Here is a 144179-nt window from a genome sequence, read left to right as displayed (position 1 = left end):
ATGATTTCCAGAGGCCAAGGACAATAAGGACGATCAAAGTGTACCATGCAGAACTGATGCTAAAGGAGCAATGGCCTTGGTCTGTGCCTTCATGGGCCTGTGGGGAGATCAAAGATCACCCTCACTGGCCCAGTGCAACTTACTGCAGGAGATGAGAGGACAACGATGACGCCCACCAGCTCCAGCTGCTCAGAGCATTTCTGGGCGTTATAGCATACTCAGCCTGCTCCTGGAGGAGATGCAGACTAGAGCCTATCCCCACTGGACCACCAGGGATTGCCATGTGTGCCCCCCTTGATGTCCACAAGTAAGAAACAGTGGGCCATAAAGTTTAAATTTTTTCATAACTTTTCATTTTTAATTTAACTCCTAATGTTTAATAAATAATAAAAATTAAACTGCAAAAATAAATATATAAAATAATTCCCCTCTCACCCCTACCACAACACAGCACCTATCCAATTCCACAAACTTACACACAGCATACTGCACACACTCTGCATCTCCTATGCTCATGCTACATTCCCTAACCATACACATTCTCTATAGTCTCTACACACACAATAGCCAATATACAAACACACTACAACCCCTATACATGTATTACAACATTACACATACACACTACAGTCGCTAGACACACGCCCTTTCTTCAGCCACAAATACTACTCCTGATCTATTTACACAACTCACCACAAACATCCCTCTACATACTAGTAGCCTCCAAATGCGGATATCTGTAGTATTATTTTTATTATTTAAAAAGCTCAAATAAATCTTTATATATCTATATATGTATATATATATATATACACACGTGCGTACTGACCTTTCACTTAGTCAGGGAGGAGGTTGAAGATGGATTTACTTTTGCCAAGCAAATCCTGGGAGTTGAGACTTATCCATCAGAACCTTGTGATGGGTTGTGTTTTAAGCCAACCAATCATAGTCCTCCTACTGAGCCTTTAAAGTGTTCCAAGGCCTTCATAAATGTATAGATTTTGCAATTTAGCACAATTCTGGAAATTGTTTTATTTTATTAAGAAGCAGGAAGGCCTTACTGTATCATTATTTCTAATGTGATTTATGTTTTCTTTCTTTTTTTTTCCTTAAATTCTTTATTTTTAAGATTATCGTGTTCATTCGGGTTAGGGGACAGAAGACAACCAGGGAGTAAAAATATTGGTACATTTTACATAGAGTTCGTTTTACATTTGTCGGTTATGACAGTCATGCATGTGATTCTTGTTTGGAGGTCATTCTGCATTTACATCATTTGGTAGTTGCTTATTTGAAGTTGCTCTGTACATAACATTTGCTATGACTCTAGCTCTATGGGTCAGGGGAGAGTACAGAATAAAAGGGAGGGGACAGGGGTGTCCTATTGGGTTGCTCCCCTACCCCCTGCCCCTCCTCCCCCCACCTCCGCGGCCACTCCACCCTCTTGTAGGGTCTGTATTGTGTTTTTGCTATGTAGGCGACCATGCGGGTGACCGAGGTCTGAGAAGAGGGGAGGGGCGGGTTGGCATGTGTTTCCATATGTGGTTTTTCTCGTGTTATGGCCTTCCGGTGGTTGGGAACCATCCGTTTGTAGCTGCTGTGTGTCAGTGCTCTCTAGGGTTCGGGGCGTGTGTTCTTGCCCTTTGTTGCAGGCGTGTAGTGGGCCGTTGGTCACCGAAGGATGGGTGTTCTAGGGGTGTATCCGTGGTTGCAAGGCCTGTAATTCCTGGGTGCTCTTATTTGTGTTAGGTGTTGTTTGCATGCCTTGGGAGGGTTGCTGTCGGGGGTTAGGGCCCCGTGTGCTTTTGGGCAAGGTGGTTAAGGGGTTGTCGTGGGGAAGTGCGGAATTCTGCGTTTGGTTGGTCTTGTGTAGGGTGGCTTGGCGGGAGGCGCCGCTCCTCGCCCGCGTGGGCAGGGTCCCCGTTGGGCGGGGAGAGAAGGAGAGGAGGAGGGGGGGGGGGGTAATAAACTAAATGAACTAATGAAGACCGAAGAATGGTCCTAAATAATCATTGGCCTATTTGGAAACATGACACATTATTATGTAAAATCCTACCAGATAACTGAGGAGTTATTTTTAGGGGTGCCCCAAATTTGAAAACGCTATTGGTAAAAAGAAATATATATATATTTATATATATATATTAAAAAGGAACAATTATCAAAAATTATTTGGTTATGGAATGTGTCTAGCATGGAGGAATTTCATTTTAAAGATTTAATTACATGTCATTCAATGTAATATACTTGCTGGAATGTCCATGTGGCCTAAAATATGTAGGTCATGCAAAGCGGAAATTTACACACACGTGTGGAAGAGCATATTTATTTTAAAAAGCTATAAAGGACAGAGTGTGTAACAGCATTTTAAAACAAAACATGACAGCAACCCCAGTGGTCTTAAATTTATGGGCATTCAAAACGTTTTAGGAAATTTGCGATGGGGAGATTTTTGGAAAAAAACGTGGTCAAAATGAAATGAAGTGGATATTTAACCATGGGACTTTACAACCCCAGGGTTTGAATATAGATTGAATATATATTTTGAATTATGCCATTTTATTTTTTGCAGGATTCCTATAATTTTTAACAAAAGATATGTTTAATCTATGCTAAGGTCTTAGTAAATTTAGAGCCTAATTGGACAATTTTAGTATTCTTAAATGTTTTGAGCCCTGTCTCTTTAATGTGAGATTCAGAAGCTATGCAAATAATATAAATAATTTTCCTGTTGATTAACTATTGATACTTTTCAATGTGTTTGCATATTAGAAATATATGTATTTGCACTGTACTTTTAATACGATATCTTTTTTCTGTCATTACTTTTCTTTTTTGCTTCTTTCCCTGCTATTCTCCCTCCACCTATATAGCGTTCTCAAAAAAAAGAAATAACGCCAACAAAAAGGATTTGACACTAACATGTGGACACTCGTTATTAAAGGGGCGGAAGCCTGAAATCAACATGGCTGGTTTCCTTTATGTCACATGAGACCCAAAGGGAGAGTCTATGTGACATTTAAAAAAAAATATTCTTGGGACTAATTCACAGCTGACTGAAGAAGCTCAGGATGGAGTAAAACACATTTTGGCTGTTTTATGCAAGGGTGGACAGTATTTTATGCTTTTATTTTACTGTTTTAAATATTTTTTGTTAAGAAATTTACTAGTATTTTTAAGAGTCCTCTGAAGTCTCAGGAATCGTTATTGGGGAAGTGCCATCTCCTCTATAGTGGCCCTATACCTGTATACCTTAGAGCCGGGATTTCGGCTCTGTAAAAGGTGAATTAAATACCTATTTTGTACTTTTATTGGTTTTATAGCGGACACTATACTACACATTGGATGCCTTTCTCTCTTTTATCTCTAACGGAGGGAACATCTTAATGAAAGAGTGGTGTGATGCTGCCCTAGGAGCATAACAGCCCTATATATGGAGCCAATATATATAGGCTCCATTAAATGTAAGTGCCTGACCTCAAAATATATATTTCATATATTTAATTACCATCTGCACTATAATCTGTTCTTTTCTGTTTTTATATACTGGATACATATTGCTGTACATACCAACATATACGTGGGGTAATTTACCCCTTTAATTTTTTACTTTATCATTCCACTATAGGTATAAGTGTATCAAATTCCTACTTTGTTCGTTCATTGTAATTTCTCTTCATTCATTCATCTGACAAATGGACGAATAGATAAAATTCGGTTGTAAATTCAGATATGCCCAAGTGTTTAACTGGGCATGCACGCAAATTTCACAGCACCAGCTAGTGTGGGCAGATGAAGGCTCTACGGGACACGTCATCTGGGAACACTAAAATGGTGGTGACTAGGACATAGATCGGGAGAAGGAATAAAGCATTAAAAAGAGGTGAAATGATGGACCTAGTGGCCTTTAGGAGTGACTAGTAGGACAATCAAATGTAGAGGAGTCAGGAAGGGGGTTAAAAAAAACGGATGTGTCCATAATGGGGCCACTTTAATAGCTTTCTGGTATGTCATCACTGTTATTGGCTCCCAGTGTGATCCTGCAGCCTAGGAGCCACTTACTATTGTTGGCCTACTTCACTCCTGAGCCAAAAATAATCAATTAATAGCTGATTCTGCTACAGTCGCAGAAATCCCGTGCAATTATTGGCCAATTTTGAATTCTGCTGGACAGCCTCAAAACTAAGAAGTCCAATAATAGCACGGTAAAGACCACAATTGTGATGACCATAGTTTTTACCAATTTAATTGGAGGACACCAGACTGGCTTTCATTTACATTGGGGGGTGGAGCTTCAGATGGCCCATTTATGCAATTTCTTATTAATGAGAAGTAGCCTAATGTCAATGATTGCAGATAGTTCCGTGATCTAAAAATATTTTTGACCATTTACCAAGCGGTTAACTGATTATCCAAACATTATAAACATTGTACGTTATCAGTCACAAAGTGGTTAAATAAAATATTTTTGATTGTGTCTACAATTGTCTGGAACTGATATGTATCTTTCTATTGTTGCCTTTTTATGGCATTACAAACTATTGGTTTACAAACTGCTTTTTAGATATTGCATGATGAAACTAAGGTAACAATGAAGCCTTGCCTAAAAGCTGGTAGGCAACATATAATCAGATATAACATTTAATATATATTTATGAAACTGTCTGTATTTAAATTGCATAGAAAGTACACTCTGACTTGATGTATAAATCAAATGTAAATGAGTTACATTCAGGCCCAGACTGGCCATTGGGGCAAACCAGGCAAATGTCCAGTGGGCCATGATTTCCAGAGGCCAAGGACAATAAGGACGTTCAAAGTGTACCATGCAGAACTGATGCTAAAGGAGCAATGGCCTTGGTCTGTGCCTTCATGGGCCTGTGGGGAGATCAAAGATCACCCTCACTGGCCCAGTGCAACTTACTGCAGGAGATGAGAGGACAACGATGACGCCCACCAGCTCCAGCTGCTCAGAGCATTTCTGGGCGTTATAGCATACTCAGCATACTCAGCCTGCTCCTGGAGGAGATGCAGACTATCCCCACTGGACCACCAGGGATTGCCATGTGTGTCCCCCTCGATGTTCACAGGTAAGAAACAGTGGGCCATAAAGTTTACATTTTTTCATAACTTTTCATTATTAATTTAACTCCTAATTTTTAATAAATAAGATAGATTAAACTGCAAAAAAATATATAAAATAAATCCCCTCTCACCCCTACCACAACACAGCACCTATCAAATTCCACAAACTTACACACAGCATACTGCACACACTTTGCATCTCCTATGCACACGCTACATTCCCTAACCATACACATTCTCTATAGTCTCTACACACACAATAGCCAATATACAAACACACTACAACCCCTATACATGTATTACAACAGTACACATACACACTACAGTCGCTAGACACACGCCCTTTCTTCAGCCACAAATACTACTCCTGATCTATTTACACAACTCACCACAAACATCCCTCTACATACTAGTAGCCTCCAAATGCGGATATCTGTAGTATTATTTTTATTATTTAAAAAGTTCAAAGAAATCTTTATATATCTATATATGTATATATATATATATACACACGTGCGTACTGACCTTTCACTTAGTCAGGGAGGAGGTTGAAGATGGATTCACTTTTGCCAAGCAAATCCTGGGAGTTGAGACTTGGCCATCAGAACCTTGTGATGGTTTGTGTTTCAAGCCAACCAATCATAGTCCTCCTACTGAGCCCCTAAAGCGTTCCTAGGCCTTCGTAAAAGGATAGATTTAGCAATTAAGCACAATTTTGGAAATTGTTTTATTTTATTAAGAAGCAGGAAGGCCTTACTCATTATTTCTAATGTGATTTATGTTTTCTTTCTTTTAACTACTGTTTTGTTCATTATTAGAAAGTCAATTCGAAAAAAAGTATATAGATGGATATTCTCGTGTTCCTAAGCAGATGGAAATGCTGGATCTGATATGTGTGAAGGAAATATGGGCTAAAATTTGGGGTTGAGACCACACCTGAGAACAGGTGCCAACATATGGAAAAAAAAATGTCAAGGGACACTTTGCAGCATAATAATTAAGCAAAATGTTTACAAGAGTGTTGTAAACTCTGTCTCACACAACTTCTATTTGCCATTTCTTGTCCACTGTCCTAAATGTTTGTTTCAAATTACATTCTTCTGAGACATACTTTCAAACTACAATAAACATGAAAGATTTGGGTGTGCTCACCTGTCCTGGAGTGAAATAGGTCTAGATATCAGGAGTGAGCATCTGAGGTCGGTGTCAAAGCCAGCATAACACTTTAAGATACATCCAATTCTTTTTGTTGACTAGAAATAAAGCAGAAGTTTTATCTTTGAAGTGTTGGCATTTTCTACATATCGGAAGTATCTTAAAGTTCTACGCTTGCTTTGACACTAACCTTGGATGCTGTCTACTAATAGCTAGACCTATTATACTCCAGCACAATTATGTTTCATGTTAATTTTAGTTGGCAAGTATGCCTCAGAAGAATGTAATTTGAAACAAAAATATAGGACAGAGGGAAAGACAGCTGGTAAAAGAGGCACAGTATAAGGGAGGGAGCCTGAGTTAGCCACAAGTGGGTGATAGGGAAACAGAGAGGATCTGAGAATCTGAGCCAAAAAGGAGATCCTCGTATTTTGATATAACCAATAAACAGAGGCCAGTTCACTTCAATTCATGTATGTTTAAAGCCATAAAGCTACAGTCAATGCTGAGTCACAAAGTACTACTTAGTTTAAAACTACATAAACAGGTGTGTAGGTCAAGAGAAAAGAGATACCCCCACCTACGATAGGGGATAATATTGGATATTGGATATTGGACAAAGTAGAGGAAGGATTTTGTAACATTAGAAAGCGATCTTAAACTAGCACACAACAGATACCTTACTGACCCCTCCACTGAAAATAAACAGAGATACCAATAAGCAAAACACACTTTTAACACTTTCATTGATATTCACGAATAATCAACATTAGACTTCCAAACACAACACTTTTTCAGATGGAGTGGAAGGTCAAGGAGTTGCTGCTGGCCAGTATGGCCAACCCTAGAAAAAAATGTAAACCGATAACAGCAATGGATTCCTTGGACATCTTAAATATACCTCCCATACAACCATTAGCAAAATCTTCCATAACTATTTTCAATGACTAGACGACCATAATCAGGTCATAGCTTTTCTTAAACAATTACAATTATGTCGTCTTGACGAGGATTCCAGGGACTTCCTTAATGAACCCATTACATAGAATGAGATACAAAGAGCCACCAAATCCCTTAAAGCTGTCAAAACACCTGGATCGGATGGCTACACCGCTAAATAGTATAAAATCCTGAAAGAATCTATTAGCCCGACTCTAACAAAACAATCAAGTTTATCTAGGACTTTCTACAGACTTTAATCAGGCACGTACAATACTTCTTCTGAAGCCAGTCAGGAACACAGAAACTCTCACATCATATTGTTGAATATCACTACTTAACCTAGATTTAAAACTCCTTACTAAGATCATTGCAACTAGAGTGAAAACATTCCTACCACAGATGCTCACATCTCATCAGCTGGACTTTGTGGCGAGTCACCAGATGTTCTCTGGAGTTCACAGTGCTCTGGCGATGGTGGTGGGTGCTGGCCGGTGGTGTGTGAAAGATTCTTTACCCTCAGTAGTCAGCCTCGATATAGAAAAGGCCTTTGATAACATCACGTGGCAACATCTAATTTGGGTAGTAAAATTACACTACTTTGGAAGCATTTTTGTAAATTTAATAAAAAAATGTACTATATAGGCCGAGCCCATGCATCACCATGAATGGTCTTGACTCTCCCTGATTCATCCTGGAGAGAGGTGTGAGACAGGGTAGTCCCTTGTCGCCACTCTCTTTAACTTAGCGATTGATCCACTTTTACAGGCAGGCCCGGACTGGCCATCGGGCACACCGGGCAAATGCCCGGTGGGCCGCGGTGGCCATGGGCCGAGGCCGGCAGGGGAAGGTCCCAGGATCTCCCCTGCCGGTCTATGCAGGGCCGGCACTATCCGAGCGCCGGCCCCGCTGTGTGCCATGAAGGGCCGGTGAGGAGATCAAAGATCTCCCTCACCGGCCCACTTTAATAGACCTGCGACTGGGGAGGGAGCCGGCGGAGCTCTATCTTGCAGCTCTGCCGGGTTCTTCTCGCGAGATCCGGATCGTTGCCATGGCAATGACCGGATCTCGCGAGAGTGAACTCTAGCCCGCAGGCTAGAGTTCACTCACCCACTGGACCACCAGGGATGATGTGCGACTGCCGGTCCTCCACCTCTCCATGGTACCACCATGCCGGTTCCCCCCTCCCAGGGTAAAGGTAAGAAGGGAGGGGGGGACATAATGCCTTCTTATTCGTTTTTTTTTTTTACTACCCCAACACAAAATCCCTTTTAACATGCACACACAGCACACACAGCACTCTCACACACAGCACACACACACACACACACACACACACACACACACACATCACACACAGCACTCTCACACAAAGCACTCACAAACATCACATACATCACTCTCACACACAGCACACACAGCACACACAGCACACACAGCACTCTCACACACAGCACTCACACACAGCACACACATCACACACAGCACTATCACACACATCACACAGAGCACTTTCACACACATAACACACAGCACTCTCACACACATCACACACAGCACACACAGCACTCTCACACACAGCACTCTCACACACAGCACACACAGCACTCTCACACACAGCACACACATCACACACAGCACTCTCACACACAGCACACACATCACACACATCACTCTCACACACAGCACACACATCACACACAGCACTCTCACACACATCACACACAGCACTTTCACACACATCACACACAGCACACACAGCACTCTCACACACAGCACACACATCACACACAGCACTTTAACACACAGCACTCTCACACACAGCACACACAGCACTCTCACACATCACACACAGCACTCTCACACACAGCACACACATCACACACATCACACACAGCACTCTCACACACAGCACACACATCACACACAGCACTTTCACACACAGCACACACAGCACTCTCACACACAGCACTCTCACACACAGCACTCACACACATCACTTTCACACACAGCACTCTCACACACAGCACTCTCACACACAGCACTCTCACACACAGCACACACATCACACACCGCACTTTCACACACAGCACTCTCACACAGCACACACAGCACCCTCACACACAAATCACACGCACTGCACCCTTAAACACAGCAGCCTCACACACAAATCACACACCCAGCACCCTTAAACAAATCACACACAGCACCCTCACACACATACACAGCATCCTCACGCACAGCAACCTCACACAAAGCACCATAACACACATCACACACAGCACCACTCAAACACAGCATCCATCACACACACATACTGCACTCTTCACATACACACTACACCCCCTGCACCCCTCACACATACACACAGAACCCCAACACACACACAATACTTCCAAACATATTTATATTATTTATATATATATATATATATATATATATATATATATATATACACACACACTACAGCACCCCTCACACAAATACTGCACCCCTAAACCCATTACATTCCAGACACACACTAGATCCCTTACCCAAAACTGGATCATATACACACACTAGATCCCTATATACACTCTGATTCCGTTATATACACACACTAGACTCCTGTATACACACACACACTACATTCCTAACATACACACTCTAGATCCCTTATACATACACTAGATTAATTGTAAACAAACACATGCTACACCCCTAAACACACAATTGTAGATTAATTGTAAACAAACACATGCTACACCCCTACACCCCTACACCCCTGCTACACTCTCTACAACCCCTACAAACACTACATCACCTATACACACACACACACACACACACACACACTATAGCCTGTATGCACACACTTACTACATTCCCCTATACACACATTCTCTACAGCCCCTAGCCACATATGCATTACATTACACCACAAACACAACACAACTAAAACCGACCTTATTACACAATACCACACCGCAGTCAGCTCACTCTACACACACGCAATACCACAAGCAGGGTCCAAACACACGCACAATACTCTTTCCTGGCCCTTTTGTCTCCTGGTATCCATGTATAGAGACACCAGAGACAAGTTGCAAGGAAACACAGTGCAAGCATGTTATTAAATTTGCTTGCACTGTGCAGAACAAATACAGGGCATTTTTTCTCATGCTAGAGCTCTTTAACAGAGCTCTGCCCTGGAAGAGCATTGACCCAACGCTCACTTTGAGAGAGGGCGTGTTTGTCATTGGTGATGACGAAACACTTTCTCTCTGCCCCGCCCCCTTAGTGGGCCACTGTGCTAAAAAAATGCCCGGGCCGAATTTTTCTCCCAGTCCGGCCCTGTTTACAGGCTATACCTTACAAGGATTTCAGGGCATCCCAATCGGTGACACTACTCTGATGGCCTACAAATTTACATGACAAAACCAGCTCAGTCCCTTCCGACCTCTCCTTACCCTATTGGAAACTGTCCACAATGTTGCAGGCCTCAAAATCAACTGGTCTAAATCCAGTGTTCTTCATCTTCGACAGGGATCCCTTCCCATGTTAGTCGGAGACTCCCCGTTGAGATGGCAAACAGTCGCTTTAACATACTTGGGGATTAAAATTACCCAAAATATCTATCTTCTTTATAAGTTGAATATACCTCCTGTCCTCTCATCTATTGAACTAGCACTCTGTGGTGTTGACAAGGTATTGTTATTTATCCGAGGTTAGGTTGGGTAAATATTTTTTAAATGCTTTGGACTGCCAAACCTCATAATATCATGTACAGTATAGCTTTTCTTCTTAGTGTACCTGCTCCTTTCAGACGCTTCTACTGATGGGGTGAAGGAGTTTTGAATTTTGTTTACTGTCCATTTTTCTGTATGCTATTATTTTGTCTAAGTATAAACACAATTTTTGGGGATATGTTCTATACTGTAAATTTGCTTAATTTCTCATGATGAATAATACTCTATATCTGTTCACCTTTTTCACTAGCATTCCTAATAAAAATCTATAAAAAAAAAAAAAGGGACACTCCAAGCACTACAACTATTTCACTTAAAACAGTTTGATTTAATTCACCAGACACCGCTCCCCAACCCCACTCCAGCCTTGAAATTGCCGGAAGCTTTCTGTCTGAAATAAGCCCGGCGGTAAAGGGCTTAACTCAATGACTGAAGGCAAAAACCTCACGAAGTTGAAGTGTACAAATATGTCTGTGATCGAACTTGCATTTGCTTGATTTGGGGCTGCATGTTTTTTTTTTTTTTTTACTATCTGCATCAGTGTGACAGAATTTATAGGGTTGCATATGTGTCATGCGTGTAGCATTAATGGGGGGGGGGGGGAGTAGGCATAAAGCTGTATGTACATTATGGAAGCTGTGTATATTTTTGTATGCGATGAGACCTGAGTTTGTGTAAAACTGTTTTACTACATGAGTGAAGGGAGTTGTATGTGTATTTGTGGGGATGTGTATTTGTGATGTGAGTTGAACATAGGATTTTTTTTTCCCAGTCAGACCCAGGTTACATTTTCCTATTTTCTACTTCCTTCTTCGAACAGTAGAAGGTGGGTTAAGAATTTGTAACACAAAATTACACGTTTTCTTATTAAATGAACTGTGAAGGAACATTTTGTATAAAGAATTTGTCTGAATGTGAAAATAAATAGACCATGGAGAGTTATGTTGAGTTTTATGTTTACATTCAGTTTCTGCACTTGAGACAATCTCCTGTTTCCTTTGTTTTACACCTAGGTGATGGAACACACTGCTCGAGGAGCTCTCATAGTTTATAAAGTAACCACACTACAATGTGGTACAACAGAGCTTCAAAGAGTGTTAAGAAATTATGTTCAAAATACTTTATTAATACAATCTGATTAACTAAGTTGGTATCATGATTAATTCTGTTTATTTATGTATTTATAGGAAATTTCTTAAAGGCCGGATCGATGATATCCTGGCAGAATCATTCTCCTGTACTTCTGTTACCCTGATTTTGGCTTCTTTTACCATTTTCACTATTTCTCTATTACACATTTAGCTCAGCCACTCTAATGTCCAGTTATACAGGTGGTCCTCGTTTTGCGACCTACCTGTTTTATGATGGCTCGCACTTACGACCAGCTCTCTCACCGTCATAGCCGTCATAGGAATTAGAGGGATTCCCTGATCTGCTGCGTTCGTTTATGTTCGATGAAATGTCCCTGAACACAGACATGCGCACCAGAGCAGGTAACCCCTCTAATCTATGTTCCGGGAAATCCCATAACTCCTCACTTACTGACCAATTCGTTCTACGACCAGGTCGTAGGAACGGAACCTGGTCGGTAAGTGAGGAATACCTGTACTTATTTTACTACATTTCTTAATCTCTGACTTTGAGTTGACCTGTGAGTTGGCTATTGTATTCATGACACTATGCACATTAATTTCAGCTTGTCTAGGGTGGATTGCAGATCAGAAACTAATAAAACTTTTTTTTTTATTGATTCAGTATTAATATTGTTTTTATAGAAATGAAAAACATCAAAATATTGCTGTAGTGATTATGGAACATATGAACAAACAAAACAATATTCCAAGCTTTATAATTCATTAATATTTCATTATTATTGGATTCTTGGTCTGTTAAAATTGATCTATTTTTCAGTATTTGTTTTTATTAAAAAGACACTCAAAGGACTATAACTACTACGTAGTACGTGTACGTGTTTCACTTAAAACTGTTTGATTTTGTACCTGGATGCCATCAGACACTGCTCCCCACCTCAACTACAGTCTTAAAAGGTAAGCCTTATACGAAGTTGAAGAGTACAAATATGTGTGTGCTGGAAATTGCATTTGCATGTTTTTAAGTATCTGCATCAGTGTGACGAAATCTGTGGGGTTGCATATGTGTCATGCATGTAGCATGTACTATAACAACAACACCGTATGGAGAGACAAAAATAAAAAAGTATAACTAGGTGCTAATACTCTCAAGCACTCCCTCCAGTGCCTGAACAATACTAAATAATACAAAAAAGATATTGCACACTAAAATAACTCCAAAGAGATATATATACATAAATGCTTTTATTAAACCACAATAGGCATAACAATTATACCCCCCAATGTTTTGGCTCCTCCTGGCTTCCTTTCTCAAGGATGTTTTACCCTTGTTTCAAGGGTGTTTCAAGGGTGGTAACGGATATTCCCAACTGCTCCCTTAATACTCCATTTCTAGATGTGTTGAAATGGTTGATTTTAATAATTATTTTTCTCTGTTAGGGTTTGCCCAGTGGTCTTTCCCTCTTCCTTACCCATTCATGGTGGGTAAGAGTTTATTAATCAAGAGTGGAATACAGTGTAACTCTCATACATAAGGAGAGGTCTTCACTGCTTCTTAAAAGGCATTCGTTTTTATTAGCATCTATTTATTGTTTCAAAAATCTTGGCATTTAAAATGAATGTAACCTCTGATAAAAGCCTGGGCAAGGCATCACCCTGATACGGGTTTCTGCAAAGCAGATCTGGCACACTTGCTCAGTGTAACTATTTGTTTTTTGTAAATAAATTATGTTGTGTACTCTACGAATGGTTGAAATTTATAAAAAACAAACACTCCCTGTTACTGTGTGTCATCATACGCACATCCATCCTGCAAGGTGATAATATCACATTTCCCCTCCCATGGCAGCTGGCATCCATCTAATAACCATATAAAGCAGTGACAAGGATGGGCATTTCATAGGCAACACTGGGCAGGTGAGTATTACTGATAACGGCACGTGTAAATGAAACAAGCACTTCTAGTGGGTAAAATTATGTATTTCTCCGTAGACTCCACAGAATGGCGTCCCTGCACGTGTTCTTCAGGATTCTACTGGTGGTCATGATAGGGATTCAGAGCACCATGTCTGGTAATAACATCTGTTGTATTCCCATCTGTGTTATATAGTCATGGAATTAATGCCATCTTTTAAATCACAACAGTAGTAAACTAAAAAGTGTCAATTATGTATTTTAGTGTTATATATGTTACTTTTATATATAACAAATCATGTATCTGAAATTTTTTTTTTCAAGACAAGTCTATGGTTTGGTTCCATTTAAAGGAGTCAAACAGTTTTCAACGTGTTTGATTTATAACCTGGAGTTCACCGGGTGCCCCTCTTCACCTTCACTACCATCACCAGAGAAACAGAATATCCTTGGCAGGAACTTCTGTTAGCTCATTGGCTGAGAGTTATCAGCTGATAGCAGGTTTAGCTCAGGCGAGCTAACGGAAGTTTCTTCTGTGGACATTTAATTTATCTGGCCCTGGTAGTGCCATAGCTAGAATGTTACTTTAGAAATAGTTTTAGCCTTCATTATATTTGCCAGAGATATTTTAACACATCCGTGCCTTTCTCAGTCTCAGCTAGATTGGGTTTTAGAAAAAAAGGAGATCCCCTAATATAGGAATAGTTGGAGAATGCTAGAACTCAATCTATGATGCTCACCTGCCAAATGCACTGGAATATGTTTTCTATGCATGCTTCCGATGATCAGCTACTACGTCATTTGATTTTTTGTTTTGTTTTTATTTCTGCGTCATATTAGCTATTTGAATATGTATTAATAATCTGGATTAAGTGTTTGATTTTAAAGGAATATTCTGAGAACCAAAACAACTTAAAGGGACACAATGATCACCTGAACAACTTTAGCTTAATGAAGCAGTTTTGGTGTATAGAACATGCCCCTGCAACCTCACTGCTCAATCATCTGCCATTTAGGAGTTAAATCCCTTTGTTTATGAACCCTAGTCACACCTCCCTGCATGTGACCTGCACAGCCTTCCATAAACACTTCCTGTAAAGAGAGCCCTATTTAGGCTTTCTTTATATTGCAAGTTCTGTTTAATTAAGATTTTCTTATCCCCTGCTATGTTAATAGCTTGCTAGACCGTGCAAGAGCCTCCTGTATGTGATTAAAGTTCAATTTAGAGATTGAGATACAATTATTTAAGGTAAATTACATCTGTTTGAAAGTGAAACCAGTTTTTTCATGCAGGCTCTGTCAATCATAGCCAGGGGAGGTGTGGCTAGGGCTGCATAAACAGAAAAAAAGTGATTTAACTCCTAAATGACAGTGAATTGAGCAGTGAAATTGCAGGGGAATGATCTATACACTAAAACTGCTTTATTTAGCTAAAGTAATTTAGGTGACTATAGTGTTCCTTTAAGCTTAATGAAGCAGTTTTGGTGTATAGATCATGTCCCTGTAGTGTCACTGCTCAATTCTCTGCCATATGGAAGTTAAATCATCTGGCTGTTATTTACACAGTCTGCATGAAAAAAGTGTTTAATTTTCAATCAGCTGTAACAGAATCGTATGTTTACAAGTTTCTATCCCCTCCTCTCTTAATTAATCTTTAATAACACTCTGGAATCACCTGTAGGCTCTAGCGGGCTATTAACTGAGCAGGAGATAAGAAATTCTAAATTAAACAGACTGTACAATAAAGAACATTTCAACATTAGATTTCTATTATCAGGAATGTTGTAGATTTATAAGCAGGGGTGTTGTGGCTAGGGCTGCCTAAACAAAGTGATTTAACTCCTAAACCAAGCAATTAGATTAGAGGGACACAGCTCAAGTTATTTTGATGTTTATGGCGTCCCTTTAATACACATATACTATGTATTAGGGCGTATATTTCTAATAAATAATTCTCTGTAGGGAATCGTCTCTTTATTAAATGAGAATTTACTAAGGAGATTATTATTACACCAGAATATTTATGTAGAAACAAAACAGTGATGTTCTTGAAGCTGGACTTTTCATGCATCCCTTTTGCTTTTGATCCAAAAGGGAAAAAAAAAATCATTTTTATGAAACCTACTTTGCATCTAGAGACAAGGTCAGCCCAAATTTAAATTGTTGAATAATACATATTTCTACATTCCAGTGCCCTTCATCTGACATTATACATTTTTTTATTTAATAAAAGACACAGTAGAAGTTAAGGATGCTCTAGTTAGTGACTGCGCAAGAGAAGCGAAATCACTGGTTGACGCAGCATACAAGCTGACGCGTGACAGGTAATGTTTTCAAGCTAACAGTATTGCATGATCAGTTTTTCCCTTGTTTTATTTTTTTGAGTGTGGACATAGCAGACTGACAAACCATCAGAAAGCCAGACAACCTCATACTACAAACGTAACTCAAAGCATCTTTCTCTCAGTTTAAAGGGACGTTTAAATAAAAAGACGGCCAGTGCTGCTGATCTCATGGCGTATTTCAAACAGCCAGTGGGAGTGAGCCGAAATTCCATCCGAGCTGCTGATTACTTAGGTACCACATTCCAACTCCTAGCAGAAAAAATGAAACGTCTTCACCATGGACCATTCAATGTAACAGGTGAACAACATATCTTATTTAGAATTTTTTACAACTTTGGACAAAAAACTGTCCAAAATCATTTGTTCATGTGAAGGGGAAACTTATCATTGAATAACATAGTGAAAATCATCTATAGCTTATGTTATTTTTGTTTTCCCAAGTAGTCCTTTGTTTTCTATTAAATACGTATGAAAGATTTAACAATAGACATCACCACCCTGTTCTGTCAAGGCATGGCCACGGCACACATTGCTTTGAAGTAGAAGAACCAGAAATGTTGGTTTTTCCTTCTTCACTTAGTCAAGCGACAGAAAAAAACACATTTTTTGTTGTTGTTTAGTTTTGGAATTCTTTATTTTTTAAAGGTGCATAGAATAATAGATGGGCTTGCGATGCCACAACATCGAAGCAAGCACAGTATTATTAAATATAGTAAAACATAAGCATGGCATTGAAATAGAAGCACATTTTTAAAAGAGAAAATAACATAGGGTTGCAAGAACTTACACATGGGTATGCCTGGGTTCTGACAGTTGTACCAGGGCAGATTCAACGAGTATCTGGTTTAGGGCTATATGTGTCAGGTTGCATTCAGGGTTCAAGCCACCAGTAGCAAGCAAAACCGTATGTGCCTTGTAGGTAAACCACCATAAGTTATGCTATTTTAGTGTGAGGCCAGAGGCCAGAGAGTACGGCAAGTTAACCTAAGGGAGTAGGTAACAGGGTTGCAAGCACACATGTAAAGGGTTGCAATATTTATAAGAGTGGCTTAACTGAAGAGCGAGAAGCTCCATATTCCTGGAGCTTAAGGGGGGTGGGGTGGGAGAGGGAATCGAAGAACACTTCAAGGGTTACTTGAACGCTACCCATATAGGGTGGTGAGGAGGCCAGATGGGCCAATAGGGCATGGTATCCGATAGCGGTAAAACCATATACCAAGCTGGAAGGTCTAAGTCTGAATGTCGTCAGGGACTGTCATAACTGTAAACAATGCAAACATAGAAGAAGTGAAAAAACTAAAATCAAATACAGTAGTGATGGTGAACTAAGCGCCCTTCTTGGTAGCTGCATACCGGGGCCGAATATCCTGCTGCTGTGAAGACCACCACATTAGCCACATCCCACTGATATGTTGGTCTGGCTGAGCTGTGAGCAGAGAGTCCCAGTGAGTGCAGGAACATGTCCACTTCAGATGCAAATGTCAGTTGATAGCGTCGGCCATCTTTTTTAGCTAAGGGCTCTTGGGTATCCCCATTTGTTGGTGATGGCGGCTGACTGTAGCTGTGAGGTCACCCCCTTCAGGGATCTGTGCCACTGCAGCGTTAAGGTCTTGAAAAAAAATTAAAGGGACACTATAGTCACAAAACAACCTTAGCTTAATGAAGCAGATTTTGTGTGTAGATCATGCCTCTGACGTTTCACTGCTCAATTCACAGAAATGTGAATTAAATCACTTTTGTTTCTGTTCCTGCAGCCCTAGCCACACCCCATTGGCTGTGACTGACACAGCCTGCATGAAAACTTTTTAAGTAAGTTACATTTCATTTCTAATCAGATGTAACTTACTTTAAAAGTTTATATCTCTTGTTCTGTAAATTGAATTTTAATTACATACGGGAGGCTCCTGTAGAGTCTAGCAAGCTATTACCAGAGCAGGAGATAAAAAAATCTAAATTAAACAGAATTTGCAATCCAGGAAGTATAAACTTTAGCTTACTCTTTTGGTGACTAAAGTGTCCCTTTAAAGAGTGTTCCTCATAGATATATGGCGTTGAGCCTCTGACTGCTTTCAGGAGTGTTTCTTTATCAGACCTTGATTTGAATCATAAAATTACATCTTCGGGTGTCAGGGAGTTGGTTTTGGGTGTACCCGGGATTCTGTACATTCCATCTAAAGATAATCCCTTTGCCTGTTTAGGTGGTAAGGTAGCATCCTCCATATGAATTGCGGTAGTTCCACCGAATCAATGGTGTCAGGTGTCCCCCACACCTTCAGGTTCCATTGTAGCGCGTTGTCCTCTAGCTGCCCGATTTTTACACTGTGCGGCGCAAACTTGTTGGTAACTTCCAGTAGTTGCCCTGCTCTCGAAAATTATTTGATCTGTATATCATGGATATCTTCCTCTGTGACCCTTAGCTGTCCTGTCAGCAAGCCCAAGTCTTCCCTCAGCACCGCCATCTCAGATGCAAAGAAAGCTTTGAGATCTGTCACCATTGAGGTAAGATCAATTTTGGATGCTAGTGGAGGTTGTGGTTGTGCCCTACTCCTGCAACGAGGAGATGGTGCTACTGATAATTCGAGGTCCGCATCATCCGAGGCCGAAAGAGAGTCGTGGGGCGAGTCAGACACTTGGGCCTACACTGTGATGGAAGCATATCTCGAGTTTGGCTCACAATATGTCACGGGTGGCGGTCCGGAGACCAGGACCCCTGAGTGCCTGATGATAATGAAAGTCTCAGCGTTGAAGTGGATTATCAGGGCCTGGTGCAGGGTAACCACACGCCCCCTGGTGTTGATCACCAGCGTTTGTGTGGCCACATACCAAGGCCCTGATGCAGCTTCTGCGGATTCCAAGATCTAGGAGCTTGATATGCTCCCTCCCAGGAACTGGATAGGGAGGCTCTGCAGCAGATATGTATCCAGTACAGAAACAAGGCAAGACTAGAACAGGCACCTAACAAGAAAACAAGACAAGACTAGAGGAACCCAGATCTGGAGCAGGACAGAAAGCAGAACCCAGAACATGTACACAAGACATGAGGGAAACATGAACAGGGCAGGACAGGACTGTACATGAACTGGGAATACAAGACAAAATAAAGCAAGACCAGAGATGCAAGGCAAAACAAGAGGAGACATAACTAAGTACTAATATGTGCAATAATCATTGGAGATTTAGACATACATAAATGGCAAAGATGTATGGAGTCTACTGCGCCAAAGTACTCCAATTACGGTGGGTTCCTAGACTGCCTAGATATGCATGACTAAATAAACAATAATAAAACACACACAGCACTTACCTGCAAGAAAGGGGCAGAGGACTTGGAGCAACTACCTGCAGGAACCAACTGAAACAAAAGGATTAATGGAAAAGGAAAGGGTGTGGCAACATAATACAAACATTTAAAGGAATCCAAGACACTGGGAATTCCAGGAAAGGAATACAGGAATGAACCCAGAAAACCCAGCATTAAGAAAACCAGACACGGAATAAAAAAACAAAAACTAAACAAGAATTGTAAAAAGAGTACTGGATAGCAGAAGCCAAGGCCAGACATCTCCACAGAACAGAGCAGGATGTGACACCATATGCCCTCAGGATTTTCTGTAGTGCTTTACTATTGTGTACTGGTGCCCAGTAAGCTGTTTTCAGGTACCCAGGTATGTTGAGAATCAGCTTGAAAGCAATATTCAGCAGGAGCTGAGGTGACATGCGTCTAGTCTGATCGCTGGTTAGCTATGCCCCCAAAAGAACAACGTTTTAAACCGTAAACATGATATCAAAAATCCTGAGACATGACAGTTTCCCTTTAAAGTTTTGTATGAAAATAGTTTTTTATTTAAAGATGAGGAGGTAAATAATTGTGATTTGGTTACTTTAGTATTATAAAATATAAAACAAATAGTGTTTCATTACCTTTGAAATTTAGAGACTTGTATGCCAAAACTGATATATTGAATGAAAACAAATAACTTACAATTTCCTCTTATATATATTATCAATGTTCTAGCGCAGTGTTTCCAATCCCAGTCCTCAGTGCATCCCTGCCAGTCCAGGATTTTGGGATTACCCAGTTGTGCCTGGGTGGACACAAGTGGGTAATCCTTAAATTCTGGACTGGTAGGGATGCCTTTAGGGATAGTTCTAGCAGATGAAGTCATTGTTAGAACATATTACATGAGTTAAATCAAAATAGAATTTATTTTTTTTCTTCTTGGTTACATCCATTAAATATTTTTGTACAACTCCCCCCGCCCCCTTTTTTCCCCCTCTCCATGGGATCTATTCACGACCCAGTCCCAATGTATGCTGTAGACTAAGGTGCCCACTATCTATTTTTAATAAACCAAAATTGATGACCAAGTATACAACCCAGAGAATGGAAAAAAGAAAAAAGAAAAAAGAAAAAAACCAAAAGGTACAAAATAATGAGAATCACCAAAGTGATAATGTGTAAATAAATACAAACTGAGATTATGTTGAAGTATTAGATTCAAAATAGTATCTGTAAAAAATACATAAACAATATATAGCGTAGTATTGTTAAAGACCACTTGAAATTATGGGTGGTAGAGAACTCACAAAAATAAGATGAAATCAGGCATATCTCCCTCTGTGTTAGGGAGCTGGAAAAATGTGAGGGACCTCCAGCGATGAATCCCAATATATGATGGCAGTAGATCTTCTAATGCACTCCAAATAGAGAGAAAAAAAATAGATAGTGCAGATTGTATAAAAAGTAACAATTTTATTGCATGTATTGCACTTACAGTGTATCAGAATAAAACCAGCTTGTCTCCACACTAGGTGGTATTCATAAGCAGCAGCTGAATCAATCAAGATGCAGGATCAGGGACAGTGATTGCAGCACCAAACAATATGAAAATAAAAGTTCGGTAAAAAAGCGAAAATAAAAACAATTCCAACGCGTTTCGTCCTTCTCTAGACTTCCTCAGGGACTTAGAAGGGATATCCGGTGTAGCGCTCTAATAATAGTGGATATACAGAAATAATAGAAAGGAATCCTAACTGTACCTTAAAAGTTCATATACTTTTATGAGTAGTATCACTCTATTCAGGGTAACCTTAAACAAAAAACACAAATATACAGAACATAGTGCAACCTGTATACAAAGTGTAAATACAAAAAGGGAGTGCGTAGATTACTAACTCACACTTTCAAGAGCTATCACACTAGCTCAGGTATATGCGCCTTAGGGTCCGTAGAGGCGACCCTCACCCTCCTTTCAGTCCAAGTTTTCTCCAGGTGCAATGTCAAACCCGGAGCCAATGTATCGGCTCGTTTCATAAGGTGTATGTGGTTAAGGACCACATTCCTTCTTTGTTAAAGCAGGTAGAAATAAAAGCCATAAGTTTGAAAAATATATATATGTAATTTATTATGGAAAAATTTATATAACATGTAACTTTAAAATATTATGTAGATAAAATAACACTAGTGGCTTATAGTCCAAAAAGCAATTCTGTCTGCTCACTGTTCATCCAGGACGCGTTTCACCAAATTGGCTTCCTCAGCTGGAAAAAACATTGAGCAGACAGAATTGCTTTTTGGACTATAAGCCACTAGTGTTATTTTATCTACATAATATTTTAAAGTTACATGTTATATAAATTTTTCCATAATAAATTACATATATATATTTTTCAAACTTATGGCTTTTATTTCTACCTGCTTTAACAAAGAAGGAATGTGGTCCTTAACCACATACACCTTATGAAACGAGCCGATACATTGGCTCCGGGTTTGACATTGCACCTGGAGAAAACTTGGACTGAAAGGAGGGTGAGGGTCGCCTCTACGGACCCTAAGGCGCATATACCTGAGCTAGTGTGATAGCTCTTGAAAGTGTGAGTTAGTAATCTACGCACTCCCTTTTTGTATTTACACTTTGTATACAGGTTGCACTATGTTCTGTATATTTGTGTTTTTTGTTTAAGGTTACCCTGAATAGAGTGATACTACTCATAAAAGTATATGAACTTTTAAGGTACAGTTAGGATTCCTTTCTATTATTTCTGTATATCCACTATTATTAGAGCGCTACACCGGATATCCCTTCTACTTCCACTATCTTTGATAGAAAGATAAACACGGTGACATAGCAGCTCACTACAATATATAACTTTGGAACTATCCAGATTACTGACCTATATACATAAGCGCTTGTACTTCCTACTCTATTTCCTCAGGGACTTCCTGAGGAAGTCCAGAGAAGGACTAAACGCGTTGGAACACATCCCTGAGGAAGTCCAGAGAAGGACGAAACGCGTTGGAATTGTTTTTATTTTCGCTTTTTTACCGAACTTTTATTTTCATATTGTTTGGTGCTGCTATCACTGTTCCTGATCCTGCATCACCCTTCTTGGTAGCTGCATACCGGGGCCGAATATCCTGCTGCTGTGAAGACCACCACATTAGCCACATCCCACTGATATGTTGGTCTGGCTGAGCTGTGAGCAGAGAGTCCCAGTGAGTGCAGGAACATGTCCACTTCAGATGCAAATGTCAGTTGATAGCGTCGGCCATCTTTTTTAGCTAAGGGCTCTTGGGTATCCCCATTTGTTGGTGATGGCGGCTGACTGTAGCTGTGAGGTCACCCCCTTCAGGGATCTGTGCCACTGCAGCGTTAAGGTCTTGAAAAAAAATTAAAGGGACACTATAGTCACAAAACAACCTTAGCTTAATGAAGCAGATTTTGTGTGTAGATCATGCCTCTGACGTTTCACTGCTCAATTCACAGAAATGTGAATTAAATCACTTTTGTTTCTGTTCCTGCAGCCCTAGCCACACCCCATTGGCTGTGACTGACACAGCCTGCATGAAAACTTTTTAAGTAAGTTACATTTCATTTCTAATCAGATGTAACTTACTTTAAAAGTTTATATCTCTTGTTCTGTAAATTGAATTTTAATTACATACGGGAGGCTCCTGTAGAGTCTAGCAAGCTATTACCAGAGCAGGAGATAAAAAAATCTAAATTAAACAGAATTTGCAATCCAGGAAGTATAAACTTTAGCTTACTCTTTTGGTGACTAAAGTGTCCCTTTAAAGAGTGTTCCTCATAGATATATGGCGTTGAGCCTCTGACTGCTTTCAGGAGTGTTTCTTTATCAGACCTTGATTTGAATCATAAAATTACATCTTCGGGTGTCAGGGAGTTGGTTTTGGGTGTACCCGGGATTCTGTACATTCCATCTAAAGATAATCCCTTTGCCTGTTTAGGTGGTAAGGTAGCATCCTCCATATGAATTGCGGTAGTTCCACCGAATCAATGGTGTCAGGTGTCCCCCACACCTTCAGGTTCCATTGTAGCGCGTTGTCCTCTAGCTGCCCGATTTTTACACTGTGCGGCGCAAACTTGTTGGTAACTTCCAGTAGTTGCCCTGCTCTCGAAAATTATTTGATCTGTATATCATGGATATCTTCCTCTGTGACCCTTAGCTGTCCTGTCAGCAAGCCCAAGTCTTCCCTCAGCACCGCCATCTCAGATGCAAAGAAAGCTTTGAGATCTGTCACCATTGAGGTAAGATCAATTTTGGATGCTAGTGGAGGTTGTGGTTGTGCCCTACTCCTGCAACGAGGAGATGGTGCTACTGATAATTCGAGGTCCGCATCATCCGAGGCCGAAAGAGAGTCGTGGGGCGAGTCAGACACTTGGGCCTACACTGTGATGGAAGCATATCTCGAGTTTGGCTCACAATATGTCACGGGTGGCGGTCCGGAGACCAGGACCCCTGAGTGCCTGATGATAATGAAAGTCTCAGCGTTGAAGTGGATTATCAGGGCCTGGTGCAGGGTAACCACACGCCCCCTGGTGTTGATCACCAGCGTTTGTGTGGCCACATACCAAGGCCCTGATGCAGCTTCTGCGGATTCCAAGATCTAGGAGCTTGATATGCTCCCTCCCAGGAACTGGATAGGGAGGCTCTGCAGCAGATATGTATCCAGTACAGAAACAAGGCAAGACTAGAACAGGCACCTAACAAGAAAACAAGACAAGACTAGAGGAACCCAGATCTGGAGCAGGACAGAAAGCAGAACCCAGAACATGTACACAAGACATGAGGGAAACATGAACAGGGCAGGACAGGACTGTACATGAACTGGGAATACAAGACAAAATAAAGCAAGACCAGAGATGCAAGGCAAAACAAGAGGAGACATAACTAAGTACTAATATGTGCAATAATCATTGGAGATTTAGACATACATAAATGGCAAAGATGTATGGAGTCTACTGCGCCAAAGTACTCCAATTACGGTGGGTTCCTAGACTGCCTAGATATGCATGACTAAATAAACAATAATAAAACACACACAGCACTTACCTGCAAGAAAGGGGCAGAGGACTTGGAGCAACTACCTGCAGGAACCAACTGAAACAAAAGGATTAATGGAAAAGGAAAGGGTGTGGCAACATAATACAAACATTTAAAGGAATCCAAGACACTGGGAATTCCAGGAAAGGAATACAGGAATGAACCCAGAAAACCCAGCATTAAGAAAACCAGACACGGAATAAAAAAACAAAAACTAAACAAGAATTGTAAAAAGAGTACTGGATAGCAGAAGCCAAGGCCAGACATCTCCACAGAACAGAGCAGGATGTGACACCATATGCCCTCAGGATTTTCTGTAGTGCTTTACTATTGTGTACTGGTGCCCAGTAAGCTGTTTTCAGGTACCCAGGTATGTTGAGAATCAGCTTGAAAGCAATATTCAGCAGGAGCTGAGGTGACATGCGTCTAGTCTGATCGCTGGTTAGCTATGCCCCCAAAAGAACAACGTTTTAAACCGTAAACATGATATCAAAAATCCTGAGACATGACAGTTTCCCTTTAAAGTTTTGTATGAAAATAGTTTTTTATTTAAAGATGAGGAGGTAAATAATTGTGATTTGGTTACTTTAGTATTATAAAATATAAAACAAATAGTGTTTCATTACCTTTGAAATTTAGAGACTTGTATGCCAAAACTGATATATTGAATGAAAACAAATAACTTACAATTTCCTCTTATATATATTATCAATGTTCTAGCGCAGTGTTTCCAATCCCAGTCCTCAGTGCATCCCTGCCAGTCCAGGATTTTGGGATTACCCAGTTGTGCCTGGGTGGACACAAGTGGGTAATCCTTAAATTCTGGACTGGTAGGGATGCCTTTAGGGATAGTTCTAGCAGATGAAGTCATTGTTAGAACATATTACATGAGTTAAATCAAAATAGAATTTATTTTTTTTCTTCTTGGTTACATCCATTAAATATTTTTGTACAACTCCCCCCGCCCCCTTTTTTCCCCCTCTCCATGGGATCTATTCACGACCCAGTCCCAATGTATGCTGTAGACTAAGGTGCCCACTATCTATTTTTAATAAACCAAAATTGATGACCAAGTATACAACCCAGAGAATGGAAAAAAGAAAAAAGAAAAAAGAAAAAAACCAAAAGGTACAAAATAATGAGAATCACCAAAGTGATAATGTGTAAATAAATACAAACTGAGATTATGTTGAAGTATTAGATTCAAAATAGTATCTGTAAAAAATACATAAACAATATATAGCGTAGTATTGTTAAAGACCACTTGAAATTATGGGTGGTAGAGAACTCACAAAAATAAGATGAAATCAGGCATATCTCCCTCTGTGTTAGGGAGCTGGAAAAATGTGAGGGACCTCCAGCGATGAATCCCAATATATGATGGCAGTAGATCTTCTAATGCACTCCAAATAGAGAGAAAAAAAATAGATAGTGCAGATTGTATAAAAAGTAACAATTTTATTGCATGTATTGCACTTACAGTGTATCAGAATAAAACCAGCTTGTCTCCACACTAGGTGGTATTCATAAGCAGCAGCTGAATCAATCAAGATGCAGGATCAGGGACAGTGATTGCAGCACCAAACAATATGAAAATAAAAGTTCGGTAAAAAAGCGAAAATAAAAACAATTCCAACGCGTTTCGTCCTTCTCTAGACTTCCTCAGGGACTTAGAAGGGATATCCGGTGTAGCGCTCTAATAATAGTGGATATACAGAAATAATAGAAAGGAATCCTAACTGTACCTTAAAAGTTCATATACTTTTATGAGTAGTATCACTCTATTCAGGGTAACCTTAAACAAAAAACACAAATATACAGAACATAGTGCAACCTGTATACAAAGTGTAAATACAAAAAGGGAGTGCGTAGATTACTAACTCACACTTTCAAGAGCTATCACACTAGCTCAGGTATATGCGCCTTAGGGTCCGTAGAGGCGACCCTCACCCTCCTTTCAGTCCAAGTTTTCTCCAGGTGCAATGTCAAACCCGGAGCCAATGTATCGGCTCGTTTCATAAGGTGTATGTGCCATGTGGTTAAGGACCACATTCCTTCTTTGTTAAAGCAGGTAGAAATAAAAGCCATAAGTTTGAAAAATATATATATGTAATTTATTATGGAAAAATTTATATAACATGTAACTTTAAAATATTATGTAGATAAAATAACACTAGTGGCTTATAGTCCAAAAAGCAATTCTGTCTGCTCACTGTTCATCCAGGACGCGTTTCACCAAATTGGCTTCCTCAGCTGGAAAAAACATTGAGCAGACAGAATTGCTTTTTGGACTATAAGCCACTAGTGTTATTTTATCTACATAATATTTTAAAGTTACATGTTATATAAATTTTTCCATAATAAATTACATATATATATTTTTCAAACTTATGGCTTTTATTTCTACCTGCTTTAACAAAGAAGGAATGTGGTCCTTAACCACATACACCTTATGAAACGAGCCGATACATTGGCTCCGGGTTTGACATTGCACCTGGAGAAAACTTGGACTGAAAGGAGGGTGAGGGTCGCCTCTACGGACCCTAAGGCGCATATACCTGAGCTAGTGTGATAGCTCTTGAAAGTGTGAGTTAGTAATCTACGCACTCCCTTTTTGTATTTACACTTTGTATACAGGTTGCACTATGTTCTGTATATTTGTGTTTTTTGTTTAAGGTTACCCTGAATAGAGTGATACTACTCATAAAAGTATATGAACTTTTAAGGTACAGTTAGGATTCCTTTCTATTATTTCTGTATATCCACTATTATTAGAGCGCTACACCGGATATCCCTTCTACTTCCACTATCTTTGATAGAAAGATAAACACGGTGACATAGCAGCTCACTACAATATATAACTTTGGAACTATCCAGATTACTGACCTATATACATAAGCGCTTGTACTTCCTACTCTATTTCCTCAGGGACTTCCTGAGGAAGTCCAGAGAAGGACTAAACGCGTTGGAACACATCCCTGAGGAAGTCCAGAGAAGGACGAAACGCGTTGGAATTGTTTTTATTTTCGCTTTTTTACCGAACTTTTATTTTCATATTGTTTGGTGCTGCTATCACTGTTCCTGATCCTGCATCTTGATTGGTTTAGCTGCTGCTTATGAATACCACCTAGTGTGGAGACAAGCTGGTTTTATTCTGATACACTGTAAGTGCAATACATGCAATAAAATTGTTACTTTTTATACAATCTGCACTATCTATTTTTTTTCTCTCTATTTGGAGTGCATTAGAAGATCTACTGCCATCATATATTGGGATTCATCGCTGGAGGTCCCTCACATTTTTCCAGCTCCCTAACACAGAGGGAGATATGCCTGATTTCATCTTATTTTTGTGAGTTCTCTACCACCCATAATTTCAAGTGGTCTTTAACAATATTACGCTATATATTGTTTATGTATTTTTTACAGATACTATTTTGAATCTAATACTTCAACATAATCTCAGTTTGTATTTATTTACACATTATCACTTTGGTGATTCACATTATTTTGTACCTTTGTTTTTTTTCTTTTTTCCTGTCACTGTTGTTTTTTGAGTGTTTATAAGGGTACACTTATAAACCCAGGGTACTGTGTGCACTATAGTACTGACGGTTAACTGTTTTGCTTTCTACAACCCAGAGAATGCATTTTATATAAACATTTATGAATATGGAAAAATACGTATCCACTTAACATGGATCTGACTTAGAATACTAGTGGAAATAAGCAGATATATTAACTTATTGTTTAACCGTCCAGTTTCATGTCATGCATGTTTGTCACTCTAAAATGTATGGTAACAATGAGTACCTCCTACAAAATTTCAAAAAGAAATTGGAGTCAAAGCTCATTCTTTGTATTAAAGTTGTCTTTGACCATACACTTGCTGCAGTAAAATAAAATGAAAATTGCTGTATCCAATAAATTGTGCTGGACCATGATTTTATTTGTGACTAATCAACAATTCATGTTGAATGATGGATCTAGGGAAGGGGTTCTCAATCCAGTCCTCAAGGACCCCCTACCAGTCCAGGATTTAGGGATTACCCTGTTGCGTCTAAAGTGTTTGTCCCCCTCCCCTCCCTAAAACACATTAGACACAGCAGGGTAATCCCTAAATCCTGGACAGGATGGGGGTCCTTGAGGACTGGGTTGAGAACCCCTGATCTAGGGTCATATTCACCCATCAAGACAAGCCACAGACTGAACCGAATGTTTGTGTATTCAAACAATGAAGCCAGTTGAAATATACATAATATGGTTTTACGTCTATATCAATATAACAAAAGACACAAAGAAATTGGGGACACACGCAAAATATGCATTTCGTATGAATGGTTCTGGCGTAGTGACTAAAATTCATACATAATACGGCCATATTGTGTGAACTGAATCCCCATATGTGGTTTGCTGAGATAGGTGATATTAAGTGGCCTTATAAAATGTGAACATTTATTTTTATGTGTGCGCTGTTCCTTAATAAATGATATAATGACATAACATGAATTGTCGAAAGCTAATTGTTTCAATTTAATTTTTCAGATTTGCTGACTAAGAAACAGATGGCATATATTTCACAGGTAACAGGCTGTAGCTCTCAACTAATTCTAAAAACTTGCAAGAAGAGCAACTATCGCACCATGAATGGCGAGTGTAATAACAGGTGATAAATACATTAAACACAATTCCACAGGCTCGATTCCACCTTTTATTCTATTGAGGTCCATGAAATGAGTAATATTACGTTGGTTAGTGGTAACATCTAGACTTGGGACAAAAGTAAGGACAAGATAAATGTATGTTTCCTGAATAAATATATAGAAAGTTATTGTAATTATTATTCTTCAAGATGGGATTCTACTTTTTGTTCACCGTCCCATGTAGACAAATCCACATCATTAACAGCTGCTACAAATCACATGATCTGAAACCCAACAGGTTACATTTTAGTGAGAATTCAGTAGCATGTATAAAAGTATTACAACTTACTGTGCCTAACTATATTAATAGGATTAGACCAGGGCTTGGTGCTGCTAATACTGGCTATAAACGATTGCTACCAGCTCAGTATGAAGATGGCTTTTCACTTCCTCAAGGCTGGACTGAAAACAAACTTTACAATGGATTCCCTCTGCCTTTGGTAAGACCATCCAATCTATTGTTGTGAATCATTACTTCCTGAACACTCCTTGTATAGAGTGTGTCCTCTTTTATCATTTTATAAAACTGCCAATTTCAATAGATTATCAACATCCACAGAAAGTCTGTATTGGGGAAGGAGGGGAAGGCTTACTGTAGCTGCAGATACTAGATCTGCAGGTATTGCAAGCCAAGACTTTATACATCCCCCCAAAAAACATGCAAAACAAATGAAATGTATATTCTCTTTAAGAATTTATCTACTAAATATGTTTTAATGGAGTATTCCTTTAAATAACAATGCTTTGTTGATATAACCATTATTATCTGCATCTGTACGAGTGGCGGATCCAAGGGGGAGAAAACCGAAGCTCTCTCTTGCTGGGCCAGTGCAATTCAAGTGCCAGCCCTGCAGTGTGCCCTATTGAACTGGAGGAGAGATCAGAGATCTCCCTTACCATCCTGCAGGCACCTTACTGGGCATCCGGCATGGGAGGGAGAGAGGACCTGGGGGCTGAGCCTGCAGCTCCTCCAGGTACTCCTCTCATGAGCATGGAGCATTTCCCTGATTACCATGGCAATGACTCTGATCTCCCGAGAGGGAGCTCTAGACGCAGGAGCTGCAGGCTAGAGTTCACTCACCACTGGGACATCCGGGGCTTCCACCTGACCATCAGGGATTGAAAAATGTTCCCCCACCCTGAGGTAAGAAGGGACATAAAGTATATTATTTTAATAAAAAAACAAAAAACATATATTTGCTTTAGGCCAGCAGACACTTAATAAATCTCTACACATTCACACACTGCCCCCACACACAAACACACTGCCCCACACACACACACCGCCCCACACACACACCGCCCCCACACACACACACACTGCACCCCTCACACACACACACAAACACACTACCCCCACACACTCTGCCCCCATACACACACACTGCCCCCATACACACACTGCCCCCCTCACACACACACACACTGCCCCCCCATATGCACACTGCCCCCTCACACACACAAACACACACACACACACAGCACCCCTCACACACACTGTGAGAGCTGCAGTGTGTGTATGGGGATCAGTGTGTGTGTGTGTCTGTGTGTGTGGAGTGAAGTGTGTGAGAGATGCAATGTTTGTGTGTGAGTGGTGCAATGTGTGTGTATGGGGCAGTGTGTGTGAGGGGTGCAGTGTTTGTGTGTGGGGTGATGGGTCTGTGTGAGGGTGCAGTGTGCGTGAGGGGTGCAGTGTGTGTGTATGGGTGGAAGTGTGTGTGTATGGGGTGCTGTGTGTGTATGGGCAACAGTATGTGTATGGGGTGCAGTGTATGTATGGGCGACAGTATGTGTATGTGTGTGAGGGGTGCAGTGTCTGTATGGGCAGAACCCAGATAAATTGTCAAACTGTTACTAAATAGTTTGACTACTTACTCAGGGAGGGCATCACTACGTTTCTGGAACCACAACCACTACAGAGAGCTGTAGTGGTTATTGTGCCTTGATTGTCACTGTAATAATCTCCAAGTGCCCCTCCCAAGATTTAGTTCTGGATCCACCCCTGATCTGTACTGCTCTAAACTTGCTGAAATATGTCACTGAAAGGTTATGTTCTCATTTGTTTAGCCAAAAAAGCCATCTATGAATAATTGCTGTTGATCTTCTTGATACAGTCAGTCTAGATTTGTGTTTTCAGTAGAAGAGAGACACACATATATAATAGTATATTGATCTGGACTGATATCCCATAAGACCAATGAGACTGTGGCCTCAGCCAGCCTACCCTCATGCCAGGGAGGTCAGTAGTGGGTGATAGGTGGCAGGGGGTGGACAGAGCACCTCTCTCACCAGAGCAGGCACCTGCCTTCCGGTGGTGGAGTCACAGGGCAAGTGCCTGAGCATTGACCTTCAGGCAGACCATGCAGGCAGCATGGGAGCTGTTGGAATCAGTCTTTGTTTTGACTGTACTGCTACTTTGCTGCCCTATACTAATGCAAGAGAGCGGAGATGTAACATCACCCCAACCCCATCATCAGTACAGACTGATTTACCCATAAACACACACTACAGTCTCTATATTGCCAAACATACCCTGAAGCCCCTTTCTCCCCAAAACATACCTTGCGGTCCCTACCCCCACACTCTGCAGCCTGTATTCCCCTAAAATTCATTGCAATCTGTATAAACGCCACACACCATTCAGCCTGTATCCCCCTCGCCCCGCCACACAATTAGATGATCATCTCTTAGCATTTGATTTGTTTTTACATCCTGCTTCCTCATTCCTGGAGCAGGTTCAGAATGTACTAGGCTCTTATACAACATTTTTTTAAATTAACCTTAGATTAACCTTACTAACATGTGATTCAAAGCTGGAGGTTTAGAATTTACATGTATTCTAACTAACATTCCAACTAAGGTGTTGTGATATAAATTAATATATTTTTGAAGAGGCTCCTTCTTCTAAATGTCTCTTCTCTTTCTAAATGTTTCATTGCATCAATGTGTGTAGGTTACATGCGGTCATAATGTGGCATTTGCACATATCACTAATATATATATATATATATATATATATATATATATATATATATATACATATATATATATATATATATATATATATATATATATATACATAACAATTATGCTCTAGTGATTCAAATCCTCCCCAGTAGGAAGAACTCCCAAATGTTTTTGAGGACCTTTTCATACACTTTTGAACAGTTTATCCATTTGAGGGCGCCTTTTGTCAAGAGTACTTTACAGAATATATCTTACCCTTGTATACCCAAACACATGAAGAATGACAATATTGTTTTTACGACCACTAATTTATTGTAACAGGGGTTTAAAAAAAGATTGGCATTTGGTAACTTGCATTTATTAAAATATGAACAATTATAAAAACTATCAGAATGTGAACAATAATTTGTCAGTAATCCCCAATTCAGGACTGCCGATTCCGCCACAATAGTACACAGACCAGACATGCAGGCAAAAAGAAGCCAATTTATTGCAATTATATAATAAAATATGATAATAATAATAATAATAATAATAATTAATAACATACATTCATACTATAATTAAAGTGAATTAACCTGTACTTATAGTGAAGAAGGTTGTTAATTATGTGACTCCATATCTCACACAAGAAGACACACACCCAAATTAAAAATAAAACGTAAAAAGTATTTGTTGCATAATTCAGATATAGGTATAATACAGGACACATGATCTAATTTGGTTTATGTAGGGGAGACTTTATACATCCCCCCAAAAAACATGCAAAACAAATTAAATGTATACTCTCTTTAAGAATATATCTACTAAATATGTTTTAATGGAGTATTCCTTTAAATAGCAATGCTTTGTTGATATAACCATTATTATCTGCATCTGTACGAGTGGCGGATCCAAGGGGGAGAAAACCGAAGCTCTCTCTTGCTGGGCCAGTGCAATTCAAGTGCCAGCCCTGCAGTGTGCCCTATTGAACTGGAGGGGAGATCAGAGATCTCCCTTACCATCCTGCAGGCACCTTACTGGGCATCCGGCATGGGAGGGAGAGAGGACCTGGGGGCTGAGCCTGCAGCTCCTCCAGGTACTCCTCTCACGAGCATGGAACATTTCCCTGATTACCATGGCAATGACTCTGATCTCCCGAGAGGGAGCTCAAGACGCAGGAGCTGCAGGCTAGAGTTCACTCACCACTGGGACATCCGGGGCTTCCACCTGACCATCAGAGATTGAAAAATGTTCCCCCACCCTGAGGTAAGAAGGGACATAAAGTATATTATTTTAATAAAAAAACAAAAAACATATATTTGCTTTAGGCCAGCAGACACTTAATAAATCTCTACACATTAACACACTGCCCCCACACACAAACACACTGCCCCACACACACACACCGCCCCACACACACACCGCCCCCCCCCACACACACACTGCACCCCTCACACACACACACAAACACACTACCCCCACACACTCTGCCCCCATATACACACACTGCCCCCATACACACACTGCCCCCCTCACACACACACACACACTGCCCCCCATATGCACACTGCCCCCTCACACACACAAACACACACACACACAGCACCCCTCACACACACTGTGAGAGCTGCAGTGTGTGTATGGGGATCAGTGTGTGTGTGTGTCTGTGTGTGTGGAGTGAAGTGTGTGAGATATGCAATGTTTGTGTGTGAGTGGTGCAATGTGTGTGTATGGGGCAGTGTGTGTGAGGGGTGCAGTGTTTGTGTGTGGGGTGATGGGTCTGTGTGAGGGTGCAGTGTGCGTGAGGGGTGCAGTGTGTGTGTATGGGTGGCAGTGTGTGTGTATGGGGTGCTGTGTGTGTATGGGCAACAGTATGTGTATGGGGTGCAGTGTATGTATGGGCGACAGTATGTGTATGTGTGTGAGGGGTGCAGTGTCTGTATGGGCAGAACCCAGATAAATTGTCAAACTGTTACTAAATAGTTTGACTACTTACTCAGGGAGGGCATCACTACGTTTCTGGAACCACAACCACTACAGAGAGCTGTAGTGGTTATTGTGCCTTGATTGTCACTGTAATAATCTCCAAGTGCCCCTCCCAAGATTTAGTTCTGGATCCACCCCTGATCTGTACTGCTCTAAACTTGCTGAAATATGTCACTGAAAGGTTATGTTCTCATTTGTTTAGCCAAAAAAGCCATCTATGAATAATTGCTGTTGATCTTCTTGATACAGTCAGTCTAGATTTGTGTTTTCAGTAGAAGAGAGACACACATATATAATAGTATATTGATCTGGACTGATATCCCATAAGACCAATGAGACTGTGGCCTCAGCCAGCCTACCCTCATGCCAGGGAGGTCAGTAGTGGGTGATAGGTGGCAGGGGGTGGACAGAGCACCTCTCTCACCAGAGCAGGCACCTGCCTTCCGGTGGTGGAGTCACAGGGCAAGTGCCTGAGCATTGACCTTCAGGCAGACCATGCAGGCAGCATGGGAGCTGTTGGAATCAGTCTTTGTTTTGACTGTACTGCTACTTTGCTGCCCTATACTAATGCAAGAGAGCGGAGATGTAACATCACCCCAACCCCATCATCAGTACAGACTGATTTACCCATAAACACACACTACAGTCTCTATATTGCCAAACATACCCTGAAGCCCCTTTCTCCCCAAAACATACCTTGCGGTCCCTACCCCCACACTCTGCAGCCTGTATTCCCCTAAAATTCATTGCAATCTGTATAAACGCCACACACCATTCAGCCTGTATCCCCCTTGCCCCGCCAATTAGATGATAATCTCTTAGCATTTACGTAATTTGTTTTAAATCCTGCTTCCTCATTCCTGGAGCAGGTCCTGGAGCAGGTTCAGAATGTACTGGGCTCTGATGCAAAAAATTTTTTCTATTATTTAACTAGTTAGATTAACCTTACTAACATGTGATTCAAAGCTGGAGGTTTATAATTTACATGTATTCTCCCTAACATTCCAAGGTGTTGTGATATAAATTAATATATTTTTGAAGAGGCTCCTTCTTCTAAATGTTTCTTCTCCTTCTCCTTCTAAATGTTTCATTGCATCAATGTGTGTAGGTTACATGCGGTCATAATGTGGCATTTGCACATATCACTAATATATATATATATATATATATATATATATATATATATACATAACAATTATGCTCTAGTGATTCAAATCCTCCCCAGTAGGAAGAACTCCCAAAGTTTTTGAGGACCTTTTCATACACTTTTGAACAGTTTATCCATTTGAGGGCGCCTTTTGTCAAGAGTACTTTACAGAATATATCTTACCCTTGTATACCCAAACACATGAAGAATGACAATATTGGTTTCACGACCACTAATTTATTGTAACAGGGGTTTAAAAAAAAGATTGGCATTTGGTAACTTGCATTTATTAAAATATGAACAATTATAAAAACTATCAGAATGTGAACAATAATTTGTCAGTAATCCCCAATTCAGGACTGCCGATTCCGCCACAATAGTACACAGACCAGACATGCAGGCAAAAAATAAGACAATTTATTGTAATTATATAATAAAATATGATAATAATAATAATAATAATAATAATAATTAATAACATACATTATTCATGTTGGTTTTAAGTTACTATAATTAAAGTGAATTAACCTGTACTTATAGTGAAAAAGGATGTTAATTATGTGACTCCATCTCACACAAGAAGACACACACCCAAATTAAAAATAAAACGTAAAAAGTATTTGTTGCATAATTCAGATATAGGTATAATACAGGACACATGATCAAATTTGTTTTTTGTAGGGGAGTAAAGGAAATAGAAAGAAGGAAATTGACAAATTTGTTGAGTGGGGTGCCTAATTGGAAATAACTACAATTGGAGTGGGTGGTTGCCATTTTTATGATCATAAAGCAATTGATTTTAAAGGTTGAATTTGATGGGCTTTAGTTTTCTTTTCAGCCAAGATTATGACTATGTAAGCTGAGAACTCATTGGATATGGTTTGAAACAGTTAAATGGTATTCTTTATTTTGATCTTTGCTGTTTTAATCAGGCACGTGCAGTATCAAATGAAATTGTCCAATTCCCGACTGAAAATTTGAAATTGGATGAAAGCAGGTCTCTCATGTTCATGCAGTGGGGACAATGGGTAGATCATGACCTTGACCTTGCTGCAGCAAGTCCTGCAAGGTCATCCTTCTCTAATGGTGTAGATTGTGAGACTAGCTGTGTCAAGGAAAACCCCTGCTTCCCTTTGAAGGTGAGTAGCTTTTCCGTCTGCCAACTTTGTACAAGTACTGTGTATGAAATGTTTTCAACAGTATTCCGAGAGACAATCCAATTTAATATGTAGATCTTATATAATTGTGATTTAAGTTCTAGTTTTTTTGTAGCGTGAAAAAAAACAGCCAATGGTCAATCAATATAGTAAAAAGAAGAAATATTCTTCTTATGAATAACCTAAATAACAAAAAACTCAGAACACAAAAAATTAAAAAGAAAAATTAAAAAAAGAAAGGTAAGTACATAAAGAATATTTAGATAAAATGCTGTTTGATGGCAATTAGTAAATAAAACAGAGGGTGTTGTGGGCTTTGCTCAGACAAGCTTACATTCTAGAGGGAGTGGGGTAAAGTGGCACACAAGGTAAAGGTAGGATATATTTCATGTACTGGGATAAGTAGATTACTAGAATAGTTTACAGTGTTTATATGAATATATCAGGACACTAATACCTTTGCAGTACAGTAAAAAGAAAAACTCAACCAGACACAAAAATGGCGTGATACCACCCAATAGTATGACTCGGATCAGAATTTAATTTGGACAAATGAAATTACATGATCCATCCTGTATCTTAGACAGATCTGTGCTATATATCTATATAGCTTGGAGCTCTCTATACTAATCACATGAAAGACCAAAATGAAGAAAAGTATTTTTCTTAATTTTGGTCTTTCATCTGTTATTAGAATAAGGAGGTTTAAATCCTCTCTGATGCCCCACCCAGCATACAGTGACTGCTCACTGCACTGTCATAATAGGGACTAGGACTAGGCGCTGCCAATGGTTGGGGACTAAGGGGGACAATAGGTCCCCCACCCCCTATTATTGTATTAGAGACCCCAACTGCCACAACTTGATGGGGGGCAAAGGGGAACATAAGCCCTCCCATTATCATATATACAGCCCCCAACCATCCACCACAAATGGATCTGGTTTGGGGGAACAATAGGACCTTCCCCCTAGCTATTGTGTTAAAGCTTCCACTCACCACCACCAATGGGTGGATGGTGAAGTATTTATTTTATTTAACATCCCCAACCTTGGTCCATGGATTGGGGCATGGCGGGACACTATTTACCCCCCACTGTATTCTTTTTTAATTGCACAACTGTGGGGTAATTAACAACTAGGCAGCAATAGCTACACTAGCTATAATAGCTGGCTAGTCTCTTTCATGACAGCAAGCGGACACAAACCAGGATCCTGAGACGAGGCTGCAATCTGCACTGGAGAAACACCCAGAGTAGGTTGAAACATGGTGTTCACTTTTATATGTTAGTTTTTGAAAGTTTTAGACTTTTTAATAAATGTATTCCCTACCTTTACTGAGGATATAAGCGTTTCATTGAAGTCAGAGACAAAAGGAAAGAGGAGATCTGTCCTATAAAGTATATCGTAATATACACAGTGTGGAAAAAACAGTTAAAAGATAACCTTTATTTAATCAACAGAGTAATAATACAAAAAACTTAACAAAAAAGGATAAAAGGGAGGTGTGGTAAGACACACTCAAATAAGAGAAAGTTGTGTCATGCCAAAACTCGATATATTGCCCTACGGATGCCTAAATGGCAGTATATTACGCTTACAGAGGTTAATCTGTGTGCTCGTTGCTAATGCCAAAATAGTTTCTAATAGACTGTTGGTAGGTAAGTAAAATAGCTACACTACCCGAGAAACAAATAAGGCAGGCAACGATAGAGATTAATATAGTAGATGTAATGTCGTAGTGGCAGCAAAAGATAATAATAATGATACCGATACCCTATAGTAACAAAATGTATCCGAAAGTAAGTCTCTTTCGGAGAGCAATAGTGTCATCCACAGGTGCCGTACAGTAACAAAAAAGTATCAAAAGTGATAAGTCTCTAACCATGGGCAATAGCCGGTTCCATGAAATCTATAGAAGACACAAGTGATACTAGGTGCAATGATACAGTATCACAAAATATCCCAATGTAGGGCTCTAGCTAGAAGCAGTAACCGGTGGATGGCAATATAGAGGAGACAAGTGTTACTAGGTAGCGGTATAGTCAAGGGAGAGAAGGGAGCAGTAATCCAATTAGAAAAGCGTCAGATTAAGAAACATCTCCCTAAGAATACGAATAAAAATAACCATAAACGGTCTTGTCAACTTGTCAATCCTATTCCTAATAATTCACGCCGTGGAGCAATCAGTGGCGGTAACTAAAAATAATAAGGTGCCTCTTGTCCTGACCATCAAGTCCTAATCCTACAGCTAGTCGATGTGTACATAGTGGACTTCAAAAAAATGGTGCAGGAAAGGTAGAATGGTGCCTTCGTGGGCACCAGGTATAGTAAAGTGGCAGGAGAGGAGGAGAAAAGGAGGGTGTATAATAAAGTGACAATCAGTATGTCCTGTTTTCAATAAAAGTTCCCTTGAGATGGTACATAGTACCCTGATTGATGTTCAAGGTTCCTGTACACTCAGAAAGCCAATTATTGTAACGTATGCTTTGAAGAACGAAACAGGTTGCTATATGATAATGCAACCGGAGTTAATCGTGCTCGTCAACCTGGAGAAGAAGGCAAGTAATGTCCGAGGAGAGAAGGTAACCTAAGAGGAACGGGTAAGTGTCAGACACGAAACCGGAGGTAGGTATCACACTCAAAAACCCGACGCGCGTTTCGCCTGTGTTACGAGGCTCATTAGGGGGAAAGACTTCCCAGATTCGTCAAGTTTAAATAGCCAGCTCATGGGCCTCATTGGTTCCCGCAAATGTAAAGGGGAGGGGCCAATGTACGGTAGCCGCAAGGGCACAAAATAGTGTCCCTTGCAAAGTTCGTCATGTATGTTTGATAGAATCAATAGAAAAATAATAACCAACGATGTACTGTAGGAGTTACTGTTTAGATATTCCCTTGTAAAGATCAAGAGTAGATACAATCCATATAGAGTAATGGAAATACCAAATGATAGGTCACCAATGACGATTAGTAATGGACCCTAATGTCATGTAATTTAATGGAAAAACCTAGTGATAGGTCAAAAAATGACGGTTAATAGTAGACCCTAATGTATATGGTTAAGTGAAAAAACCTAATGGTGGGTCAAAAATGACGGTTAATAGCCCTTGTTAGGGCTCAGGTTACTGATAGATAGTACAATTAGTAACTATATGAATATGAAGGTAATAAACCATACTCAGTGGACAATAAGTTTCAAATGATGTAATGATGTATAGGAAATGACAAGGTCAACCTAGGTCAAGAGTGGATAAGGCTAGTAGGACAAGCCTATTAAGCGTGGTAGAATACAGAAGTCCCATACATACACGGTCTCAGTGTATGAATGGTGTGTAGTTAAATTCCTCATTTAAGCCAAGAGGAGATAATGTCTTAAAGGAGAAGATCCATTGGGACTCTTTACGTAACAAAGCCTTATTAAAATCGCCCTTTCTAGGGTTTGGAAGTAATTTCTCAATCCCTTGGAATTTGAGATTGTCAGGTTTACCCTCGTGAAAGTTTTGAATATGTCTTGCAACTGGGGTTGGTGTGACCCTGTTGTTAATAGACGTCACATGCTGTAGTATTCTCCGCCTAAATTGTTGGAACGTTTTCCCAATATACTGGATACCACAGCTACAGGTGATTAGGTAAATAATTCTAGTAGTGCTGCAGTTTACTAGAGCATTTGTCTCTACAGTGGTATGAGTTTGGGTGGACGTGGTGAACTTGGAGGGTAGAATATATGGACAGGCCTTGCAATGACCGCATCTGTAGGTCCCTTTCGTCTCTGTTAGCCAGTTCGTAGCTGGCAGAGGGGATGCTAGATGGCTCCGGACAAGTTGATCTTGGAGATTGCAAGGTCTGCGTGCTGTTAATGAGGGATAATCCGGTAACATTTTAGAGAGTACAGGATTGTGGAGGAGTATTGGCCAATCAGTTTTCAAAATTTTGGACATAGGTCCCCATCCCTGATCATAGGTGGCAATGCAACGTGGGGCCTTGAGTTCTTGTCTTAGTGTGGTCGGAGATAGGGTGGATTCTCTGTCCAACATGCAAACCCGATGGAAGGCCCTTTTCAGTACTCGATTAGGGTAGCCAAGTTCCTTGAAGCGAGATCTTAGGATTTGACATTCCTTATAGAAAGTTTGGTCTACCGAGCAGTTCCGTCTAGCCCGCAAGTACTGGCCTAAGGGAATAGAGGCCTTCAGTTTGAACGGATGGTGGCTATCCCAGTGTAACAGGCTATTTGTAGAGGTAGCCTTTCTGAACAGTTCTGTTTGGATGGTCCCATCCAATTGTAACAGAATCTTGAGGTCTAAGAAGACCAATTAATGTTCGTCAATGACATATGTTAGTTTGAGGTTAATGTCATTGTCGTTAAGAGACTTGACAAATTCCTGGAACATGGGGACAGATCCTGACCACATTATTAGCAGATCATCTATATACCTATGCCAACTTAAAATGAATTCACGGAAACGGACAAACTGTGGTGTGGAGACGATACACTGCTCCCACCATCCCAAGAATAAATTTGCGTAGGTGGGTGCACAGGCCGTCCCCATGGCTGTCCCAGAGATCTGTAAATAGTATTGGCCGTTAAAGACAAAGTAATTATGAGTTAATATGAACTCAAGTATGGCTAGAATGAAGTCAGTCTGAGAGTCACTATAAGCCGTGTTCTCCAAAAAGAACCTGCATGCCTTTAGGCCTTTGTCATGGGGGATGTTCGTGTATAGTGCGACTACATCAAGACTAGCCAGCTGGGTATACGGTGGGACCATCATGTCTTGTAGTTTTAGCAAGGTTGATTTTGTGTCCTGTAAGTAGGATGGCAGTGTTACCACCATAGGATGAAGAATTCTCTCAATGAATTTACTGAGAGATTCTGTTAGGCAATTATTGCCTGACACAATGGGCCTGCCAGGAGGGGGGCAAATCCCCTTGTGTATCTTTGGCAGGCAGTAAAATGTCGCTATGGTGGGATTTTTATGTGGCAGGAGGAAACGGAATTCGTCTTTATTAATGATTTGTTCACTCAAGGCATCGTTAAGGAGTTTGTCCAGTTCATCTACAAAGGTCTTACTGGATCCGACGGAAGAACCCTATAATGTTGTGGGTCATCAAGATGTGACATACACATCCCGATGTACTCAGAGCAGTTCATAAGGACGATGTTCCCACCTTTATCAGCTGGTTTTATAATTATCTCTGTCTGTTTTTGAAGGTCTTTTAAGGCTTTTCGTTCCATAAAGCTTAAGTTACTTGTGACAGAGATTCGATTAGGTGTGGATTCCAACTCTTTTAATGACATCTGGACAAAGAGGTCGACATGGGGTGAATCAGCGAAGTTAGGCGTAAAGTAACTGGATGGTTTGAGATCCGTAAGCGGTCTTGAAAGATCATACGGGACGATAATTGGCTGTCTGAGTGTACAGGAACCTTGAACATCAATCAGGGTACTATGTACCATCTCAAGGGAACTTTTATTGAAAACAGGACATACTGATTGTCACTTTATTATACACCCTCCTTTCCTGTACACATCAACTAGCTGTAGGATTAGGACTTGATGGTCAGGACAAGAGGCACCTTATTATTTTTAGTTACCCCCACTGATTGCTCCACGGCGTGAATTATTAGGAATAGGATTGACAAGTTGACAAGACCGTTTATGGTTATTTTTATTCGTATTCTTAGGGAGATGTTTCTTAATCTGACGCTTTTCTAATTGGATTACTGCTCCCTTCTCTCCCTTGACTATACCGCTACCTAGTAACACTTGTCTCCTCTATATTGCCATCCACCGGTTACTGCTTCTAGCTAGAGCCCTACATTGGGATATTTTGTGATACTGTATCATTGCACCTAGTATCACTTGTGTCTTCTATAGATTTCATGGAACCGGCTATTGCCCATGGTTAGAGACTTATCACTTTTGATACTTTTTTGTTACTGTACGGCACCTGTGGATGACACTATTGCTCTCCGAAAGAGACTTACTTTCGGATACATTTTGTTACTATAGGGTATCGGTATCATTATTATTATCTTTTGCTGCCACTACGACATTACATCTACTATATTAATCTCTATCGTTGCCTGCCTTATTTGTTTCTCGGGTAGTGTAGCTATTTTACTTACCTACCAACAGTCTATTAGAAACTATTTTGGCATTAGCAACGAGCACACAGATTAACCTCTGTAAGCGTAATATACTGCCATTTAGGCATCCGTAGGGCAATATATCGAGTTTCGCATGACACACCTGTCTCTTATTTGAGTGTGTCTTACCACACCTCCCTTTTATCCTTTTTCGTTAAGTTTTTTCTATTATTACTCTGTTGATTAAATAAAGGTTATCTTTTAACAGTTTTTTCCACACTGCGTATATTACGATATACTTTATGGGACAGATCTCCTCTTTCCTTTTGTCTCATACTCACCATTAGGGTTACCCCCTGTTCTGATCTCCTTGATTGGTTCGGCCACCCCCATTTTCTTTATTTATTTCATTAAAGTCACGAACTGGACAAGGGCCTCAGTTTGGTATACTGGTCTGGTCGCATATACCATCTGATTACTACAATATTGAATACACTATGACGTGTCTCTATATGATTTTCCATAGGGTTATACTATTCATAAACAGCACTGCATGTAGGATGTAACCTATTCAACAGTTTATGTGGTCAGTATAACCATTGCATGTGTTTTTAATCGGTTTTGGGATATTTAATAGCAAAATCATGATTGTATCCATATAATATATCAGATACAATGTGCTAAAGATATTTTGTTCGATGAGCAGACTTTTGGTTTAAGACCACATTGCTATACTTCTACAAGTAGTGCTTAGCATACTAGGTAATTCTATGTAAAATAAAGTTAAAGGAACGGCGCACACTTAAAAACAAAAATACAGTTTTAAATTTTACAGGCCTACTAAAAATCACCTATTTTGCCAAACAAATATATGGTTTCAGTTACACAATATGGTCATATTGTGTTAAGCCCACCATTACGTACTTCACAGTACCCCAATACCGGTGGGTCCTACAACAATTTTAACAAGGGAGATTTAAATTCTAACATGCAATACTTACTGCTTAAACTGCTTCCAGAGCCGCCTCAATTACAGATCCTTATGGTACTCATAGTGGATAGATGGCATGCAAGCATTTTTTTATATCTAACATAAGTTATTTGTGAGCCATTTGCCATTCTGTTCTGTTCTGTTCTATTAGTAACATATGGATAGCCGTGTATTGCATACAGAGTAGTCTGTTAGTCAGGTCAGCATTTGGTGACATTAGACAAAAATTATTCCATGCAAAAATCTAGACATAAAAATCAGAAATAAAACAATGAAGTAAAAATGTTTTAACACAGATTATTTTCCTTTTGCCCATACTAATATGCTGGCATCACTTGTGCTTTTTAGATTCCTCCAAACGATCCTCGTATTAAGAATCAGAGTGACTGCATCCCATTCTTTCGCTCAGCTCCAGTCTGTAACCTGTTTCCAGTACGCGAGCAAATCAACACTCTCACAGCTTACATAGATGGAAGCCAGGTTTACGGAAGTGATGCTACAACTGCAGAGAAGCTTCGCAACAACACAAACCAGTTGGGTCTTATGGCTATTAACCAGAACTTCACAGACAATGGTCTTCCATTGTTGCCCTTTGATACAGTTAATGGCGGTGTGTGTGTAGCAACCAATGTATCAGCCGGTATACCTTGCTTTGTTGCAGGTAAGTAACCGATGGAAATGGTGGAAAAGAATGAATGCAAGCCAAAGGCTGGAATTAGGAGTGAAGCCAATTCCAGGTAATAAATAAATTATCTCATCTGACAAATGACTAGGCTCCAGCCCTTTTCACTCTTACCAATATTTAAAGGGACATTTCAGGAACCCAAATCATTGCAGCTTAGTGAAGCTGTTCCTCCTAATTTGTGTTTAATTCAGTAAGTCGAGCTGTGAGCACTATTCTCATAGGTGGACACAGAATCGGGACTATATAGATGCAATAATTACACAGATATTAAATGCAGATAGTAAATATGCAGACTATTTTACAGTCTGATACTCATATCTGCTTGCTCTCATCTCATCTTCACAACACACTTAGTTCAATGATTCAGTAGTATTTGACAAAATACAGTATCTAAAATATGTTAGAGATGTCAGTTCTTACATGCTACTAAAATATTTTATGTGCTATAAATGATGGAGTTTCCTTCATTCTTACATGGTGACTAATCATAACTAGTGATGTACCAAACTGTTCGCAGGCGAATAGTTCCAAGCGAACATAGCGTGTTCGCCATGGCGGGCTAACACATGCGCGGTTCGATCCACCCCCCATTCGTCATCATTGAGTAAACTTTGACCCTGTGCCTCACGGTCAGCAGACACATTCCAGCAAATTAGAACCTTCCAGACCCTCCCACCTCCTGTACAGCATCCATTTTTGATTCATTCTGAAGCTGCATTCTTAGATAGAGGAGGGAAAGTGTAGCTGCTGCTCATTTGATTTGGAAATGGATAGCTAGGCTAGGGTATTCAGTGTCCACTACAGTCCTGAAGGACTCAACTGATCTCTGCTGTAAGGACAGCACCCCAAAAAGCCATTTTTAGGGCTAGAACATCAGTCTGTTTTTTTTTCTGTGTAATGTAATTGCAGTTGCCTGCCTGCCAGCTTCTGTGTCAGGCTCACAGTGGATACTGTGCCCACTTGCCCAGTGCCACCACTCATATCTGGTGTCACAATAGCTTGCATTTAAAAACAAAAAAAATATTTTCACTGTAATAGATTGAATAGCAGTTAGTTGTCTGCAAGTGTGTGGGAGTCAGGCCTTCAGCGTGTACTCTGCCAACTTCTGCCAGTCCACTTTGCCACTCATATCTGGTGTCACAATAGCGTGCCTTTAAAAAAAAAACTGTTTTTCACTGTAAGCTAATAGCAGTCAGTGTCCTTCAAGCGGGTGTCAGGCCTTCAGCGTGTACTCTGCCAACCTCTGCCAGTCCACTTTGCCACTCATATCTGGTGTCACAATAGCGTGCCTTTAAAAAAAAAAAAACAGTTTTTCACTGTAAGCTAATAGCAGTCAGTGTCCTTCAAGCGGGTGTCAGGCCTTCAGCGTGTACTCTGCCAACTTCTGCAAGTGCACATTGCCACTCATATCTGGTGTCACAATAGTTGACACATGTGCCGTGCATGGCACATGTGTGTAATCTGATCGTACAACGCTTTGTGCATAAGTACACAGGCTTACAGGACGTCCTGAAGCAGGCCAGGAAGGTGTGTGGCCATTTCAGGCGTTCCGCCATTTCAGGCATTCCTACACGGCCATGGCGCACTTTGCAGATATCCAGCGTCGAAACAACATGCCAGTGAGGCGCTTGATTTGCGACAGCCCGACACGTTGGAATTCAACACTCCTAATGTTCAACTGCCTGCTCCAACAAGAAAATGAATATTTGTATGACCGAGGTGCTAGGACAGCCTCTGGGGAGCTGGGAATTTTTTTGCCACGTTACTGTACCCTCTTGCGCAATGCCTGTAGGCTCATGCGTCCTTTTGAGGAGGTGACAAACCTAGTCAGTCGCACCGAAGGCACCATCAGCGACATCATACCATTTGTTTTCTTCCTGGAGCGTGCCCTGCGATGAGTGCTGGATCAGGCCGTAGATGAGCGTGAAGAGGAAGATGAAGAGTTGTGGTCACCATCACCACCAGAAAGAGCCTTATCAGCAACGCTGGAAGAGGATTGTGAGGAAGAGGAGTCAGAGGAGGAATGTGGCTTTGAGGAGGAGGAGGAAGACCAACCACAACAGGCATCCCAGGCTGCTCATTGTCAACTATCTGGTACCCGTGGTGTTGTACATGGCTCGGGGGAAGAACATACCTTCATTGAGATCACTGAGGAGAAGGAACGGGAAATGAGTAGCTCGGCATCCAACCTTGTGCAAATGGGGTCTTTCATGCTGTCGTGCCTGTTGAGGGACCCTCGTATAAAAAGGCTGAAGGAGCACAACCTGTACTGGGTGTCCACGCTACTAGACCCCCGGTATAAGCAGAAAGTGGCTGAAATGTTACCAGGAAAGGATGCAGCATTTGCAAAATAAATTAAAAAGTATGCTTTACACAGCGTATAAGGGTGATGTCACAGCACAACGGGAATCTAAAAGGGGAAGAGGTGAAAGTCATCCTCCTCCTCCCACGACCACGCCGGCAAGGACAGGACGCTTTAAAGACGTGTTGTTGATGGAGGACATGCGGAGCTTTTTAAGTCCTATGCATCGCCACAGCCCTTCGGGATCCACCCTCAGAGAACAACTCGACCGACAGGTAGCAGACTACCTCGCCTTAACTGCAGATATCGACACTCTGAGGAGCGATGAACCCCTTGACTACTGGGTGTGCAGGCTTGACCTGTGGCCTGAGCTATCCCAATTTGCGATAGAACGTCTGGCCTGCCCCGCTTCAAGTCTCCTGTCAGAAAGGGCCTTCAGTGCAGCAGGAGGTATTGTCACTGAGAAGAGAAGTCGCCTAGGTCAAAAAAGTCTAGATTACCTCACCTTTATTAAGATGAATGAGGGATGGATCCCGAAGGGACTGACAGTGGGCGATACATTAGACTAAAAAAGGCCTGATGAGATGAGCTGCTTTGGGCTAAAAATGGTCCACACGCTGCTGTATTTTAGCTCTGAATGCTGGTAGACTTGCGTGACTTATCCGCCACCAACTAGGGTTCAAGCCGCAATGTTTTAGGGCACTTTCTGCCTGGGAAACAAACATCAATTTTTCTGGCCGCTGCTACAGCAGCGGCTGCAACAATACCTAATTTTTCAGGCATGTGTACATGCCTAATTTTTCGGGCCTCTGGTGCTGCACTGTGGCTTCAAAAACCAAACCAAAAAAAGGCACATAACAGGGATTGAACTGATAGGAATAGTACTACTTAACACACCACTCCTATCTGGTGGCACATTAGATTGCACGCGCAGTGCCCCAAATTTGAAGTAGGAGGACCGACCAAGCATCTTTTTCCATCTCCCGGTTCCTAAAATCGATGCCATATACACGTCCCCTGATAGGGCGCCAGCTGTTTATTCTCTTGGGCGCCAGCTCGTTATTCTCTTTTTCACTCCACTAGGGACACTTTACTGCACTATGGGCACTTAGACCCACTCTTTGTCTTGCCAGCATCTGTGATGGGAAATCAGGCAGTCATCTAAACGTTTAGATTGAGCTTTAGCTTAGAACACCCTTGAAGGTGTTTAAGGAGATTAGGGCTAGTTTAGAGGATTCTTCTTAGACCTCTCTGAGTCTTTATAGCCCTTCTACCTATCCAGCATTTCTGGAAACTAGCTAAGAGAAAGGGTGGCTGTGTGTATGTTATACATTTAACTTTATATCACCTTATTGACACTTTATCACTCCGGTCTCCATACTCTCTGCCTATACCCATCTATTTAGAGGGAATTTCCTTGCCCCTGCCAATATTATATAATAGGTAATAGTATTACCATTATTACACAATTAGCCACTATAGGGGAATGAGTATAGTATCCCTTTGTTATTTATAAATGATACAATAAAGACTTTTGTCCATTACTCAATTTACTTTAACAAAGGGTACTAACCACGGTATTAGGAAGCATTACTCTGCTTTCCCTTTCTCCCTCTATTATACACCTATGCTCACTAGGATTTGTAGGTATCACTTTATTATAGTTGTCTAACCTTTTCCTATGCCAGTTTTAGATCTCCTTCTTGGGAGATTTTTTCTTTTTTCAGTTTATTAGCATACTTTCAGGGACCCTTGGTGTTGTACGTGGCTGGGTGGAGGAAGAGACCTTCAATGACATCAGTGAGGACAAGGAACGGACATGGCTAGCTTGGTATCCAACCTTGTGCAAATGGGGAGTTTGCGGTTGTGCAAATGGACTGTTTGCGGATGTTTGCGGTGCGTTAAACGGGGACTTTGGTCTGTCACTGTGAAGCGGGCGTAACCCTTACACTACCTGATCGATACAACATCATACAGTAGGTCCCCCCCTCATTATTTTTATGGCTCCCACCCACCGCTCACGAGTGGGGGTGGGCGGGAAGACAGTAGGTCCCCCCCATTGTGATTTATGGCCTCCACCCACCGTGCAGGGGTGGGGGCTGGGGGGGAGGACAGTAGGTCCCCCCCCTTATCCTTATTTACTGAATATTCCCCTGTATAACAATGTTTGGCATTTAGTGAATATTCCCTATTCTGCTCTGTGTCAGTCTGTATCAGGGTCTCTGAGGACAGGTGTCAATACATATCTGCCAAGTGATCCTATGTAGGGGGAACAGTCCCTATTCTGCTCTGTGTCAGTGTGTATCAGGGTCTCTGAGGACAGGTGTCCATCCATATCTGCCAAGTGACCCTATGTAGGAGGAACAGTCCCTATTCTGCTCTGTGTCAGTGTGTATCAGGGTCCCTGAGAAGGTGTCAATCCATATCTGCCAAGTGACCCTATGTAGGGGGGACAGTCCCTATTCTGCTCTGTGTCAGTGTGTATCAGGGTCTCTGAGGACAGGTGTCAATCCATATGTCAAGGTGTCAATATGTCATATGTCAGGTGTCAATCCATATCCATTGTGATTTAGGAATGTTAGGTGATTTATGCCCTTTATGGATTAAAACCAGACTCTGCATCAACTGTGTAATTTTCCATGGGAGTTTTGCCATGGATCCCCCTCTGACATGCCACAGTCCAGGTGTTAGTCCCCTTGAAACAACTTTTCCATCACTATTGTGGCCAGAAAGAGTCCCTGTGGGTTTTAAAATTTGCCTGCCCATTGAAGTCTATGGCAGTTCGCCCGGTTCGCCGGTTCGCGAACGTTTACGGAAGTTCGCGTTCGCCGTTTGCGAACCGAAAATTTTGTGTTCGCGACATCACTAATCATAACTCCTTAACCTCGTTACTACCTACCAGTCTGCAAACAAAAAGTAATGTTTGAATGATAGAATTTGTCTTTCATTTGGGTTTGTTTAAATAGCACATTATTTATGGAAACAAAAAGGAAAATGTTGGCTGGAAACAAAAATCATTTACCAAATAATTAAATTACAGATAAAAAAACAAGTTGTAAATAAATAATATATATGAATATGTAACTGACATTTTTCTTCACATATTATATAATCATCCCATGTACAGTATCCCATATGCACTTATGTTGTATAAATATATAGTTATATGTTTGACCCATGTATATTTTATTGTGTACATTGTGCACCTTGCAGCCTTGCCACACACACACACACACATGCACTAAAACACACATTGATACACTAACACATATTCACATATTGAAACATGCATACACACAAGGATATATGCACATGGATACATACACACACTGATAAATCTTCCCACATATGCACATAAACATAATCTTCCCACATACACACAATAACATACTGATGCACAAAAGCATACACACATACATACAGACAGACACTCACAGTGGCTATGTGCATCAGTACCTATGTGTGTGTCACATAAATGTTTAGGTTTTAAAATGTTAATCATTAACTAACTTCCTCATGCCCATAAAGCCATATTTTTTTTTTTTTTTTTTTTGTAAATCTTTATTTTTGATGTGCATATATGTAATACAAGCTGGCTAGAGGTGCCCCAAAAGCAGTCCTCTGGCTTATCCCACGTAAAACATGTGGGGCACACGAGTAATAAGCACAATTTTTATGTTTTTATCAGGCTTAAACAATTGACTATAAACATAGCTTGTGAGTATAGTTAGGTTAGATCGTTGCAATAAACATGCTATAAGTCATCTTATCAGTGTAGTAATAGGTTATCTCTCGCTTTAGTATGTGTGTGACAGGTGATCTCTCGCTTTAGTATGTGTGTGACAGGTGATCTCTCGCTTTAGTATGTGTGTGACAGGTGATCTCTCGCTTTAGTATGTGTGTGACAGGTGATCTCTCGCTTTAGTATGTGTGTGACAGGTGATCTCACATACTAAAGCGAGAGATCACCTGTCACACACATACTAAAGCGAGAGATCACCTGTCACACACATACTAAAGCGAGAGATCACCTGTCACACACATACTAAAGCGAGAGATCACCTGTCACACATATACTAAAGCCATATTTTTAAATGATATCTTTGTTTTTATTTTTATTTTTATCATTACAATGATACAAAAAAATTAAATAAAAATCCAGCACCTGTCCATAAGGGCAGATTTCCATTCATACAAAACATTGGCAGTGTTACCGACATATTAAATATAATAAAATATTTTTGAATAAGAACAACTACTATCCGAGGCAACGAACAAAGGACCAAGAAAAATAAATAGAACAAACTGTCATCGAGAGGTTTTATATTTTCAAATTTTATAATTATTAGCTAACTTCCTCATGCCCCATAAAGCTAAATATGATTCACACTACAAAAAAGTTGTATATTTATAAACTTTTTGCAAAAAATCTAAAGTGTAATGAAAGTAGAAGAGTATCTTTGTGTATATCATCGCATTGCTCCAATGTGTTTCCAAATTATCCCAACATATTGTCAGATTGCTCTCGTGTATGGTCTGGAGTTCCATACGTACACAGACACACACAAACATTTCCTTAGCTTACCTATATCTCTCTGCGAATAAAATCAAACAACAAGGTCCTACTAGTAGTTCTGGCTTCTCACTGCTCTTTGAAATTGGGTTGCAAATTTGCTAAATTTAAATATTTTTCAATAATGTTTGCAATAAAAACATTTTGTTTTTCTATTATACCATTCACATGTTTGAAGGTATATTTAACACTAGTGCATACAGAAAAATATAATAAGTGGAGCGCTGATTAAATAAATGCGCAAGGGGTTAGCTAAATAGGATACCTAACAACCTATCTATAAAATACAGTACAGAAACATAAATATATAACCCCTACTAAAGTAATAGATCAAAAAAAAAAAATTAATGACCTTACTAGCGCACTTAGTGTAAAATAAAACACAATTTATTGTAGAAATTCAATGTAAAAAGAAATCACTGATGCATAAAAAATATCCTGTCCTGAACACAGAGAGAAACCACTTATAAAAAGAAAAATAAAATAAAGCAATCGTTTATGTAGAAAAAATGTCCTGCACGGACTATTAAAATAAAAGCCATAAAAAGAGTCCAGACCTTATTCAGAAGCTCGGCGTCCCGAGTCAAAATATCTGATGTTAAAAAGTTTTGAATAAAAGTCCTTGTGCAATCCGAGTTAAGGCTTGTAGTGATGGGAGTCAGACCTCTCCAGACGCGTTTCTCCGCTCCTGCGGCTTTATCAATGGATGAGGTCTGTCTGAATGCATTCACTTATATAGCTGCTTGCCGATATCAATTTCGTCGGAATAAATTCCTCATAGATACAAAATTTTCCTTGCATATAACTTAGTGGTCACAATGTCTCATAATACAATAACTGTTGAATTTTATAACTTGTTATAACCGGCCAGTAGCGTTTTTACACTCTGTTGATTAGCGTTGCTATAGTAACGCCCGCCCAGGCAGATTTAAATGTAACTGCCGTTTTTGTATACTCGGGCAGAAGATAGCAGGATATTCACACACGCTCATATTTAGAAATTTAAAAATGTTTTAGATATGGATGCTATATACCTAAATGGTTCAATAACATCAGAATTGCATAGAATAAAAATAAAATAAAAATCTTCCTGTTGGTTTATAATAGAAGTTTTACATTAATGCAAAATCTTACTGTTGATTTGTAATGGAAGTTTTGCATTAATGATATTTTACTAGTTACCGATGTTATCCTGAATAGGCTTGACTAAAACTTCAATTTTTAAGCTCTTGTATCAAAAACTGGAAATAAGTGAGAGTGATTCATCTCTGAGTAGAATTAAACTCGAATCTGAAATGTAAATGTTCATATACCCAGATTCGAGAGATATGCAATAGAGGAATTTTAAAAGAATTTTTATTCCCTTATCTTCCCTTCCGTTGTTAAAGCATATTGTTAGAAAAAAAATTGTGAATTACTTTCATTCATTTTACTTTCATGAACAGGGAAATATATCATAAACACTGTTACTGTATAATTGTGAATACAGCATTAGTGCAGTACTGAATTCAAATATATATAAGTAGTATACAAATATTCTGGTAATTAATACCTATTCATTCCCATATTAATATATACTTAGAGCCCTTTCTTTCTGTGGTTCATAAAAATATACCGCATATTAAAACACCCATAATATTTTAAAAGGGGATTTTTATCCCAAAAAGTGGCATAACTCAAACTCAGCATTCAGTCCCTTTGGCTGCAGTGTGTCTAATTGGTATATCCATTTCATCTCGGCTATGCCAAGTTGTTTGGTATGGTCTCCTCCTCTCCAGTTTTTATTTACTTTACATATTCCTTTAAAATTTAGAAGGCTCATATCTGAATTATGTTTTTGTGCAAAGTGGGCAGAAACTGAGTGTTGCATATATCCTTTTTTTATATTTAGCATGTGTTCTCTGATTCTGACATACAGTTGTCTCTTTGTTCTTCCCACATATTGGAGTCCACATGGGCACTCCAATACATATATAACATTGGTGCTTTGGCAGGTGATATAATCTTTTATTTTGAAAGATTCCGTCTTAGTTTTACAGTTATTTTTGAACACTTCACATATTCCTTTTGTTTGTTTGTACCTAGTTCCTTTGCATGCAATGCAGTCCAAGCAGTGGAAGAAACCATTCTTTTTAGATGTCCCCGGGGCGTGTTTACCTTTTAGATGTTTGTTTGTTAATTTCCTTCTCAAGTTCGGTGCACCCCTGAAGATAATTTTAGGTTTTTCCGGTAAACTGCTTGCCAGAATTTTGTCTTTTCTCAGTAAGTGCCAATGTCTCGTCAATATCTTTTTCAATTTTAGATTTTCTTTATTATAATTCAGTATGATTGCTGGGAATTCTCCGCCTACTTTTGGTGTTTGTAGTTTATTCTTATTTTCTAAGAGTTTGGTTCGATCTAAGTTGTCGACTCTGCATAATGCTTCTTCTATTTCATTGTATTTATAGTTTTTCGACAAAAATTTGTCCTTCACCATCTTCGCTTGATCTCTATAAACTTCAGAGTCCGTGCAGTTACGCCTCAAGCGTCTAAATTCATTGTAAGGCACGTTTTTGAGCCACAGTGGTAGATGACAGCTCTCTTTGAGAATAAAACTATTCACATCTACTTCTTTAAAGTGCGTTTTTGTCTTCACTCTCCCAGAATCTACATAGATGATAAGGTCAAGGAATTCTACTTGTGTTTTGCTGCAGATGGTATTCAGTTTGACTCCCCAGGTATTCATATTCACATAACCTAAAAACTTATGTAGATCTTCCATTTCTCCTTCCCATATGAAGAAAACATCATCGATGTATCTTTTATAGCTCAGTATGTTCTTATTCCAGGGATGTTCATTCCAGATGTAGTTATCCTCCCAATCTCCCATAAACAAGTTAGCGAAACTCGGGGCAAATTTAGTCCCCATTGCCGTTCCCTTCTTCTGGAGATAGAACTGATCTTCAAACAGAAAGTAATTATTTTTCAAAATGAAGGCAATCCCTTCTATTATGAATGAGATTTGTAGGTCTTCTAGCTCTCCATATCTCCTTAGTGCATTACTCACAGAGTCGCATCCTTGTTGGTGATCAATTATCGTGTATAACGAAGTCACATCTGTAGATACTAGGATGTAGTCTTCTTGCCAAATGGTGGAATCGATTTCCTTGATCATCTGAGTAGTATCTTTGAGATGTGACTTTACCTTAGACACGTAGGGTTGCAGAAATGTGTCTATGTATTGTGACAGATTTGACGTAATAGAATTGATCCCCGATATAATAGGCCTGCCCGGTGGTGAAGTCAGGTCCTTGTGGATCTTAGGTAAAAAATAGAAGGTAGGGGTTCTTGGAAAAGAAATAGAGAGAAATCTGTATTCGGACTCTTTCAGAATTCCGGTGTCTCTAGCATTGTCCAGCATAATCTTCAGTTTATCCTTAATTTCATTTAGTGGATCATTTGATAATTTCCCGTATGTTTCGGGTTCTTCTAATAGTCGAGTTGCTTCTTTTAGGTAGTACTCACTTGACATGATGACTACCCCCCCCCCTTTGTCTGCTGGTTTTATGCAGATCTTAGTATTCTCCGTTAAATCTTTTAATGCTTCTCTCTCTTTTCTTGTTAAATTATTCTTTGAGTACTGGTTCTTTTTCATTTTCCTTATATCGTCAGTTACTAGTTCTTCATACATTTCCATTCCGGCAGAGACCTGATTGATCGGAAAAAATGTCGAGGTTGGTCTCAATTTGCTATGTACGAACATATTGTTAGGCTCTTCTCTTACTGGGAGATCTGGCATCTGATCAAAATGCTTTTTGATACTTAATTTTCTAATGAACCTCTTAACGTCAATGGTTGCCTCAAATTTATTTACATGCGCTGTAGGTGCGAATTTTAATCCCTTATTGAGTGCTGTAATATGATGATGTGATAATGTTATTCCTGCAAGGTTAAATATCCCTACTGGCTGTATTTCTTGTTCTTTTTCTTGCTTGCCCATTGTTCTTCTTCCTCCCCTATTTCTTCTAAAGTGGGCTCTTTTCTTTTTGTACTTCTTGGTGTCATTGGATGGAACCAAGTAGTTATTTCTCTGGTGTTCCTCCCTAAAAAAACCGCCTCTCTTGTGTTATTATGAACCTCTACTTGCACTTCTCTTGTATTATTATGTACCTCTGTTGGTACTGGTGCAGTCTTGTCTCCTACAGGAGTCTCCCCTGTTACGAAGTGTCTTCTTTCAGAGTTTATTTTCTTTTCTTTACCTTTATTTCCTCCTCCAGAGGTCTCCACATTCGCTATTTGTCCTCTTCTTTCAAACGTGTTCACCCTTTCTATGCTTCTATTATCAAATTCCTTCCTCCTGACAGAGTTGGTGTTGGGTAGTATTCTATAGCTTCGTTCCTCCTGCCCTCCTATTACTAGTGCATACAGGTTACTGAAACATTTGTTTTTGGAATCCCATAGGGTTCACTCTCAATGTAAAAGGTAATCAGGCCTCTGCTCCCTTGCTTACTGTATCTAGAAAGAATTCTGTCATGTTATAGTCAGAATGTCTTCCACATGGGGCCAGCCTGATAAGTTTCTTCTAATGGCAAATGAGCTAAAATGCATTTGTGATAATTTCTAACTCATATACTGAACCACCTTTTATAGCTAACGAAACATTTAAACAATGATAAAAATAAGAATATCATCAGAAATACATATAATATTTAGAGTCACCCATAAGTATTTATTTTATTGTAAATTGATTCCTGTATTCCTGTATCCTAATAATGAATGTAATCTACATTTAAAGACATGATGTGTTTCAGGAGACGGAAGGGCCAACGAGCAGCCTGGTCTTATGACATTGCATACACTATTTCTAAGAGAGCACAATCGTATAGCATCTGAGCTTCAGAAATTAAACCCAGACTGGACTGGAGAGACTCTATATCAACAGTCTCGCAAGATAGTAGGTGCGATATTGCAGGTGAGATTGTATTTTTTTTTTCCTATAACTTTTTTTCTCATTCACTTCCACTTATCATATTTGTGTTTTAATGGTTTTCTTTATCTTCTTTACTTGACAGAAAATAACATACAAAGACTGGCTTCCCTTACTGCTGGGATCAGAAACGCATAAAGTCCTACCTACATACAGAGGGTACAATTTGCTTGAGGATCCAAGGGTATCTAATGTGTTCACTATTGCTTTTCGCATGGGACATACCTTGGTACAACCATTCATCTACCGGTTAAGGGATGGCTACCACCCTTATGAACCAGAACCTCAGACTTTACTTCACAAGACATTCTTTGCTTCCTGGAGGGTGATTCAACAAGGTAACCTAACCATGGCCTCAATTTAATTATTTTGGATTTTCAGACAAACTGCTATGTTTACACTGCAGGGTTAATCCAGCCCCTAGTGGCTGTCTCCCTGACAGCCACTAGAGGCTGCTTCCGCGATTTACACAGAATAAATCGCACTTATTTGACGCTGGATGTCCTCACGGACCTCTAGAGTAAAAAATTGAGTAATGGTTTCCTATGAGCGGGTTTGAATGCGCGTGCGCCTCTGGCCACTCAGGAGCTGACGTCGATGGAGGAGGAGAGGTCACCAGTGCCAAGGGAGCCCGGCGCTGGATTAAGGTAAGCAAATAAATGGTTAATTAGGGGCCCTAGTCACCGCTATAGTGTTCCTTTAAGTAAAACATTCATGTGCAGAAATACTATTTGGAAATCAAAGTATACTAGTAATGCGCAGTTGGCATAATCTTGATCCTTTTATTACCAAAATATATTTCTGGCATTAACTTGACTAAATGACAAAACAATATCAGAGAGGCACAATTAAATTAGGCTTGTCACTAATTCCATATTACTTCACTAAATTTATGCTGTAAAGTACACTAGTAATGAAATTAATTTAATAATATATTAGTACAAAACCAGAAAATGACCATTTGAATTAAAATGTTAAAATGTAATTTTAAGCATTTTCAAATAGGGTAAGATTATATTTCAAAAACATTGTAAAAAATATTTTGTTTGTAACAAGAAACCGGATGCTTTTTAGGATGAATTTGAAGAACCCAATAGTGTAAATGAAAGAAAAACGAGAAACATTTTTCATTTTCTAGGTGTCTATGCCATAAATTATTGAGCATTTAATCTTTCTAGTTTCTCAGTTATGTGCTTTGACATGGTTGTGCCCTAGTACTCAAAATGTAACATTTCAGTGAATGTTTCTTACACAGGTGGCATTGATCCACTGCTTCGAGGCATGATAGCAAACCGAGCCAAACTGAACAGTCAGAATCAGCTGATGGTTGATGAATTGAGGGATCGTCTCTTTGAGCTTGTTAAACGCATTGGCCTTGACCTATCAGCTCTCAATATGCAGCGGGGTCGTGATCATGGTTTGCCAGGTAAGTTAGGAGAAATATGCCTAATTAATCAAGTAAAACCAAATGTGTGGTAACATGCACACATTTTTATCTATAACATACACCTCATGTACAAAAAGTGACAAAATATATAAATGCAAGTAGATTAAATAATTGAGTAGGTGTCACTGCAGAGATGAAAACGTTAGACACTCTCATGGGGCAACACCGTACTTATGTATAATTATGAAATAGTAAAATATTCCCACCAGATATGACACTCAGATTTTGTTTGAGCATGCTTTGATAACTGGCTCCAAAATATGTGAGTGAGATACCTGGAGGGAATATTTTACTATCGAATCCATTTCCTCAGATGTTGAGGTTAAGACTCTTTCAAATATTCTGTACTCTGCTGTTGGGTTTTTTACGTCCAAGATGCATTATCTTGCACTTATCCACATTAATGTAAGCTGCCAAAACTCTGACCATTTTTCTAGTTTGCCTAAATCATTTGCCATTTGACTTATCCCTCCTGGAACATCAACCCTGTTACATATCTTAGTATGATCAGCAAAAAGACATACCTTACTATCAAGACCTTCTGAAATATCACAAATAAAAATATTAAAGAGAATGGGTCCAAGTACAGATCCCTGAGGTACCCCATTGGTGACAAGACCATGTTTCAGATATACTCCATTGACTACAACCCTCTGTTGCCTGTCCCTCAGCCACTGCCTTACCCATTCAACAATATTGGAATCCAAACTTAAAGATTGCAGTTTATTGATAAGCCTTCTGTGTGCAACAGTGTCAAAACAACATTGCCCCTATACACACACACTATACCCCTCACACACACTACCACCCATAAACTCACACTGCCCCTCATACACACTCACCGCCCCAAACACACACACTGCCCCCTCACACACACTGCCCCCTCACACACACTGCCCCCCATACACATACTTTGCACCCCCATACACACAGACTGCCACCCATACACACACTCTGCCACATACACACACCATGTATCCCACACACACACTGCCCCCCGTACACACACACTGCCCCAACACACACACTGCCCCTTTCAAACACTCTGCCCCCCACACACACACTGTACCCCTCAATACACATTCACTGTACCCCCAAAACACACACACTTCACCCACACACACACACACTGTATCCCTCATATACACTGCACTCTTCAAACACACAGACACAATGAATCCCTCACACATACACACTACAACCCGTATACACACTGCACCCCTCACACAAACGCACACACACACACTGCATCCCTCACACACACACTTAACCCCACACACATTGCACCCCTTATACACACACATATACACTGTGCCCCCCCCCCCCACACACACACACACATACACACACTGTGCTGTAGTGGTTATTGTGCTTGAATTGTTTCATTAAATAATCTACCAGTGCACCTCCCGAGATTAGGTTTTGTATCCGCCCCTGACAGGGAAACATTTCTGCTGAACAGGGGCCTAGTATATGCAGCAGCGTATACAACCTAGAAATATTTTTTTTTTAACTTGGGGTGCCTTGGGAAAATATTAAAATATTAAGGGTGTTTTGAACCTAAAAAGTTTGGGAACCACTGCTTTATCCTGATACCTATTTATGAGATGCCAAAAAACTTGTCCCAACCGAAAGAGACCTTTCTAATATTATCCTTTGCAAAGCTTGATATATCACAACACTGGCATATGCCTTCAAATATAGATCTCAGCCTGATTGTACTGCAAGTGACTACCAGGGACTATCACCATATTGGATCAAATTTGCGCCAATAATTTTACTACATTAAATCCTCTGTATGTCCTTTTGAGAACATACATTAGGTTGTAACTTCCTTGTGCTACATTGTTAAAGGTAACCTTTTATATTCTTCAGGATACAATTCATGGAGGAAGTTTTGTGGTTTGTCTGCACCCCGCAATCTGATGGAGCTGACCTCTGTGTTAAATAATACAGAGCTGGCACAAAAATTTATTAACCTCTATGGAACACCTGAAAACATTGATATCTGGGTTGGAGGAGTCTCAGAACCTCATGTTCCTGGTGGAAAAATTGGCAAACTGCTCACCTGCCTGATTGGAGACCAGTTCCGTAGGGCACGCGATGGAGATAGGTATGGGATATATACTCCAATATATAGATTAAAGAATACAAAGTAAAATTTGTTAAATGAGTGATAAAAGGAATAATGAGTATTTTTAAATTGCAAACACATTGCTGGAATATGCTAGAGGAAGTTAAACGGTGCTGCTAAAATTCACAGACTCTATAAAATCTGTAAAAAAAGATAGCCATGTTTTTTTTTTGTGTTGTTACTTCCTTAAAAGCAGTGAAGGTAAATCCACACTTCACCCACAGCAGTTTCATGATTTATAGCTATATGAATGTTTAATGGTGATCAGAATACAACAGGTAGATAAATAGATATAATACATGCTTGTATAAACACATGTATTTCTTTTTGTACAGGTTTTATTATGAAAATCCCTCAGTTTTTACTGCTGCTCAGAGGAAAGAAATAGAGAATGTGAATGTGGCGCGTGTCATCTGCGATAACACCAACATTGAAGATGTCCCTCTAAATGTCTTCATGGGGAATGATTTCCCAAGAGACTTTCTAAAGTGCTCTAATATCCCAGCACTTAACCTGACACTTTGGAAATAAATTCAGAATAATAAGGTACGTAGTGATGTCGTGAACATGAAATTTCCCGTTCACGAACAGCGAACGCGAACTTCCACAAATGTTCGCGAACGGGCGAACCTGGCGAACCGCCATAGACTTCAATAGGCAGGCGAATTTTAAAACCCACAGGGACTCTTTCTGGCCACAATAGTGATGGAAAATTGTTTCAAGGGGACTAACACCTGGACTGTGGCATGCCGGAGGGGGATCCATGGCAAAACTCCCATGGAAAATTACATCGTTGATGCAGAGTCTGGTTTTAATCCATAAAGGCCATAAATCACCTAACATTCCTAAATTGTTTGGAATAACGTGCTTTAAAACATCAGGTATGATGTTGTATCGATCAGGTAGTGTAAGGGTTACGCCCGCTTCACAGTGACAGACCAAACTCCCCGTTTAACGCACCGCAAACAACCGCAAACAGGCCATTTGCACAACCGCAAACTCCCCATTTGCACAAGGTTGGATACCGATCGATGGTTCAATATTCTGAGCCCTCTCTGATTTACTGTACAATACTATTCGATATTCCCACAAATTTTATATAGCATTTTATGTTTGCTTGAGATCACCTTAAAAATATTGGATATCACTAAAAATTATGATCACTATATACTTTCTCTACAAACCTCTAAAATGAACCAAACTACCCATCTGCTATACCACTTTAGCCAACCTAGAACTGTGCCCAGTTAAAATACTTGACTCTTACTTACCCACACTCAGTCATGCCACACACATTTCACCACTACTCTCACTGAATCCCTCTGACTATGGCTAAATTAATCTTCTACATCAGAACACTACTCCTAAGATTGGGTTGTATCCATGTCTCAGGTCTTTCATTTAGAATAGGGGCAGCTTCGGTCTCCTTCAACACTGACACTCCAGTGCATATTATTAAAAGATTGGGCAGATGGAAATCCTCAGTCTACAACCTATATATATTCCTCATCCCGAGAAAGAAATTAGGAAAGCTTTTAAAAGCTTTTAAAAGTTTGGCTTTGTAAATTTTAAGCAATAAGTGTGTTTTTCTTTAATAACTTTTCACCCTCTTTGCATGAACCCGATTTACATATATTACTAATATGTTTCTGAACATATATTATATTAATTACTCACTCACTCACTCACTCTCTGGGCCGGCCTAAGACATCATGCTGCCTAGGTCCAACGATAAATGACTATGGGGGATAATGTATAATAAACACAGGTTACTGGCTATGGGGGGGATGATGTATAATAAACACAGGTTACTGGCTATGGGGGGGATAATGTATAATAAACACAGGTTACTGGCTATGGGAGGATAATGTATAATAAACACAGGTTACTGGCTATGGGAGGGATAATGTATAATAAACACAGGTTACTGGCTATGGGAGGGATAATGTATAATAAACACAGGGTACTGGCTATGGGAGGGATAATGTATAATAAACACAGGTTACTGGCTATGGAGGGATAATGTATAATAAACACAGGTTACTGGCTATGGGGGGGATAATGTATAATAAACACAGGTTACTGGCTATGGGGGGATAATGTATAATAAACACAGGTTACTGGCTATGGAGGGATAATGTATAATAAACACAGGTTACTGGCTATGGGAGGATAATGTATAATAAACACAGTTTACTGACTATGGGGGGATAATGTATAATAAACACAGGTTACTGGCTATGGGGAGGATAATGTATAATAAACACAGGTTACTGGATATGGGGGGATAATGTATAATAAACACAAGTTACTGGCTATGGAGGGATAATGTATAATAAACACAGGTTACTGGCTATGGGAGGATAATGTGTAATAAACACAGGTTACTGGCTATGGGGGATAATGTATAATAAACACAGGTTACTGGCTATGGGGGGATAATGTATAATAAACACAGGTTACTGGCTATGGGGGGATAATGTATAATAAACACATGTTACTGGCTATGGGGGGATAATGTATAATAAACACAGGTTACTGGCTATGGGAGGATAATGTATAATAAACACAGGTTACTGGCTATGGGAGGATAATGTATAATAAACACAGGTTACTGGCTATGGGGGATAATGTATAATAAAACACAGGTTACTGGCTATGGGAGGGATAATGTATAATAAACACAGGTTACTGGCTATGGGGGATAATGTATAATAAACACAGGTTACTGGCTATGGGGGGATAATGTATAATAAACACAGTTTACTGACTATGGGGGGATAATGTATAATAAACACAGGTTACTGGCTATGCGGGGATAATGTATAATAAACACATGTTACTGGCTGTGGGGGGATAATGTATAATAAACACAGTTTACTGGCTATGGGTATAATGTATAATAAACAAAAAAAAATAATAATACAAAAAAAAAGAATGCAGCTTCAGAATTAATCTAAATTGTATGCTGTCTAGGAGGTGGGAGGGGCTGGGAGGGAGGGTCTGCTGCTGATTGGCTGGAATGTGTCTGCTGACTGTGAGGTACAGGGTCAAAGTTTACTCAATGATGACGAATAGGGGGCGGACCGAACATCGCATATGTTCGCCGTCCGTGGAGAACGCGAACATGCGATGTTCGCCAGGAACTATTCGCCAGCGAACCATTCGTGACATCACTAAAGGTACGCTGTCAGAACCTTTAACAAAAAACTAAATTCTATCAGATATTTAATTTAAATATTCCACTGCATTGATTGTTACCATTTACAATAGGAATGGATTAAAAAAATAGCTACCATGCTGCCATTTTGCTTTCAACATAATTGGAGAAGATTTGTAGTGTTAGAACATTCCTTTAAACTGTATGTTTACCTTACTGTATACAAAGAATAACTATAAAATAGAATCAAGTTTATTAAACATTTGATTTGTTTTCAATAAATACTATATCGTTTTCTATCTTCCAGTTCAAGATGGTCATCAACAGACACAATGGAACAGATGACAAATAATACTATTGGATTTACTAGTATCTTGCATTAATTTGAACTTTGGATATTTTTATAATTAGATGTTCTTAACTGCATTGTATTAACATCAAATAAAACACATTTGTCACGCTATCACGTTTGCATTTGACTTTGTGTAACGTAGAAAGCTGACTGAGGAAGCCGTTTTTTTTTGGTAAATATATTTTTTATTGAAGAAACCTTCAAAAAACAGTATGGGTTGCGCAGGACATAAAACTCAGGTGCCAACATATGGAGACACACAGGTTTCTCGTGATATCAAATAAAAGCAGTTACGTGCATGAAGACATACATTAATTTAGACATGAAAGGAGAAATGCGACCGTAATCCCCAGACTGTGCAACATGAATGTGTTCCCTTATTTCTACATGTTGCACTCTTGTATTTCTCTCCTAGATCGTATGCATTTATACCAGTTATAATATTTTTAGGTTGAACGCTATATTTTACACACTTTTTTTTTTTTAATTCACACTTTTTATACGTTTCTGTATTAATTTGTGTTTAGCAGTATTTTGGGTGTGTATTTTTTTAAAAAAAATTCTTTATGAAGCATGTGGTCAAGTTTACAGTTGTACAACCGTATCATTTGTTGTCATCGTACAATATAACATATGTGGTGCAAACAATAAGCATTATTGTCAAGATTGGGTTCAATATTTGCGAAGGTTATCTGGGTGTAGCATCGAGACTCGCAGGTCTCCACGATTATAATACGTAAACAGTTCAACAATACGCTATGTGTACAGATTGATGGGATATCAGAGTGATTGTAAGTAAGGCGGCTCGCAGGCCTGTGTTGAGTTCGGACTCACAGGTCCACATTGGAGTTGCCAGGTACGCTTTACCATGTGGGAGTGGTGGAATTTATTGGGTCATGCTTCGTTGCTAGCGTCACAGTCATCAGGTATTCACCCGATTATCTATGCATAGGATTTCGGGTCGAAATCTCCCTCTGGTCTATGATCGTGGGAAATAGTTTCCATGCTTTGGCTTTTAGCTTGTGTGGGTGATGCCCTAGACTCAGTTTTGCTGATATGCGGTTCGCGGGTATCCCTGGTCGTTTGGTACATGTTGTTGTTGTTGACAGTGTCAATGTCGAGTGTAGATTTCTTTACTGTGTCATTAGTGTGTGCATTAGTGTTAGTGCAAGGTGAGTATGGTGTAGGTCTACGTGATACAGGACCGTATGTTGTAAATGTGTGTCGTCCCTTACATCTACTCGTTCGGTGAATGTTCGTGCGTCTAGGTCCATCTCATGTTTCCAAGTATTCGGACAACCGTCCGCGTCACACGAGGGTTTGGAGCATATCTGGTTTCAGTGTGTAGCAGTTCGTATGTCTAATGGTGTTTCCCTCCGATCTCGGCCCCAATCCCCCAGGCCCCGGGACCTGTTAGCCTAACGGTTGGAGAATTGGGAAAGGGTGAGCAGGAGTTAGGTGTAGAAGGTGCAGGATGGGTTGATCTGCGTCAAGTGTGGTTCGTAACTTCTGCTGCTCCGTTAGTGGGTTCGGGAGCATCTTCTGCTTGTCGATACTGGGTAATGTACAGAAACCACGGGAGCCACATCTCTGTATGTTTTGTTTCACGCCCTGTCAGGGAGGCATGGATGTCTTCCGCTCCATGTAGTCTTCCACCCTGCGGATCCATTCTTTCTTTGTCGGTGTTTCACGCTTTTTCCAGTGTGCCGGTATGTTAGCTTTGACCGCGTTTAGCAGGTAACGCAGTATAGATTTTTTTTTACGTCCGGATGGGTTGTGTCGAGATGTGTAGCATGGCCAGCTCTGCGTTCCATTACGGTATGTCTCCCAAGATGGTGGTCACGGTATCCTTGATCATTACCCAGTATGGGACAATGTCCCTGCATTCCCACCATATGTGTATCAGGGTGCCACGTTCCGCCTGGCCTCCAGCATATTGGGGTGATCGATGGGAAGATCCGGTGTAGCAGGGTCGGCGTTCTGTACCATAAAGAGAGCAGTTTGTAGTTTACCTCCTGATAGTATGAACTCATAGAACTTTTCTGCTGCCATAGCAATGCCGTATCCCATTGCGAGGGTGTTAGTGTCTTTCCGAGTTGTCCTTCCCATTGTCGACGGAAGGTGGAGGCCTGGGTTGTATCTCCTATAATTAAGTGTTGGTATAGTGCTAAGATTGCGTGGTCCAATGGGATGCCACGGTCGCATAGGCCCTCGAACCAGGTGAGATCCCGATGTAGGCAGTCTTTATGTGGCATCCTGTCGTAATAATGTTTCAATTGTAAGTATCTGAGTACCGTGAGGGGGGTCCTGGGTTCTGTTCCCAGCAGCGAGGTCAGGTCCCGTAACCTGCCCCCTTCAAGAGTTTTATAAATGGGGATATATTTCCTTGCACTCGTGATGGGCCATGCCCCCGATGGGAGTCCCCCACCTATGGTTTTGTTATGCATAAGCGGGATCATGGGGCTTGGGGTAGACAATATGTGACTCTGGTTCCTCAACGACCTCCAGCCGAGAAGTGTTTGTTGTATCGGCCCCTCGTTATTGTTGTGGGTCATCTGCCTCCTTGCCCTCCCCATATCTCCATTTCAAGTGTTGGTTCGATGAGGCCTTTGTCAAGTTCCACCCATTGTTTCGTCGTAGGTTCCAGGTGCCAGTCCAGTATCCATTGCATAATCGTGGCTTGGTGATATTTCTCAATATCCGGTAGTGCTAGTCCCCCATGGTTCCTTGGTCGGCAAAGTATATCGTGTCGGATTCGGGAACGTTCGCCACGCCATACAAATTTAATTATCGCCGTTTTCAAAGAGGAGAAAAAGGTACCTGGTATAGTTAGTGGGATCGTCTGCATGAGGTATAGGATTCTCGGTAAGACGTTCATCTTGAGCACCGCCACCCTTCCGTGCCATGTTATGTGAGGGTACGACCATCTAGTCAGGTCAGCCAGGATTGTCTGTAGAAGGGGCGCGAAGTTGAGTCGGTATGTATCGTCTGGGTCTGTAGCCACCCAGACGCCCAGGTATTTCATCTTAATGTAGCACCAGCGGAATGGGAATTGTGAGTCCAGGGATATGTATTCTTCTGTAGGGATCGTGATGTTCAAGACATCGCATTTTGAAAGATTAAGCTTGAAGCCCGAGATTTGTCCGAATTTGTCAAATTCTGAGAGAAGGCATGGCAGTGTTGTTCTAGGGTTCCGTATGAAAAACAAGAGATCATCCGTGTATGTGGCTACCTTGTGGTGTGTTTCTTGCCAGCTATACCCTTGAATGTTTGGGTTTAGACGAATTGCCTGAAGAAGTAGTTCCAGGGACATTGCGAAAAAGAGCGGTGAGAGCGGGCAGCCCTGACGGGTGCCATTGCTGATCGCGAAGTCAGCTGTCATGGCCCCGTTGACTCTCACAGTCGCGTGTGGTTTGCTATAAAGGGCTGATATCCACGCGAGGAACCTCTGTCCACATCCCATCTGTTGTTAGGTGGCGGTCATGTACGTCCAGTCGACTCTATCAAATGCTTTTTCCGCATCAGTTGATAATAGCAGTAATTGGGTTTTTGTCGTCCTGGCGTGTTGTTGGATTGAGAAAAGCCACAATGTGCTATCCCTAGCTTCCCTACCCAGGATGAAGCCCGTCTGGTCCACATGTATCAGGTCTGGGAGTAGGTGGTTAAGCTATGACCTTCGTGAATAACTTGGCATCCACGTTTAACAATGAGATTGGGAGGTAGCTACCGCAGAGTAATGGATCTTTCCCTGGCTTAAGCAAGACTGTGATGGTCACAGCCAGGGATTCCACGCCTAGGCTCTCTCCGTCACCCACTGCGTTGATCGCTTTGGTTAGCCATGGTAGCAGAAGGTTGGAGAAACCCAGTCGAGAAGCCGTCTGGACCCGGTGCCTTGCCCGATTTGGACACTTTGAGAGCTGCTGACAGTTCTTCTGTGCTGATTGGTGCATCAAGCGTGGCTAATCGTGTTGGTGATCGTGTCGAACAAGTAGTCTGTTATCCGTGTGGTGTGGCTGTCGTCGTGAGCTGTCCTAGGGTGTGGATGTAGATTATAAAGGGTCTGGTAGAAAATCCTGAACTCTTCGGCATCTTCTGTGGGAAAGGGGTCACTTCTCCCGAGGCAAGGCGCAGTTTTCGTATTTGCCTACGGGGCATGGGGCCCTTTAATAGCCTAGCCAAGTATTTCCGCCCCTTGTTAGCGTGGGCATAATAAAATCCCTTTGTACGCTGTAGATTGCGGAGGTGCTTTTTTGTAATGAGGTATTTAAGTTTTCTTCTGTGTTCCATCAGTTCCCTGTAAACTCAGTTCAGTTGTGACCTTTTGTGTTGACTTTCCAGTGTTGTTATCTTCTGGTACAGGTTGGTCATCTTGATCATATTCGCTTTTCGTTTTTGCGATGCAATGCGAATAAGAGTACCGCGGATGACACTATTATGAGCTTCCCACATGGTTATCGGGGATGCCTCCGGTAGGCCGTTTTCTCTGAAATAGTGTTCCAGCTCTTGGTTTATTTGGTCTTTTGTGGCAGGGTCCAGTAGGAGTGCCTCGTTGAGTCTCCAGGTCCAGGATGATGGGCGGAACAGGGGAAACTCCAGTTCCATTCTAACTGAGCCATGATCCGACCACGTGGCAGGGTTGATATCGGATCTAAGTAGACGGGTGAGTCCCTCTTGTAGGATGAAGAGGTAATCTATGCGCAAGTAGCGGTTGTGAAGGGCGGAATAGTAGGTATAGTCCTTTTCCGATGGGTTGATGTCCTCCAACAGTCAACAAGCCTCAGGTCTTCCAGTGATCATCGAATAGACCGTATGCTGCCCTGCAGAATACAGCTGTGTCCCGATGATGAGTCTAGAACTGGGTCCAGGGGTACGTTGAAGTCCCCCCCCACGATCAGTATTCAATCTGTGAAGTCCTCCAGTATGTGTAGTGTATTTCGGAGGAAGGGGGCTTGTCTTCGATTGGGGACATAGATATTGGCCAGAGTGTATATCCTATCTGCTATGACCCCTTTTAGGAAGAGGTATCCTCCTTGGGAGTCTTGGGCATGCTCAAGTTCCTTGAACTCGAGCTCAGCTGCTAGTATGATGGCCGTTCCTGCTTTATGAGCCGTCGAATGGTTGGAGAAGAAATTGTTTGGGTAGTGCCTATTTTGTAGGTTAGGTGCCGCACCTTCCTTGAAATGAGTTTCCTGGATCATGGCCACTGTTATGTGCTTTTTCTTCAGTTCCCTCAGTAAGTGGGACCTGCGTTCAGGTATATTGAGGCCCCTGCAGTTCTGTGTGAGGACCCTTAGGGGCGTATTTTGGTAGGCCATCCCTGCAGTGTGGTTTAGGTGCTTTCTTAGGTCTCTAACGTATCCAAGTCTCTTTTGATCCCTTTAAGGTATCCGTCAGAGTACGCGACCCCGACACAGATCAACTTGGGAAGGGTGGAAGAGGTGGAGAGGAAAAAGGGGACGAGAGAGGTGAAAGGGTAGCGTTGATGTTTCAAGGACAAAGTCCAGGGTCCAGGTTCCCGGGGAGTGGGGCCCGTCGAGGTCTGCTGTAGTGAGACGGAGGTATGAGCCCGTGTTATGGGCGGCTGCTCCGGTGGCCCGACACAGATCAACTTGGGAAGGGTGGAAGAGGTGGAGAGGAAAAAGGGGACGAGAGAGGTGAGAGGGTAGCGTTTCAAGGACAAAGTCCAGGGTCCGGGTTCCCGGGGAGTGGGGCCCGTCAAGGTCTGCTGTAGTGAGACGGAGGTATGAGCCCGTGTTATGGGCGGCTGCTCCGGTGCCCCGACACAGATCAACTTGGGAAGGGTGGAAGAGGTGGAGAGGAAAAAGGGGACGAGAGAGGTGAGAGGGTAGCGTTTCAAGGACAAAGTCCAGTGTCCGGGTTCCCGGGGAGTGGGGTCCGTCGAGGTCTGCTGTAGTGAGACGGAGGTATGAGCCCGTGTTATGGGCGGCTGCTCAGGTGCCGGGATTATCCCGAGTGTATGGTGATAAGGTGGTGAATCTCGTGCTGCAACCAGCGCTAGTGGTGCTTTGCTCTGGTACCCGCCCAAGAGACGAGCACATCCACAGCCCGGCTGCACAACTCTTAGCACAAGTATGTGATTTGGGAAGCGCGCATCAGGCTCTGCCCAAGAGTATTGGTCAACTCAATAGTGGAACTGTCCGCCCAACCCAACCCCCTTTAGCTAGTGTCAAGCCAGTCAGGTTAGTCATTAAATGTAGGGTGCCCTTGGTGTCTCAGATGTACGTATGTCTCGGGAGCGTTATCAATGCGCCAGATAACGGCTACTGTTCCCGTCCCAGAATCCCCTGTCTCCCCCACATGCCCCCCCAATGGGGAATCCTCCCTCCGTTCCCGGTATAGCCCTGTCTGTCATCCCCCGATCTCAATACTTAATTGTGTGTGGTGTGGTGTGGTGTGGTGTGGTAGGGGAATGGGGGTCGCATCATAGTTACACTTTATAGTGACAGTAGGAGAACTAAGTTCAGGATAGCTTGTTCAGTCATCAATGCCCCTCCCCGCCTATCCTTCTAATGGGAAGCATCTGCCCCTTCCCATGGTATTTCCAGTAGGTGTCTCTTGGGCTCAATACTTGACCATTAGTGGAAACATATGTTAAAAGGAGTGCGGTAACAACCTGAGTATATAGTGCATTCAACAGTAACAAAACAAGTTATAACAGTGTGTCAACAGCATCCCCTGGTATCCCCCAGCCATCCCCCCAACCAGCAGTATCTGCCCAATTCCAGCACATGCCCGTCGGGCACCCCCTGTCACTCAAGTCGTGTGTGTAAGGTGGAGGGTGCCCTCCGGGCGTCGAACTGCAGGGTTTCCCGGTCTATTAACTGCCGTCTCCCTGTGAGTCCCTCCTGGTCAGCAGTGAAATATGAAAACAAAATATATAAATAAAAATAAAAGGGGGGGGGGTCACATGTGGTAAGGTCCGTCATCCTCCGGAGATGTCGGGTTCCTGCGCCGTCTGGCGGGTTGAGCGGAGGGGGATCGAGCTTCTCTCCGCCTGGGTATTCTTTGTGGCCTCTGCGCAGGGGCCGATGGTCCAAAAATCCAGTTGGGGACGACCGGTGTCGGAAGACCCAGGTCTTCCATGAACCGAGGAACGTCTTCCCTCAATGCGGCTGTCACAGGGCAGAGGGCTCGCCGGGCCTCCAGCGTGATTGGGGATAGGTCGTTATATAGCGCCACTTGAGTGCCTCTGTAAGGCCATGTTGGTCTTTCCCTGGCCTTCCTCATGATGGTATCCTTAATTGGGAAGGAATGCAGGCAGCATATGAGGTCTCTTGGGCCTTCTTCCAGGATTCTGGGCCGCGTTGTTCTGTGTGCCCTCTCGAACTCTATGTGCTTTGGAGATGTCGGTTGTAGGATAGTTTGGAAGAGTTCAGTAAGTATATCTACAACATTTTCTGCTGCACCCTCAGCCTCCGGCACTCCCCGAATGTGGATATTGCACCTCCGACCTCTGTTATCCAGGTCCTCAAGGTGTCGCCTCATCGACAGGAGCATCGTGCCTTGGCGGGCTATTGCAGTGTCCGCGGATGATAGGCGCGCTGTAAGGGCCTCAGTCGCCTCCTCCGTCTGCGAGATGCGGCCCGCATGTGATGCAACCTCTGACCTGATCCCCGCCATTTCGGCTCTGAGGGTGTCTTGGATGGCAGTGGTAAGAGACCTGAGGTCGTCCTTTGTGGCCATGGAGGCTGTCAGACTCCGCAGCCTGTCCTCGATCCTCTCGAGGGTAGTGCCGTCCGACCCCGGCGGGGGTGTCTGCGCCATCTTGGGGCTTCCTGCTTCCCCACTGGCGCCTGGTTGTGGGTGCAGGAACCCGTCCAGGGGGCCCTGTTGGAGATTCCTAGGGGTCTGGGGCTGCTCTGGTCGTCCATTGCGACCCATTTGGCTGTAAATGAAGCTGATTAAGGGCTTTTTAGGGTCTGGTGGAGCGGAGCTCTCCTTCTACGCGGCCATCTTGGTAAAGATACTTCTACAAAGTGACAAAAAACTGTTACACTAGCAGAGATCAAAAGTAGATTGAAATCTAGAGACAAAAACAGTGAAAGGAAATAGCCCAGGACTAATAGTACTGAGTTAGCCTGGGTAGAAAATAAAACATGTAGCTGGCTTTAGCGAACAATCCCTGCTATGGCCAAAAACAAAATTTGACGAGATGCTGAGCTAGCTGTATAGTTGCATCTTGCTATCACTGAACGCTGGTCTAAAGCTGCATATAGCCAAATACCGGACCTAAGCGTACTAAGAACTTAGCAGACCCACGATTATCCTAAGATCTCAGCGAATGCTCCAAATCTCTGAACTAGCTAAAGTACAGGCTACACTTGCAAACTGTCAGAGCGAGAGACTACACGTGAGAAAGCCCCGACGCGCGTTTCGCCAGGGAGCGGTATCCTCGTCAGTTCGGTTTAACCCCTTAAGGACCAAACTTCTGGAATAAAAGGGAATCATGACATGTCACACATGTCATGTGTCCTTAAGGGGTTAAATCAGGCGCCCAACCATCTGATTGGTTGGTGGGAGGGGCTAGCAGGAGTGTCAGTTGACCCCTTCACTGCCACGCAGACATAGTAAGTGGTCCATGTGGCAGGGAGAGATAATGTTTAGTGGGGACACTAAGTTTAAATGAAATGTACGAAGTGGTAAGATACTTTATAAGAACACAAGAGAAAAATCAATGATGGCACTCCAGTTCAATAAGTGGATTGCCGTATATGTCTCTGTGTACTTGTTAATTAGTAATAATATTGTATATGGAAATCTTTTAAACAGAGGTGAAACTATGCCAAATAATGGTACACTCTGTTGTAACAGTGGAGAGGTACCAAATATGTACAGGGGGAATGTGGCTGTAAATACAGCATACCCCAGTGTTAACCATGAGCATGTAAAACATGAAAAATGGCATACTTAATTTGTAACCCCAAATGGTTATAAAATCTTATTAAACCTGTGATAATATCTGTCTTGAATTTATAGATCCATTTATGTAGTAGGAGTCTGTTGATATTCCCTTTTCTTGGGTTCAGGAAGAGCTTTTCAATTGCTTGAAATTTCAAGCAGTCTGACAACCCTCTATGAATATTCTGAATGTGCCTAGCGATTGGAGTAGGACTGATGATATTTTTGATGGAGCAGATGTGTTGCAAGATTCTGCGTCTAAATTGTTGAAACGTCTTCCCTATATATTGCAGTCCACATTCACACGTTATCAAATAAATGATACTGGTGGTACTGCAGTTGATCAGGGCATTCGTATGGACCTTCAACTTCGAGCAGGTAGATTGCGTAAATTTGGATGGACAGATGTGTTTGCAGGCTTTGCAGTGCCCACATCTGTATGTGCCTTTGGTTTGAGTAAGCCAATTTGGTGTGACCTGGGAAGATGCCAGATGGCTGTGGACGAGCATGTCTTGTAAATTCGTAGCTCGCCGAGCTGTCAGTTCAGGGTGGTCAGGTAATCATTTTTGAAGTATGAGATTGTGGCATAGTATTGGCCAATTCTTTGACAGTATGTTGAACATGGTGCCACAACCACTATTGAAGGTGCCAATGCATCTAGGGGTGGGATTGGAAGACTTTGTTTTATGTTACTGTATGCTCTTTTTCTTCGGTATTATTGCTGTATGTACACAATTACATGAACAACTAGGATTATATATTCGTGCATACGAACAAAGACCACCCAGCCCTTGGCATGTGCCGCCACGTAACCTTTTTCACCTTTGAAACAACCGAACGGACGACCACCGGGAAGCTGCGGTCTGCGGTTAACCACAAACTTAATTGACTGCCTCACGGTGGCCTCGTTCGTATAATAATTCACCATACTCAAACTCCCGAACGAGGACCACCTACACTCTGGAGTGTGTCTCCAATCAGAACGTTGAGGCTGCGGTTAACCGCAGGCTAATTACCCCTTCAGGGCAGTCTACGTTCGGTTCACAAAGGGCTGGGACAACCATCCACGGAGCGGTATTCATGCAACTGTTTAACCGTTTCTCGCTCCATGGGTTTTAGAGCCAGGTCCCGCTCGCCTATTAACCGACAGAAAACATGGCCGCCATCTTGTGTTCAGGACAAAGAAACACGAAAGGACTTTGTATGCAACAGACTGGCTATACCGTTTGTGAGGTCTGAGCGCTATTCACCTATCTAATGAATGGTAGAATGTAAAATGTGTCTACTAAAATGTTACAATTATGTATTTTTATGCTGTTTTACCTGTTATAATAACACGTGGGATTTTGGGCGCTTGGAGATAATTTAATTGCCATAACCGTTGAAGTCATTATCTCCAAGCTGGGCGGTGACCATTTCAAACGATACACTGTAAGGTCATTGGTCAACTGTTTGTATTGTCACTGTATCCCATCAGGTCCAGAGAGGGCTGTCCCTGGACCTGGGGTTTGCATAAATAGCGATGTCCGTGTGCCATTAAACCCAGTTCGTTTTGACCCTCAAATCGCAGCCTCGACTCGTTTTGTGGGAACCAGGGTATCCTAGCTGTACTAGAGCTAGTGGGATTGTTTTATATTTGTAGGATTCTTGTGGTATGCTGAAAGGAACGGCGCTTCTCTCTCTCCACACTCGGGAACCAGGACATCCAAGCGGTCCAGCCATCAACTAGCTTGGAGGTAACCATAACAATGGGTATATAACCCACCAGATGAGGGTGCTGAACACTTACAAAACAGTGATGTGGAGAAAGTCAAAATGTTATGATAAAAATATCTTGAGACTTTATTCTAGGAGATATGTAAAAATAACATAATCAATAAAAAAAACACAGTAAAAGGTATATACAATGAAATAAAGCAGTACTATTACGAGACCAGGGGACACATGCCCGGCACCAACCCCTAAACAAACAAGAAACAGGTATACACAAAGCCCCTGGTCGCTACTCCTAGGGCTAGGGGATACTTGCAGCTGTAACGATGGTGGTAGTGATGTCTCTGGACTGCTAACCAAATGGCTCTACATGTGTTTGCTGGAAATTGCATTTGCATGTTTTTAAGTATCTGCATCAGTGTGACGGAATCTGTGGGGTTGCATATGTGTCATGCATGTAGCATGTACTATAACAACAACACCGTATGGAGAGACAAAAATAAAAAAGTATAACTAGGTACTAATACTCTCAAGCACTCGCTCCAGTGCCTAAACAATACTAAATAATAAAAAAAAAGATATTGCACACTAGAATAACTCCAAAGAGATATATACATAAATAATTTTATTAAACAACAATAGGCATAACAAACATAAAGCACAAAGTAAAGTGACAACAAATAAGGCAATAAATTATACAATGATATTTACCACAAATTCCTCAAGAATAATCTGGCAGAAACATGAGCCTCTAATACCCCCCAACGTTTCGGCTCCTCCTGGCTGCCTTTCTCAAGGGTGTTTCAAGGGTGGTAACGGATAACCCCAACTGCTCCCTTTCTACTCCATTTCTGTATGTGGTGAAATGGTTGATTTTAATAATTATTTTTCTCTGTTAGGGTTTGCCCAGTGGTCTTTCCCTCTTCCTTACCCATTCATGGTGGGTAAGAGATTAATAATCAAGTGTGGAATACAATGTAACTCCCATATATAAGGAGAGGTCTTCACTGCTTCTTAAAATCCATTCGTTTTATTAGCATCTATTTATTGTTTCAAAAATCCTGGCATTTGAAATAAATGTAACCTCTGATAAAAACCTGGGCAAGGCATCACCCTGATACAGGAGTAAAGCAGATCTGGCACACTCGCTCAGTGTAACTATTTGGTTTTTGTAAATAAATTATATTGTGTACTCTACAAAGGGTTGAACTTTATAAAAAAACAAAATACTCCCTGTTATTATGTGTCATCATACGCACATCTATCCTGTGTCATCGTACGCACATCCATCCTGCAAGGTAATAATATAACATTTCCCCTCCCATGGCAGCTGGCATCCATCTGATAACCATATAAAGAAAGCAGTGACAAGGATGGCATTTCATAGGCAACACTGGGCAGGTGAGTATTACTGTTAATGGCACCTGTAAATGAAACAAGCACTTCTAGTGGGTAAAAATTTGTATTTCTCCGTAGACTCCACAGAATGGCGTCCCTGCACATGTTCTTCAGGATTCTGCTGGTGGTCATGATAGGGATTCAGAGCACCATGTCTGGTAATAACATCTATTGTATTCCATTCTGTGTTATATAGTCATGGAATTAATGCCATCTTTTAAATCACAATAGTAGTAAACTAAAAAGTGTCAGTGATGTATCTTAGTGTTATATATGTCACTTAGTTTTATATATAACAAATCATGTATCTGAAATGTTTTTTTTCAAGACAAGTCTATGGTTTGGTTCCATTTAAAGGAGTCAAACAGTTTTTAACTTGTTTGATTTCTTACCTGGAGTTCACCGGGTGCCCCTCTTCGCCTTCACTACCATCGCCAGAGAAACAGAATATACTCGGCAGGAACTTCTGTTAGCTCATTGGCTGAGAGTTATCAGCTGATAGATTGCAGGTTTAGCTCAGGCGAGCTAACGGAAGTCTCTGCTGTGGACATATCATTTCTCTGGCCATGGTAGTGGAGGTGGGGAGCGGCAACTGATGAACCTCAGGTATTGAAACCATTTGAAAATGTTTTTACTCCTTACAATGGTCGGGGCTCCGGGGCACTCCTGACACCATATCCACTATAGCCATAGTGCCTAGAATGTTACTTTAGAAATTGTTTTAGCCTTCATTATATTTGCCAGAGATATTTTAACATATCCTTGCCTTTCACAGTCTCAGCTAGATTGTGTTTTAGAAAAAAAGGTGATCCTCTAATCTAGGAATAGTTGGAGAATGCTAGAATTCAATCTATGATGCTCACCTGCCAAATGCACTGGAATATGTTTTCCATGCATGCTTCCGATGATCAGCTACTACGTCATTTGATTTTTTGTTTTGTTTTTATTTCTGCGTCATATTAGCTATTTGAATATGTAGTAATAATCTGGATTAAGTGTTTGATTTTAAAGGAATATTCTGAGAACCAAAACAACTTTAGCTTAATGAAGCAGTTTTTGTGTATAGATCATGTCCCTGCAGTCTCACTGCTCAATTCTCTGCCATATGGGAGTTAAATCAAATTTGTTTCTGTTTATGCAGCCCTAGCTGCAGCTTCTCTGGCTGTTTTTTACACAGTCTGCATGAAAAAAAGTGTTTAATCAGCTGTAACAGAATCGTATGTTTATATTTAAGTTTGTATCCCCTCCTCTATTAATTAATCTTTAATAACACACTGGAATCTCCTGTAGGATCTAGCAGGCTATTAACAGAGCAGAAGATACGAAATTCTAAATTAAACAGACTGTACAATAAAGTACATTTCAACATTAGATTTCTATTATCAGGAATGTTGTAGATTTATAAGCAGGGGTGTTGTGGCTAGGGCTGCCTAAACAAAGTGATTTAACTCCTAAACCAAGCAATTAGATTAGAGGGACACAATCCACTCAATTCAGCTCGTTATTTTGATGTTTATGGCGTCCCTTTAATACACATATACTATGTATAAGGGCGTATATCTCTAATAAATAATTCTCTGTAGGGAATCGTCTCTTTATTAAATGATAATTTACTAAGGAGATTATTATTACACCAGAATATTTATGTAGAAACAAAACAGTGATGTTCTTGAAGCTGGACTTTTCATGCATCCCTTTTGCTTTTGATCCAAAAGGGGAAAAAAAAAATAATTTTTATGAAACCTACTTTGCATCTAGAGACAAGGTCAGCCCAAATTTAAATTGTTGAATTGTTGAATAATACATATTTCTACATTCCAGTGCCCTTCATCTGACATTATACATTTTTTTATTTAATAAATGACACAGAAGAAGTTAAGGATGCTCTAGTTAGTGACTGCGTAAGAGAAGCGAAATCACTGGTTGACGCAGCATACAAGCTGACGCGTGACAGGTAATGTTTTAAAGCTAACAGTATTGCATGATCAGTTTCTCCCTTGTTTTTTTTTTTTTTTTTTTTTGAGTGTGGACATAGCAGACTGACAAACCATCAGAAAGCCAGACAACCTCATACTACAAACGTAACTCAAAGCATCTTTCTCTCAGTTTAAAGGGACGTTTAAATAAAAAGACGGCCAGTGCTGCTGATCTCATGGCGTATTTCAACCAGCCAGTGGGAGTGAGCCGAAATTCCATCCAAGCTGCTGATTACTTAGGTACCACATTCCAACTCCTAGCAGAAAAAATGAAACGTCTTCACCATGGACCATTCAATGTAACAGGTGAACAACATATCTTTACAACTTCAGACAAAAAACAGTCCAAAATCATTTGTTCATGTGAAGGGGAAATGTATAATTGAATAAAATATTGAAAATCATCTATAGCTTATAATAATTTTGTTTTCCCAAGTAGTCCTTTGTTTTCTATTAAATACGTATGACAGATTTAACAATAGACATCACCATCCTGTTCTGTAAAGGCATGGCCATGGCACACATTGCTTTGAAGTAGAAGAACCAGAAATGTTGTTTTTTTCCTTCTTCACTTAGTCCAGTGACAAAAAAAAAACACATTTTTTGTTCTTGTTTATTTTTGTAATTCTTTATTTTTAAAGGTGCATAGAATAATAGATGGGCTTGCGATGCCACAACAGCGAAGCAAGCACCGTATTATTAAATATAGTAAAACATGAGCATGGCATTGAAATAGAATCACATTTTTAAAAGAGAAAATAACATAGAGTTGCAAGAACTTACACATGAGTATGCCTGGGTTCTGACAGTTGTACCAGGGCAGATTCAACGAGTATCTGGTTTAGGGCTATATGTGTCAGGTTGCATTCAGGGTTTAAGCCAACAGTGGCAAACAAAACCGTATGTGCCTTGTAGGTAAACCACCATAAGTTATGCTATTTTAGTGTGAGGCCAGAGGCCAGAGAGTACGGAAAGATAACCTAAGGGAGTAGGTAACAGGGTTCAGGGCCGGTGCAAGGATTTTTGCCGCCCTAGGCAAAAAAAAATTTGCCGCCCCCCCATATGTCCTGCCCACCATGTGACATCACAATGCCCCGCCCACATGCTCTGCCATATGGGCCAACGCCAGTCTTCACAAAGTGTCTTTTATCTGAAAAGACAGTGTGTTTACATTAAAAAGCCTACAGACACAGGCTACAGACACCAGAAGCACTACATTATGCTGTAGTGCTTCTGGTGACTATAGTATCCATTTAATGTGAGGTAAATTAGAGATTAGTGCCACTAATAATATATTGGATTGCCTACTTACCACCAGATGAGGACAAGAGGCTGATGATGGGCTCAGTCTGGCTCCACAGGTCTGGTGTAGAAGAGGCTCTCTGGAGTTTTTAACAGTGCTCACATCAATTAACGAACAGGAAGCAGCTCCATTTTTTAGGGCCCCTTACACAGCTCAAGGTCTGGGCCCCCAGGGGGCATACGCCTACAATGCCCACCCATAAATCCACCTACATGGCCCATCCATGAGTTGGGGATGTTTTCTGTGTGCAATTTGTGTAAGGGATGTAGTGTGTTTATAGGGGATGTAGTGTGTGTTTGCGTGTAAGGAATGCATTGTATGTTTCTGTGTGTGTGTGTGTGTGTATGTGTGTGTGTAAGGGGTGCAAGCTTGTTTCTGTGTATGTAATTGAATGCAGTGTGTCTGTAAGTGGTGCATTAATTATGTAAGAGAACGTAAGGGATGCATTGTGTGTTTCGGGTGTGTCTGTATGTGAGTAGGAATGCATTGTATGTTTCTGTGTGTGTGTGTGTGGGGGGGATGCATTGTGTATGTGTGTAGTGTAAAATAGATGGTTTGTGGGGTAGGATAGGGACTGAGAGGGGAACAGCTCTTTATTTTTTTTAAAAAAAATCATAGTGCTCTCCCCTCCGGTCAATTATTGATTTCCCCTTCCCTTCTGTCCCTCCGTGTTCTCCCCTTCTTTCACTTAGTGCTCTCCCTTGGCCCCCTTGGCCCCCTCCCCTCCCCTAGTGGTCCTTACTTCCCCCTCCCCTCCCCTAGTGGTCCTTGCTCCCCCCCCTCCCCTAGTGGTCCTTGCTCCCCCTCCCCTCCCCTAGTGGTCCTTATCCCCCCTCCCTCCCCTAGTGGTCCTTATCCCCCCTCCCTCCCCTAGTGGTCCTTATCCCCCTCCACTAGTGGTCCTTATCCCCCTCCCCTAGTGGTCCTTATCCCTCCCTCCCCTAGTGGTCCTTATCCCCCCCTCCCCTAGTGGTCCCTATGCCCCCAACCTCCCCTAGTGGTCCTTATGCCCCCCCTCCCTCCCATAGTGGTCCTTAACCCCCCCTCCCTCCCATAGTGGTCCTTAACCCCCCACTCCCTCCCATAGTGGTCCTTTACCCCCCTCCCTCCCATAGTGGTCCTTATCCCCCCCTCCCTCCCATAGTGGTCCTTAACCCCCCCACTCCCTCCCATAGTGGTCCTTAACCCCCCCTCCCTCCTATAGTGCTCCTTATCCCCCCTCCCTCCCATAGTGCTCCTTACCCCCCCTCCCTCCCACCCATAGTGCTCCTTAACCCCCCTCCCTCCCATAGTGGTGCTTATCCCCCCGTCCCTCCCATAGTGGTCCTTACCCCCCCTCCCTCCCATAGTGGTCCTTATCCCCCCTCCCTCCCATAGTGGTCCTTATCCCCCCCTCCCTCCCATAGTGGTCCTTATTCCCTCCTCCCTCCCATAGTGGTCCATATCCCCCCATCCCTCCCCTAGTGGTCCTTATCTCCCCCCTCCCTCCCCTAGTGGTCCTTATACCCCCCTTCCTCCCTCCCCTAGTGGTCTTTATACCCCCCCTCCCTCCCCTAGTGGTCCTTGTACCCCCCTCCCTCCCTCCCCTAGTGGTCCTTGCTCCCCCCTCCCCTCCCCTACTGGTCCTTACCTTCCCCTCCCCTAGTGGTCCTTACTCCCCCCTCCCCTCCCCTGGTGGTCCTTATCCCCCCTCTCCCTCCCTCTCATAGTGGTCCTTATCCCCCTCCCTCCCCTAGTGGTCCGTATCCCCCCTCCCTCCCCTAGTGGTCCTTATCCCCCCTCCCTCCCCTAGTGGTTCTTATCCCCCCTCCCTCCCCTAGTGTTCCTTATCCCCCATCCACTAGTGGTCCTTATCCCCCTCCCCTAGTGGTCCTTATCCCCCCTCCCTCCCCTAGTGGTCCTTATCCCCCCTCCCTCCCCTAGTGGTCCCTATGCCCCCCAACCTCCCCTAGTGGTCCTTATGCCCCCCTCCCTCCCATAGTGGTCCTTAACCCCCCTCCCTCCCATAGTGGCCCTTAACCCCCCTCCCTCCCATAGTGCTCCTTAACCCCCTCCTTCCCACCCATAGTGCTCCTTAACCCCCTCCTTCCCACCCATAGTGCTCCTTAACCCCCCTCCCATAGTGGTCCTTACCCCCCCATAGTGGTCCTTATCCCCCCTTCCCTCCCATAGTGGTCCTTATCCCCCCTCCCTCCCATAGTAGTCCTTATTCCCCCCTCCCTCCCATAGTGGTCCTTATCCCCCCCCTCCCTCCCCTAGTGGTCCTTATCCCCCCTTCCTCCCCTAGTGGTCCTTATCCCCCCAACCTCCCCTAGTGGTCCTTATCCCCCCCATCCCTCCCCTAGTGGTCCTTATCCCCCCATCCCTCCCCTAGTGGTCCTTATCCCCCTCCCCTAGTGGTCCTTATCCCCCTCCCTCCCCTAGTGGTCCTTATCCCCCCCTCCCTCCCCTAGTGGTCCTTATCCCCTCAACCTCCCCTAGTGGTCCTTATCCCCCCTCCCTCCCATAGTGGTCCTTAACCCCCCCTCCCTCCAATAGTGGTCCTTAACCCCCCCTCCCTCACATAGTGGTCCTTATCCCCCCTCCCTCCCATAGTGCTCCTTAACCCCCCTCCCTCCCACCCATAGTGCTCCTTAACCCCCCTCCCTCCCATAGTGGTCCTTATCACCCCCTCCCTCCCATAGTGGTCCTTATCCCCCCCTCCCTCCTATAGTGCTCCTTAACCCCCCTCCCTCCCACCCATAGTGCTCCTTATCCCTCCCACCCCTCCTTCCCTCCCCTAGTGGTCCTTAACCCCCCCCTCCCTCCCATAGTGGTCCTTAACCCCCCCTCCCTCACATAGTGGTCCTTATCCCCCCTCCCTCCCATAGTGCTCCTTAACCCCCCTCCCTCCCACCCATAGTGCTCCTTAACCCCCCTCCCTCCCATAGTGGTCCTTATCACCCCCTCCCTCCCATAGTGGTCCTTATCCCCCCTCCCTCCTATAGTGCTCCTTAACCCCCCTCCCTCCCACCCATAGTGCTCCTTATCCCTCCCACCCCTCATTCCCTCCCCTAGTGGTCCTTATAACCCCCCTCCCTCCCTCCCTCCCCTAGTGGTCCTTACCCTCCCCTCCTGCCCATGTAGCGTGGCCGGGCGGCGTGGAACGCGGAACAGGAACCTCTGTTTCCTGTACCCAGCCGCCGGCGGAATGACAGGAAGTGTGAGCACTTCCTGTCATTCCGCCGGCGGCCGGGTACAGGAAACAGAGGTTCCTGTCCGCGTTCAGCGCCGCCCAGCCACGCTACATGGAGAGACCGGCAGGAGGGAGCGCTCTGCGCTTCCCTCCTGCCGGTCACTCAAACCCGGCCGCCCTCCATGCAGCAGTGCTGCGCCGCCTGAGGCTTGTAAAAGCGCTCAGGCGGCGCAGCATGAGGAGGCGCAGCGGGGACAGGGATCCGGCGTCCCCTGATAAGTTGCACCCTAGGCGGCTGCCTAGGTTGCCTTACAGGTGGCGCCGGCCCTGCCTTAAACCCCCCTCCCTCCCATAGTGGTCCTTATCCCTCCCTCCTTCCCATAGTGCTCCTTAACCCCCCTCCCTCCTTCCCATAGTGCTCCTTAACCCCCTCCTTCCCACCCATAGTGCTCCTTAACCCCCTCCTTCCCACCCATAGTGCTCCTTAATCCCCCCTCCCATAGTGGTCCTTACCCCCGCATAGTGGTCCTTATCCCCCCTTCCCTCCCATAGTGGTCCTTATCCCCCCTCCCTCCCATAGTAGTCCTTATTCCCCCCTCCCTCCCATAGTGGTCCTTATCCCCCCCTCCCTCCCCTAGTGATCCTTATCCCCCCTTCCTCCCCTAGTGGTCCTTATCCCCCCAACCTCCCCTAGTGGTCCTTATCCCCCCCATCCCTCCCCTAGTGGTCCTTATCCCCCCATCCCTCCCCTAGTGGTCCTTATCCCCCTCCCCTAGTGGTCCTTATCCCCCTCCCCTAGTGGTCCTTATCCCCCTCCCTCCCCTAGTGGTCCTTATCCCCCCTCCCTCCCTTAGTGGTCCTTATCCCCTCAACCTCCCCTAGTGGTCCTTATCCCCCCTCCCTCCCATAGTGGTCCTTAACCCCCCCTCCCTCCCATAGTGGTCCTTAACCCCCCCTCCCTCACATAGTGGTCCTTATCCCCCCTCCCTCCCATAGTGGTCCTTATCCCCTCAACCTCCCCTAGTGGTCCTTATCCCCCCTCCCTCCCATAGTGGTCCTTAACCACCCCTCCCTCCCATAGTGGTCCTTAACCCCCCCTCCCTCACATAGTGGTCCTTATCCCCCCTCCCTCCCATAGTGCTCCTTAACCCCCCTCCCTCCCACCCATAGTGCTCCTTAACCCCCCTCCCTCCCATAGTGGTCCTTATCACCACCTCCCTCCCATAGTGGTCCTTATCCCCCCTCCCTCCTATAGTGCTCCTTAACCCCCCTCCCTCCCACCCAAAGTGCTCCTTATCCCTCCCACCCCTCCTTCCCTCCCCTAGTGGTCCTTAACCCCCCCTCCCTCCCATAGTGGTCCTTAACCCCCCCTCCCTCACATAGTGGTCCTTATCCCCCCTCCCTCCCATAGTGCTCCTTAACCCCCCTCCCTCCCACCCATAGTGCTCCTTAACCCCCTCCCTCCCATAGTGGTCCTTATCACCCCCTCCCTCCCATAGTGGTCCTTATCCCCCCCTCCCTCCTATAGTGCTCCTTAACCCCCCTCCCTCCCACCCATAGTGCTCCTTATCCCTCCCACCCCTCCTTCCCTCCCCTAGTGGTCCTTATACCCCCCTCCCTCCCTCCCTCCCCTAGTGGTCCTTACCCTCCCCTCCTGCCCATGTAGCGTGGCCGGGCGGCGTGGAACGCGGAACAGGAACCTCTGTTTCCTGTACCCAGCCGCCGGCAGAATGACAGGAAGTGTGAGCACTTCCTGTCATTCCGCCGGCGGCCGGGTACAGGAAACAGAGGTTCCTGTCCCGCGTTCAGCACCGCCCGGCCACGCTACATGGAGAGACCGGCAGGAGGGAGCGCTCTGCGCTTCCCTCCTGACGGTCACTCAAACCCGGCCGCCCTCCATGCAGCAGTGCTGCGCCGCCTGAGGCTTGTAAAAGCGCTCAGGCGGCGCAGCATGAGGAGGCGCAGCGGGGACAGGGATCCGGCGTCCCCTGATAAGTTGCACCCTAGGCGGCTGCCTAGGTCGCCTTACAGGTGGCGCCGGCCCTGCCTTAAACCCCCCTCCCTCCCATAGTGGTCCTTATCCCTCCCTCCTTCCCATAGTGCTCCTTAACCCCCCTCCCTCCCACCCATAGTGCTCCTTAAACCCCCTCCCTCCCACCCATAGTGCTCCTTAACCCCCCTCCCTCCCACCCATAGTGCTCCTTATCCCCCCTCCCTCCCATAGTGGTCCTTATCCCCCCCTCCCTCCCATAGTGGTCCTTATCCCCCCTCCCTCCCATAGTGGTCCTTATCCCCCCTCCCTCCCATAGTGGTCCTTACCCCCCCTCCCTCCCATAGTGGTCCTTATCCCCCCTCCCTCCCATAGTGGTCCTTATCCCCCCTCCCTCCCATAGTGGTCCTTATCCCCCCGCTCCCTCCTATAGTGGTCCTTATCCCCCCATCCCTCCCCTAGTGGTCCTTATCCCCCCCATCCCTCCCCTAGTGGTCCTTATCCCCCCCATCCCTCCCCTAGTGGTCCTTATCCGCCCCATCCCTCCCATAGTGGTCCTTATCCCCCCATCCCTCCCCTAGTGGTCCTTATCCCCCATCCCTCCCCTAGTGGTCCTTATCCCCCCCATCCCTCCCCTAGTGGTCCTTATACCCCCCTCTCCCTCCCCTAGTGGTCCTTATACCCCCCTCCCCCTCCCTCCCCTAGTGGTCCTTATACCCCCCTCCCTCCCTCCCCTAGTGGTCCTTATACCCCCCCTCCCTCTCTCCGTCCCCTAGTGGTCCTTACCCTCCCCTCCTGCCCATGTAGCGTGGCCGGGCAGCGCAAAACGCGGGACAGGAACCTCTGTTTCCTGTAGCCGGCGGAATGACAGGAAGTGTGAGCACTTCCTGTCATTCAGCCGGCGGCCGGGTACAGGAAACAGAGGTTCCTGTCCCGCGCCGCCCGGCCACGCTACATGGAGAGACCGGCAGGAGGAAGCGCTCTGCGCTTCCCTCCTGCCGGTCACTCAAACCCGGCCGCCCTCCATGCAGCAGTGCTGCGCCGCCTGAGGCTTGTAAAAGCGCTCAGGCGGCACAGCATGAGGAGGCGCAGCGGGGACAGGGATCCGGCGCCCCCTGATAAGTTGCGCCCTAGGCGGCTGCCTAGGTCGCCTTACAGGTGGCGCCGGCCCTGACAGGGTTGCAAGCACACATGTAAAGGGTTGCAATATTTATAAGAGTGGCTTAACTGAAGAGCGAGAAGCTCCATATTGCTGGAGCTTGAGGGGGTGGGGGGTTGGGAGAGGCAATCGAAGAGCACTTCAAGGGGTACTTGAGCGCTACCCATATAGGGTGTTGAGGAGGCCAGATGGGCCAATAGGGCATGGTATCCGATAGCGGTAAAACCATATACCAAGCTGGAAGGTCTAAGTCTTAATGTCGTCAGGGACTTTCATAACTGTAAACAATGCAAACATACATGAAGTGAAACAACAAAAATAAAATACAGTAGTGATGGTGAAACCGCCCACCGGCCGGGGAGACCTAATGCGCATGCGCGGCAATGCTTTCCTATGGGGAAATGAGCGACGCTGGAGGTCCTCACACAGCGTGAGGACGACCAGTGAGGCTCTAGCAAAGGAAATCTTTGCTATAATCCAGGAAGTTCCCTCTAGTGGCTGTCTAGTAGACAGCCACTAGAGGTGGAGTTAACCCTGCAAGGTAATTATTGCAGTTTATAGTAAACTGCAATAATTACACTTGCAGGGTTAGGAGTAGTGGGAGTTTGCATCCAGACCACTCCAATGGGCAGAAGTGGTCTGGATGCCTGGAGTGTCCCTTTAATGAAACAGATTTTATGTGTAGATCATGCCTCTGACGTTTCACTGATCAATTTACAGCCATTTAGGAGTTAAATCACTTTTCACTTTTCAGGAGTTCAATCACGTTTCTGTTCCTGCAGCCCTAGCCACACCCCCTTGGCTGTGACTGACACAGCCTGCATGGAAACTTAAGTAAGTTACATTTCATTTCTAATTAGATGTAACTTACTTTAAAAGTTTATATCTCTTGTTCTGTAAATTGAATTTTAATTACATACGGGAGGCTCCTGTAGAGTCTAGCAAGCTATTACCAGAGCAGGAGATAAAAAAATCTAAATTAAACAGAATTTGCAATCCAGGAAGTATAAACTTTAGCTTACTCTTTTGGTGACTAAAGTGTCCCTTTAAAGAGTGTTCCTCATAGATATATGGCGTTGAGCCTCTGACTGCTTTCAGGAGTGTTTCTTTATCAGACCTTGATTTGAAGCATAAAATTACATCTTCGGGTGTCAGGGAGTTGGTTTTGGGTGTACCCGGGATTCTGTACATTCCATCTAAAGATAATCCCTTCACCTGTTTAGGTGGTAAGGTAGCAGCCTCCGTATGAATTGCGGTAGTTCCATCGAATCAATGGTGTCAGGTGTCCCCCGCACCTTCAGGTTCCATTGTAGCGCGTTGTCCTCTAGCTGCCCGATTTTTACACTGAGCGGCGCAAACTTGTTGGTTACTTCCAGTAGTTGCGCTGCTCTCAAAAATGATTTGATCTGTATATCATGGAAATCTTCCTCTGTGACACTTAGCCCTCCTGTCAGCAAGCCCAAATCTTCCCTCAGCACCGCCATCTAGGATGCAAAGAAGGCTTTGAGATCTGTCACCATTGAGGTAAGATCAATTTTGGATGCTAGTGGAGGTTGTGGTTGTGCCCTGCTCCAGCGACGAGGAGATGGTGCTACTGATAATTCGAGGTCCTCGTCATCCGAGGTAGAAAGAGGGTCGTGGGGCGAGTCAGGCCGTAACTCTTGGGCCTACATGGCTGTGATAGAAGCATGCCATTATCTCGAATTTGGCTCTCAATATGTCACGGGTGGCGGTCCGGAGACCAGGACCCCTGAGTGCCTGATGATAATGGAAGTCTCAGCGTGGAAGTGGATTATCAGGGCCTGGATCTGGGTAACTACACGCCCCCTGGTGTTGAGCACCAGCGTTTGTGTGGCCACATACCTGTCAGGGTACCTGTAGTCTCTACCTCTGATAAGAGGAGAGACTTAGACGTTTTTCCTCCCAGAAGGGCTGTTTCCTCTGTTCCTCGCGGTTCCCTCGGTCGTTTACACGCCGGCCGCGAGGGATCCACATCCTTTTATGACGCGACGCTCAGTAGCCGACGTCATGACGCCAATCCAGCTCGACCTGTCAGTCAAGTCCTGAGCACTAATCAGGACCCGTCGGGGGTGTGATTACCTCCTAGAACCGGGGTATTTAATAGAGCTTCCCGCATTTGCTCATTGCCCTGTTGTGGTTCTAGCCTGTCTAGTCACTCAGTGCTCTTGTATTCGATTTGTCTCTTTGGTTCTGACCCGGCTTGTTTGTATTTCTCTGCTTATTTTCTGTTATCCTTTGACCCGGCTTGTCTCTCGCTTACCTGTCTTCTCGTTCCCTCGACCTCAGCTTGTCTCTGACCATTCTCTACTTAGTCCTTACGTTAGTCCGGCCATTCTAAGGTCCGGTATACGTACCCACTACTCTTTGTACTCTGCGTGTTGGATCCCTGTCCCGATCCTGACATTACGACAGGGCCAATGGATCCTGCAGGTACAAACAGTCAGCTTGGTCCTTCCGATCCTAGGTTTGACGCCATGGAACACAGAGTGGACCAGATGGCCCTAGCGCTACAGGCGTTACTATCTCGTCCTAATAATCCACCAGAGGAGATGCGTAATACTTCTATCTCTCCTGTGAGTTCAGGTCTAGAGGTAGCCACTTTAGGTGCCTCTTCCCGTATTACCCCACCTGTACGTTATGGTGGTTCTCCTGAGAAGTGTCGAGGTTTTTTAAACCAAATCAGTATCCACTTCGAATTACAACCCCGCTCATATCCTACAGATAGGGCGAAGGTTGGATTTATTATCACCTTACTCGTTGAGAAAGCTCTGAGATGGGCCAATCCGTTGTGGGAAAATGATAATCCGTTAGTATATAATTATAATGCCTTTGTAGCTGCTTTTAGAAGAACTTTTGACCCCCCTGGCAGAAAGGTCAATGCAGCTAGATAACTGTTGCGCCTTAGACAAGATAACCGAACACTTGTGGATTATGCACTAGAGTTCAGGTCCTTGGCGGCAGAAGTTAAGTGGAATGAACAGGCTTATATGGACGTATTTTTAAACGGATTATCAGATGTAATACTTGATGAGGTTGCTACTAGAGAGCTTCCTGAGAATTTGGAGGATTTAATTTCTTTTATCTCTCGCATTGACGAACGCTTAAGAGAGAGGCAGAACACTCGAGATAGAACCTGTAGACCTTCCTTTAAACTAGCCCCCTCATTTCAAAGTCCAGAAACCAAAACATCACCTTTTCCAGAACCTATGCAGATAGGCAATACTCGCCTCTCAGAAGAGGAGAGACAGTACAGGAGAAGGGAGGGGTTGTGTATGTACTGTGGAGTCAGAGGCCACTTACGCCTAAATTGTCCTAATCGTTAGGGAAACGCTCGCACCTAAGTTTCTCTAGAGGACAGGCCTTGGGTGTTTCTATTTTGTCCTCTACTCATAATTATAAAGATCACAGGCTTCTGCTACCCGTTTCTTTAACTTGGGAGAGGGGAGTGCTAAAAACTGTGGCATTGATAGATTCCGGAGCTGCTGAGAGCTTTATCGACCAAGTTTTTGTTACTAAACACACTATCCCATCTCAGTTAAGGGAGACGCCCTTGGCCGTTGAGGCCATAGATGGTAGACCTTTAGCTGAGCCTGTTATTTTTCGTGAAACCATACCCGTTAACTTAACTGTTGGTATCTTACACGAGGAAGACATATCTCTATTACTCATTTCATCTCCTTCTGTTCCCATAGTCCTGGGGTATTCTTGGTTAAAGAGACATAACCCTATTATTGATTGGGAATTAGGGGAGATACTCTCATGGGGTCAGAGTTGTCAGGAGAGTTGTTTACGGAAAGTGTCACCGCTTTGCATAGTTAACACACCAACTAATTCTACCGACTCTACAGAGGTACAAATACCGCCATTGTACCTGGATTTAAAGGCGGTATTTGACAAAAAGAAGGCTGATACTTTACCTCCACACAGGTCCTTTGATTGTAAGATTAATCTACTTCCTGGTACTATGCCCCCCAGGGGCAATGTATACCCTTTGTCTACTAAAGAGAACTTAGTCCTAGAGGAGTATATTCGAGAGAACCTAGACAAAGGATTCATTAGGAGATCATCCTCCCCTGCCGGGGCTGTTTTTTTTTTTGTTAAAAAGAAGGATGGCACGCTGAGACCTTGCATTGACTACCGAGGTTTGAACAAAATAACCATTAGAAATGCCTACCCGATTCCTTTGATTACCGAGCTCTTTGATCGTTTAAAGGGTTCCAAGATTTTCACCAAGTTAGATCTCAGAGGGGCATATAACTTGGTGAGAATTCAGCAGGGCCACGAGTGGATGACGGCGTTCAACACTCGATATGGGCACTATGAGTATACAGTAATGCCTTTTGGTCTCTGCAATGCACCGGCAGTATTTCAGGACTTGATCAATGAAGTTCTTAGAGAATTTCAACATGACTGTGTTATTGTATACCTGGATGATATACTTATACATTCTAGGGAGATTGAGACTCACCACAGACAAGTCAGAAGGGTTTTGCGCAAACTTCTTCAACATGGCTTGGACTGCAAATTGGAGAAATGTAGCTTTGATCAATCCCAGACTAACTTTCTTGGTTATGTGATTTCTGGGGAAGGGTTTCAAATGGATCCGGATAAACTCCAGTCCATTTTAGATTGGCCCTTACCTAAGGGTCTCAAGGCCATTCAGAGGTTTATTGGATTCTCCAATTATTATAGGCGCTTCATTAAGGGATACTCTTCAATTATTGCGCCTATCACCAATATGACCAGACAGGGGGCTGACACTAAGAATTGGTCTACTGAAGCGCTTCTTGCTTTCAAAACTCTCAAGGAACTTTTTGCTTCTGCACCCATTTTAGTTCACCCTGATACTACTCTGCCGTTCCTACTCGAAGTAGACGCCTCTGAGACGGGTGTAGGTGCTATCCTGTCCCAAAGGTTGGGTGTGGATAAACCATTACATCCATGTGGTTTTTTTTCCAAAAAACTATCAGGTCCAGAGAGCAGATATGACATTGGTGACAGGGAACTACTAGCGGTTATCATGGCTTTAAAGGAATGGAGACATTTATTGGAAGGGACCTTACACCCTGTTACTATTTTGACGGACCACAAGAACTTGTTCTATATTGGGGAGGCCAAGCGATTGTCCTCCAGGCAAGCTCGTTGGTCTTTATTCCTCACTCATTTCAATTACGTACTCACTTATAGACCTGGTTCTAAGAATTCTAAAGCCGATGCTTTGTCTCGCCAATATGAACCTTCTACGGTATCTGAGCCGGTTTTGTCTTCTATAGTACCCAAGTGCAATATTATCGCCAACACAAGTCTCAAAATTCATTCTCCGCTGCTTGCCCAGATCATGAAGTTGCAACATCTGGCACCTAGACAGACTCCTGTGGCAAGACACTTCGTTCCTCCTGAACTCCAACTGAAGCTCTTACAGTGTTTTCACGAAAGTAAGGTGGCTGGGCATCCTGGCATTCGCAAGACATATTCCTTGATCTCTAAAGATTTCTGGTGGCCTTCTTTACGAAAGGATATTAAGGATTTCGTTGGAGCGTGTGAGGTCTGTACTAAGACCAAGCAACCTCATACTCTTCCATGTGGTCTGTTACATCCCTTGGACATTCCAGAGAGACCATGGTCCTGTTTAGCCATGGACTTTATTGTGGATTTGCCTATTTCTAAGAAACAGACTGTTATTCTCACGGTGGTTGATAGGTTTACTAAGATGGCTCATTTCGTGCCTTTACCTAAACTTCCGACTTCTCCTGAATTGGCGGAAATATTCGCGAGAGAGATTTTTCGCTTACATGGGATACCTTCCGAAATTATTTCTGATAGAGGTTCTCAATTTGTTTCACGTTTCTGGAGATCCTTCTGTTCTCAACTAGGCATCAAATTGAATTTTTCTTCTGCCTATCACCCTCAGTCTAATGGAGCTGCTGAACGTACCAATCAAAAGATTGAACAATATTTGCGTTGTTTTGTCTCCGAACATCAGGACGATTGGGTCGGTTTGATTCCTTGGGCAGAGTTCGCGCACAATAATCTTGTTTGTGATTCTACTCGTTCTAGCCCCTTTTTCATGAATTATGGCTTTCATCCTTCCATTCTTCCTTCGGTCTCTCCTTCCCAAGGGGTACCGTTGGTTGATGTTCATGTTGCCAATCTGAGGAAGTTGTGGGATCAGACTCGACAAATTCTCCTACATAATTCCATTTGTTCAAGAAACACGCTGATAAGCGCAGATGGGCGGCTCCAGTTTTTGTTCCTGGTGATAGGGTATGGTTGAGTACAAAGAACATTTGTTTAAAGGTTCCTTCTATGAAATTCGCTCCTCGTTACATTGGTCCTTACAGGATCCTGACTCGTATTAACCCGGTTGCGTATCGTCTAGCACTTCCATCTGCCTTACGCATCCTTTCATGTTTCCTTGCTGAGACCGCTAATTTGCAACAGATTTTCCTCCACTGTTTCCTCTCCTCGCCCTGTTCAGGTTGAGGGTCAGGAGGAATACGAGATCAACTCCATCATCGATTCTCGAGTCTCTCGGGGGAAACTGCAGTATCTTGTCGACTGGAAGGGATATGGTCCTGAAGAGAGGACTTGGGTACCTCAGGAGGATGTACATGCTCCTCGTCTCCGCAGGGCTTTTCACTCCCGCTTTCCGTCTCGTCCCGGTTACTTCCGCCCGGTGGGCATTTCTGAGAGGGGGGGTACTGTCAGGGTACCTGTAGTCTCTACCTCTGATAAGAGGAGAGACTTAGACGTTTTTCCTCCCAGAAGGGCTGTTTCCTCCATTCCTCGCGGTTCCCTCGGTCGTTTACACGCCGGCCGCGAGGGATCCACAGCCTTTTATGACGCGACGCTCAGTAGCCGAAGTCATGACGCCAATCCAGCTCGACCTGTCAGTCAAGTCCTGAGCACTAATCAGGACCCGTCGGGGGTGTGATTACCTCCTAGAACCGGGGTATTTAATAGAGCTTCCCGCATTTGCTCATTGCCCTGTCGTGGTTCTAGCCTGTCTAGTCACTCAGTGCTCTTGTATTCGATTTGTCTCTTTGGTTCTGACCCGGCTTGTTTGTATTTCTCTGCTTATTTTCTGTTATCCTTTGACCCGGCTTGTCTCTCGCTTACCTGTCTTCTCGTTCCCTCGACCTCGGCTTGTCTCTGACCATTCTCTACTTAGTCCTTACGTTAGTCCGGCCATTCTAAGGTCCGGTATACGTACCCACTACTCTTTGTACTCTGCGTGTTGGATCCCTGTCCCGATCCTGACAATACCAAGGCCCTGATGCAGCTTCTGCGGATCCCAAGAGCTAGGAGCTTGATATGCAGACCTCCCAGGAACTGGATAGCGAGGCTCTGCAGCACAATACAGAAACAAGGCAAGACTAGAACAGGCACCTAACAAGAAAACAAGACAAGACTAGAAGAACCCAGAGCCAGAGCAGGACAGAAAGCAGAAACCAGAACATGTACACAAGACATGAGGGAAGCATGAACAGGGCAGGACAGGACTGTACATGAACTGGGAATACAAGACAAAATAAAGCAAGACCAGAGATGCAAGGCAAAACAAGAGGAGACATAACTAAGTACTAATATGTGCAATAATCATTGGAGATTTAGACATACATAAATGGCCAAGATGTATGCAGTCCACCACTGCGCCAAAGTACTCCAATTACGGTGGGTTCCTAGACTGCCTAGATATGCATGACTAAATAAACAATAATAAAACACACGCAGCACTTACCTGCAAGAAAGGGGCAGAGGACTTGGAGCAACTGCCTGCAGGAACCAACTGAAACAAAAGGATTAATGGAAAAGGAAAGGGTGTGGCAACATAAAACAAACATTTAAAGGAATCCAAGACACTGGGAATTCCAGGAACAGAATACAGGAATGAACCCAGAAAACCCAGCATAAAGAAAACCAGACACGGAATAGAAAACCAGAAAAACTGAATATCAGAAGCCAAGGCCAGACATCTCCACAGAACAGAGCAGGATGTGACACCATATGCCCTCAGGATTTTCTGTAGTGCTTTGCTTTTGTGTACTGGTGCCCAGTAAGCTGTTTTCAGGGACCCAGGTATGTTGAATATCAGCTTGAAAGCAATATTCAGCAGGAGCTGAGGTGACATGCGTCTAGTCTGATCGCTGGTTAGCTATGCCCCCAAAAGAACCAAAGTTTTAAACAGTAAACATGATATCAAAAATCCAGAGACAAGACAGTTTCCCTTTAAAGTTTTGTATGAAAATATTTTTTTATTTAAAGATGAGGAGGTAAATAATTGTGATTTGGTTACTTTAGTAATATAAAATATAAAACAAATGGTGTTTCATTACCTTTGAAATTTAGAGACATGTATGCCAAAATTGATATATTGAATGAAAACAAATAACTTACAATTTTCTCTTATATATATTATCAATGTTCTAGCACAGTGGTTCCAATCCCAGTCCTCAGTGCATCCCTGCCAGTCCAGGATTTTGGGATTACCCAGTTGTGCCTGGGTGGACACAAGTGGGTTATCCTTAAATTCTGGACCGGTAGGGATGCCTTTAGGGATAGTTCTAGCAGATAAATTCATTGTTAGAACATATTACATGAGTTAAATCAAAATAGAAATTAAATTTTTTCCTTCTTGGTTACTGTCACGGGTGGCGGTCCGAGGACCGGGACCCAGTATGCCTGATGTTCAGAGTATGAGTCACAGTGTGGTAATGGACTATCAGGGCCTGGTGCTGGGTAACCGCACGCCCCCTGGTGTTGAGCACCAGCGCTTCCTATAAGGCGAACTAGGCAGCCGCCCATCTCCGGCCCTTTAAATGCAACATCCGCCTGAGCGCTCTATAGAGAGCGCTCAGACGGCTGCCGCACTGCCTCACCTCCCCTCCCCTGTAGTGTGGCCAAGCTCCTCTCCGGTCCGCGACCCACCCGGACTGACAGGAAGTGCACACTCAGTGTGCACTTCCTGTCAGTCCGGCCGGGACCGCGGACCGGAAAGGAGCTCGGCCATGCAACAGGGGAGGTGAGGAGAGGATTGGAGGGGAGGGGGGAGGAGAATTGGAGGGGAGGGGGGAAGAGGAATGGAGGGGAGGGGGGAGGAGAAGATTGGAGGGGAGGGGGGAGGAGAATATTGGAGGGGAGGGGGGAAAGAAGATTGGAGGGGGGAGGAGAAGATTGGAGGGGAGGGGGGGAAGAAGATTGGAGGGGAGGGGGGGAAGAAGATTGGAGGGGAGGGGGGAAGAAGATGGGAGGGGAGGGGGGAAGAAGATTGGAGGGGGGAGAAGATTGGAGGGGAGGGGGGGGAGAAGATTGGAGAGGAGAGGGGGGAGAAGATTGGAGGGGGGGAGAAGATTGGAGGGGAGGGGGGGAAGAAGATTGGAGGGGGGGAGAAGATTGGAGGGGAGGGGGGGAAGAAGATTGGAGGGGGGGAAGAAGATTGGAGGGGATGGGGGGAAGAAGATTGGAGGGGAGGGGGGGAAGAAGATTAGAGGGGAGGGGAGGGGGGGAGAAGATTGGAGGGGAGGGGGGAGAATATTACAGGGAGGGAGGGAGGGGGAGGAGAAGATTGGAGGGGAGAATATTACAGGGAGGGGGGAGAATATTACAGGGAGGGGGGGAGAATATTACAGGGAGGGAGGGGGAAGAATATTACAGGGAGGGGGGGGGAGAATATTACAGGGAGGGGGGGAGAATATTACAGGGAGGGAGGGGGAAGAATATTACAGGGAGGGAGGGGGAAGAATATTACAGGGAGGGAGGGGGAAGAAGAGAAGATTACAGGGGGGAGAAGAAGAGATTACAGGGACGGGGGGAGAAGAAGAGGAGAACACAGGGAGGGGGAAGAAGAAGAGGAGAACACAGGGAGGGGGGGAAGAAGTGGAGAACACAGGGAGGGGGGGAATAAGAGGAGAACACGGTGGAGAAGAAGAGGAGAACACGAGGGGGGAGAGGAGAACACAGGGAGGGGGGTTGAGGAGAACGTGGGGGAGGGACAGACCACTAAAGGAGGGAGGGGGTGGTGGAGAGACCACTAGGGGAGGGGGGTGAGGAGAGACCGCTAAGGGAGGATAGACCACTAGGGGAGGGCGGGGGGGGGCAAATCTTTCTTTTGCCTAGGGCGGCAAAAATCCTTGCACCGGCCCTGGCCACATACCATAACCCTGATGCAGCTTATGCGGATCCCAGGAACTTGATATGCAGACCTCCCAGGAACTGAATAGGTGGGATCAGCAGACATGTATCCAGTACAGAAACAAGGCAAGACTAGAACAGGCACCAAACATGAAAACAAGACAGAACTAGTAGAACCCAGAACCAGAGAAGGATAGGAAGCTAAACCCAGAACATGTACACAATACATAAGGGAACATTAACTAGACAGGGGCGGGACAGGACAGGACTGTACATGGACTGGGATTACAAAATAAAACAAGACAAGATATAATAGGCAAAACAAGAGGAGACATAACTAAGCACTATATAATGAAAAGTATGGGGATTTACATTATATGATCATACATTGCGTAAGCCTGCCACAACGCCAATGTACCCCATATTCGGCAGGTCCTACACTGCCTAATGTTCTCTAAAAGAACCAAACTAAACCACAATAGCACTTACCTGCAATAAAGGGCAGAGACTTGAATCACTGCTGCAGGTCCAGACTGAAACAAAAGGAAAATGGAAAACAAATGGGTGTGGCAACATAAAACAAACATATAAATTAATCCAGGAGACTGTGAATTACAAGGACGGAATAATGGAATTAACCCAGAAAACCCAGCATAAGGAAAACCAGACATGGAATAGAAAACCAGAAAAACCAAGAAAAACTAAACAAGAATTGTAAAAAGAGTACTGGATACCAGAAGCCAAGGCCAGACATCTCCACAGAACAGAGCAGGATGTGACAGTTACATCCATTAAATATTTTGTACAACTCTCCCCCCGCCCCTTTTTCCCTCTCCATGGGGTCTATACACGCCCCAGTCCCAATGTATGCTGTAGACTAAGGTGCCCACTATCTGTTTTTTATAAACCAAAATTGATGACCAAGTATAAAACCCAGAGAATGCATTTTATATAAACATTTATGAATATGGAAAAATACGTATCCACTTAACATGGATCTGACTTAGAATACTGAGTGGAAATAAGCAGATATATTAACTTATTGTTTAACCTTCCAGTTTAATTTCATGCATGTTTGTCACTCTAAAATGTATGGTAACAATGAGTACCTCCTAAAAAAACTTCAAAAAGAAATTGGGGTCAAAGCTAATTCTTTGTATTAAAGTTGTCTTTGACCATCCACTTGCCTGAGTAAAATAAAAAAAATTGCTGTATCGAATAAATTGTGCTGGACCCCCTGCCCGCCCCCCTCCAAAAAAAAACACATTAGACACAGCATGGTGATCCATAAATCCTGGACAGTTTGGGGGTCCTTGAGGACTGGGTTGAGAACCCCTGATCTAGAGTCATATTCACCCATCAAGATAAGCCCCAGACTGAACCGAATGTTTGTGTATTCAAACAATGAAGCCAGTTGAAAAATACATAATATGGTTTTAAGTCTATATCAATATAACAAAAGACACAAAGAAATTGGGGACACGCGCAAAATATGCATTTATGTGTGCGCTGTTCCTTAATAAATGATATAATGACATAACATGAATTGTCGAAAGCTAATTGTTTCAATTTAATTTTTCAGATTTGCTGACTGAGAAACAGATGGCATATATTTCACAGGTAACAGGCTGTAGCTCTCAACTAATTCTAAAAACTTGCAAGAAGAGCAACTATCGCACCATGAATGGCGAGTGTAATAACAGGTGATAAATACAATAAATACAATTTCACAGGTTTCGATTCCACCTTTTAATCTATTGAGGTCCATGAAATAAGTATCATAACGTTGGTTAGTGGTAACATCTAGACTTGGGACAAAAGTAAGGACAAGATAAATGTATGTTTCCTGAATAAATATATAGAACGTTAATGTAATTATTATTCTTCAAGCTGGTGTTCTACTTATTGTTCACCGTCCCATGTAGACAAATCCACATCATTAACAGCTGCCACAAATCACATGATCTGAAACCCAACAGGTTACATTTTAGTGAAAATTCAGTAGCATGTATAAAAGTATTACAACTTACTGTGCCTAACTATATTCATAGGATTAGACCAGGGCTTGGTGCTGCTAATACTGGCTATAAACGATTGCTACCAGCTCAGTATGAAGATGGCTTTTCACTTCCTCAAGGCTGGACTGAAAACAAGCTTTACAATGGATTCCCTCTGCCTTTGGTAAGACCATCCAACCTATTGTTGTGAATCATTACTTCCTGAACACTCCTTGTATAGAGTGTGATCTTTTTTATCATTTTATAAAAGTGCCAATGTCAATAGATTATCAACATCAACAGAACGTCTGTATTGGGGAAGGAGGGAAGGGCTTACTGTAGCTGCAGATACTAGATCTGCAGGTATTGCAAGCCAAGACTTCATATATCCCCCCCAAAAAACATTCAAAACAAATGAAATGTATATTCTCTTTAAGAATATATCTACTAAATATGTTTTAATGGAGTATTCCTTTAAATAACAATGCTTTGTTGATATAACCATTATTATCTGCATCTGTACAAGTGGTGGATCCAGGGGGGAGAAAACCAAAGCTCTCCCTTGCTGGGCCTGTGCAATCCAAGTGCCAGCCCTGCAGTGTGCCTTCACGGACTGGAGGGGAGATCAGAGATCTCCCTTACCATCCTGCAGGCACCTTACTGGGCAGCCGGCATGGGAGGGAGAGAGGACCTGGGGGCTGAGCCTGCAGCTCCTCCAGGTACTCCTCTCACGAGCATGGAGCATTTCCCTGATTACCATGGCAATGACTCTGATCTCCCGAGAAGGAGCTCTAGACGCAGGAGCTGCAGGCTAGAGTTCACTCACCACTGGGACAACTGGGGCTTCCACCTGACCACCAGGGATTGAAAAATGTCCCACCACCCTGAGGTAAGAAGGGACATAAAGTATATGATTTTAATAAAAAAACAAAAAACATATATTTGCTTTAGGCCAGCAGACACTTAAGAAATCTCTACACATTAACACACTGCCACCACACACACACACTGCCCCTCACACACACACACTGCCCCTCTCACACACACACACACACACACACTGCACCCCTCACACACACACACTGCCCCTCTCACACACACACACACACACACACACACACAAACACACTGCCCCCCCACACACACACTGCCCCCCATATGCACACTGCCCCCTCACACACACAAACACACACACACACACACACACTGCACCCCTCACACACACTGTGAGGGCTGTAGTGTGTGTATGGGGATCAGAGTGTGTGAGGGGTGCAGTGTGTCTGTGTGAGGAATGCAGTGTGAGTGTGTGAGGGATGCAATGTGTGTTTATGTTCTGTGTGTGTGTGTGTGTGTGTGTGAAGTGAAGTGTGTGAGAGATGCAATGTGTGTGTGTGAGTGGTGCAATGTGTGTGTATGGGGCAGTGTGTGTGAGGGGGCAGTGTGTGTATGGGGTGCAGTGTGTGTATGGGCGACAGTATGTGTATGGGGTGCAGTGTGTGTATGGGTGAAAGTATGTGTATGGGGTGCAGTGTATGTATGGGCGACAGTATGTGTATTTGTGTGAGGGGTGCAGTGTCTGTATGGGCAGAACCCAGGTAAATTGTCAAACTGTTCCTAAATAGTTTGACTACTTACTCAGGGAGGGCACCACTGCGTTTCTGGAACCACAACTACTACAGAGAGCTGTAGTGGTTATTGTGCCTTGCAGTGGCGTACATACCGGGGTCGCAGGGGTCGCGGCTGCGACCGGGCCCGGCCCACCAGGGGGCCCGGCCGCCCTGCGACCCAGGTATGTACTCACTGGGCCAGCCTCTTCTCCTGGGGGGCCCAGGAGCCGGCCACCTCCGGGCCCCCCGAGGCTGGCCCTGCTTACACCCGGCGGGCAGTCAGGCTGGCGGGCGCGCGAGGGAGCACTCTCCCCTGAGTGCTTCCTCTTCAGCTCCCTCGCGCACCGCACTGAAACTGGAGCCGGAAGATGACGTCATCTTCCGGCTCCGGCATCAGTACGCGGCGCGCGAGGGAGCTGAAGAGGGAGCACTCAGGGGAGAGTACTCCCTCGCGCGCCCGCCAGCCTGACTGCCCGCCGGGTGACACCACTGGACCCCAGGGAATCCCCCCAGCTCTCCCACAGGTAAGGAGGCTGGGGGGATTAAATAGAAAAAAAACAAAAAAAAAACGTGTGTGTGTGAGAGTGTATGTTAGTGAGTGTATGTTAGTGTGAGTGTGTGTTAGTGTGAGTGTATGTTAGTGAGTGTATGTCAGTGAGTGTATGTTAGTGAGTGTATGTTAGTGAGTGTGTGTTTGTGTGAGTGTGTTAGTGTATGTTAGTTAGTGTGTGTGTGTATGTTAGTGAGTGTATGTTAGTGAGTGTATGTTAGTGAGTGTGTGTGAGTGTGTTAGTGTATGTTCGTTAGTGTGTGTGTGTGTGTGTGTGTGTGTTAGTGTGAGTGTATGTTAGTGTGAGTGTATGTTAGTGTGAGTGTGAGTGTGTTAGTGTATGTTAGTTAGTGTGTGAGTGTGTGTGTGTGTGAGTGTATGTTAGTGTGTGTGTGTGTGAGAGTGTATGTTAGTGTGAGTGTATGTTAGTGTGAGTGTATGTTAGTGTGAGTGTATGTTAGTGAGTGTGTGTTAGTGAGTGTGTGTGAGTGTATGTTAGTGAGTGTGTGTTAGTGAGTGTGTTAGTGAGTGTGTGTTAGTGTGTGTGTGTGTGAGTGTATGTTAGTGAGTGTGTGTGTGTGTATGTTAGTGAGTGTGTGTGTGTTCGTGTGTGTGTGTGAGCGTGTGTTAGAGTGTGTGTGTAAGTGTTAGAGTGTTTGTCTTAGTGTTAGAGTGTGTGTGTGTGTTAGTGTGTGTGTTGGAGTGTGCGTGTTAGTGTTAGAGTGTGTGTCTGTGTGCGTCTGTTAGTGAGTGTGTATGTATGTTTGTCACTGAGTGTGTGTCTGTCAGTTAATGTGTGCGTGTGTGTCTTAAGCACTTGCCTTTCTCCAGCGCCGGACTCCCTTGGCGCTGGGGATCTCTCCGCCCTGATCCGCCTCACAGCTCCGAATGCGCATGCGTGGCAAGAGCCACGCGAGCATTCAAACCGCCCATAGGAAAGCATTACTCAATGCTTTCCTATGGACGTTCAGTGTCTTCTCACTGTGATTTTCACAGTGAGAAACGCAGAAAATCCGCTAGCGGCTGTCAATGAGACAGCCTCTAGAGGCTGGATTAACCCTCAGTGAAACACAGCAGTTTCTCTGAAACTGCTATGTTTTCAGCTGCAGGGTTAAAACTAGAGAGACCTGGCACCCAGACCACTTCATTGAGCTGATGTGATCTGGGTGTCTGTAGTGGTCCTTTGAAGTGTATGTGTTTATGCATGCACTGGCGTACATAACGTGGTCGCAGGGGTCGCAGCCCTGCGACCAGGTGCCCGCCGCCATGTGTTGCGGCCCCAGCCCGCGCAGAGTAAGCGCGGGGGGGGGCCCACGGATCAGTTTTCGCACCGGGGCCCCATGGGTTGTGTGTACGCCACTGGTGCCTTGATTGTCCCTGTAATAATCTCCAAGTGCCCCTCCCGAGATTCAGTTCTGGATCCACCCCTGATCTGTACTGCTTTAAACTTGCTGAAAGTGTAATTTTAGTGTGTCTCTGGGTCTTTAAAATATGTCACTGAAAGGTTATGTTCTCATTTGTTTAGCCAAAAAAGCCATCTATGAATAATTGCGGTTGATCTTCTTGATACAGTCAGTCTAGATTTGTGTTTGCTGTAGAGGAGAGACACACATATATAATAGTATATTGATCTGGACTGATATCCTAAAAGACCAATGAAAAAAGACTGTGCCTCAGCCAGCCTACCCTCATGCCCGGGAGGTCAGTAATGGGTGATAGGTGGCAGGGGGTGGACAGAGCACCCCCTCTCACCATAGCAGGCACCTGCCTTCCGGCAAGTGCCTGAGCATTGACCTTCGGGCAGACCATGCAGGCAGCATGGGAGCTGTTGGAATCAGTCTTTGTTTTGACTGTACTGCTACTTCTGCTACTTCACTGCCATATTCTAATGCAAGAGAGCGGAGATGTAACATCACCCCAACCCCATCATCAGTACAGACTGATTTACCCATAAACACACACTACAGTCTCTATATTGCCAAACATACCCTGAAGCCCCTTTCTCCCCAAAACATACATTGCAGTCCCTACCCCCACACTCTGCAGCCTGTATTCCCCTAAAATTCATTGCAATCTGTATAAACGCCACATACCATTCAGCCTGTATCCCCCTCGCCCCGCCACACAATTAGATGATCATCTCTTAGCATTTGATTTGTTTTTACATCCTGCTTCCTCATTCCTGGAGCAGGTTCAGAATGTACTAGGCTCTTATACAAAAAATTTTTAAATTAACCTTAGATTAACCTTACTAACATGTGATTCAAAGCTGGAGGTTTAGAATTTACATGTATTCTCCCTAACATTCCAACTAAGGTGTTGTGATATAAATTAATATATTTTTGAAGAGGCTCCTTCTTCTAAATGTCTCTTCTCCTTCTAAATGTTTCATTGCATCAATGTGTGTAGGTTACATGCGGTCATAATGTGGCATTTGCACATATCACTAATATATATATACATACATAGAAAAAACGAACTCAGGGACTTGTAAATATCACTAAAACGTAACTTTTAATGTTCAAAATAAATCAAATCAACGTTTCAGACCCATATTTGGACTTTCATCAGGATGGTAAAAACACAGACAACATGATTCAAGCTCATATATATATATATATATATATATATATATATATTAAAACATAAACTCACCAGCCTCATGTGTGTGGGGTCGAGCAGCCGCGTTCAGCTTGCAAGTGGGAGTGCCGAGCAGACAGAGGCACACAGATTTGATTTATTTTGAACATTAAAAGTTACGTTTTAGTGATATTTACAAGTCCCTCAGTGCGGTCATTCTCTGTTTTTCTATGCTATTTGCCTGACCAGAACCGGGCACATTATTTACCTATTCCAGGAGTGCAAGCAATATTGTATTGTTTATATATATATATATATATATATATATTATATATATATATATATATATATATATATATATATATATATATATATATATATATATATATATATATATATATATATATGTATATATATATAAACATACCAATTATGCTCTAGGGATTCAAATCCTCCCCAGTAGGAAGAACTCCCAAAGTTTTTGAGGACCTTGTGATACACTTTTGAACAGTTTATCCATTTGAGGGCGCCTTTTGTCAAGAGTACTTTACAGAATAGATCTTACCCTTGTATACCCAAACACATGAAGAATGACAATATTGGTTTCACGACCACTAATTTATTGTAACAGGGGTTTAAAAAAAGATTGGCATTTGGTAACTTGTATTTATTAAAATATGAACAATTATTAAAACTATCAGAATGTGAACAATAATTTGTTGGTACTCCCCAATTCAGGACTGCCGATTCCGCCACAATAGTACACAGACCAGACATGCAGGCAAAAAGAAGACAATTTATTGTAATTATATAATAAAATCTAATAATAATAATAATTAATAACATACATTATTCATGTTGGTTTTAAGTTACTATATTAAAGTGAATTAACCTGTACTTATAGTGAAAAATGATGTTAATTATGTGACTCCATATCTCTCACAAGAAGACACACACCCAAATTAAAAATAAAACGTAAAAAGTATTTGTTGCATAATTCAGATATAGGTATAATACAGGACACACGATCAAATTTGGTTTATGTAGGGGAGTAAAGGGAATAGAAAGAAGGAAATTGACAAATTTGTTGAGTAAGAGTGCCTAATTGGAAATAGCTACAATTGGGGTGGACGGTTGCCTTTTTATGCTTATAAAGCAACTGATTTTAAAGGTTGAATTTGATAGGCTTTAGTTTTCTTTTCAGCCAAGATTATGACTATGTAAGCTAAGAACTCATTGTATATGTTTTGAAACAGTTAAATGGTATTCTTTATTTGGATCTTTTCTGTTTTAATAAGGCACGTGCAGTATCAAATGAAATTGTCCAATTCCCCACTGAAAATTTGATATTGGATGAAAGCATGTCTCTCATGTTCATGCAGTGGGGACAATGGGTAGATCATGACCTTGACTTTGCTGTAGCAAGTCCTGCAAGGTCATCCTTCTCTAATGGTGTAGATTGTGAGACTAGCTGTGTCAAGGAAAACCCCTGCTTCCCTTTGAAGGTGAGTAGCTTTTCCGTCTGCCAACTTTGTACAAGTACTGTGTATGAAATGTTTTCAACAGTATTCCGAGAGACAATCCAATTTAATATGTATATCTTATATAATTGTGATTTTTAAGTTCTAGTTTTTTTGTAGCGTGAAAAAAAACAGCCAATGGTCAATCAATATAGTAAAAAGAAGAAATATTCTTCTTATGAATAACCTAAATAACAAAAAACTCAGAACACAAAAAATGAAAAAGAAAAATTAAAAAAAGAAAGGTAAGTACATAAAGAATATTTAGATAAAATGCTGTTTGATGGCAATTAGTAAATAAAACAGAGGGTGTTGTGGGCTTTGCTCAGACAAGCTTACATTCTAGAGGAAGTGGGGTAAAGTGGCACACAAGGTAAAGGTAGGATATATTTCATGTACTGGGATAAGTAGATTACTAGAATAGTTTACAGTGTTTATATGAATATATCAGGACACTAATACCTGTGCAGTACAGTAAAAAGAAAAACTCAACCAGACACAAAAATGGCGTGATACCACCCAATAGTATGACTCGGATCAGAATTTAATTTGGACAAATGAAATTACATGATCCATCCTGTATCTTAGACAGATATGTGCAATATATCTATATAGCTTGGAGCTCTCTATACTAATCACATGAAAGACCAAAATTAAGAAAAGTATTTTTCTTAATTTTGGTCTTTCATCTGTTATTAGTATAAGGAGGTTTAAATCCTCTCTGATGCCCCACCCAGCATACAGTGACTGCTCACTGCACTGTCATAATAGGGACTAGGACTAGGCGCTGCCAATGGTTGGGGACTAAAGGGGACAATAGGTCCTCCACCCCCTATTATTGTATTAGAGACCCCAACTGCCACAACTTGATGGGGGGCAATAAATGTATTCCCTACCTTTACTGAGGATATAAGCGTTTCATTGAAGTCACGAAATGGACAAGGGCCTCAGTTTGGTATACTGGTCTGGTCGCATATACCATCTGATTACTACAATATTGAATACACTATGACGTGTCACTATATGATTTTCCATAGGGTTATACTATTCATAAACAGCACTGCATATAGGATGTAACCTATTCAACAGTTTATGTGGTCAGTATAACCATTGTATGTGTTTTTAATCGGTTTTGGGATATTTAATAGCAAAATCATGATTGTATCCATATCTATAACATTCCATGCAAAAATCTAGACATAAAAATCAGAAATAAAAAATGAAGTAAAAAAAAATTAACACAGATTATTTTCCTTTGCCCATACTAATATGCTGGCATCACTTGTGCCTTTTAGATTCCTCCAAACGATCCTCGTATTAAGAATCAGAGTGACTGCATCCCATTCTTTCGCTCAGCTCCAGTCTGTAACCTGTTTCCAGTACGCGAGCAAATCAACACTCTCACAGCCTACATAGATGGAAGCCAGGTTTACGGCAGTGATGCTACAACTGCAGAGAAGCTTCGCAACAACACAAACCAGTTGGGTCTTATGGCTATTAACCAGAACTTCACAGACAATGGTCTTCCATTGTTGCCCTTTGATACAGTTAATGGCGGTGTGTGTGTAGCAACCAATGTATCAGCTGGTATACCTTGCTTTGTTGCAGGTAAGTAACCGATGGAAATGGTGGAAAAGAATGAATGCAAGCCAAAGGCTGGAATTAGGAGTGAAGCCAATTCCAGGTAATAAATAAATCATCTCATCTGACAAATGACTAGGCCCCAGCCCTTTTCACTCTTACCAATATTTAAAGGGACATTTCAGGAACCCAAATCATTGCAGCTTAGTGAAGCTGTTCCTCCTAATTTGTGTTTAATTCAGTAAGTCGAGCTGTGAGCACTATTCTCATAGGTGGACACAGGATCGGAACTATATAGATGCAATAATTACACAGATATTAAATGCAGATAGTAAATATGCAGACTATTTTACAGTCTGATACTCATATCTGCTTGCTCTCATCTCATCTTCACAACCCACTTAGTTAAATGCTTCAGTAGTATTTGACAAAATACAGTATCTAAAATATGTATATGAGATGTCAGTTCTTACATGCTACTAAAATATTTTATGTGCTATAAATGATGGAGTTTCCTTCATTCTTACATGGTGACTAATCCTAACTAGGCGAATAGTTCCCGGCGAACATAGCGTGTTCGCGTTCGCCACGGTGGGCGAACACATGCGCGGTTCCACCCGCCCCCTATTCGTCATCATTGAGTAAACTTTGACCCTGTGCCTCACGGTCAGCAGACACATTCCAGCAAATTAGTAGCAGACCCTCCCTTCCAGACCCTCCCACCTCCTGTACAGCATCCATTTTAGATTCATTCTGAAGCTGCATTCTTAGATAGAGGAGGGAAAGTGTAGCTGCTGCTCATTTGATAGGGAAATGGATAGCTAGGCTAGTGTATTCAGTGTCCACTACAGTCCTGAAGGACTCATCTGATCTCTGCTGTAAGGACAGCACCCCAAAAAGCCCTTTTTAGGGCTAGAACATCAGTCTGCTTTTTTTTTTTTGTGTAATGTAATTGCAGTTGCCTGCCTGCCAGCTTCTGTGTCAGGCTCACAGTGGATACTGTAATATCGTAAATAGTATAGTGAGAGCAAATTGTATACACCAGATATAAAACAGATAAAAATTTATTAAACAGGCAATATTACCATATATCTTGAATGTCCTAAAAATATAAAATAAAGGACATAGTATAGCCTGTATAAAATAAATGAAATAAAATAAATATAAAATTGCCCACTCTTGTGGTGCTGAGCCGTAAATAGTGGCTCAGACTATAAGCGCCTTTTTGAAATTTTCCTGGAGACCGCAATGCTGGAAAAGCAGGTTAAGTTGATCACTGACAGAATCCCCTTGTATCAATTGATGAAAGCCAAGTCAGGAAGTACAGGAACAAACTTTATTTGCATAACATAGCATGTAATGGAATGTCCCAAAAGTATTGCACTACCGCGTTTCGACCGTTATGGTCTTTATCAAAGTGCTGTAGTGTCAAACAAATTTAGCGTTTAAATACATTAAAAAAGGCGCGCGTTCGATCTTTACTTTTGACACTGTTTTTCTAATTTCAGTCTATGTACCTATCAAGCACTAAAAGCATATACGTTCTAACTACATGAGTTTGTTTCTTACATGTCACTCAAAAAAAAAAAATGTGCCGTTTACACTGCCACGTATTTGTCACACTATGAAAATGCCTGCAGTTGCTGTCGTGGCTCTGCATGACTACTGTTTTATGTTATCTGCTGCACAAATAAAATAAAGAATTTAAAAAAAAAAAAGGTAACCATTAAAAAAAAAAAAAAAAAAGGCGCGCGTTGTAATTTCTTCGCCGGTTTACTTCCGGTTTCCGGCTGTTACTGTTACCAAAGGCGCTTATAGTCTGAGCCACTATTTACGGCTCAGCACCACGTGAGTGGGCAATTTTATATTTATTTTACTTCATTTATTTCAAAACAGTAAAAAGTATTGCAGCAATAATATCGTCCATGTAAGTGCTGTTTGTGCGTGAAAAATGCAAAAAACTTCAATTTTACTGTCGATATCATCGTTGTAATACATTTTACTGTTTTGAAACACTAATATTTGTGTTCAGCGAAGTCTCCCGAGTAAAACAGTACCCCCCATGTACAGGTTTTATGGTGTCTTGGAAAGTTATAGGGTTAAATATAGTGCTAGCAAATTAAATTCCCTTTACTTTCCGCATGGGTTGTCAGGCAGGTCCCGCTAATTGTAATTAATTAGGATACCTAATTATGTAAAATTATTACATAAATATATGTGTAGAATTAATATATGTATATATATATACATATGTGTATATATACGTATAGATATATATATTTATTTTTTTAAATATTTTTATTTATATATAGGTATATATATAGTGATATATACGTATATATTTATGTATATAGATATATATATATTATTTCGTTCTACGTGTATTTTGATATAAATATATATATTAATATCACAATACAGTTAGAACGAAATAAAACACATCTATATATTTTTTAATATTTTATTTTTAATTTTTTTTTTTACGTATTTACATATTTTTTTTATATTATTTATAAATATATATATAACAATAATTATATATATATATATATTTAATCAGTATCAGTCTACTTGTAATTTGATATTAATATATATATATATATAATTATATATATATATATTAATATTAAAATACACCTAGACAGTGTATGTGTGTGTATGTATATGTGTATATATATATACTTAGATCATATATATATAGTATATATATATGATCTAAGTATATATATATATTTTTTTTTACACTGATTTAACATTATTTTATTTTATTTTCAGCCAGCAGGGGGACCAACTGTCATTACAGTTAGTCCCCCTGCTGGCAATACAGAAGCCAGCTATCCCGGCCATGTGATTGTGAGGTCCTCGCAAGGACCTCACTCTCATATGATCGGGAGGGACCGGAGGAGGAAGATCTGCCACGGGGGGGCTCCCTGGGAGTCCCCCCAACCGCGATCGCCGGCGTGGGACCGCCGTGTTAGTCCCGTGTTAGTCCCCTTGAAACAACTTTTCCATCATTGTTGTGGCCAGAAAGAGTCCCTGTGGGTTTTAAAATTTGCCTGGCCATTGAAGTCTATGGCGGTTCACCCGGTTCGCCGGTTCGCGAACGTTGCGGAAGTTCGCGTTCGCCATTCGCGAACCGAAAATGTTGTGTTCGCGACATCACTAATCATAACTCCTTAACCTCGTTACTACCTACCAGTCTGCAAACAAAAAGTAATGTTTGAATGATAGAATTTGTCTTTCATTTGGGTTTGTATAAATAGCACATTATTTATGGAAACAAAAAGGAAAATGTTGGCTGGAAACAAAAATCATTTACCAAATAATTAAATTACAGATAAAAAAACAAGTTGTAAATAAATAATATATATGAATATGTAACTGACATTTTTCTTCACATATTCTATATATCCTCCCATGTACAGTATCCCATATGCAATTATGTTGTATAAATATATAGTTATATGTTTGACCCATGTATTTTTATTGTGTACATTGTGCACCTTGCAGCCTTGCCACACACACACACACACACACACACACATGCACACATGCACTAAAACACACATTGATACACTAACACATATTCACATATTGAAACATGCATACACACACTGATATATGCACATGGATACATACACACACTGATAAATCTTCCCACATATGCACATAAACATAATCTTCCCACATACACACAATAACATACTGATGCACAAAAGCATACACACATACATACAGACACACACACACTCACAGTGGCTATGTGCATCAGTACCTATGTGTGTGTGTCACATAAATGTTTATGTTTTAAAATGTTAATCATTAACTAACTTCCTCATGCCCATAAAGCCATATTTTTAAATTATATCTTTGTTTTTATTTTTATTTTTATCATTACAATGATACAAAAAAAATTAAATAAAAATCCAGCACCTGTCCATAAGGGCAGATTTCCATTCATACAAAACATTGGCAGTGTTACCGACATATTAAATATAATAAAATATTTTTGAATAAGAACAACTACTATCCGAGGCAACGAACAAAGGACCAAGAAAAATAAATAGAACAAACAGTCATCGAGAGGTTTTATGTTTTCAAATGTTATAATTATTAGCTAACTCCCTCATGCCCCATAAAGCTAAATATGATTCACACTACAAAAAAAGTTGTATATTTATAAACTTTTTGCAAAAAATCTAAAGTGTAACGAAAGTAGAAGAGTATCTTTGTGTATATCATCGCATTGCTCCAATGTGTTTCCAAATTATCCCAACATATTGTCAGATTGCTCTCGTGTATGGTCTGGAGTTCCATACGTACACAGACACACACAAACATTTCCTTAGCTTACCTATATCTCTCTGCGAATAAAATCAAACAACAAGGTCCTACTAGTAGTTCTGGCTTCTCACTGCTCTTTGAAATTGGGTTGCAAATTTGCTAAATTTAAATATTTTTCAATAATGTTTGCAATAAAAACATTTTGTTTTTCTATTATACCATTCACATGTTTGAAGGTATATTTAACACTAGTGCATACAGGTTACTGAAACATTTGTTTTTGGAATCCCCTAGGGTTCACTCTCAATGTAAAAGGTAATCAGGCCTCTGCCCCCTTGCTTACTGTATCTAGAAATAATTCTGTCATGTTATAATCAGAATGTCTACTAAGTGGGGCCAGCCTGATAAGTTCCTCCTAATGGCAAATGAGCTAAAATGTGCTAAAATGTGTTTGTTATAATTCCTAACTCATATACTGAACCACCTTTTATAGCTAACCAAACATTTAAACAATGATAAAAATAAGAATATCATCAGAAATACATATAATATTTAGAGTTATGCACATGAAGGATGAATGACTCTTGAGTTCTATTTAAGGTATTTTCTGTAATCATGGTTGACTTGTCATCCCTATCATTCTTGCTTTCTAGTTGGGGATGTGTGAATTCCCAAATTGTATTTATTTTATTGTAAATTGATTCCTGTATCCTCCTAATGAATGTAATCTACATTTAAAGACTTTATGTGTTTCAGGAGACAGAAGGGCCAACGAGCAGCCTGGTCTTATGACATTGCATACACTATTTCTAAGAGAGCACAATCGTATAGCATCTGAGCTTCAGAAATTAAACCCAGACTGGACTGGAGAGACTCTATATCAACAGTCTCGGAAGATAGTAGGTGCGATATTGCAGGTGAGATTGTATTTTTTTCTTCTATAACTTCTATTCTCATTCACTTCCACTTATCAGATTTGTGTTTTAATGGTTTTCTTTATCTTCTTTACTTGACAGAAAATAACATACAAAGACTGGCTTCCTTTAATGCTGGGATCAGAAACGCATAAAGTCCTACCTACATACAGAGGGTACAATTTGCTTGAGGATCCAAGGGTATCTAATGTGTTCACTATTGCTTTTCGCATGGGACATACCTTGGTACAACCATTCATCAACCGGTTAAGGGATAGCTACAACCCTTATGAACCAGAACCTCAGACTTTACTTCACAAGACATTCTTTGCTTCCTGGAGGGAGATTCAACAAGGTAACCTAACCATTGCCTCAATTTAATTATTTTGGAGCAGCATTTCAAAAGATCACAATCTGAGGGAAAATGTCTAAAATTATTTATTTACTAAAATTACCACACATTTTAGTGGTGACTTCCATAGACAAATCATTTGCACATTTTTTCAAACAGATTGTGATCTATTGCAATGTTGATGCATGCAAATAAAATGGAGGACAATGTGAGAAAAAAAAACACATTAATTTTTAAAGCACCACTATAGGCACCCAGACCACTTCAGCTCAATGAAGTGGTCTGGGTGCCAGGTCCCCCTAGTTTAATGCTACAGCTGAAAACATAGCAGTTTCAGACAAACTTCTATGTTTACACTGCAGGGTTAATCCAGCCCCTAGTGGCTGTCTCCCTGACAGCCACTAGAGGCTGCTTCCGCGATTTACACAGAATAAATCGCCCTTAATTGACGCTGGATGTCCTCACGGACCTCTAGAGTAAAAAATTGAGTAATTGTTTCGTATGAGCGGGTTTGAATGCGCGTGCGCCTCTGGCCACTCGGGAGCTGACGTCGATGGAGGAGGAGAGGTCACCAGTGCCAACGGAGCCCGGCGCTGGATTAAGGTAAGCAAATAAATGGTTAATTAACCATTTATTCGCCACGGAACGGGGCCCTAGTCACCACTATAGTGTTCCTTTAAGTAAAACATTCACGTGCAGAAATACTATTTGGAAATCAAAGTATACTAGTAATGCACAGTTGGCATAATCTTGATCCTTTTATTACCAAAATATATTTCTGGCATTAACTTGACTAAATGACAAAACAATATCAGAGTGGCACAATTAAATAAGAGAGGCTTGTCACTAATTCCATATTACTTCACTAAATTTATGCTGTAAAGTACACTAGTAATGAAATTAATTTAATAATATATTAGTACAAAACCAGAAAATGGCCATTTGAATTCAAATGTTAAAATGTAATTTTAAGCATTTTCAAATAGGGTAAGATTATATTTCAAAAACATTCTAAAAAATATTTTGTTTGTAACAAGAAACCGGATGCTTTTTTTTTTTTTTTTATAAATTCTTTATTTTTGTTGTGCAGGTAGGTACATTGTTAGGTCAAGCGCCACGACAGCGCACACTTTGAGTACACGGGAAACAGTGGCAGCGGTACATGCACATTTTTTAAATTTAAGTTATAACAGTTCTATCTTATCCAAGAAGTATGCTGAACAATAGGTAGTACATAAGGTAGGTATTGGTGAAAAGGCAAGTAGTCTTGCCTGTGAAGGCTATCTAGGTATAACAAAGAAAAGGTAACGTATATGGATAACATTGAGTATGAGCAGGTGCGTTGCTAGGGTGAGGCTATGTACATTATTACGAACATGAACATCATATAACGTGTTAACGATTTAACGATGTTGGTTACAAGGCTCAGTAGTTGGTCGGCCATAAGGTAGAGGTGGATGGCTTTGACGGCAACGTGTCGTCCTGCAACCAGCATAGCCAAAAAAAAATTAGAGTCTGACTTACTATATGCATACAAGCTGTTCACATTGAATTATGTTATTGCTACTGGCGGCTAAATACAAACGGCTAGATACAGAGGGCTAGAGACAAATGCCTGTTCTGTTTTACTCTCATGGTGGGAGTGACAAGGAAGTACCTGAAACGGGAAGCAAGTTAATGTGGACAACAGTGGAGTGAAAAAGGTGTGTCGTTAGAAGTGTATGGTTAAAAATGAGAATGTATAAGTATATGGAAATCTTACGGGTACGCCCAGGCACCGGTTAGTGGGGCTGAAAGTTAGGGGACATTTGTGGTGTAGGTGGTGTGCTTTCCTGTGGCGTTATTGCGGTGTGAAGGGTAACATGGTGGCACGGCAATGGTACCAGTTAACAGACTTATGTGTGAGCACAGTGACATGCATGGCCGCGTAAGCAGCGTTGTACACTTAGTGTTAGTGTCACTCCAGTCTAAGAGAGCACTTTCAATGTTCTGGATTGGAGGGCTGTCAAACAGCAACTTGCCCTCGTTTGCCAAATGGGCTCCAGAGGATGCGATGGTCACCAGCGTTGTGAGCTTGCAAAGTGTCGTCGGTGCCAGGGATTTTGTGGCATTGATTAAACGTGAGCTAATTGAGTATTGCGTGAGTAGGTTGGTAGGAGGACTCCTACTGGAGTATATGTCCAGGGTTTAGGTAGTGGCTGCCGTATAAGCATCGTCGTGGAGTCTTCGTGGTACAAATGGGTCTGCTCCAGCCTGGTCATATGTGTGTGTCGTTGCTGTTGTGCTAGTTCCTCCGTTTGTAAGTGCGTCCCGTGGGAGGCCCAGAGTCTCCAGGATGGCCGCAGCTCCTTCGAGGTCCCGGATGGGGTATGTGTTGCCGGCCTGGAGGACCGTTAGAACATGAGATCCCCGCCAACGATAGGGGATGTCCTTGGCTCTGAGCAATGAAGTGAAAGGCTGTAGTGTCCTGCGCCACCCTAAGGTGTTCCCCGATAAGTCAGCGAAGAAAGTGAGGCTCGAGTTCTCGAAGTTGTAGGGGGTTTTCCCCTTGAGTGCCCCCATTACTGCAGCCTTGTCTTGTTTAGTATGGAAACGGACTATTAAGTCCCGTGGGGCCGTGGTGGGTGCCTTGGAGGGTTTAGGGATGCGGAACACATCTGCAATCATCACCCCTTTAGCCTGTTTAGGTGCAAGTAGAGTTGCAAACAGTCTCCTCACGTAGTGCGGTATTTCTGCGTCCGGGATCACTTCAGCCAGGCCTCTGATTTTAAGATTGTTGCTGCGCCTGTAATCCTCGATTGCTGCGAATCTCTGTTCTGTGGCAGCCTGGTGTCGGTGGAGTGTTTGGATCTCCTGGAGCAGGTGAGTAATTTGTGCCTTTGTATCGTGGGAGTCCTTTTCCACAATTCCCATCCGACCCTGTAGGCCCTGCAAGTCTTTGCGGAAGGCAGCCATGTCCCCCTGAAGGTCTCTCCGCAGGCCTGCCAGTAGTTCCTGCATGTCCGCCTTGGTCACCGGTGCGGAGTCCGATTTGGCAGTTGTTGTTACCGGTCTCTGGCTGGGCTCTTGTAGGGAGGGCAAGTGGAAGTTCTCGGGCTCTATGAGCTGGTCATCCGAGAAATAAGAGCTCTCACCCATATAGGCGGCCATCTTGGGTAAAGAGGCGCCATGTGCCTGCCTCCATAAGTCTCCAATGCTGGAGCCTGGTTTCGGCTTGTCCGGTTTTTGTTTCTTTATTTTTCGTCCCATCTTAGCCTGGGTTGCCTGGGGATCTGTTTTTTCTCGGTTAGTAATGTTTTAATGCCGTTTATAGTCGTTTGTCAGGTCGCTGATCACGGAGCGCGGGTACTATGCGACCGTTCAGCTCTGTAGCTTGGCTCCGCCCCCAACCGGATGCTTTTTAGGATGAATTTGAAGAACCCAATAGTGTAAATGAAAGAAAAACGAGAAACATTTTTCATTTTCTAGGTGTCTATGCCATAAATTCTTGAGCATTTAATCTTTCTAGTTTCTCAGTTATGTGCTTTGACATGGTTGTGCCCTAGTACTCAACATGTAACATTTCAGTGAATGTTTCTTACACAGGTGGCATTGATCCACTGCTTCGAGCCATGATAGCAAACCGAGCCAAACTGAACAGTCAGAATCAGCTGATAGTTGATGAATTGAGGGATCGTCTCTTTGAGCTTTTTAAACGCATTGGCCTTGACCTACCAGCTCTCAATGTGCAGCAGGGTCAAGATCATGGTTTGCCAGGTAAGTTAGGAGACATATGCCTGATTAATCAAGTAAAACCAAATGTGTGGTAACATGCACACAATTTTATCTATAACATACACCTCATGTACAAAAAGTGACATAACATATATAAATGCAAGTAGATTAAATAATTGAGTAGGTGTCACTGCAGAGATGAAAATGTTAGACACTCTCATGGGGCAATACCGTACTTATGTATAATTATGAAATAGTAAAATATTCCCACCAGATATGACACTCAGATTTTGTTTGAGCATGCTTTGATAAATGGCTCCAAAATATGTGAGTGAGATACCCGGAGGGAATATTTTACTATCGAATCCATTTCCTCAGATGTTGAGGTTAAGACTCTTTCAAATATTCTGTACTCTGCTGTTGGGTTTTTACGTCCAAGATGCATTATCTTGCACTTATCCACATTAATGTAAGCTGCCAAAACTCTGACCATTTTTCTAGTTTGCCTAAATCAGTTGCCATTTGGCTTATCCCTCCTGGAACATCAACCCTGTTACATATCTTAGTATGATCAGCAAAAAGACATACCTTACTATCATGACCTTCTGCAATATCACTAATAAAAATATTAAAGAGAGGGTACAATTTGCTTGAGGATCCAAGGGTATCTAATGTGTTCACTATTGCTTTTTGCATGGGACATACATTGGTACAACCATTCATCTACCGGTTAAGGGATAGCTACCACCCTTATGAACCAGAACCTCAGACTTTACTTCACAAGACATTCTTTGCTTCCTGGAGGGTGATTCAACAAGGTAACCTAACCATTGACGCAATTTAATTATTTTGGAGCAGCAGTTCAAAAGATCACAATCTGAGGGAAAATGTCTAAAATTATTTATTTACTAAAATTACCACACATTTTAGTGGTGACTTCCATAGACAAATCATTTGCACATTTTTTCAAACAGATTGTGATCTATTGCAATGTTGATGCATGCAAATAAAATGGAGGACAATGTGAGAAAAAAACACATTAATTTTTAAAGCACCACTATAGGCACCCAGACCACTTCAGCTCAATGAAGTGGTCTGGGTGCCAGGTCTCCCTAGTTTTAATGCTACAGCTGAAAACATAGCAGTTTCAGACAAACTGCTATGTTTACACTGCAGGGTTAATCCAGCCCCTAGTGGCTGTCTCCCTGACAGCCACTAGAGGCTGCTTCCGCGATTTACACAGAGTAAATCGCACTTATTTGACGCTGGATGTCCTCACGGACCTCTAGAGTAAAAAATGGAGTAATGGTTTCCTATGAGCGGGTTTGAATGCGCGTGCGCCTCTGGCCACTCGGGAGCTGACGTCGATGGAGGAGGAGAGGTCACCAGTGCCAAGGGAGCCCGGCGCTGGATTAAGGTAAGCAAATAAATGGTTAATTAACCATTTATGCGCCACGGAACGGGGCCCTAGTCACCGCTATAGTGTTCCTTTAAGTAAAACATTCACGTGCAGAAATACTATTTGGAAATCAAAGTATACTAGTAATGCGCAGTTGGCATAATCTTGATCCTTTTATTACCAAAATATATTTCTGGCATTAACTTGACTAAATGACAAAACAATATCAGAGTGGCACAATTAAATAAGAGAGGCTTGTCACTAATTCCATATTACTTCACTAAATTTATGCTGTAAAGTACACTAGTAATGAAATTAATTTAATAATATATTAGTACAAAACCAAAAAATGCCCATTTGAATTCAAATGTTAAAATGTAATTTTAAGCATTTTCAAATAGGGTAAGATTATATTTCAAAAACATTCTAAAAAATATTTTGTTTGTAACAAGAAACCGGATGCTTTTTAGGATGAATTTGAAGAACCCAATAGTGTAAATGAAAGAAAACGGAGAAACATTTTTCATTTTCTAGGTGTCTATGCCTTAAATTCTTGAGCATTTAATCTTTCTAGTTTCTCAGTTATGTGCTTTGACATGGTTGTGCCCTAGTACTCAAAATGTAACATTTCAGTGAATGTTTCTTACACAGGTGGCATTGATCCACTGCTTCATGCCATGATAGCAAACCGAGCCAAACTGAACAGTCAGAATCAGCTGATAGTTGATGAATTGAGGGATCGTCTCTTTGAGCTTTTTAAACGCATTGGCCTTGACCTACCAGCTCTCAATGTGCAGCAGGGTCAAGATCATGGTTTGCCAGGTAAGTTAGGAGACATATGCCTGATTAATCAAGTAAAACCAAATGTGTGGTAACATGCACACAATTTTATCTATAACATACACCTCATGTACAAAAAGTGACATAACATATATAAATGCAAGTAGATTAAATAATTGAGTAGGTGTCACTGCAGAGATGAAAATGTTAGACACTCTCATGGGGCAATACCGTACTTATGTATAATTATGAAATAGTAAAATATTCCCACCAGATATGACACTCAGATTTTGTTTGAGCATGCTTTGATAAATGGCTCCAAAATATGTGAGTGAGATACCCGGAGGGAATATTTTACTATCGAATCTATTTCCTCAGATGTTGAGGTTAAGACTCTTTCAAATATTCTGTACTCTGCTGTTGGGTTTTTACGTCCAAGATGCATTATCTTGCACTTATCCACATTAATGTAAGCTGCCAAAACTCTGACCATTTTTCTAGTTTGCCTAAATCAGTTGCCATTTGGCTTATCCCTCCTGGAACATCAACCCTGTTACATATTTTAGTATGATCAGCAAAAAGACATACCTTACTATCATGACCTTCTGCAATATCACTAATAAAAATATTAAAGAAAGGGTACAATTTGCTTGAGGATCCAAGGGTATCTAATGTGTTCACTATTGCTTTTTGCATGGGACATACATTGGTACAACCATTCATCTACCGGTTAAGGGATAGCTACCACCCTTATGAACCAGAACCTCAGACTTTACTTCACAAGACATTCTTTGCTTCCTGGAGGGTGATTCAACAAGGTAACCTAACCATTGACGCAATTTAATTATTTTGGAGCAGCAGTTCAAAAGATCACAATCTGAGGGAAAATGTCTAAAATTATTTATTTACTAAAATTACCACACATTTTAGTGGTGACTTCCATAGACAAATCATTTGCACATTTTTTCAAACAGATTGTGATCTATTGCAATGTTGATGCATGCAAATAAAATGGAGGACAATGTGAGAAAAAAAAAACATTAATTTTTAAAGCACCACTATAGGCACCCAGACCACTTCAGCTCAATGAAGTGGTCTGGGTGCCAGGTCTCCCTAGTTTTAATGCTACAGCTGAAAACATAGCAGTTTCAGACAAACTGCTATGTTTACACTGCAGGGTTAATCCAGCCCCTAGTGGCTGTCTCCCTGACAGCCACTAGAGGCTGCTTCCGCGATTTACACAGAGTAAATCGCACTTATTTGACGCTGGATGTCCTCACGGACCACTAGAGTAAAAAATTGAGTAAAGGTTTCCTATGAGCGGGTTTGAATGCGCGTGCGCCTCTGGCCACTCGGGAGCTGACGTCGATGGAGGAGGAGAGGTCACCAGTGCCAAGGGAGCCCGGCGCTGGATTAAGGTAAGCAAATAAATGGTTAATTAACCATTTATTCGCCACGGAACGGGGCCCTAGTCACCGCTATAGTGTTCCTTTAAGTAAAACATTCACGTGCAGAAATACTATTTGGAAATCAAAGTATACTAGTAATGCGCAGTTGGCATAATCTTGATCCTTTTATTACCAAAATATATTTCTGGCATTAACTTGACTAAATGACAAAACAATATCAGAGTGACACAATTAAATAAGAGAGGCTTGTCACTAATTCCATATTACTTCACTAAATGTATGCTGTAAAGTACACCAGTAACGAAATCAATTTAATAATATATTAGTACAAAACCAGAAAATGACCATTTGAATTAAAATGTTAAAATGTAATTTTAAGCATTTTCAAATAGGGTAAGATTATATTTCAAAAACATTCTAAAAAATATTTTGTTTGTAACAAGAAACCGGATGCTTTTTAGGATGAATTTGAAGAACCCAATAGTGTAAATGAAAGAAAAACGAGAAAAATTTTTCATTTTCTAGGTGTCTATGCCATAAATTCTTGAGCATTTAATCTTTCTAGTTTCTCAGTTATGTGCTTTGACATGGTTTTGCCCTAGTACTCAAAATGTAACATTTCAGTGAATGTTTCTTACACAGGTGGCATTGATCCACTGCTTCGAGCCATGATAGCAAACCGAGCCAAACTGAACAGTCAGAATCAGCTGATAGTTGATGAATTGAGGGATCGTCTCTTTGAGCTTTTTAAACGAATTGGCCTTGACCTACCAGCTCTCAATGTGCAGCGGGGTCGTGATCATGGTTTGCCAGGTAAGTTAGGAGAAATATGCCTGATTAATCAAGTAAAACCAAATGTGTGGTAACATGCACACATTTTTATCTATAACATACACCTCATGTACAAGAAGTGACATAAAATATATAAATGCAAGTAGATTAAATAATTGAGTAGGTGTCACTGCAGAGATGAAAATGTTAGACACTCTCATGGGGCAATACCGTACTTATGTATAATTATGAAATAGTAAAATATTCCCACCAGATATGACACTCAGATTTTGTTTGAGCATGCTTTGATAACTGGCTCCAAAATATGTGAGTGAGATACCTGGAGGGAATATTTTACTATCGAATCCATTTCCTCAGATGTTGAGGTTAAGACTCTTTCAAATATTCTGTACTCTGCTGTTGGGTTTTTACGTCCAAGATGCATTATCTTGCACTTATCCACATTAATGTAAGCTGCCAAAACTCTGACCATTTTTCTAGTTTGCCTAAATCAGTTGCCATTTGGCTTATCCCTCCTGGAACATCAACCCTGTTACATATTTTAGTATGATCAGCAAAAAGACATACCTTACTATCATGACCTTCTGCAATATCACTAATAAAAATATTAAAGAGAATGGGTCCAAGTACAGATCCCTGAGGTACCCTATTGGTGACAAGCCCATGCTTCAGATATACTCCATTGACTACAACCCTCTGTTGCCTGTCACTCAGCCACTGCCTTACCCATTCAACAATATTGGAATCCAAACTAAAAGATTGCAGTTTATTGATAAGCATTCTATTTGCAACAGTGTCAAAACAACATTGCCCCCTATACACACACACTGCTGCCAATACACATACACACACCATGTATCACACACACACACTGTCCCTCGTACACACACACTGCCCCCACACACACACTGCCCCTTTCAAACACTCTGCCCCCCACACACACTGTACCCCTCAAGACATATTCACTGTACCCCCCAATACACACACTGTATCCCTCACACACACTGCACCCTTCAAACACACAGACACAATGAATCCCTCACACATACACACTACAACCCGCACACACACAGCACCCCTCACACAAACACACACACACTGTACCCTTCACACACACACACTGTGCTGTAGTGGTTATTGTGCTTGAATTGTTTCTTCAAAAAATCTACCAGTGCACCTCCCGAGATTAGGTTTTGTATCCGCCCCTGACAGGGAAACATTTCTGCTGAATAGGGGCCTAGTATATGCAGCAGCGTATACAACCTAGAAATATTTTTTTCTTAACTTGGAGCACCTTGGAAAAATATTGAAATATTAAGGGTGTTTTGAACCTAAAAAGTTTGGGAACCACTGCTTTATCCTGATACCTATTTATGAGATGCCAAAAAACTTGTCCCAACCGAAAGAGACCTTTGTAATATTATCCTTTGCAAAGCTTGATATGTCACAACACTGGCATATGCCTTCAAATATAGATCTCAGCCTGATTGTACTGCAAGTGACTTTCAGGGACTATCACCATATTGGATCAAATCAAATCCTCTGTATGTCCTTTTGAGAACACACATTAGGTTGTAACTTCCTTGTGCTACATTGTTAAAGGTAACCTTTTATATTCTTCAGGATACAATTCATGGAGGAAGTTTTGTGGTTTGTCTGCACCCCGCAATCTGATGGAGCTGACCTCTGTGTTAAATAATACAGAGCTGGCACAAAAATTTATTAACCTCTACGGAACACCTGAAAACATTGATATCTGGGTTGGAGGAGTCTCGGAACCTCATGTTCCTGGTGGAAAAATTGGCAAACTGCTCACCTGCCTGATTGGAGACCAGTTCCGTAGGGCACGCGATGGAGATAGGTATGGGATATATACTCCAATATATAGATTAAAGAATACAAAGTAAAATTTGTTAAATGAGTGATAAAACGAATAATGAGTTGTTTTTAATTGCAAACACATTGCTGGAATATGCTAGAGAAAGTTAAACGGTGCTGCTAAAATTCACAGACTCTATAAAATCTGTAAAAAAGATAGCCATGTTTTTTTTTTGTGTTGTTACTTCCTTAAAAGCAGTGAAGGTAAATCCACTGCTGAAGCAGTTACCGGAATGCTAGTAGTTTCATGATTTATAGCTATATGAATGTTTAATACAACAGGTAGATAAATATAATATAAGATATAATACATGTTTGTATAAACACATGTATTTCTTTTTGTACAGTTTTTATTATGAAAATCCCTCAGTTTTTACTGCTGCTCAGAGGAAAGAAATAGAGAATGTGAATCTGGCGCGTGTCATCTGCGATAACACCAACATTGAAGATGTCCCTCTAAATGTCTTCATGGGGAATGATTTACCAAGAGACTTTCTAAAGTGCTCTAATATCCCAGCACTTAACCTGACACTTTGGAAATAAATTCAGAATAATAAGGTACGTTGTCAGAACCTTTAACAAAAAACTAAATTCTATCAGATATTTAATTTAAATATTCCACTGCATTTATTGTTACCATTTACAATAGGAATGGATTAAAAAAATAGCTACCACTCTGCTTTCAACATCATTGGAGAAGATTTGTGTTAGAACATTCCTTTAAACTGTATGTTCACCTTACTGTTTACAAGAATAACTATAAAATAGAATCAAGTTTATTAAACATTTGATATGTTATCAATAAATAATATATAGTTTTCTATCTTCCAGTTCTAGATGGTCATCATCAACAGACACAGTGGACCCTGAGATGACAAATAATACTATTGGATTTACTAGTATCTTGCATTAATTTGAACTTTGTATATTTTTATAATGTTCTTAACTGCATTGTGTTAACATCAAATAAAAAACATTTGTCACGCTATCACGTTTGCATTTGACTTTGTGTAACGTAGAAATTAAAGATAATGTTTTATGTCAGCCAACCATAGCCTTGCCAAACATATATTTCATTATTATCAGTTAAATATCTAAAACAAGTTATACATATCATGCAAATAGTTACACCAACCAAAAACAGTGTTTTTTTAATTTTATTTAAAATGTCATGTTTTTTTCCCTTCCCTACCTTAGCACCCCCTCAGACTAAAATAAAGCCCAATCTTACTTCGGTTCCAGCGCCAATACCATGTTTTCCTGGTAGCCCAATCCTTCTTTGGTTACATCACTCCACCCTCCTTGGAGGAATGTTGGGGAGGACATACTAAGGGGAGAATATGGGCGGCATGGGGGGGGGACATACAGCCATTGAACGCCTGTCGCCATCATGTTGTGCGTGCTGACAGCACATGTCCAATAGTCACAGAATTGACATTAGTCAGCCTTGTTGTTGCTGGAGGTAGCTTTACAGTTCCATTGGCAAAGGGGTTAAACTCTCTATGTCCAGCATTTCGTAGCAAAACACTGCACGTACAGACTCCAAACACCATGATCACTTCAAATCACTGAAATTTTCATGGTCCTTGAAGAAGCCCTTTTATTTAACTTTAACATACTCAGCATCCTCCGTCTCTTGAAGGCGTTGCTAGAATATGTAAATAACATAGGCTGAAATCATGTGCAAAACATAAAATGAGTAAACAAAATCCATTTCTGACTCCGAAAGAATTGATGAGACTTGTAAAAAGAGTTAAATGTAAAAAAATAATCCAGGCACTCCAACGAATTCCAAAATGTAGGCAATTTTATTTAGAACCAGGAGCTACACAGCAACGTTTCGACCTCTTAGGGCCTTTGTCAAGCTACTGAAGCATATACAAAATACACAATATATAGGTGCATGTAACCCTTTAACAAGTGAATAAACATGGGATATATTGGTTAATTACTCCCATCATCAATTAATAACAATAAACATGTGTACAAAACATATGCGCGGTACGTGTATATCTCTTTACGCATGTGCATTCACACTCGATCGCGATTTGGTCTTACCAGACCATGTGATCGGCATGAGTAGCTTTATCTCGTTGGCTGGAGATGGTCACATGATTTAAGACATGTGACTGGACCCGGAAATGTGAGTACCTAGCGTTTTCTGGTGCTTCCAATAGAAGCTAAATTATCATACCCATTTAAAAGCTATTAGATACAAACTTGTTCATTATTGAGTAATTGAACTTTCTGACTAATAAACTTAGACTCTATTGGCTATGTTATCCTATGCTTTTGGACACCCCTATTATGTGAGATGATCATTGGAGAGACAATTATGTTTTTTTACACATGTGTATTGTTATTAATTGATGATGGGAGTAATTAACCAATATATTACATGTTTATTCACTTGTTAAATGGTTATATGCACCTATATATTGTGTATTTTGTATGTGCTTCAGTAGCTTGACAAAGGCCCTAAAGGGGTCGAAACGTTGCGGTGTAGCTCCTGGTTCTAAATAAAATTGCCTACATTTTGGAATTCGTTGGAGTGTCTGGATTATTTTTTACATTTAACAATTTTACATTTGGTCCATTTTGGTACTGGAACTTGTCCATTGGAGCACCCTGGATTCCTTGACGAAGGGTTGAGTGCACTTCCACTATTTATCTATATCCTGTAAAACGAGTTAAACATATACATAATCAATGGAAATTCCATTCATCATAAACGGAACTAAATAATATCATGTAGAACAAGGTAATATAAATACAGATAAATTATTGCAGACCATAAAAAAAAAAATCTAGAACTGCAAAAGTGGCAAAAAGGAGGCAAAATGTCAAATGAGAATTTATAGTCAAAGGAAGACAAGAAAACCTGGTCTCACCAAACAATGGATATTGGTAAATGCTCCATTATAAATCAATAACACTCAATTTTCTCATTAAGCTATATCGAACCAGCATATGCACCGCGCTTCCTTCAGGAGCAGCATTTTTACCCTATTTCCCTCACGGGTTAATGGTAATACCTTTTCTAACTGGTATTGGTATTTCAATTGGGATATGTTATGGCACATCTCTCTAAATCGCCATGCTTCGGGTCCTGCATTGCGGTTAGATGTTTTGTGATGAGACACACAATCTTTCTACTACAAACTCCACTGGCTAACCTTTTTTAAGGGTACCCACTATACCAGATGGGGCAGGAGGCGGCATCAAAATAAAGAAAGACTAATTATAGATTTGTAGCAAGACTGCAAATAAAGTCACCAAGGACACGAGGTAGTAAATCTCTCTAAAACTATGCTTTTTAATACCCAAGTTAACACCCTAAGCAAAAGTGTAAAGTGTATACACAGAGTAAATTTTTTTTGTTCTGGTGAGTATAATCATTATATGTAGGCCTTTTCATGCAAACACTGCCTTTTATGCAAAAGGAATCCGCTGTTAAACTGAGATTTCTTTTATTACTTGCTATTGTACTTCATGTGTTTATATATATAAATGATTTATTTTATTTTATTTTTTTATTAGAAGACATGAAATTTGAGGAAATGTACACTCCATTCTAATAAAGGAGTTCCCATGATGACACTCCTACAGCCATACCCAGGGCCATATTTCCCAACAGTATGCAATGTAACTACATGTTTAAAATATTTTTTTAAAAATATAAAGAATTAGAAGACATTTCTCCACTCCCTCCCTTTTCATTAAGATACAACTTTCTAAATCTCCACCTGTAAGCTGGTATTTTTTTTAAATTACTTCAGTGCAAGTTTACTCAAATCTCATGTCAACTACTGAGACTTATCAAAGTTACGACCTAATCGCAGCTAAATCCAAAGGCCAATACTCCATACTAATTCTTCTTGACCTCTTTGCTGCCTTTGACACCATTGATCATGCTCTACTTCTTCAAACTCTTCAATCACTCAGTCTCTGTGACTTTGTCCTCTCGTGATTTTCCTCTTATCTCTCCCAATGCTCATTCAGTGTCTCCTTTTCAAATTATACCTCCTCCCCTCGTTCTGTCTCAGTTGGAGTCCCCCCAGGCTCTGTCCTTGTGTAATGACATGAAGGGGTGCTGCCCTGGAACAACACTGTCCCTTTAAATGTGGGAACCAATACAGCAAAGAAATAAATGCCAAGACACAAATGAATAGGTTAAATCAAGATATATATATATATTACAGAGAACCAAAAGACCAAACAAAACAATATATATATACAATGCCACAAAATATATACAATAAATCAGAATAAGCACGAATAGTGCAAGCAACGTATACTGAAACAGTCCTTTGGTATAAGGGCAGGATTGTGCAGTTACCACGAGTAGTAGGTAGGGCACAAATCCAGAGTCACAAGACTAATATACTGACACCAGGAATCAAGGTCAGAAGCAGAATAAATGAACAAGGCTGCAGGGTCAGGATCACTGGTGATAAGGCAGAGAACATGGAACCAGAACACAGGATCAGAGGGCACAGGAATAAAGGACCAGGAGGACACAGGAACGCAGGATCGGGAGGACACAGGACGAAGACCAGGAGGCGCAGGACACAGGACAAAGGAACAGTATGCAGGATCAAGGAGCCAGAATCACGGGGAACCAGGGAAACAGGAGACAAGAGACAATGATCTGGCAAGGAGTGAGGGGAGAAACCAAACGACATAGGTGCGAAACAAGGACCAGGTGAAGTGCTTAACGAAAAGAAATTAGGAACAGTGCCAAACAAAGATAGTGGTGAATGTGGGTACTGCACGAGGGCAAATCAACTAAGGAGTGTCGTGACACCTTGGTCCCCTTGTATTTTCTCTTTATACTGTTCTCTTGGCAAACTTATTTCCTCTTTTGGATTCCATTACCACCTGTACGCTAATGGCACCCAGATATATCTCTCCTCCCTGGACCTCTCTCTTGCCGTCCTTTTCTCCCCCTAATACTGATCCTCCTCTTTCGCTCTCCCTTCAAGTGTGTGGTATTCACATAAGTCCATCCTTGCAACCGCGCTGTCTTGGCGTCATACTTGATTTTGGCCTCTGGGCCTCACATCCAGTATGTTGCCAAAATCTTAAAAACATAGCCTGCATCCGCCCCTTTCTTACGCCAGATGCTACTAAGGAGCTTGTCCATGCTCTAGTAATTTCCCGCATGGCTTATTGTAACCCTCTCCTGACTGGTCTTCCCAAAAGCCGTATTGCACCGCTACAGTCTGTAATGAATGCTGCCGCCAGACTGATTTTCCTCTCTAGTCGGTTCTCTCACACGGTCACACCTCACCCCTCTGTCAGTCCTTACATTGGCTTCCTGTATTCTATAGAAGTCAATTCAAGGTGCTAACCCATACCCATAACGCATTGACCAATTCTAGCCCCTCTTATATCTCTTCATAAATCCATAGGTATGCCCCTTCTCAGTCTCTCCGCTCTGCCTGTGACCTTCTCCTGCATGTTGTTCGCACCCGTACGGCCAACTCACGTTTGAAGGACTTCTTGCAGGCGACTCCCTTCCAATGGAATAGCCTGACTACCGCCATCAGAGTCTCCCCTAGTCTTCAATCATTTAAGTGCCTTAAAACCCATCTCTTTAGGAAAGCTTATGGCCTCCCAGAGTAACCTCTATCTCACATACCTGTCTCTTTATCTCTCCTAAAGGGCAGCACTCTACTCTCTCCTCGAGCTCTGCTTCACTCCCACCTTATTTGATTGCTATTTCCTGTCCTATTGAGTTTTGCACCCCACCTCCTATAGCATGTAAGTTCGTTTGAGCAGGGTCCTCTTAACCCCTTAAGGACCAAACTTCTGGAATAAAAGGGAATTATGACGTGTCACACATGTCATGTGTCCTTAAGGGGTTAAACCTATCGCTCCTCTAAGTTTTCTTGTAATTGTCCTATTTATAGTTAAATCTCCCCTCAAAATGTACAAAACCAAGATATAAATGAAAGATCTTACCAAGCTGTAAGTCACATCGAAATATACTGTTGGTTCATATATTTATGGCTATAGAAATATGTATAGCAAAGAACTGGCAGAAGTGAGGCCCTCTGTCATGGACAGAAATCATAAATCAAATAGATTTCCAACATAATATGGAGGTGATTTCCAACATAATATGGAGTGCAATGAGATATCAGACCCGTGGAACACATATAGAGCTGGTATCCCCTTGTGACTGTATCCCCCTTTGGGACCCAAGTCCCGCACCTCTCCCCAACACCTCCTCCATTAGTGAATTGAATGATATTGAATGATGGTAGCGATGCTCTCGTTTATCTTTGTAGGATATTTCTGTGCGATTAACTTATAGACAATTTAAAATAAAAGATAGAGAAAGCTAAAAATATGGTAGAGGAAAGGGTAAATAAAAAATACGGGTAAGGGAAGGAAAGGAAAGGAGAGAAGTAAAGAAGAGAGATAATTAGGGGAAGAGAGAAATTAGGGCAAGAGAGAAAATGAGAAGGGATGGGGAAAGCAAAAGGAAAGTGAAATGGTTGGATAGAAAAAGTAGAATAAAGTAATTATCACAAACTTGAAGAGACTCCTTTTCTTTTATCCTCTTTTTTTTTATACCACAATACTGTTGGGAATTGTATGGGGAAAAAAATCAAGAACTAAATAAAAAAAAGAAAAAAAAAAAAAAGAAAAGAAAGTCAATATAGCACATAATTAGAGATGTCCCGAACAGCTCACCAGGAACTGTTCGCCGGCGAACATAGCTTGTTCGCGGTCGCCACGGCGGGCGAACATATGCGATGTTCGGTCCGCCCCCTATTCGTCATGGAGGTGGGAGGGTCTGCTGCCGATTGGCTGGAATGTGTCTGCTGACTGTGAGGTACAGGGTTAAAGTTTACTCAATGATGATGAATAAGGGGCGGACCGAACATCGCATATGTTTGCCCGCCGCGGCGACCGCGAACAAGCTATGTTCGCCGGCGAACAGTTCCTGGCGAACTGTTCGGGACATCTCTACACATAATCTAATGTAATCTCTATGGAACTCTATATAACTATGATTTTAAATGTGTATAAAAAGCTTATATGTGTTGTGTGTGCTGTTTATGATATTGTGTGTTGGCAATACTGTGTTTGTGTAGCTCTCTCTACTGTTGTGGGAGGGGGGTGTCTGCAGGTGTGTTGTGGGGGTCTTTATTTGATATAATGTAATTTAATTCAAAGATAAAAATATTATAATAAAGTTATAAAGACACCTTTCTCTGTCTACCTTTTCCCAGAGAGATGGTATGGATCCTTGTTGTTCCTTGTGGTGTGGTGATTGTTAATCTCAACGTGCACCTTCTAAGTGTGCAGACACCTTTTGCCTCTCACTCTGGTCAGGTGCTTTTCTAGCAAGGAAGAGTTCCCTGTGGTGTCTGCACCCACTGATGGTGCAGACCACATGCTTCCCTGCGTGGAAGCGGTGAGATTCTCTGATATCCCCAATAGGTTTCTTTAGGTCCAAATGCCATGCAAAGTAATCCTACAGGCTATTTTTTTTGCTGACCCATGCTCTACTCTAAAAATCTTCCCATTTATATACGATCTTGAATTCTGAACGTATTAGTTGATATTTAATTTAACCCCTTAAGGACCAAACTTCTGGAATAAAAGGGAATCATGACATGTCACACATGTCATGTGTCCTTAAGGGGTTAAGACACTATGCTGAGATTATTCCTTATGATAATTGTTTTACTTGTAAATGTATTTTCTTACTTAGCTGTACAAAGGATAGTCAAAACATTTAGTTATATGTAACATGGAAGAGGAGAAAGTATTATTAGCATTTATAGAGTGCCCGCTTATTCCACAGCAATTTACAATGTTATCAAGAGGAATAAATTAGACGATAAGAAATTGTTACATGAACAATAGTTTGATGAGGACCTTGCTCAAAAGAGCTTTAAATCTAGATGAGGTTAGACATGTGCAATTTGTTTCGGTCCGAATAGGAATTCGGATGAATTTCGGACAATTCGGACATTCGAGTACTTCCGAATGTCCGAAGTGCGAAGTGCCGAATTGCCGAATTGCCGATGTCCCGAAGTTCCGAAATTACTGAAGTGCCGAAGTGTTGAAGTGCCGAAGTGCCGAAGTTCTGAAGTTCTGAAGTTGCCGAAGTTGCCGAAGTTCCGAAGTGTCAAAGTGCCGAAGTGCCGAAGTTCCGAAGCACAATATTGCCTAAGTACTAATATACTTACCCAGTGAAAGAAGAAGAATGTTACATTGTATACAATTTTAAATAAAAAGTATACAAACATAGCCAGGATTCACCTGTAAGCATTTGCAACACTTACAACAATCAAGTAACATACATTCATATAAAATGTAAGTTACTTGGCCAGTCAGTTTAATGACAGGAATGAATAAGTAGATAACTCCCTAATTCCCACGGTATTAGGGAGCTATCTACTAAAAGGCTGAAAGACCTAAATTGGTCTTTCAGCCAAATTTACTAATACTAAGTAAAGATTACTTAGTATTAGTAAATTATGCCCCTACTCGCTATAGCGCGAGTAGGGGCATGTCTATTAAACAGTGAGCAGCCTATGGCTGCTCACTGTAACCAAAAAAAACGAATAAGCCCCCCCGGCCCCCAACCCTGAGCGGCGGGTGGGTGCCCTGAGCCCTAAATCAGAATAAAATAAAATAAGCCCCCCTGGCCCCCACACCTGAGCAGTGGGTGGGGGCCCTAAATCAGAATAAGAGGGAGCTATTGTCCTCCACTGGCCCCCACCCTTGAGCGGTGGGTGGGGGCCCTAAATCAGAATAAGGGGGGACCTAATGTCCTCCCCCCTGGCCCCCACCCCTGAGCGGTGGGTGGGGGCCCTAAATCACAATAAGGGAGGACCTAATGTCCTCCCCCTGCCTCCCCCTGAGCGGTGGGTGGGGGTCCTAAAACAGAATAAGGGGGGGACTAATGTCCTCCCCCTTGGCCCCCACCCCTGAGCGGTGGGTGGGGGCCCTAAATCAGAATAAGGGGGGGACCTAATGTCCTCCCCCCTGCCCCCCCGAGCAGTGGGTGGGGGCCCTAAACTAGAATAAGGGGGGGGACCTAATGTCCTCCCCCCTGGCCCCCACCCCTGAGCAGTGGGTGGGGGCCCTAAACAAGAATAAGGGGGGACCTAATGTCCTCCTCCCTGGCCCCCACCCCTGAATGGTGGGTGGGGGCCCTAAATTGGAAAAGGGGGGGACCTAATGTCCTCCCCCTGGCCCCCACCCCTGAGCGGTGGGTGGGGGCCCTACAGTAAAATAAGGGGGGGGACCTAGTGTCCTCCCCCTGGCCCCCACCCCTCAGCGGCAGGTGGGGGCCCTAAATATTAATAAGGAGGGGGACCTAAGGTCCTCCCCCCTGGCCCCCACCCTTGAGCGGCGGGTGGGGGCCCTAAAAAATGTCCCCTCCCCCCCAGGTGACTAGGGGTCCCCAAACCCCTAGTCACCCCCTCCCCCAATAAAAATTATCCCCCTACCTACCCCCCTCACCCTAAAAATAATTGGGGGGGGACCTTTAACTAAGAACCTGTAAAAAAAAAAACTTACCATTCAATGTTTTCTTTCTTCTAAAATCTTCTTTTTTCAGCCCCAAAAAAGGCCAAATAAAAATCCATAATAACCGACGCAATTATAAAAAACAAAACAAAAAAAACGAGCGCAAAAAAAATCCATCTTCACCCATGGAGGGCTCCGCGCAGACTGAGCTCTGCAGGGCAGGGGAAGGCTTATAAAGCCTTGCCCCACCCTGCAATTAGGCTCAGAGCACTCTGATTGGTGGGTTTAAGCCATCCAATCAGAGTGCTCTGACAGGTAAATGAAGAGACTGACAGGTAAGTCTCTACATTTACCTGTCACAGCACTCTGATTGGTTGGTTTGAAATCCCCCAATCAGAGTGCTCTGTGTCATTTTACACAGCGTGGGAAAGTTAATTGGAATTTTACCACGCTGTGTAATTTGACTCATAACTCTCTGATTGGTGGATTAAGTAACCAATCAGAGAGTTATGAGTCAAATTACACAGCGTGGGAAAATTCTAAAGAACTTTCCCACACTGTGTAAAATGACACAGAGCACTCTAATTGGTGGATTTCAAACCAACCAATCAGAGTGCTGTGACAGGTAAATGTAGAGACTTACCTGTCAGTCTCTTCATTTACCTGTCAGAGCACTCTGATTGGATGACTTAAACCCACCAATCAGAGTGCTCTGAGCCTAATTGCAGGGTGGGGCAAGGCTTTATAAGCCTTCCCTCGCCCTGCAGAGCTCAGTCTGCGCGGAGCCCTCCATGGGTGAAGATGGATTTTTTTTTCCGCTCGTTTTTTTTGTTTTGTTTTTATAATTGCGTTAAAGGTCCCCCCCTCATTAGTTTTTAGGGTGAGGGGGGTAGGTAGGGGGATACGTTTTATTGGGGGGGTGACTAGGGGTTTGGGGACCCCTAGTCACCTGGGGGGGATATTTTTTTTAGGGCCCCCACCCGCCGCTCAGGGGTGGGGGCCAGGGGGGAGGACCTCCCCCCCTTATTAGTATTTAGGGCCCCCACCTGCCGCTGAGGGGTGGGGGAAAGGGGGGAGGACACTAGGTCCCCCCCTTATTACAATTTAGGGCCCCCACCCGCGCTCAGGGGTGGGGGCCAGGGGGAGGACATTAGGTCCCCCCCCTTATTAGTATTTAGGGCCCCCACCCACCGCTGAGGGGTGGGGGCCAGGGGGGAGGACACTAGGTCCCCCCCTTATTCTTGTTTAGGGCCCCCACCCACCGCTCAGGGGTGGGGGCCAGGGGGGAGGACACTAGGTCCCCCCCCTTATTCTAGTTTAGGGCCCCCATCCGCTGCTCAGGGGTGGGGGCCAGCAGGGAGGACATTAGGTCCCCCCCTTACTAGTATTTAGGGCCCCCACCCGCCGCTTCGGGGTGGGGGCCGGGGGGGCACTATTTTTTATTTATTTATTTTTAAACAGTGAGCAGTCACTGGCTGCTCACTGTTTACTAGACATGCCCCTACTCACGGTATAGCGAGTAGGGGCAAAATGTACTAATACTAAGTAATTTTTACTTAGTATTAGTAAATTTAGCTGAAAGACCAATTTAGGTCTTTCAGCCTTTTGGTAGATAACTCCCTGATACCGTGGGAATTAGGGAGTTATCTACCAAGCGGCTGCAAGAGAAGTCCCGAGGTGCCGAAGTCCCGAAATTCTGAAATGCCGAAGTTCCGAAGTGTCGAAGTGCCGAAGTGCCGAAGTTGCCGAAGTTCCAAAGTTCCAAAGGGCCGAAGTTCCGAAGTGCTGAAGTGCCGAAGTTCCGAAGTTGACGAATTTCCGAAGTGCCGAAGTTCCGAAGTTGCCGAAGTTCCAAAGTCTTGAAGTGCCAAATTGCCGAAGTCCCGAATTGGGAAAATCCCGAATTTCGGAATGCCGAACCAAACCAAATTTTTTTCCCCATGCACATGCCTAGAGGAGATGGGTTAAAAACATAATAGGAAGGGCTTTGTTGGGGATAGCAATAAAGAAACAAAGTGGAAAAGTAGCAGAAGATGAGAGTGGAGTATGGCCACTAAAAAGGAGCAAAATGAATCATAATCTAGAAGAATAGTCTCTTATTACAGAAATGTAAATAGCTGTGGATTGGAAATTGCACAGCCCAATACATTTCTATAAATAAACTTTGATTATGTAAATTGTATAACAACGCAGAGTATTTACAGAGTTAGAATACGCAATGGGTGACAGACAAATTACTCTGAAAGGGCACGCCAAGGACCATAACCACTACAGAATACTGTAGTGGTTATAGTGCTTGGAGTGTTTCTTTAATCAATAACTTAATATGCTTCTTTGAGTTTCAAAATTTTGTTTCAAAGTTTTGCACATTAATGAGATTTATTTTAGGTAAAACAGGCATTGTTCTGAGGCAAAGTTATAAATGTTGACATTCTATTGTGATTTATATTGGGTTGTGTGATTAATATAAGGTTTAATGATGAATTAGTGATTAATAAAAGGTTGTGTGATTATGAGACAATGTGTGAACAATGTAAACAGAGAAAAGCAACACCAAATACGCATAAAAGCATTCTAATGTATTAGGGGTTGTTTAATGGCGGTAACCCTAACTTGAAACCATAAATACAAATTAAATCTAATCTCACAAGGAGAAAGGATTCCACAGAATTACCTTATTATATGTGTTCAAGGTAAAGATAGACAACATTCAGCCCTACTTGTAAATAAAATCATAACTTTATTTGAAATATATAAAATCACTTAGATAGTTAGATCCTGGCCAAAAAACGCGTTTCACAAAAATGGCGTGAACAAACACCCAAAAATAAAAACCCAATAGAGGAGCAATATGTATAAAAAGTGTTCAAATTAAAAACTGCTACATAGACTAATTAGATGTGTTACAGTTGCAGATAGTTGGATAAATTTAATTGCATAGTAGTCACACTCTGCAAGACGTATTTCTACTGTCACAAACTAGTATAAATAATGACAAACACAGTGTAGAAAATACATTCTAGCAGTTAAAGTTCTGCAACATTAAATCCAACACCTACAGCTTGAAGATTGTAGAGAATTTTTACAAATTAATCTTTAGATTCAATATTAATAAGAGGCGGCCACTCGAAATATGAAGCCCCACAATATACAACTCTCAACCTCAGCACCCCCACCACCCTCAGCCTCAGCACCCCCCACCACCTTCAGCCTCACCACCCCCACCACCCTCAGCCTCACCACCCTCCCCAATACCCTCAGCCTCACCACCCTCCCCACCACCCTCAGCCTCACCCCCTCACCACCCTCAGCCTCACCACCCCACCAGCCTCAGCCCCCCCCACCACCCTCAGCCTCAGCACCCCCACCACCCTAAGCCTCAGCACCCTCAGCCTCACCACCACCCTCAGCCTCACCACCCCCCACCACCCTCAGCCTCACCACCCCACCACCCTCAGCATCACCCTCCCTCACCACCCTCACCACCCTCAGCATAACTCCCCTCACCATCCTCACCACCCTCAGCATCGTCCCCCCCACCCCAACCACCCGCAGCATCACCCCCTCACCATCCTCAGCATCACCCCCACCCCCCTCAGCCTCACCCCCCACCCCCCTCAGCCTCACCCCCCACCCCCCTTAGCCTCACCCCCCTCAGCCTCACCCCCTCAGCCTCACCCCCTCACCACCCTCAGCCTCACCCCCTCACCACCCTCACCATCAACCCCCTCCTTCTCACATCACCCCCCTCCTTCTCAAATCACATCACCTCCCCTCACTCTCACATCACCCCATCACTCTCACATCACCGCCCTCACTCTCACATCACCCCCCTCACTCTCACATCAACCCCCCATCACTCTCACATCAACCCCCTCTCACTCTCACATCAACCCCCCCACTCTCACATCAACCCCCCCACTCTCACATCAACCCCCCTCACTCTCACATCAACCCCCCTCCTCACATCACCCCCTTCTTTCTCACATCACCCCCGTTCACTCTCACCATCACCCCGCTCTCCCTCTCACCATCACCCCCCTTTTCTTCTCACCATCACCCCCCTCACACCATCACCCGCCATACACACAACACACAACACACATACATTCTCACACACAAGGATACTCTCTGTCAGACACACTCTCAGGCACATACACAGGTAAACTGTGCATCAATGTGTATATGTGACACTTTTTTGTTAGTGGGGCCTCATGTTTGAGTTTCGCCTAAATCCTCATAAAGTCTAGAGTCACCTCTGTTGCACGTTATCAACTGTGTATTTATATCAGCAGCTCCACCACTAGTTATAAATCAAGTGTGAGTCGCCCCATGAGATGAGTCTAGTGAATAACATAATACATGAACGATTAAGGTAAAGGCATGTAAGGAACTACGAAAATAAACTCTTTAGGAGGTGAAATAATGACATGTTTAAACGCTTGCTACTTTAGGATTAGTTAATGTGCAGAGAGCAGTTCATGTGATCAAAGGCATGGTGTGGAGGATCGGCTATAGTGGGACATGCTTGGCAGGCTGCTGTTTACTGCTTGTGCTCATCCGATCCCTTCTGGGCGCCAGGTACAGACCCTGGGAGTCCCTGATACCTGGAACATCAAAGGCAAGACTCTGGCTGAGTGCCGGGTTCGCGGCTTGAGGTGGTAGAAGCTTGTTTTGTCGGGTGGTCGGATCTGTCCCGGTGGTGCTTCACGTCCGGTGTGGGATTGTGGTGGCTTAAGGTGGAGGTGAGTGCTTGACGTGGGGCAGGCTCTGCATTTCTGTTTGTGCCTCTGGTCCCGTCTTCAACGCCTTTTGCGTTGGTGGATTTTAATGGGGACTGCTTTGCTTAGCTGTGGTGGAGCTTGTTGGGGCTGTGGTGGAGCTTGTTGGGGCTTCCTGCTTTTTATTTGCTTCCAAAATTGATTAAAAAGTCTGTCCAGCTTAGACTCAATATCCTGCCATGCTTTGCTGGTACCAGGAGGACACGCGGCTGCCGCCATATTGGGAGAGTCGCAGATGAGTATGTCAGCCTGGGCAGCTGTGCTCTGTGCATCCATTAGCACCAGACAGCCTCTCAGGGGTGGACCGGGATAACCCCCACCGGTCCGAAGGGGGGGTAACAGAGCTCCTGCCAGGAAGTAGCTGCTCCTGGGCATCCCAGGATCGGGAGATCGTCCGCCTCTCCCGCACGGTGAGCACTAGGTCACACTTGCCACGCGGAGGTAAGTAAGACTCTGTCGAGTTGCTGACCGCTATTAATCATGTCAGGTCGGTCAGGTAGGAGCAACATTGCTGGGTCATCCCCTTCTGGGGTGAAATTTGCTTGTTGATAGCTGCTTAAAGGGAGATATTGAGGGAGCTCACACGAAGTGCATCTTTCCTCCATGACAGCTAGACCCCACCCCCCGGAAGCTGCATTCTTAGTGAGAGGAGGGACAGTGTAGCTGCTGCTGATTTAATAGGGAAATCGATAGCTAGGCTAGTGTATTCAGTGTCCACTACAGTCCTGAAGGACTCATCTGATCTCTGCTGTAAGGACAGCACCCCAAAAAGCCCTTTTTAGGGCTAGAACATCAGTCTGCTTTTTTTTTTTCCTGTGTAATCTAATTGCAGTTGCCTGCCTTCCAGCGTGTGTGTCAGGCTCACAGCGTATACTGTGCCCACTTGCCCAGTGCCACCACTCATATCTGGTGTCACAATAGCTTGCATTTAAAAAAACAAAACTTTTTTGACTGTAATATAATAGCAGTCAGTTTCCTTCACACGTGTGCGTTTCAGGGCCTGCCAGGGCACAGTGTCACACCAGTGCAACTCATATCTGGTGTAACAGCAGTGTATATTAAAAAAAAAAAAACTAGAAATTTGACTGTGAATTAATAGCAGTCAGTTTCCTTCACACGTGTGCGTTTCAGGGCCTGCCAGGGCACAGTGTCACACCAGTGCCACTCATATATGGTGTAACAGTAGTGTACATTAAAAAAAAAAAAATACAGGGGGCTTGTTGTCACCTTTCAGGGACCCTTGGTGTTGTACGTTGCTGGGTGGAGGAAGAGACCTTCAATTACATCAGTGAGGACAAGGAACGGACATGGCTAGCTTGGTATCCAACCTTGTGCAAATGGGGAGTTTGCGGTTGTGCAAATGGACTGTTTGCAGTTGTTTGCGGTGCGTTAAACGGGGAGTTTGGTCTGTCACTGTGAAGCGGGCGTAACCCTTACACTACCTGATCGATACAACATCATACCTGATGTTTTAAAGCACGTTATTCCAAACAATTTAGGAATGTTAGGTGATTTATGCCCTTTATGGATTAAAACCAGACTCTGCATCAACTATGTAATTTTCCATGGGAGTTTTGCCATGGATCCCCCCCCCCCCCCCGGCATGCCACAGTCCAGGTGTTAGTCCCCTTGAAACAACTTTTCCATCACTATTGTGGCCAGAAAGAGTCCCTGTGGGTTTTAAAATTCGCCTGCCTATTGAAGTCTATGCCCGTTCGCGGAACATTTGCGGAAGTTCGCGTTCGCCATCCGCGAACGGAAAATATTATGTTCGCGACATCACTAGGGATGTGATATTCTCCGACTAAATAATAAAAAATACACTGTTATAGAAGATTCATCCCTAAGGAGGGGGGAAAATGTGGTGTAACCATTCTTGCCTCAAATAACATAAAAATAGAGATTATATACAAACAGAGTGATGAGATGGGTAGATTCTCTTTTGTAGTTTGTAAAATGGACGATATAATATATTCTATATTAAATATATATGCTCCAAATACGAAGCAAATACATTTGCTGAATAAAATCCTACAAAAAGTAAATGCACTTGTTCAAGGAACCTTTATATGCTGCAGTGATTTTAACTGAATTGCAGACTGTAATTTGGATTTGCATAATATAAGGAATCGTGAATGGAGTAATAGACAGGTTAGTCTCGCAAAAACCTTTCAAGACACACTGGGTCAGTATGAATTATATGATAAATTGAGAACTATCAGACCAATGGATAAGGAATATAATTTTTATTCAAATAGACATCAATCTTTCTCAAGAATTTACATGCTGCTAACAAAAGCAGTATAAATTTTAGACTGTAAAAAGATAGAAATAAAAAATGTGGTATGGTCAGATCACGACTCAGTGTGTATAGAAATGAAAGGTAAATATATTAGAGGAGAACGAACATGGCGAATTAATGAGCGTTTTTTTGAAATCTAAGGATGATATTAATGAAATTATAAGTACTACTAAACTATTTTTATCCCCTTAAGGACACAACTTCTGGAATAAAAGGGAATCATGACGGAATATTTCCATCATGTGTCCTTAAGGGGTTAAAGGAAATTTAACAGGAGATGTAAGTCTTGCCAACATATGGGCCACGTATAAATGCGTATTAAGAGGCTATTTAATTAAGAAAGAAGCATTTTATAAGAAAAAATATACGAAAAAAGTTTCAGATCTTTATATTACTATAAGTAATTTAAAAAAAAGAGTAATAGCGTTACAGAAGTACAAGATATAATAGAAATGAATACAATTAAGAAAGGAATTGAAGAACAATTATTTATAAAAGCTAATAAAAATGTAATGAAAATTAAACAAAAATTCTATTATTTAGGTAATAGAGCAGATAAGATGATGACTAATCAACTAGAAAAAAAAATAATTTGAAGAACAGACAGAATATTTAAAATAATTGACGATGATAAACATTACCATAGTCCGGAAGAAATTGGGAAAGTGTTTAAAAAATGATATTCTAAATTGTGTAATATTGAGAATTAATTAAAAAATAGGAAACAAATTAAAAAATATTTAGAGGAATCTAAATTTGAAAAAATTGTCTAGAGAGCAGGCTAACTGCTTAGAAGCTCCTATAGATAATCTAGAAGTTATTAAGACAATTGGAGCATTGAAACTACATAAAGCACCAGGCCCTGATGGGTTCCAGGCAGAGTTTTATAAAAAAAAAAATGGCTGACACTCTATCCCCATAAATGACAGATGCTTTTAATGAAGTCAGAGATTTCGGATCCTTTCCAACTGAAATGCTTCAAGCTTTTATCCTACCTATACCAATGATAGGAAAGGATTCAACAAAACTCTAATTATAGACTTATATTATTGATTAATATAGATACGGAAATATACTCTGCCATCTTAGCGGCGCGTCTAAAAAACATTTGTCCAATACTAATACAACAGGAATAGGCTGGATTTGTTAGAGAGAGACAGCCAAATCATAATACCAGGAAAATCATTAGTCTAATAGATAATGTATGCTATAATAAAATACCATCCATATTTATCTCCTTAGATGCGGAAAAGGCCTTTGACAGAGTCAGTTGGACCTTTTTAGGAGAAGTACTCGGAAATTCTGGATTTGGAGAGGTCTTTGCTGTCTCTGTCAGGGCCCTATATACAAACCCAACTGCATAAGTTATTGGACAGGATTTGAGATCAGAATGGTTTAGTATACTTAATGGAACCAGACAGGGTTGTCCCCTTGCTCCAATGCTCTCTATTCTAACATTAGAACATTTTGCTGAAGGATAAGACATAATATACATATTAAAGGTATTAAGATTGGAGACATGGAAAGCAAACTTAGTTTGTATGCTGATGGTATCTTGCTATCTCTTTACGATCTTGAGAAATCTCTGACTTTATTGATATATGAAATCCAAGAATATGGCCTTGTTTCCAATTATAAAATAAACATGAATAGATCTCAAGTATTGGACTTCTCAATATCAGATATGGATAGAAACAGAATGAAGGCAAAATTAGATTTTCAGTGGGGAATTGATGAGATCACCTATTTGGGGATTAAGATCCCAAAAAATATACAAGCAATAGTTAAAGTTTATTATTCAGCCCTTTTTCATGAAATGAGTGATGTGAGTGGAAAGGACTGCTCATTTCATGGATGGGAAGGATAAACGTGATCAGATCATATATAATTCCAAAAGGGCTGTATTTACTCAGAATGATCCTGTTGAAGTTGCCTCTATGCTGGATTAAGGCATTTCAGATTAAGGTTAATGGATTTGTATGGGATGATAAGAAACCTAGAATGTCGAAAAAAATTATTTGCTCGAGTCGTTGAAAAGGGGGTCAAATATGCCAAGCTTAGAAAGGTATGCAGAGGCAAGCATGCTATGTCATATATCTAAGCTTCAATGTAAACAAAATAAAGATACAAATTGGTATTACATAGAACAAGAACTTGCAGGGATGGCTAGTTTAGCATGTGTATTATGGCTCCATCTTAAAAATGTTAATGCTTTAAATAAATGTCAATGGTGACTAAGAATTGTATTGAGTTTTGGATAGTATTTAAAAATCGGATAGGCATGAAAGATAAAGTATTGCCCTCTGCCTTTGGAATTTTTTAGGAACAATTTTCCTCATCTAAAGCTTGACAAATGGGTGAGTCTTACACCCTATAGAATGAGAAATTTTATGTCCAAGGATGGTATTAAAACTCCAATACAGATTCTTAATAAATATGCAATTAAAGAGTCGGGATATTTTAACTCACTCAGATTGTGGCATTATTTAAAGTCTCATATATATAATAGCAATTGAAATAAAACGGCCCATAAGATTCTAAATATTTTGAATAATGTGTTTGTAAAAAAAGAGATTGCAAGATGGTATAGAATATTAGCAGATATGGATGAAACATTCAATTTAAAACCTTATGAGAGTTGGCGAAGGGAACTGTAATACCGTTTAAATCTAGAAGAATGGATCAATAGCTTAGTCAGAGTTAATAAAATTGATCATTGTTTAAATATGGTTGAATTACATTATAAGATTATGATGTGATGGTACCTGGTTCCGGCACGAATGGCTAAATTTAGTGCTGATGTGAATCCAATATGTTGGAGATGTAATGAGGTAGTAGGTACCTACCAACATATATGGTGGCGCTGTAGTAAGGTTAACCCCTTAACCCCTTAAGACCGCAGGACGTACTATGCCGTCCTTATTTTGGTGGCTCTAAACGCCGCAGGACGGCATAGTACGTCCTGGGCGGTCTTCAGCCCCACGTGGCCGGGGGAACATGGCCGCTGCAGATCGCGGTCGGGGGGCATGCCTGGCCCCCCAGGCAGCCCCCCTGTGCCTGGGGACCGCGGTCTGCAGCTTCCGATCGCAGTGACAGGCTGTCACTGCGATCGGTATTTACCATGTGTCAGCCGATTTGAAATCGGCTGACACATGGAGCCGGCCGCATTCTTCTGCAGCAGATCGCGGTCGGGGGACATGCCTGGCCCCCCAGGCAGCCCCCCTGGGGTCAGTGACCGCGATCTGAACTGTCAGGCTGCAGTCTGATCACACTGACAGGCTGCCATAGCCTGTCAGTGCGATCAGTGTTACTATGTGTCAGCCCATTGGCTGACACATGTAACTGCAGCCATTAGCCCCCTACAGATCGCGGTGGGGGCATGCCTGTACCTCCCAGGCATCCCCCTGTGGCCAATTACCGCGATCTGTAGGAGGTGATCACAGTGACAGCCAGTCACTGTGATCACTGTTAGTATGTGTCAGCCAATGATCTCAGATCACTGGCTGACACATTGTCTCTGCCCCTCTCCTCACCTCACTTCGATCTGAGAGAGAGAGGCAGAGAGATCGTGGTTTTTGCAGCTCCTGTGGAAAAAGAAAGTTTAAATTTTTTTTCAAAGTTTTAAAATTTATATTTTATTTAACCCTTTCAGTGCTGATCACAGCATATTACTGTGATCAACCTGATTAGGGTATTTATTTATTATTTTTTTTTTGGATCCAAAAAAAATTATTTCTAATTTTTTTTGATCCTTTGTGTCAGTCGCAGCAACCCAAATCTCCATTACCCTTTCCCCGCTGCCGTGATCACTATACTGTTCAGTATATCTGCTGTACAGTACTGTATCAGTGATCACTGTGATCAGAGGGCTCTCTGATCAGACTGACCTTTTTTAGGGTTATTTTTACATATCAAAAAATAACCCTTTCAGTTTTAAAAACTTTTTTGGGTCAAAAAAATTATTTCTAATTTTTTTTGACCCTTTGTGTCAGTCGCAGCAACCCAAATCTCCATTACCCTTTCCCCGCTGCCGTGATCACTATACTGTACAGTATATCTGCTGTACAGTACTGTATCAGTGATCACTGTGATCAGAGGGCTCTCTGATCAGACTGACCTTTTTTAGGGTTATTTTTACAGATCAAAAAATAACCCTTTCAGTTTTAAAAACTTTTTTGGGTCAAAAAAATTATTTCTAATTTTTTTTGACCCTTTGTGTCAGTCGCAGCAACCCAAATCTCCCTTAACCCTTTCCCCGCTGCCGTGATCACTAAACTGTACAGCTTATCTGCTGTACAGTACTGTATCAGTGATCACTGTGATCAGAGGGCTCTCTGATCAGACTGACTTTTTTTTAGGGTTATTTTTATAGATCTGAAAATAACCCTTTCAGTGTACTGATTGCAGCTGCCTATACTGTGATCAGTACATTTATATTATTTTTTGAGGGCGGGTAGTAGGTGTTAGGCAGGTAGATAATTAATTACCCACTTTAGTATATAAATTAATTAATTTGTCCCCCTAGAATGGCACGTCGCTACTCAGCCGAGGAGGCGTATGCCATTCTGGCAGGCAGTGATAGTGACACTCTGCAAGACAGTGACACTATCACTGCCTCTGACATTGAGCCTCTGAGTGAGACCTCAAGTGATGGTGCCCCACCACCACTCAGCAAGCCCAATGCCAGGCGGAGACTGGGTGCCTCCAAATATGATGGCCCCAGAAATACCGCCGTTCACTGTTACACCTGGCATCACTGTAACAGTGGACGACTGCGAGCCAATTCGTTTTTTTGAGCTCTTTATGTCAGACGATATATTTGAGCTCATGGCTCAGCAAACGAATTTGTTTGCTATGCAGTATCTCTCTGCACATCCGGGGTCCCATCATGGTCGCAGGAATATTTGGAGACCCACGGATGTCGCAGAGATGAAGCGGTTTTGGGCTTTAACCCTAATGATGGGTATTGTAAAAAAGCCCAGTATCAGGTCCTACTGGAGCAAGCAACGTATCCTGGCTACACCTCTTTTCCCTGAGGTTATGTTGAGGGATCGCTACCTGCAACTGCTGCGATTCCTTCATTTTAATGATAACTCGCTGTGTCCCCCTAGAAACGACCCACTGTTTGACAGGCTATATAAAATTCGGCCCTTTATTCAACTCCTGTCAGACAAATTTTCTGAAAATTATGTCCCCGATAAAGATATTTCAATTGACGAGTCCCTTATGAAATTTAAAGGTCGACTGCTATTTAAGCAATATATTCCATCGAAGCGGTCCCGATATGGCGTTAAATTTTATAAATTATGTGAATCCTGTACTGGTTACACATGGGCGTTTCGCATTTACCAGGGGAAGGATAGCCATCTTGACCCACCAGGATGCCCTGATTCTGTGGGTACAAGTGGCAAGATTGTTTGGGATCTAATCCTTCCCTTGTTGAATAAGGGATATAGGCTATGGGTTGACAATTATTATACCAGTATAGAATTATTTAAAAATTTATATTGTTTTGAAACCCTAGCCTGTGGCACAGTGAGGAAGAATCGCAGGGGTTTTCCCCAAGCCCTGGCAAGTGGCAGAAGCAGTAGAGGTTCCTCTTCAGCTCTCCGCCAGGATGAGTTGCTTGCTCTTCGCTTCAGAGATAGGAAAGATGTATACATGCTGTCTACGATGCATGACGAAAGTACAGTGCCAGTGTCTGTGAGAGGTAGCACTGAGCATCTGGAAAAGCCGAAGTGCATTGTAGACTACAGCAAGTTTATGGGGGGAGTAGACTTGGCTGACCAATGCATACAGCCCTATCTGGTGAACCGAAAAACTAGGACCTGGTACAAGAAAATTGCAATCTACGTGAGCCAGATTGCAATTTTCAATGCCTATGTCCTCTATACAAAAGAGGTCATAGGTAGGCCCTGCCCTTTCCTCGAATTCACATTAAGCATTTTGTCCCGTATGTTATTTACCCAGCCCCCCAATCCCACTTTGGAATCAGGAGATCTCCAAAGACTTTGTGGCAAACACTTCCCTTCCCGAATCCCATCCACCCCTAGTAAAAAAGCTCCCCAAAAAAAGTGCCGTGTTTGCTACAAGAAAGGAGTCCGAAAGGACTCCAGTTTTTATTGTCCAACCTGCCCATCTCTACCCGCCCTCTGCATAACAGACTGTTTCAAAGTCTACCATACAGAGCTGAATTTCTGAATCACTCTGTATGGGACTTTGGCAGTTTGTTTGCTTGATTTACCTGGATTTCTGACCTCGGCTTGTCCTGACTACGCTTTGTTAGCTGCCTGTACCGACCCATTGGCTTGTTTTACCGACTACTCTGAATTCTGGATTCCCCTGACCTTGGCCTGTCCCTGTTTACGCTAGCCATTCTAAAGTGGCTACACCAAACAACTCAAAATACTACATTTGTAGTACTTGAAATGTGACTTCCCAATAAAAAACTGATCACATGGTTAATGCTGTGATTAGCACTGAAAGGGTTACAAAAAATAGTTGTTTTTTTTCGTTTTTTTTACTTCTCAAACTTTTCGCACAGTGACTCTCTATGTGATATCAAAGATCTATCTGCCTCTCTCTGCCTTCAGATCAAAGTGTATGTGGGGTACTGTTCTATTCATGTGATATAATAAAAACCTGGAAACATGGTACATGTAGGTACTGTTATATTCAAAAGACAGTGTTAAATCAAAATACTAAGTCTCTAGTGCACTAACTAATATCAGGATTATGACATTTCCAGTGAAAATGCTATTTATCTGATTAAAAAGACAAAAATCAAAGTAGAAATCACTACATGGGCCCAGCATTTCTGTTAAAATGGCTAGACCTAACATCTCAAATTATGCCATTTGTTATACTCTGGGGTGCCTACTTTTGAAAATGGTTTGCCATAACGGTGGGAATGTTATTACCCAGGCTGCCATACTCTCTGAAAAGCTACATAGGCCCAGAAAATAATATTGGCAAACTTACAAGCTGAAAGGGCATCTAATATATTTCGCCCTGTGACTTATCAGTAAAATCTGAAATAATAGTACGTGGGGGTACCGTTATATTCAGAAGACAGTGTTAAATCAAAATACCAAGTCTCTAGTGCACTAACTAATATCTGTATTATGACATTTCCAGTGAAAATGCTATTTATCTGATTAAAAAGACAAAAATCAAAGTAGAAATCGCTACATGGGCCCAGCATTTCTGTTAAAA

At 42.2% G+C, this 144179-nt stretch overlaps 2 protein-coding genes across 2 annotated transcripts; both read left to right on the top strand.

Moving 5' to 3' along the window:
• The first annotated feature begins 13760 nt into the window (after positions 1-13760).
• LOC134603552 (myeloperoxidase-like) lies at positions 13761-60272 on the top strand. The gene is made up of 12 exons (XM_063449641.1): positions 13761-14070; positions 16146-16236; positions 16380-16555; positions 29149-29269; positions 29617-29746; positions 36321-36527; positions 43968-44280; positions 55970-56130; positions 56231-56483; positions 57401-57571; positions 59468-59705; positions 60062-60272. Exons 1-12 carry the CDS (start codon positions 14001-14003, stop codon positions 60255-60257), a joined length of 2127 nt encoding a protein of 708 aa, XP_063305711.1. The 5' UTR covers positions 13761-14000; the 3' UTR covers positions 60258-60272.
• Positions 60273-75356: 15084 nt separating this feature from the next.
• On the top strand, positions 75357-121249 carry LOC134586491 (myeloperoxidase-like). Its single transcript, XM_063442073.1, has 13 exons — positions 75357-75426; positions 77138-77222; positions 77375-77550; positions 96606-96726; positions 97075-97204; positions 103056-103262; positions 104573-104885; positions 109899-110059; positions 110159-110411; positions 118353-118523; positions 120126-120363; positions 120728-120938; positions 121212-121249. The coding sequence occupies exons 1-12, from the start codon at positions 75357-75359 to the stop codon at positions 120921-120923; spliced, it is 2121 nt and encodes a 706-aa protein (XP_063298143.1). The 3' UTR covers positions 120924-120938; positions 121212-121249.
• Positions 121250-144179: the final 22930 nt, after the last annotated feature.

Source organism: Pelobates fuscus, chromosome 1 (genome assembly GCF_036172605.1).
Source record: "Pelobates fuscus isolate aPelFus1 chromosome 1, aPelFus1.pri, whole genome shotgun sequence".
Classification (NCBI taxonomy): domain Eukaryota; kingdom Metazoa; phylum Chordata; class Amphibia; order Anura; family Pelobatidae; genus Pelobates; species Pelobates fuscus.
The sequence above is the reverse complement of the archived record's forward strand: the minus strand, read 5'-3'. Positions and strand labels throughout refer to the sequence as shown.

What these genes read in the sequence shown, in the direction of transcription:
- LOC134603552 (XM_063449641.1), top strand. Translation starts at nt 14,001, where the DNA reads ATGGCGTCCCTGCACGTGTTCTTCAGGATTCTACTGGTGGTCATGATA. An exon ending in AATGGCGAGTGTAATAACAG is followed by an intron (nt 29,270 to 29,616) that starts GTGATAAATACA and finishes CTATATTAATAG; the next exon opens with GATTAGACCAGGGCTTGGTG. An exon ending in AGGGCACGCGATGGAGATAG is followed by an intron (nt 59,706 to 60,061) that starts GTATGGGATATA and finishes CTTTTTGTACAG; the next exon opens with GTTTTATTATGAAAATCCCT.
- LOC134586491 (XM_063442073.1), top strand. Translation starts at nt 75,357, where the DNA reads ATGGCGTCCCTGCACATGTTCTTCAGGATTCTGCTGGTGGTCATGATA. An exon ending in AATGGCGAGTGTAATAACAG is followed by an intron (nt 96,727 to 97,074) that starts GTGATAAATACA and finishes CTATATTCATAG; the next exon opens with GATTAGACCAGGGCTTGGTG. An exon ending in ACCCCTGCTTCCCTTTGAAG is followed by an intron (nt 103,263 to 104,572) that starts GTGAGTAGCTTT and finishes TGTGCCTTTTAG; the next exon opens with ATTCCTCCAAACGATCCTCG.